At 38.3% G+C, this 118234-nt stretch overlaps 7 protein-coding genes, 2 long non-coding RNA genes and 2 pseudogenes across 21 annotated transcripts; 5 read left to right on the plus strand and 6 right to left on the minus strand.

Moving 5' to 3' along the window:
• Nucleotides 1–5095: 5095 nt before the first annotated feature.
• On the minus strand, nucleotides 5096–45867 carry LOC148735681 (uncharacterized). 5 transcript variants are annotated; one of them, XM_088752141.1, is made up of 28 exons: nucleotides 45816–45867; nucleotides 44359–44462; nucleotides 42310–42387; nucleotides 29649–29858; nucleotides 28919–29176; nucleotides 26367–26576; nucleotides 25776–25895; nucleotides 25213–25503; nucleotides 24600–24698; nucleotides 23836–24126; nucleotides 23606–23632; nucleotides 20845–20880; nucleotides 20194–20412; nucleotides 16652–16903; nucleotides 15540–15865; nucleotides 14644–15082; nucleotides 14095–14465; nucleotides 13327–13597; nucleotides 12743–12983; nucleotides 11304–11497; nucleotides 10942–11196; nucleotides 9830–10207; nucleotides 9590–9728; nucleotides 8333–8474; nucleotides 7389–7715; nucleotides 6716–7043; nucleotides 5991–6168; nucleotides 5096–5605 (listed from the first exon to the last, which is right to left on the minus strand). In XM_088752141.1, the coding sequence occupies exons 2-27, from the start codon at nucleotides 44384–44386 to the stop codon at nucleotides 6005–6007; spliced, it is 5694 nt and encodes a 1897-aa protein (XP_088608267.1). In that variant the 5' UTR covers nucleotides 44387–44462; nucleotides 45816–45867; the 3' UTR covers nucleotides 5096–5605; nucleotides 5991–6004. The 5 variants fall into 5 exon arrangements, with proteins under 5 accessions (XP_088608267.1, XP_088608268.1, XP_088608270.1 ...); XM_088752142.1 differs by lacking the exons at nucleotides 5096–5605; nucleotides 25776–25895 and having other exon boundaries at nucleotides 5653–6168; XM_088752144.1 differs by lacking the exons at nucleotides 5096–5605; nucleotides 26367–26576 and having other exon boundaries at nucleotides 5654–6168; nucleotides 29057–29176; nucleotides 45816–45866.
• An 11536-nt stretch (nucleotides 45868–57403) lies between these two features.
• Nucleotides 57404–75524, minus strand: LOC148735682 (uncharacterized). Its single transcript, XR_015998806.1, has 3 exons — nucleotides 75127–75524; nucleotides 59195–59309; nucleotides 57404–58132 (listed from the first exon to the last, which is right to left on the minus strand). It is a non-coding gene; the product is annotated as an uncharacterized LOC148735682 (long non-coding RNA).
• Nucleotides 58332–63662, plus strand: LOC148735683 (uncharacterized). The gene is made up of 9 exons (XM_088753543.1): nucleotides 58332–59321; nucleotides 59477–59560; nucleotides 60030–60065; nucleotides 60349–60405; nucleotides 60994–61112; nucleotides 61478–61574; nucleotides 62066–62148; nucleotides 62590–63281; nucleotides 63587–63662. The coding sequence occupies exons 1-6, from the start codon at nucleotides 58508–58510 to the stop codon at nucleotides 61535–61537; spliced, it is 1170 nt and encodes a 389-aa protein (XP_088609669.1). The 5' UTR covers nucleotides 58332–58507; the 3' UTR covers nucleotides 61538–61574; nucleotides 62066–62148; nucleotides 62590–63281; nucleotides 63587–63662.
• On the plus strand, nucleotides 62631–74031 carry LOC148735684 (uncharacterized). The gene is made up of 9 exons (XM_088755696.1): nucleotides 62631–62692; nucleotides 63521–63662; nucleotides 64063–64209; nucleotides 64342–64467; nucleotides 64883–64918; nucleotides 65371–65434; nucleotides 65927–65958; nucleotides 71779–71821; nucleotides 72268–74031. The coding sequence occupies exons 1-9, from the start codon at nucleotides 62631–62633 to the stop codon at nucleotides 72510–72512; spliced, it is 897 nt and encodes a 298-aa protein (XP_088611822.1). The 3' UTR covers nucleotides 72513–74031.
• On the plus strand, nucleotides 65969–70335 carry LOC148735685 (uncharacterized). 6 transcript variants are annotated; one of them, XM_088753548.1, is made up of 7 exons: nucleotides 65969–67083; nucleotides 67302–67405; nucleotides 67855–68000; nucleotides 68172–68240; nucleotides 68478–68573; nucleotides 69073–69128; nucleotides 69339–70335. In XM_088753548.1, the coding sequence occupies exons 1-4, from the start codon at nucleotides 66821–66823 to the stop codon at nucleotides 68187–68189; spliced, it is 531 nt and encodes a 176-aa protein (XP_088609674.1). In that variant the 5' UTR covers nucleotides 65969–66820; the 3' UTR covers nucleotides 68190–68240; nucleotides 68478–68573; nucleotides 69073–69128; nucleotides 69339–70335. The 6 variants fall into 6 exon arrangements, with proteins under 6 accessions (XP_088609674.1, XP_088609671.1, XP_088609673.1 ...); XM_088753545.1 differs by having other exon boundaries at nucleotides 68183–68240; nucleotides 69073–69133; nucleotides 69336–70335; XM_088753547.1 differs by having other exon boundaries at nucleotides 68183–68240; nucleotides 69073–69133.
• LOC148735686 (uncharacterized) lies at nucleotides 68619–70825 on the minus strand. Of its 2 annotated transcripts, XM_088753552.1 has the most exons (3): nucleotides 70419–70825; nucleotides 70217–70328; nucleotides 68619–69817 (listed from the first exon to the last, which is right to left on the minus strand). In XM_088753552.1, the coding sequence occupies exons 1-3, from the start codon at nucleotides 70443–70445 to the stop codon at nucleotides 69576–69578; spliced, it is 381 nt and encodes a 126-aa protein (XP_088609678.1). In that variant the 5' UTR covers nucleotides 70446–70825; the 3' UTR covers nucleotides 68619–69575. The 2 variants fall into 2 exon arrangements, with proteins under 2 accessions (XP_088609678.1, XP_088609677.1); XM_088753551.1 differs by having other exon boundaries at nucleotides 70217–70445.
• A 6760-nt stretch (nucleotides 75525–82284) lies between the features above and the next one.
• LOC148735687 (uncharacterized) lies at nucleotides 82285–83806 on the plus strand. Its single transcript, XM_088754758.1, has 2 exons — nucleotides 82285–82592; nucleotides 83410–83806. Exons 1-2 carry the CDS (start codon nucleotides 82342–82344, stop codon nucleotides 83564–83566), a joined length of 408 nt encoding a protein of 135 aa, XP_088610884.1. The 5' UTR covers nucleotides 82285–82341; the 3' UTR covers nucleotides 83567–83806.
• An 808-nt stretch (nucleotides 83807–84614) lies between these two features.
• On the plus strand, nucleotides 84615–97836 carry LOC148735688 (uncharacterized). 2 transcript variants are annotated; one of them, XR_015998828.1, is made up of 4 exons: nucleotides 84615–84772; nucleotides 92063–92111; nucleotides 96523–96637; nucleotides 97530–97836. It is a non-coding gene; the product is annotated as an uncharacterized LOC148735688 (long non-coding RNA). The 2 variants fall into 2 exon arrangements; XR_015998826.1 differs by lacking the exon at nucleotides 92063–92111 and having other exon boundaries at nucleotides 84616–84772.
• LOC148735689 (uncharacterized) lies at nucleotides 86427–97517 on the minus strand (annotated as a pseudogene). Its single transcript, XR_015998825.1, has 17 exons — nucleotides 96511–97517; nucleotides 96269–96352; nucleotides 95770–95805; nucleotides 95428–95484; nucleotides 94721–94839; nucleotides 94259–94341; nucleotides 93687–93767; nucleotides 93155–93243; nucleotides 92520–92607; nucleotides 92138–92213; nucleotides 91592–91738; nucleotides 91336–91459; nucleotides 90888–90923; nucleotides 90373–90436; nucleotides 89850–89881; nucleotides 88223–88265; nucleotides 86427–87799 (listed from the first exon to the last, which is right to left on the minus strand). The product of XR_015998825.1 is annotated as an uncharacterized LOC148735689 (transcript).
• LOC148735690 (uncharacterized) lies at nucleotides 97827–99103 on the minus strand. Its single transcript, XM_088753601.1, has 2 exons — nucleotides 98801–99103; nucleotides 97827–97983 (listed from the first exon to the last, which is right to left on the minus strand). Exons 1-2 carry the CDS (start codon nucleotides 99049–99051, stop codon nucleotides 97827–97829), a joined length of 408 nt encoding a protein of 135 aa, XP_088609727.1. The 5' UTR covers nucleotides 99052–99103.
• A 15095-nt stretch (nucleotides 99104–114198) lies between these two features.
• Nucleotides 114199–117288, minus strand: LOC148735691 (uncharacterized; annotated as a pseudogene).
• Nucleotides 117289–118234: the final 946 nt, after the last annotated feature.

The raw sequence follows: 118234 nt of genomic DNA on the forward strand, positions 1-118234 counted from the left end.
GCGACTATCACTTTTGCCATTTTTCAACGGCAAAAAACTCTTCCTGGTACATGGCTTTCATGCAAATGCTATTCTAGAGAAAGAGCAATCCTTTTTATTTCAAGTTATGAAATAAAATTTAGGGGCAATTCAAACGGCAAGTTTTGAGAACTGAAAACATCAACGGTACTTGCGTGAAATTTACAACTTTTGAACTTGCAATTGCAATGAAGAATACAAGCAATACAAGAGTGAACTTGGACAGCAGTTTAAATACTTCAAGAATTCGATCCTTTTCCACCAGTTCAAAAACGAAGCAAACGATTATGACTCCGTAGTGGCAATTATCTAACAGGAAAAACATTTTTATTGCGCGAAATTGAGCTGTAAACCTTTTGACAGCACTTCCCGTATCTAAATATGAAAAGTATTCGTCAAAATGTTCGCATTTCGTCTGAAAGAAATCGTACAAGCAATGATGGAAGAATAGGACAAGCATTTACTCACTTCATATGCATATATTGTTGAAAAAGATCAAAATCCCTCAGCTAAACTGAATTGCGTGACATCCTCTTTGACTAAACCTAGGTAGGAGGGTGGGGGTGGGGGTGGAGGGGGTTTGGGCTTGGGCTTGGGCCTGGGTCAAAAGCAGATAAAAACATTCCCTAGTAAATCCCGTAATCGCTAAAAAAAAAAAAAAAAAAAAAAATTGAAAAAAAGGAAGCTGTGTAGGGTTTTCGAAGAAAGAAAAACAAACAAAATCAATCTTGGGACAGGAGCCGATTTCTTGTTGGGAATTAAAATAGTGACGATGATTTATCTTAACGCAACCCTCGTGCGGACACGAAAACAGCGCTAAGGTTTCGGTCCTTTTCCATCTCATGGGTTTTGGCTTATGGACCGTTTGAGATACTTCTATGTATAAAGGCTGATAGTTGCGAAAGAAAATGTTTGGGGCAGCGTCGGTGGGGGTAACGAAATAATTTGGATATATCAACAAAGTTGAAATGGTAAATTGGCCACAGTAAAGATTACAAAAGCTGACGTTTCGAGCGTTAGCCCTTCGTCGGAGTGAATCTTCGTCCTTCGCTCCGACGAAGGGCTAACGCTCGAAACGTCAACTTTTGTAATCGTTACGTTTACGGTGGCCAATTTACCATTTCAACTTTGTTGATATATCCAAAATACTTCTATGAAGTCCCCTGAGGGAAACTGGCACTCAAAGCTGAGCGGCTGTGAATAATCTGGATCTAAAAGACCAAATGAAAATGTAATAAAATGACACAAGTTTCGGTTCCGCAAATGGATAGTGTTTTCTTTTTCTTGGTTTTTTTTGTTTGTTGTTTAGGGTTAATTCACACGAAGGATAAGTAATAGGTGGTAAACTAGACTGTAGAGTATGAGTATAACTTCAATAAGAGAAAAAGAGTTTCTTTTCTTGTGTACTGTTTTTCTTTTCTTCTAAAACAATTTAATGCCGTGGACACAGCGTGACGGCAGCATAGAGCGGTGTACTCAACATTTTTAAAGCGTCACTATTCTTTGGAAAATCACCTATTGTATGGATAATGCGTGTTTCTACCAGTCAGAGAAAGTAATATGGACAAGGTCAAAGTATTATACCATGATAAACTACTCTGTGAGGCGAACAACCAGCCATCCGTGAAGGCTGTGTCAAGCCGATTCCTGGTAACAACTGAGGTACTTCCACAAGGGTGAGCTTTAAGATCCTCTAGAAAGGCAACGAGGTTTAGTGATTCCTAGCGACAGTAGCTAGACGCCAAATTTAAAGTAGGGCAAGCAACAGGAGTGAAACTTTATCCAGTGGATGTTGCACGTGACTTGGAAACCAGGAAGGGGAAAAATTGTTCACAGTAAGTAAATTTTTGACCGAACTGGAAATTCAGTCATACTTTTCAAGACGAGCTTCTAAACTCTGGCATTCTCATTCGGACGATCCAGAATCTGATCAAGACGAAATTATGACCGCTAAAGAGGAAATCGCGCACGAAAATGTTCGCGCAGTTGTGTTAGATGAGGTAGGACTAAGCACGCAATTGTTTTCGACACTTTCAACTTATGTGACACGCACAAGGCAGGTAAACTGCGACAGCTAACTGTTTCCATGTTGTATTCCATTCGCAAACATTTTGACAATAAGGTGATGAACATCAAAGGACGACGCAAAGCTTGTCGCGTTGTCAACGCAGTGTTCAACCAAACACGAAGACTATGCAAATCAATGTGTTTTTTTATCTTCGGTGTCGAGTGGTGAAACTACATGCAAATAAAATACAGAAAACGATGAAACGAAAACAGAAGACAGAAAAGACGATAAGGGAAAACAATAAGATAGCAGAAAGATGAAAACTTTCATGGATGGTGCTACGATGAATGATAAACTGACAAACAATGAGGTTGTAAAGTGAACTCTGCCAAAACTAAAGACGCAACACACGAGCCCCTAACGAACGGGCCTGGGAAACTAAGCTGTCCGAGTGGGTCCCAGGGCCCACTGACAAAAAAGGGGCAAAACCTGAAACAAAGCTCCTTACTTGCCCCTACTTGGAGAACGTCTGGTAGCATGCAGTTGTAGTAACAGTTAGGGTCTATACCGACTCATTAAGTGAACATTCTAACATCAACATTCTTTGATTTACGTTTGGAAGCAAAAAACTTATAATTGTTTTGGAAGTACGGCTTAATGAGGGAAATCAGGCCTTCGACTTTTATCAATCTTGTATATTATTACTAAATTAAAGTATAGAAAATTATGCCTGATGGAAAAATTGTACCTGCCAGGATCCCATGCCGGCAAAATCCTTTAGATCCTAGGCTGTCCGGTTTTTAACTATAAATATTTTTTTATTTCATCACAGAGGCTTAAGGTTTTCTTCCCGGGTAATAAGCACTTTATGGGAGGGAGGTTTGGGATTTGGTGAGATGGAAGGATTCTCTTTTTTTTTAATTCCCAACAGGAGATCGGCTATTGTCCTAAGATTGATTTTGTTTGATTATTTGTTTTTCGAAAAGCCTACACAACCTTTTTTAAGCGATTATGGGATTTACCTGGAATGTTTTTGTCTGCCTTGGATCCAAGCCCAAGTCCAAGCCCAAGACCAAAATCCCTCAGCTAAACTAGATGTGTGACATCCTCTTTGACTAAACCCAGGTAAGGGGGTGAGGGTGGGGGATTTGGGATTTCTCTGACCGGCAGAACTCACATTACCCATACAATAAATGATTTTCCAAAGAATAGTGACGCTTTAAAAATGTTGAGTTATCCATTTGCGGAGCCGAAACTTGTGTCATTTTATTACATTTTCATTTGGTCTTTTAGTTCCAGATTAATCACATCCGCTCAGCTTTGAGTGCCAATTTTTTCTAAGGGGACTTCCCAGAAGTATCTCAGGCGGTCAATAAGTCAAAACCCATGAGATGGAAAAGGACCGAAACCTTAGTGCTATGTTTTCTTGTCCGCACGAGGGTTGCGTTAAGATGAATCAGCGTCACTATTTTAATTCCCAACAAGAAATCGGCTCCTGTCCCAAGATTGATTTTGTTTGTTTTTCTTTTTTTTTAAACCCTACACAGCTTCTTCTTTTTTTTTTTAGCGATTACGGGATTTACTAGGTAATGTTTTTTGTCTGCTTTGGACCCAAGCCTAAGCTCAAGCCCAACCCCCCTCCACTCCCAACCCTCCAACCTTGGTTTAATCAAAGAGGATGTCACCCAATCTAGTTTAGCTGAGGGATTTTGGACTTTTTTCAACAATATATGCATATGAGGTGAGTAAATGTTTGTCCTATTCTTCCGTCATTGCTTGTACGATTTCTTTCAGAGGAAATGTGAACATTTTGATGAATACTTTTCATATTTAGATACGGGAAGTGTTGTCAAGAGGTTTACAGCTCAATTTCGCGCAATAAAAATGCTTTTCCTCAGTTTCAGATAATTGCCACTACGGAGTCATAATTGTTTGTTTCGTTTTTGAACTAGCGGAAAAGGATCGAATTCTCGAAGTATTTAAACTGCTGTCCAAGTTCACTCTTGTATTGCTTGTATTCGTCATTGCAACTGCATGTTCAAAAGTTGTAAATTTCACGCAAGTACCGTTGATGTTTTCAGTTCTCAAAACTTGCCGTTTGAATTGCCCCAAAATTTTATTTTATAAATTGAAATAAAAAGGATTGCTCTTTCTCTAGAATAGCATTTGCATGAAAGCCATGTACCAGGAAGGGTTTTTTGCCGTTGAAAAATGGCAAAAGTGATAGTCGCGATGAAACTGCTTTAGAGGGTGATTTTGAAGAAACAATTAAAATTTCAGATTGAAATCTTTTTGAAGTTACAACAACGTTTTCATACAAAGGAAGGGTCATAAAATCATTTTATATCGCGATAGTCATGGCATTTGATTCCGTTTCTTTTCACCAAGCGAGGATGCGAAACACATTTTTCGGTGATTTAAGGACCTCTCGGAGGTGAAAATTCCAAAAAAATAATTTTTTTGGAAAATGTCAATCACAAGAAATTGAATCTTGCGTTTTCTAAAATAGTTTGATAAGGGCTTTAATGTGACATAGTTTGGGAGATTTCGATAATTTCCATCTTGCACACCCATCCGTGGTATTTACAGAAAGTCCCTCTTAATTCATTTCCCATAGTATTGACGAAATGCGAGGGCATCGTAACTGTAGTAACTGACTCAAATTACCGAGCAGTTGTAAGAACTTGGTCAAGTGTATCTTTCACGGTTCTTTTTTTTTTAATTTTGCAGTTTTTTGCCAATCAACTCTAGTGTCGTGTTAATTTTTGGTTACAGCTCTTGCTGAATTGTTGTGTACTTCTTTGAATTAGACTGAGTGTGGAAACTGCTTCGCTGCGCCGATTTCACAGTTGCCTTATTTTGACTGCTTTCCACAATTAATTTCATGATCCATTAGTTTCTTATGGCCTTGATTAAACAGAATTTGAAATAAGCGTAATTTTGGTGCTCAATTCCTTTTTATCAATTCATTTCTCGCTTGTTGAGTTCAACCGAATAACAGCCTCAGCTAAGATTTAGAAAAAGAAGAAACATTAGGGGAGGTTCTAGTTCAAAAAACGCAAATAAATATAACCTGTTAAAAAAATTATTTTCAAAAGATAGAGACATATCTCTAAATCAACATATTGATGAATATACTACGCAGGGCAGCTGTTTGAATTTAAAAATGAATTTCGATAAATTCAATCATCAATCCTTGGGCGAAGACGTTTTAGAAGACAAGTTTCCGCTTCGAATGTGGTAGAACAAATTAGAATAAACTGCCTCCAAAAAAAATATAGCCAAAAGCTGATGGAAATTTCTTTGAATGACTTATACTGCTTGTGTCGATGATTAGTTTTGTTTTTAATTGCGTTTACATGCATATGTACTCAATCTATTCGTAATTCATGTCAAAGCATACTGGTGGATCCTCCAGAGTTTCCCTGTGACCTGCGACAGCTTTTTTTTCTGAATGGAAAATCCCTTGTCAACCTATATCTGGAGTTGCCGTTTTGTCGCAATGATCAAATTTTTTTTGGCAGAAGATATTTTAGCAAAATAGTTTGCGTGTTCTTCAGTAAATGGTGAGAGACCTATTTAACAAATGGTAAACACCACAGCATACACTATTGAGTTATGGATGCACGCGGGAGGTTGCTAAGCACGAAAGAAGCGTAAGAGTCGCTCGAGGCGATAACCGAGAGCGACTCTAGCTTGTTGAGTGCTTAGCAAACCTCCCAAGTGCATCCATAACTCAATAGTGTACGCTGTGGTGTTTACCATTTGTTTTATAACATAACATTGATACATTGTAGCTAAAGAGTTCCCTTTTACTTAACAAATCTTGCGTGACCAGAAAAAACAATCGCGCGCGGAAAAATAGTCTTTGTATTTGCTCACGTCAGCAGCGTACACCCATGGGCAAATGGTGGACGCTAAATTGACCAATCAGAGCGCGCGCTTTACTTTGGTTATGTTATAAAAATATTTCTTCACTTAGTGAGGTGGATCCTCGGCAGATATCCTTCCTGAGTTTTTATTCTTTTTCCTCTTGAGATACAATACGACACCAATGACGAGAGCGATAAACACAAGGCCGCCTATTACACCGCCCACAATAGCCCCTGTCATGCTTTTGTCCTCTTTTTCTTTTATTGTCGCTGCAAAACAAGAACGTTAAAATGTTTAAGTTCGGATAAGGAAAATCGGAGAACTTCGTTCGCTTGTAAGCAAGAGAAAATTATTCTCAGTAGCGCCTTCTAAGATGATTGTAGTCTACAGGAGTACAAGCAAACCCATCTCATAATCTGATATGCACGTTGCTAAAGGAGTTGTCTTCGGTTAAAATTCGTTTCTGGATTTCATTGCGGTCTGTAATTCGATAAGTACGCGACCTAGAAGCTTTTTACATGAAGGTGGTGAGATTACATGACACCTGACGCGCTGACAAATGTCATATGAAATGTTATAAGGACAGGTTCGTTACCCCTCCTAGGCGGATTAAATCACCCACCTGGGGACTCCCGCCACCATACAAACATGCCCTTAGCATTGTAATTTATATCCCTAACTACAAGGTTATTAATACCCCATTATGACAGGGGAATTGGAGAAGAGGGTGAATGAGATCCTTGCGAGGAACTTGAAATGACTTGTGTGTGAGAATTTTATTGTTAGGGGGGAGGAGAAAGCAGAATCCTTTTTTACCTTTAACAGTTGGTGCTGCCGTGGTGGTGGCGTTAGTCGCGTTAGTCGTGTTAGTCGCGTTAGTCGCGTTAGTCGCGTTACTTGCATCATGGGACGGAGCAAAGAATGTCGCGTGGGTTGACTGACACTCTAATGTGTTATTTCCTACATCGACGGCAGTCATTCCATTTTTGTCCCAGGCTTTTGTACCCTTTTTGAAGAAGTTGCAGCCATTTCGTTTACCGACCGGCGGGGTCGACACGGTAAATTTCAGGACAAGAGGTTGTGAAAGACCAGCAACTGGAAGAGGGTTTTTTGAAACTGGGTCTTTTAAGTCAATGCCAAGAACCTGTAAGGCACCAAAGTAAGCATGACGTTAAAATGGGTAAACTAAATGGAAAAGAACTCGGCCATAAGTGATGGTGGCGTCCTCGTTGGAACGTATATTGATTAAGTGTCCTAATAAAGAATTTCGAAAACAAATTAATTACAATATTATTATCACGATAAATCAATTTAGAGCACAAAGGAAGAACTCGTTGATGACCGAAAGCGCAGGAAACGCGAGGGACTAAGTCACAGTTGGGTTTAGCTTTTGCATCATGGACAAAGCCGCGGCAAGCAGTGAGTTTCAGCGTGGTGATCTATCAATACTGAACTGATTACGACCGAAAAGCATGATGTATAGCTTCACCTGAGTGTGATCAATATCAACTTGGTTATCCTGCCTCTCTTTATCTACTGCAATCAAATCTTTCTTGTACTGGACCACTTTCAGGACCACTCCCTGGCATGTTTTACCTCCATGGCACTTTCTTGGACCACTGAAAAGGCCCACGAGAGCTGGGCCAGGATCGAAACTGGGAGCATTAGGTCTGCTGTTTGCCTTCACCACAGTCTTCAAGTTTGTTAATTGCACCTTAACTGATCCCAGTTTTTCATTGTATATTTCCTTTCCCTCGTTAAGGAAAAGATTATTTACCAAATTATCCGCCAGAGAATCAAACGCTGCTTCCACGTTCTGTAAGCGAAAGTAATGAAAGATCAAAACATGTATCTTTCAATAAGCAAAACAGAGGAAAGTATCGAAGCGAGAAACCATCGCCAGATTCGAGAGAAGTCTTATATGATCTACTGGGAACCTCTCGCATGAAACGCTGTTTGCAAGATTCAATAAGAAAAGATGGGAACCTTAAGAAATTCCATGGATCACTTCATATCAGAAGAACACCATGTTATCCAAGGAGTTTCAAGCGCTTATTACCAAGCTTTTCTTAAAGCTTATATTTCCTGCTAAACCTAACGTGCGTCAAAAGAGGAATTTCCGTAAGTTGGCCTGTGTGGCTTGTGGAATAATGAAGAGAAAAATTAAAAAAGGTGGAATCCCTACTCAGACGGTGAAGGAAGCTCAGAGTGTACAAGTTGATTTAGTGATCCTGTCATCGCGTGCTCTGGTTAATTTTTTGCTTCGATCAGTGGCCAATAACACCACTCTGCCAAGCAAACCTTGACTAGGTTCTCGTGGATATACATTCAATAAGGTTTTATAGTTCTGAATTTGCTTCACAATTACCATTTCCCCCCCCCCCCTTAATTTTGGAGAGTTTAAAGATGCCATGTTGGAGTATCCTGACCTACCTCTTGTAAGCTGGTGTCATTTTCTACAGAATCGCCAGCAAGGTCGCCGATAAAATCGAGAAATTTATTTGCTTTTTCGATGGGAAGAGGTTTGTCGCCAAATCCATCCAAAATCTTCACTGCCGCAAGAGCCACGCCGGAACTAAAATACATTAAAAAGGGAAGGATAGATTAAATGAGCTTTTCTATGGTCCACTTTAAGGGTTGTGGCGCTCAATTTTATAGCTTATAGCTTACACATTCAAGTCTCCTTCAAAGCCGTTCTCAGACTCGTCACGCAACGCTCCTCCCCCCGAATGCCGTTTGCGAAGGAGACCAACATATTTGAGAGGTTTTAAGAAGGGCCTCTCTACTCTTTAGAGAGAAAATGAAAATCCTGATTTTTATAATGTTGAAATAAAAAATGCAAATGCTTTGATCGTGTCAATTATGGTGGATGCCAAATTCTAACGTTGGGATGTTTGGGGTTATATAGCTTCTGCAAATTCGCTTAGCAAAGGGTACCAGGAGTCTTGGATTACAAAGCTTCCCCTTAAATGTGCCACTCCTTTGCTGTTACAACGTTTATTTACTCCCAACTTATGCTCCAACTTCAGAAACTAAAGTTCCATTACTACTACCAAAATGTTTAGCGCTTATGTTCTCAATGGGTTGTCTTTTCTTAACCTTCGGAGCTGACATCACACCCATGCTCTTTGCGAGATAGAGGCACATATGACCATCTATAAACAATCAGAAGCACTAACAGCTAATTTAAAGATAACCTCCAAGATTAAGTAAACATTTACAGATGCATTGCGCTAATACAAAGTCCAAAAGCTCTACAAAGTCCAAAAGCTACATGCAAATAAATTGCTCAAAACTAAAGAAACATCAAATTTTAGAATATATCAACAAGAATCCACAAAATCTATATATTTATTTATTTATTTGAGGATTTGTACCAAGTACTGGAGCAGAAACAATAGGACATGGGTCCCCTACGAGGTTTAAGCTCCAACAAAACCCACCCATCCCACCCCAGAGGAGGACATCCATCACATAGTAATCTCGTGGGTGGGAAGTTAACGTCTCCTACCCCTAACCCTGCAGGAGACGTGACCTCCATTTATTCGTCTCTATCCGAGAAGACTAAAATATCTAAATGTCTTCATTTAAACCATACGACACCATTTGAACGAACATTTGCGACTTTTGGAATCTTGATCATACTGTGTACACCGTTTATCCTTCATAGATAATCCCCGGATGGTTTACCTGTTACTGGCAGCTTTTGCGTCTGTTTGGACGATAGCAGTCAACATAGGAGCCGCATTATCCTGGTCAATTGTGGTGGTGTCCAAGATTAGTAAAATAGCTCCTTGTGCTTTTCGAGAGATGTTACGCTTCAGATCATCTGAAATGAATTGAGAAACAGAATTCAAAGTTCATACAATGGTTCAGATAATTGGTTCATACACCATCGCTTGGTTGATACGCCATTACTCATTCGCTCACCTGAGGTGTTAGTGGAGTCGTCCAAGACAGTCCCTGTTATGCTGATCAATGCTCCCATGGCTTTATCTGTGTCTCCACTCAGTAACTTATCGTCAATAGCACTTTCAAACAAGTTATCCAAAGCAGCTGGATCTAGATCCGCCGGATCCGGCGGGGCAGAGGTGATATTGAACGTTTTGATAGCGTACGATCCGAACTTATCCTCAATCACACAGCATAAGGTAAGGATATTATTTGGACCAGATCCTGGTGGAACGATGTCTTCGTTTTCTGGTGTGGTAGACGGAGGCCCATACGTCTCGCAGATATTTTGACTGATTAGTTCACCAAATGAATATCGGAGTGGGCCGGCGTCTGAATCAGTTATCCATTGCTTTGCTATAAGTTTGAAAACAAGAACGTAGTTAACCATGTAAGTGAACAAACTCCAACTATTTTCTACTTTCAACACACTACGGCGAAAACTTCAAAACTAGTTTCGTCTACGACCTCGTCAGTTGATAACAGATTTGTTATCAACTGACGAGGTCGTAGACGAAACTAGTTTTGAAGTTTAGTTAGTTGGAGTTTGTTCACTTACATGGTTAATATGGCGTTAAGTAATAATTTCTTGGCTTCGATAAGTAGAATTTCACAACGAAGAACGTAGTTAATGATAAGAAAGTCGCGAGGTTTGATTGTCTGGGTGTGTTTCTTCCTGAGGAACTGATGTTTTGGGTGTTGTCCCTCCTGACAAAGTGTGTTTTCGTGGACAGTGCTTGAGGATTCGACCACTCGAGTGGACGTCATTAGCAAGTTCCGTGTTGTTTTTGGTTCAACAGGTAGAGGTCATGTCCATGGGAGAATGTTAGTTTTTCCTCGATAGTAATGGCTCAAATTTTTAAATATTCCTCAAGTGTAACAAGGCAGTTGCCATGTATCGGTAAAGTTGGATGCAAGTAGTTGTTGAGCCCTCTTGAGAGTGCCCAGTCTGTCCTAGGTTTTAGTAAGACAGCATCTCAAGGCCAGTCACTAAATATGCTGACTTCTTTTTACTGCTCCCACGCGAACTTTGAGGTAGAAAAGATAATTAAAAGGGATCATACTGCGCGGTTGTGCTTTTTGTCACTCACCTGTCATAGTTACGACATCCAGCGCTTGCACAGCAGTCGGGAAAACTTCGAACGAACCGGAACTAGGCCCAGTTCTCACCTCCACCACTACAAATGCTGCACCCTCGTTACTTCCGTCGCTCACTGTCAACTTACATCGATATTTACTGCCCGGTTTCAGAACATACTGAGGGAGGCCCATCATTGCAAACGATATACTTCCACTGATATATTCTTTATCGAGTGTGTATTTGGTCAAGTCAACAGTGGAGAAACCTGAAAGATAAACAGAGGAGAGTTCTTGACTCTACTTCTGAATGCAATGAAATCCTGACTCTGGATTTTGTATAGCAAAACACTGATTCGTTTGGTATAGAACGTACCTTGTGCCTGAGGGCAAGTCCATTCCACCTTAGCAGGCTCGACACTTGAGTTGTAGTATCCATCCAGTATTACTCTGTCACTTGCTTTGACCTTAATCTGCGCTATGTCCACCCACACAGCTGGCGGGTTTCCCTCTACCACGGTCAGCGTTATAGAGGCAGAGGCTGATCGTGATCCTTTGCTTACAGTCACACTGGCAAATAAGAGTAAAGAAATTTTAGTAAACGACCATCAATTAGAAAGTAAAGATGGGAAAAGTTTGCTCTCCGACCTTCATGGGCACAACGCCGCAGCTGATCATCGATTTCGTAGCAGAATGCGATTAGAATTATTGCCATTTCCCGGGCCCTCTTGGACTTCGTTTCGCTTCCAGACAGTTCTCTGGTACTGATCTACATTCTTGAGTGGATAGAAGCGATGTGATAATAAAGTGTCTTGCAGGAAAATAAACCATGTATGACCCAGGACTGGAGTGGCACCTCTCAAATGGAGTATTGAGAACTGTTATCCTTTACCGAACAATTTGTTTCTAACCGTCAAGAAAATAAGGTGGTGCTTTACAGAGCTATTGATTGCGCTTGATATCGTGCCAATCAATTTATGATTCAACAGAAAAGTAGAAAAACTTGTGCAAAAAATTATTTTAAATCTTTTCATGGTATTACTAAGAAAGTTGAAATTGAGATAGCGAAATATCATTGTATTTGAGAGTTACTTGACTGGTCATGCACAAGATCTTTTTATATCTATGGTGTTGAAGCTATACACCCGGTGAGAATGAAAGCTACGCGAGAAAAAACCTCTTTTCCTCTGTTTATGTCAACGAAGCATCAACTTTAGTTCTCTTACTTAAGGTATAAAATCACTATTGCGAAAATGTTATATGCCTTCCTGTAATCTTATTTTAGGTATCCTAGGATATCCTTGGGAAATTTAACGAGGGAAATGTCGGTTAAATGCGGTGTACCGAGGTGAAAAGATTAAAAACCACGGCAATAGTGCTTCGTACAAGTGTGCCCTGACCACCCATCCCCTTTTTGTTTCCCTAACACTATATTCATCCTACTAATTTAGGTAATCCTAAATTAGTAGGAGACGAAGCTCACACTTGCTGTTTTTGTCAGGTCGTAATCATCATCTTTAAAGGCCATTTGCTTTAAATGAGTGCATAGGTTCTAGAGATATGAAGGAGGGAGTGATCTCTGGTTTACTACTGGCATTAAGTGGGAAGTGGTGGAAACAAGGGAGGTCATATTGGGTATCTTTTTAAACTGATCTTGACCATAACTCAGGCATGCGGTTCCTTCGAGCAAGAAATAGTAACTCGAATCCTACTATGTACCGCTTTTTATACTGCCGCAACGGAATTACTAAGCTCCTAGTTTTATTCGAGAGACTTTTTAATAATGCTGATGATGAAGCTGATTGTTACCCATACCTGATTACATAAGATTTTCCTGCTCCAAAGCTTCGGCTCTGCACTGCCGTTACACATGGAGAATCAGCACGTAATATAATTAATTTGTCTATAACTGAGCGGCAGGGAGCCACACCATCTACACAGCTCCACGTGCAGCTAAAAGAATTTCCGTCAGTATCGTCAAGGTCATCAGGATCCACTGTCAATGTCTTGGCATCGAGTTCTACCGACCCACCGTCGCGACCTATCTGTCGATCACCTGAAAAAGGGAGGTAATGATCAAGTCTACGAACTAGCCACTGCAATAGCTTATCCTACTTTGTTAGGTAATCCACAGTATTCTGTCAGGTTTTTTCGAACAAACATCTTGACACTTATGCTTCTAGATGGAGAGAAGAACTTTATTAAGCAGAAAGAGTCTCGCACTATGACAAGAATCCCTCTTTGTTATCAACTGAATTTGCCGCCAGAGGTTTCGCATTCAAACCCTTGGCTATGCCTAGTGAGTATCCACACTTGATATAATTCCAACTAAGAATGCATGTGTGAACAGACATTATGAAAATGAAATCAGGAAAGAAGATCCACGAAATAGCCCTTACCTCCAGTTATATATGGTTCGAGAGGAGTAGCCAAAGCCTTGATGACGACGCTTACGGAACTCTTAACATTTGCATCATAGCTCATACTTCCAGTCACGTTGAATGTGCAGATGACCTCCGCTGTCAGTACCCCCACGCTTAACCTGAGAGAGGGCTTATTTTTCGTGTTCTGAAACGAAGCACTGTTTCGCACCTTTTGTTCTGCATTTACGTTGGTACATGTTACCATCCATGAAAAGGTCATTCTAGTATTATTGACACAAGGTGCTACCTGTAGAGTATAGATTCTTTTCTCAAAGGTTGATAAAAGAGAATACTTAATACCCTGACCCTTACACTGCAACCTAGATCGAGTAATGAAAATCTAGACGATTATTACACAGCTCCAAGTGGACCAATGCGGTACCACCTCATCTAATAATATCCTTGGGATTTTAATTAAAGAAGGGGGACTCCTGTTCCTGAAAAGAATTCCTCAGAATCTTATATGAATCCATTAGAGTCAAGGTTTCTACTGCGTGGATGTGTTTGTGGAAAAAAGAAAAACGTCATTAGCTGTTACTTAGACCTGTTGATGGAACGCATAATTATGTAATTGTGTTATTAGGAGAGGGCTGAAGAAGGAGCAGGGAGGAGACGCATAGGATGGGGAGAAAAATGTAGAGAAAAGGAAGAAAAAGGGATGGATAGGGAGGAAAAAAGAAGAAAGAGAAAAAAGATGGGGCAAGGATTGACTGCAGTCGTAGTAAAGATCATGAAATTACTTACAATTGCATTTGTTTTGATAGAAAACTCCTCCGATACATAAACCTTCCCTTCTATTAGATCGATGCTTGAACTCAGCGTTAAGGCCGGGACGGGATCAGAATTTTTAGTAACTGAATGAGTTGTTTCTTCAAAGGCTGACAGGTTAAGAAAGTTTGCCACTTTAAGCTTAAACACGTATGTTTTCCCCGAATCAAGTAATTTTCCATTGATCTTCACGCTATCATCATTTGTGAGGACGCTTTCAATGTCTGTTACGTCACTGCCATTAGAAAACGTCACGGACCAATTAAAGATAAGTGGCCGGCCACCACTTCCGTAGGATTGGGATCCAGAGAGAGAGAGATTTCCACAGGAGGAAAGAACTTCAGGACCTTGTAAAAAAGAGACAGTCAGATGCATCAATTTGCAAAAAACGCTAGAAACACTCTTTCCTATCAATATTAGATGCAATTACGAAAATAACAACTAATACAATATTATATCCTTGGTAGTAAACCTCTTTGTCATCATTCGCTGTAAGCTCTACCTTAACATCACCACCAAATTTACCTGTGATCACGGGTGTGGGTCTCAAGGGATCATCAGGTCCCTGGACTGGGACTGAACCAATGTAAAACTCACTGTATGTTTCTCCGACTGCTTGGAAAACGTTATCCTTAAACACCAAACTGTCGCCAGTTGAAACAATTGCGCCGGCTCCGAGGAGAATAGTTACTTCTCGCCAGCTGCTTAAGTAGCATTCTGCACCAACTCCGAAAATAGCGACTGTTGCTGCATTAAAGAAATTTTCGCAAGTTTCATCGTCATTGACAATGTCAGTATTGATGTCGAAAAGAACTAGTATCGAGGCGGCTGAGTTACTGAACTTCACAGTGGTGACGTTGGGAGCGCGTGCATAGGCAGTCAGAACAGCGCTACCAACGGTTACGAGTCCGCCATCCATGGATAGAGACACAGTGAACCGGACAGAGGTAACAGCTGCTGGTGCCTACGAATTAAAGGAAGGTTAAGGTATACAATTTGACAGAGTAAAATGTGTTATTTATTATTTGTTATTATTGGTGTTCAGGAATCACCAAAGTACTCCTTTGATTTCAAGCATTGCGTCATGTAATGACAATCATGGCTTATCTAGCCAAATATGTCGATGTGCGATGATTCTTTTAATAACACTAGTTTCACTAATGAGCATGGCCAAACATGCTAATTATTACTTTGAATGTCTTTTTCATGAGGTTTGTTAAATCGGGTATTAGATCTCATTATCCGCGGGAAAAGATGCAAGGCAATCAATCACAGATGACCACCCTAGGTCAGGTTCTTTGAGGAAGCAAAAGAAAACTTCTTTGCGAGTCAAAATATTCCTCAGTTATCCTTCTAAACAACCATGCTACATCAAAACAACTGATTTTAACCCATCTTCCCTTTCCGGCATAAACACTTACTTTGCATTTAAGATGAGTTTCGTTTACAAAGATGAGATCTTTGCTTTCGTGGGAATCAAAATAACACACGGTCTCTTTCCAGTCAAAGAAGCCGTCGCCAATCAGCGTCACGTAATCCGGTAAGTCGTCCTTGGGAATTTCGTATGGCGTGACATTCCTCAAAGTGAGATTTGAGCTATTGTAGTAATATACTGGAACTGACTCGTTGACTTTCACTTGCAGTGCACCATTATGGATAAGTATCACTGAGAGGTTGTATTCACCCGCTGTGTAATTGGTCCAGGGTTGAAAAACGCAGCGAGCATGCGTGAGATTTCTTTCGGTGGCTTGAAGGATAATTTTAAGGACATAAGAAACAATTAGTGACAAAAACTCCTGAGGAAGGAAAGTGAATCACTATGCTCGTATTATGTCATCTTAACTTTAAGGGGTTCATAATTGTGGTTGGAGACCCAAGGAGACACAAGGCGCTATCAACCTTTTTCTCTCCAGGCAAGGACCAGGAAGTGAATTTCTCTTGGCAGAGGTTAAACATTTCCAAGCGTAAATGCAATTTACATATATTCTTTAAGTCAGAAGATTAACTTTCCGACTCAATTCCATGACATCATCATAAAAGGCGCCATATTTACGTCTCGTGCGTAAATTTAGAACCGTGTTTCTTTTTATCTTGGCCGTTATCACTTAAGAATAAAGGCTGATAGTTTCGAAAGAAACTGTTTGGGCTGCGTCGGTGGGAGTAAAGAAATAATTTGGATATATCAACAAAGTTGAAAGGGTAAATTGGCCACCGTAACGATTACAAAAGCTGACATTTCGAGTGTTAGCCCTTCGTCGGAGCGAATAGAGGAATTGTGGGTTGTGCGTGCTTTTAAAGGCAGAAAATGGAGCTACGTTATCACTTAAGTTTTTCATTTCCAAGTGAGCGTATGCATTGACAGGAGGAAAGAGCATACAAGAATTTACCCTGGTTTCAACATATAGCGAAATTGTGTGATCGATGAAATCATGTGTTGTATAGGAACTTTTATTAGTTTTAAGCAAACTTCGATTTATTTAGAAGGCAGAGACAATGAACTTTGTTTAAGAGAAGCCTGGTTGGCATTAGGTACCTGTGGTATTGACAACCTCTTCTCCGCTTTCTGGATTGTATAAGGCACACACAGTCCTGTTTCCTGCATCTAATCCAGCACCAATTACCCAGACATTAGGTTGGCTGCTCGCAATGGTTTGTGGAATAGATCTCGCAAGTGCCGTGCACGTTGATCCGTCTCCTCCGCACTTGCCGCAAGCATCGTTCACGAGACCGCTGTTTGGTACATCGTCGCATCCTAAGCATGTCGAGTTGGTCCCATTACACACACCTGTTTAAGTTTGGAGGAAATCAAGAGAAGAGGCGAAAAGAGAATATGCTTCGTTTCATCAACCCATTAAAATAGCTCATTTGCTAGTTGTGCGCTTTGTTTAGAAGCCTCCGAACAGGAGCGAGGCTGCTAAAGTTGACTTAGTGGATTACAAACTTTGCAGTTGCCTGCATGTAAATCACCTTTCGTTTTATTTTTGTTTCATTTTGAAGGGAATGCTAACTCTCCTTCTAAGTCTTAGATACGTTTCGCATGAATATATGCTACTCAACAGTCGGGAGGTCCGTATTGGGAAAAACTTTTCCCGAAGTCTTGGATACCGCCCTCGGCCTACGGCCTTGGGCGGTACTTAAGACAGAGGGCACAGTTTTCCCCCAATATGGGCGAACTATGCTGGTGAATGACATTTTTATTTTTTTCTAACTCATAAAAAAAATTGCCTAAAGAACACGAATGATTTAGGGCTACAATTACGAAGTTAATTAAGGGAAAATACTCCATAAACTTGACAATTTTTTAACGAGTGGATGATAAAGAAAACACGTTATTCAAAATAAAGAGAAAACTTTCAACGAAACTTTTTTATTTGTAAAGGTAACTTAAAAGGCTTCCGAGAAAAATTTGAAACAGTTCTTGTTAAGTAACTGTCATGATGTGACAGCTGTCGATTAAGGAGAATAAAATCGTATGTACGGTTTTGAATAAACAATAGTACTGGTATGACAAACACACACGAGTGAAATGACCATGCGCCGATCTTGTCGTAAAAAAAAAAAAAAAACACTCAGAGGTCTTACGGAAAGTATTGTTTATGTCTAACGACGATTAATCTTCGAGGATTTACCCCTGTTTCGTTTTGAAACGTCACGGAAAGTCAAATTGTAACGGTGAATGCAAATGTCTGTTTTGGAGTTGTCAGTCTGCTCGTTTGTTTTCTGCAATGGTGTGTGTAAATCTCTTTCTTCCACCGAAAAGTTGCAGTGAGACTCTTTTCAGCTAGACACAAAGGGATTAAATGCGACTTTTAATCATCGAATTCCTTCAGTTTCTGTTGTGAAATTTACGATAGAAATGTCCAAATTCAAGGGACTTGCGAAGGATAGGCGAAGTGTGTTTATAGAAGAACTCAAAACTTCGCCTAATGTTTCACGTTTCACAAACGAACAAGTTGTGTTTAGGAATTCAAATATTAACGAATGAGAGTCATATCGACTAGCATAACTGTTAACTGCAGCTACCTCTCGTTTCTGAGTTACTTTTTGTGAAGGATTATTAGATAAAAAATTGTTTTAAGGCCGCGTTTTAATCTTTTAAAAACAAATCTAGTACCACAAAATTTATCTCGTAATCAATTTTTGCGGAAAAACTAAAGTGATTTGAGAGCGAGAGAGAAGAAAGAATTAATGTTATTTATCGTCAAAAAGTCATGACGAAGTCTATGATTAAAAATTCTGCTCAGCCGGCAAAATAAGATAAATTTGTGAAAAATTGCAACGAAGCTTGAGATGTTCTGCAAAGTGACTCAAAAGAAACGGATACCGCCTGCTATGATGGGATGAATACTGCCCGCTCTCGGAACCAATCAAATCGCAGGATCTGTAGAGTACCGCCCGCTCGCGAACTGAGAAAAAAAGATGCACAATACTTTTCGTTGATAATAACGAATTATCGTTTGCTGGTTCCAACTGCATACATTACATTACATTCTTACATTTATACAGCGCAGACTTCTATGTGGATATATTCAGTCGCGCTTAACAGTATCGTAAGGTTGAGATCGGACGTCAGCATTTTTATCATCATACATTTTTATCAGCACACTACAAGTCTTCATCAGGCGCCTGATGAAGACTAGCAGAATGCAGTCGATACGTCGCGATTCACATTATGAGTGACCACATCGCGAGACAAACGATGATACTTTATTATTAATGTACTTTACCACGATGACCAAGCACAACCTTTTTAACAAAATTACTTTTCCTTAATCACTGGGAGCCCATACAAGCGGCGTGTCTGGTCGTTTGTTCGAAATATAAAGAAATGTATGGGAAAATATTGAAGAAGGAGACAAGGGTGTTCGATTCGGAAGCCGGGCGATTCTAATTTCTAGGTGAAAATCGGCTTCGCGCTGGAGCGGTCGAAAAGGAGCTTTCCACCCTCGTCTCCTCCTTATACAGTAAAGTGACAGTCAACGCAAAATCTACCAAATCGCTCAAATTCGCCATTTAGAACCACAGAAACGACAATACACCGCAAGTCAGGTAGGTTTATATTTATTTTGAGCCTTAACATAGACGTTCCTTGATATAAGTTTACGATATTACAACTCTTCGATATTCTCCCATACACTTCTTTATATTTCGAACAAACGACCAGACACGCCGCTTGTGTGGGAACCCTGTGCCTTAATACTTCACTATCCAATCATTTTCCTTACGCATGAAACAAAACTTGTAACCTTGAGAGGTTACCTTTGTGGAAAACTCGACTGGTGTAACGCGAATAGTGTCGGAGCTGAATTCGAACGCACGTATAATCATGCCAAAGTCCAAGTTTAATCCAGCAGATGTAAATACACTCAACGTATGATTACTATGCCAATAGTTTGTGACTTCGTGGTTCGAACTATAAACGAAATAGGACGACAACTACCTAAGTATAATGAGCTACAAGAACGTAACTCTAGAAACAAAGAAACGACTATGTAGAAAACTAAAAGCCTAAAATAAATGGACAATGTGACGAAACTAAGATGAAATAAACCTAAAATAAATGTACAGGAACTTACTTTAGTCTAGCTCCTAGAGGAGACAACAGCATGCACGGTAGCAAGAAAACTTTTGGTAGATAGCTGTAGCTCGTAGCCGGTCGCAACTATCTCACTGAATACACTCACGTAAACCTGAAACCTAAAACCTAACACGTGTAGGAAAACGGAAAGAGTCCCTACGGAACGAGCTAAATTACGTGATGTATTGACCAGTGAATGAAACGTCATGTAAAACTTTTAGCAGGTACCAACACGTAACGAGTAAACGAAATATACAAAAACGCGTTTAAACCTAACAAAACTTACCCTATCTTTGTTTCGAATAGCTTTTTAAAATTTAAAACGGCGAAACAACTGAAAAAAAGTCGAGTCACGCTGATTTTATCAGAAGACTGAAGTTGATCTCAAGCTAAGGAGAAATAGTTATGTTTAATCATTCTCTCAGCACACCGAACCTTATCCTCGCATTACACTTCAAAAGGAGAGACAGAGAGTTATGACAAGGTAGGTAACATACCACATGCGTCGATCAAGTAGTTCGCTATCTTCCCCGTATTGCCACCAGTACACACATTGCAGTCGTCGAGGGTTGCATTCCCGTGACAGTCACCGCGACAATCCTTAAAAACGTTTTTTTCGCCAGGCAAGAGGCATTGATTGCATGTATCGATGGAAATGTTAGCAACACCACCGCAGACACCGATACAGTCCACTACAGCGCCACCACCACAATCACCTAAAAAAAAAGAAAAAAGAAACACTTCATTTCCACCTGGCATTTTTATAATGAAAGAATACTGATGCAGAAAAAACTTCGACTGGCTGGATGCGAATTACGAACTTGGCATTCAGTTCGGGTTTACTGAGATAATCCAAATTGCTAGCTTAGCGCTTAGACAACTCTGCCACGAACCCGGCAAGCGAATGAATGAAACAAAGAAAACCACCGTGAAGATTGTTATAAACAAATATAGGGAAAAAACTTTGCAAGGTAGGCGTGGGAGACCACCAATCAAACGTAGGCTATACATAACCTATCGTCATGAAGACGTATAATCATAAGACGTGTAATATGGAATAAAGTTTTGAATTACATAGGCAGCCTATAGGCTGGTATAACAAAATGAATAGTTGTGGCACTGTGTAATATGCTTACTGCATCACGTACCATTGCAGTCTGAGACCGCGCTACCATCACAAACACCTAAAAGAAAGAAGAAACACATCATTTTCATCCGGCATTGTTTACAACGAAATATACTTATGCAGAAAAATCTTCCACTGGCTGAATGCGAAACAGTTCGTTATTCATCACGAACTTGGCGTTCAGTTCGGATTTAAATAATCCAAACTGCGAGATTAGCGCATAGAAAACTCTGCCACGAAGCCGCTAAGCGAATGAATGAAACAAAGAAAAACACCGTGAAGATTTTTATATACAAATAAAGGAAAAAAAACTTTGTAAGATAGGTATGGATGAGGATTTCAATGGGGTTAACCGTCAATCGTCAAATGGCCAAAATATTTATTGCCAACCGTCAAAAATGCACCAATTTTACCGTCAATCGTCAAATGTCTCAGATATCCTTAATTAAGAACTAAACGATTGCCTTAATTGGGATCAAGTTCTGTTATTTATAACTAAAAGCCTTGATATATCATAAAAATACATTTATGCAAGTCCTTTTAAAAACTTCTAGTCGCGAGTAAAACTGGTTAGCGACAGAACTGACTACCGGTGTGGGAACACTTCCGGTGTCTTAAAACGAAGGGAGATCGACAGGATGCTAGAAATATCGCCCTATCACCTCCCTTATAGCTGTCGACAAGATATTTGAACTCCTGTTGAGCAATCAGGTGACAAGCCATTATGAAGAAACTTTGTACTACAGAATGACAGCTTACAGAAAAAGACAGTTGCTAGACAACCTTGCTTATGCTGATTGGGGACCGGAAACAGGCTCTTGATAGTAAGCAACTGGTATCAGTACTATCTACAGATATGAGTAAGGCCTTTGATTCTCTCAACCACTCTCTGACGTTGAAGAAACTAGAGGCTTATGGATATGGAGGACGATCACTTAACCTTATACGATCATTTTTTGCGGACAGACTAAACCGAGTAAAAATGTGTGATGCTACTAGCGACTGCATAAAGATGGAACGGGGATGCCCTCAAGGATCGTCTTTCGGTCCCTTACTATGGAACATCTACCAGAACGATATGTCAGCCCATGTCAAAGACGTAAATTTCACAATGTATGCTGATGACCATCAAATGTACGTCAAAGGAAGGGAACATGAAATAGTACGATGCAGAATGAAAACACAGGGCCAGAAAGCACTGTCATGGCATTCGAAAAATTTTCTACTGGCTAATCCAGACAAGTTTCAGTCTCTAAACATCAATCCACGAAGACTCGATGAAGATAAGAGCGACAAAATGCTGAGTATAAACGATCTAGCTAATGCAAACACAGAACCAATCAAACTACTAGGAGTTCATGTAGATGAAAATCTCAACTTTACTGAATATATTAGCAAATTATGTACCAAGGTAAGCCAGAAAGTTGGAGTACACTCACGTCTTCGGAACTTAATACCTGCAAGGCCAAGCTGCTATTGTATAAATCTTTTATGCTGCCATATTTAACTTACTGCCATCTAACCTGACATTTTTGCAAATCATCGAACAAAAGAAAGTTAGAACGATTACAAGAACGAGCCCTAAGGGTTACTTATAAATCCCACTCTGCTACGTATGAAGAACTCCTAAGGGGTGCTGATATACCCTCTTTATATAATGGACAGCTTCAGGATATCACAGCACTTATGTACGAAGTGAAACATGGTCTTGTACTCGACTGCGTTTCTGAATTATTTGTTCGCAAAGGCTGTACACATTCGCTACGGAATAGTGACATTTTATTACCACGTTTTGAAACTATTTGCTATGGCAAGCCCTCTGTCAAATATCTCGGGCCGTTTTTGTGGTCAAAACTCACTAAAAATCAAAGAGAATCGCCAAGTTTATGTGTTTTCATAAACAAAAGAAGAAAACTGAACCTAGACGAGATTGTAATTAATCACAGCATTGCTGTAATATTTGTAGTCAATAGGAATATTTTAGCTTTCTAAGCTTTAAATTTTATTCATTTTCTTGTAAATATATAATTTTTATGAGTGTATTTTAGTTATAGTGTCCTCAATTAGTCTTCTTAGGCTAAACACATTGACACTTAAATAAAGGTCTTACTTACTTACTTTACTAATAAAAGGTGTCATAAATTAACAGTTCCTTACAAATGCGTCATCATGAAAAATTACAGCCAAATTCGCGCGTCTAGTTTGTTTTATAGGCGACATTTCCAAAAATTAACCGTCACAACCGTCAAATGACCTCAAATTTAACCGTCAACCGTCAAAAGGGCTTATTTTCAACTGTCAACCTCGACTTAACCCCCTCCCCTCCTATTGAGACCCTCATGGATGACCACCCATCAAATGTAGGTTATACATAGCCTATCGTCATGAATATGTATGATTACAAGACGTGTAAGATGGGATAAAGTTATAAATTACATAGGCGGCTTAAAGGTTGATATAACAAAATAAATAGTTGTAGCACTGTTTGATATGCTTATTGCATCATGTATCACTGTACTCTTGGACCGCGCTACCAGTGAATAAAACGAAAAAAAAAAGCACCATGAAGATTGTTACATACATAACTATAGGAGAAAAGATGCAAGATAAGCATGGAAGACCACTCATCAAACCTAGTTCAAATGTAGCTTATCGTCAAGAAGAAGTATAATCTCAAGATGGGTGGTTTGGTATAAAGGTATAAATTACATAGGCAGTTTCCAGGTTGGCGTAATATATTGTATATTGGTGGCACCTTTTGCTACACTTAATGTAACACCTACCTTTGCAGTCAAGTTTCCCTGGACAATCTGTTGGTGGAATAGATGATGTTGAGACATAAGACGTTTTAGAGATGCTATGGGTATCCGAAAATTGACCAAAAAAAGCATCGTTAAGATCTACTCAAATGACATAAAAGCTGTATAATCTACAGAATGTAAAGCTCATCTTCATTAATGTAGAGTTTAGAAGCAGGAATTCCAAACTAGAATTAATAATAAGTTTTACTCACGGTTCATGCACTCAGTCTCCACCCAACAAGACACATTGGGACAATAAAAAGGCTCAGACACTGCAGAACTCGGTGCGGGCCATGGGGTCGAAGAGTAGCTCATTGGCGTGAAGTTTACGCGCTGCGTGTACGTCATACTGGAACCTGATGGGGAGGTGCTGACGTGAGATGATACACTCATGGACCCTGAAGACATGCTGTGATGAACGGGGGAGGGCATTGACGCCATGTTGTACATAGCGGAAGAGGAGTTTAACGTCATGTTGTACTTCATGGAAGAAGTGGCATATTCTTTAATAAAAGAAATTAATTGTTAATACTTTCACATGGTGGATATTACACGCTTCTATTGTGAGGAGAACGGCATTGCTTAATACAGTGTCCAATCATAACTTAATACCCAATTTTTAATTTATTAACAATATTTTCGCGCTCCTGTTCTATGCTGCATTCGCAATATTGTTTTACGTATCGGATAATCCTCCAATTTCTTTATCTCAACTGTTTACTGTTTTCTATGAATTTCAAGAACCTCGTTATGTGTAAATGTTTCAGTCCATTAGAGGTTTTTTAACACCAAATACAGTAAAATGTTACTTTCTTAAACTCTCTCCCCAAGGCAACAGGTCCTCTTTGTAACAACAGTTGGCATTTCTTTTCCATAAATAACTCACTTAAAACAAATCATTTTGGTCGAATTATTAGGAGAAAAACTGAATTTGGATTCTATCGTTGTCTTTCAGTTGTATTTCTCCATTACTCACCAGCGGAATAGTTGCATTTGCATACATGGTAACAGTGTGGTGGCAGCATAGGCGAAGAGGAGACTGGGACAGAGTTGCTCATGACGTGGGACATTGTACCTGTAACATTCATAATGTCAGCAATGTAATATTCATTGACCGACCCATTGACTGACCAATGGATTGAATCAGTGACCGTAGAAAAGTTTCCTTTAGACATGGAGTAACTCGCTGAAAAAAGGACAAGTTTATCAGTTTAGATAGAGTTCTCCAGATATCTATTCTTCAGTGGAAACCTGCGTGAACTCATACACCTCATACAGAGTCCTTACGTGGAGTAATACACCTCATAAAAAGAAGGATTTGTTGAATTGTTACTCGTTTTCCCACCCTTTTGTGGTCTTCCGCTGGAGACCGCGGGCTTCGATACCTTTTTTTATTTTTTCCTGTAGCGGCCATCTTAGATTTGTTATGTTTAGAGGTCGAAATAAATAATTTTATTTGACGACTTATTCCTGCTTATTCAAACTTTCTGCTATTGAGTATACACCTCTAAAAATGTAAAGCTCATTTTCATTCCTGAAGAGTTCAGAGGCAGGAATTCCAAACTAGAATTATAATAAGTTTTACTCACGGTTCATGCACTCAGTCTCCACCCAACAAGACACCTTTGGACAATAAAAAGGCTCAGACACTGAAGAACTCGGTGCGAGCCATGGAGTCGAAGAGTAGCTCATTGGCGTGAAGTTTGCGCTCTGCGTGTACGTCATACTGGAACCTGATGGGGAGGTGCTGACGTGAGATGATACACTCATGGACCCTGAAGACATGCTGTGATGAACGGGGGAGGGCATTGACGCCATGTTGTACATCGCGGAAGAGGAGTTTAACGTCATGTTGTACTTCATGGAAGAAGTGGCATATTCTTTAATAAAAGAAATTAATTGTTAATGGTTTCACATGGTGGATATTACACACTTCTATTGTGAGGATTTCTATTCTTCAGTGGAATCCTGCCTGAACTTATACACCTTATACAGAGTCCTTACGTGGAGTCATACACCTCATAAAAAGAAGGATAATAAAAACAATATTAAGGACAATGAAAACGCTCAGACACTGAAGAACTCGGTGCGAGCCATGGAGTCGAAGAGTAGCTCACTGACGTGATGTTTGCGCTCTGCGTGTACGCCATACCTGAACCAGATGGGGAGGGGTTCACGTGAAGTGATACACTCATGGACCCTGAAGACATGTTGTAATGAACTGGGGAGGGCATTGACGACATGTTGTACATCTCGGAAGAAGTGGCATATCCTTTAATAAAAGAAATTAATTGTTAATACTTTCGCATGGCGGATATTACACGCTTCTATTGTGAGGAGAACGGCATTGCTTAATACAGTCTCCAACACAACTTAATAAACAGTTTTCCATTTTTTAAGAGTTTTTTCGCGCTCCTCTTCTCTGCTGCATTCGCAATATTGTTTTACGTATCGGTTAATCCTCCAATTTCTTTATCTCAACTGTTTACGGTTTTCTATGAATTTTAAGAACCTTGTTATGTGTAAATGTTTCAGTCCATTAGAGTTTTTTAACACCAAATACAGTAAAATGTTACTTTCTTAAACTCTCTCCCTAAGGCAACAGGGTCCACCTTGTAACAACAGTTGGCATTTCTTTTCCACAAATAACTCACTTAAAACAAATCATTTTGGTCGAATTCTTAGGAGAAAAACTGAATTTGGATTCTATCGTTGTCTTTCAGTGTATTTCTCCACTACTCACCAGCGGAATAGTTGCATTTGCATACATGGTAACAGTGTGGTGGCAGCATAGACGAAGAGGAAACTGGGACAGAGTTGCTCATGACGTGGGACATTGTACTTGTAACATTCATAATGTCTGCAGTGTAATATTCATTGACCGACCCATTGACTGACCAATGGATTGAATCAGTGACCGTAGAAAAGTTTCCTTTAGACATGGAGTAACTCGCTGAAAAAAAGGACAGGTTTATCAGTTTAGATAGAGTACTCCAGATTTCTATTCTTCAGTGGAAACCTGCGTGAACTCATACACCTCATACACAGTCCTTACGTGGAGTAATACACCTCATAAAAAGAAGGATTTGTTGAATTGTTACTCGTTTTCCCACCCTTTTGTGGTCTTGCGCTGGAGACCGCGGGCTTCGATACTTTTTTTATTTTTTTTTCCTGTAGCGGCCATCTTAGATTTGTTATGTTTACAGGTCGAAATAAATAATTTTATTTGACGACTTATTCCTGCTTTTTCAAACTTTCTGCTATTGAGTATACACCTCATGGCCGTGACTTGAAAATTTTGACTAGGGCACAGGAGAAACAATGATGCGAGAGCTAAAGTCTCTTCGCCTGAGCTCATGGAGTTTGGCACTCTCCCCAGTCCCCAGAGTCGTTCAGAATTTTCAATCAAGGAGGCGTGGGTCTTGCAAATGACTGGAGAACTAAAATCAACTACGAAAGGACGATTTTCCTTGTATTTGCTTTGCTTTTGTTTGTCATTTGGTGAAGACGAACCTTTTGGTAGCGAAAAGTTCGAAAGATAATATAAAATAAAGGAAGAGACTGAAAGATATGACAAAAATTTCTTCGAATATTTTTGCCCCACTGCCAGCCACGGCTGAACGCTAACCAGTTCGTTACTAATTACGAACTTGCCGTTCAGTTCTGTTTTAAATGATCCAAATTGCGAGTTTAGCGCATAGAAAACTATGCCACGAAGCTGTCAAGCGAATGAATGAAACAAAGAAAACCACCGTGAAGATTGTTATATACAAATAACGGAAAAAATCTTTGCAAGATAGGCATGAATGAGGGTCTCAATGCCGGGTAAAACCGTTAAGCATCAAATCACCAAAATATTAATTGTCAACCGTCTAAAACGCAATAGTTTCTACTTTTCCTACACTTAATGTAGCACCTACCATCCCAATTAAGTTCCCCTGGACAATTTGTGGGTGGAATGGATGATGTTGATACATAAGACGTCTTCTAAAGAGATGCTTTGAATATATAAACAAAGTTGGAATGGTAAATTGGCCACCGTTACGATTATAAAAGCTGAGGTTTCGAACGCTGGCCCTTCGTCGGAGCGAATAGAGGAATTGTGGGTTGTGTGCGCCTTTAAAGGCAGAAAATGGAGCTACGTTTTTGGTGAGAACATGGCAACGAGAAAAACACGAATAAATTAGTGGAATGAAAAGCGTTCGTTAATACCTGTGCGATTTAGACTGCTGGTTTGAAAGATGAGCTTTTTTTCAAGAGTTTTACGGCTTTCCGTGCTACCTAAGTGTAAGGAAAGACCGCAGATTGCCATATGTTGCTTAGGATGATTAGGTGAATTGAAGTGTCTAGCGACTGGTTTCGATGTGTCCTTGTCATTCCTCTCTACATCGCGAAAGTGTTCTCGGAATCGATCACCAAGTCTTCTGCCTGTTTCGCCGATGTAAATTTTTTTGCAATAAGTGCAAATTATGCAATAGATTACATTGGTGGAGGTCCACGTGTAGTGATCGGTGATTTTAATGGATCGTTTGGGTCCCGATATTTTTTCAGTGTTGTGAATGAAAGGACACGTTTTGCATCGTGCACGAGCGCATTTAAAAGTGTCTTTTTGGTAATTAGTCTGAAAAGAACTTCTGACTATAACATTGCCTATGTTTTAGTCGCGTTTCAATGAAATGAGCGGAGGCTGCGAAAAGATAGTGCTTGTCTCTGTATCGTTTTGAAGTAATTGAAAGTTTTTAAGAATGATGGATTTAACTGAGTGGTTGTGAGGGTGAAACGTGAGAGTGAATGGAATGCGGTTGGAGTCTTCCTTTTATGACGTTTGTAGTGCTGAATGTCGATCAATAAGTTGGGCGCGGTAGTAGCCCGCTTGAACGACAGAATCGGGGTAACCACGTTTATCGAAAAAATGGCACATTGACTCTGGTTTGTGGTGGAAATCAGAGTCATCACTACATAAACGAGAAAGTCTTACGAACTGAGATGGATGCAAAGACGAATACAACAAGTAATTATGCTAGTCGGTAGGTTTGTAATACACACTAGTGCATAAACCGTTGCCTTCAATGGAAACTTTGATGTCTAAAAAGGATAAAGAATTGTCAGAAATTTCCCAGGTATATTTCAGATTAGAGATGCTATAGTTATCTGAAAATTGACCAAAAAGGCATCGTTAAGATCTACTCAAATGAAATAAAAGCTAGATAATCTACAGAATGTAAAGCTCATTTTCATTCCTGAAGAGATTAGAGGCAGGAATTCCAAACTATAATTATAAAAAGTTTTACTCACGGTTCATGCACTCAATCTCCACCCAACAAGGCACATTTGAACAATAAAAAGGCTCAGACACTGAGGAACTCGGTGCGAGCCATGGAGTCGAAGAGTAGCTCACTGGCGTGATGTTTGCGCTCTGCGTGTACGCCATACCTGAACCAGATGGGGAGGGGTTCACGTGAAGTGATACACTCATGGACCCTGAAGACATGTTGTAATGAACTGGGGAGGGCATTGACGACATGTTGTACCTCTTGGAAGATGTGGCATATCCTTTAATTAAAAGAAATTAATTGTTAATACTTTCGCATGGCGGATATTACACGCTTCTATTGTGAGGAGAACGGCATTGCTTAATAGAGTCTCCAACACAACTTAATGTACAATTTTCCATTTATTAAGAGTATTTTCGCGCTCCTCTTCTCTGCTGCATTCGCAATATTGTTTTACGTATCGGTTAATCCTCCAATTTCTTTATCTCAACTGTTTACGGTTTTCTATGAATTTTAAGAACCTCGTTATGCGTAAATGTTTCAGTCCATTAGAGTTTTTTAACAACAAATACAGTAAAATGTTACTTTCTTAAACTCTCTCCCTAAGGCAACAGGTCCACTTTGTAACAACAGTTGGCATTTCTTTTCCATAAATAACTCACTTAAAACAAATCATTTTGGTCGAATTATTAGGAGAAAAACTGAATTTGGATTCTATCGTTGTCTTTCAGTTGTATTCCTCCACTACTCACCAGCGGAATAGTTGCATTTGCATACATGGTAACAGTGTGGTGGCAGCATAGACGAAGAGGAAACTGGGACAGAGTTGCTCATGACGTGGGACATTGTACTTGTAACATTCAAAATGTCAGCAGTGTAATATTCATTGACCGACCCATTGACTGACCAATGGATTGAATCAGTGACCGTAGAAAAGTTTCCTTTAGACATGGAGTAACTCACTGAAAAAAAAAAAAACACAAGTTTATCAGTTCAGACAGAGTTCACCAGATTTCTATTCTTAAGTGGAATCCTGCGTGAACTCATACACCTCATACAGAGTCCTTACGTGGAGTCATACACCTCATAAAAAGAAGGATTTGTTGAAGTGTTACTCGTTTTCCCACCCTTTTGTGGTCTTCCGCTGGAGACCGCGGGCTTCGATACCTTTTTTTTTTTCTTGTAGCGGCCATCTTAGATTTGTTATGTTTTGAGGTCGAAATAAATAAATTTATTTGACGACTTATTCCTGCTTATTCAGACGTTCTGCTTTTGAGTATCCACCTCATGACCGTAACTTGAAATTTTTGACTAGGGGACAGGAGAAACAATGAAGCGAGAGCTATAATTTCTTCGCCGGAGCTCTTGGAGTTTGGCACTCTCCCCAGTCCCCAGATTCGTCCAGAATTTTCAGTCAAGGAGGCGTGGGTCTTGCAAATGACTGCAAAACTAAAATGAACTACGAAAGGACGATTTTCCTTGTATTTTCTTTGCTTTTGTTTGTCGTTTGGTGAAGACGAACCTTTTGGTAGCGAAGAGTCCGAAAGATAATATAAAATAAAAGAAAGAGACTGAAAAATATGACAAAAATTTTTTCGAATATTTTTGCTCCACCGCCAGCCACGGCCTTGCACATTACGGCTGCAAAGGATTATTTGCCCAGGAAATAGCGTGGGACATTGTATTGCGTATACGATATGTTCGTTTCTCGAAAGTCCCGCATTCCCGAAATAACTTTACGGAATGAATGCGAGTCTTATCTCCGCACCAGTCCATCCCACTTTCTTTTGTGTGAGATCTTTATTGTTTGAGTTTCAGATCTGTTAAAATCTCAACTTAGAAAGTACCCTGCAGTGCCGGCGTATTTTGGGCGCCCGAGTGTACATTTTCGTATTAGGCCGCCATCTCAGATTTGGTAACTGTGGAGGATTGGGGCGAGGAAATATTTGCCGAGGGAGTACGTGTTAAGTGGAAAAATGGGCAAAGGGGGAGAGGGAGGGGAAGGAAAAAATACGCCTTCCCGCAAAGCCTGTGATTTTGCAAAACGCCCCCTAATTAGCAGCGCTTGACCGCCTTTCCGGAAAGGTGCAAGCAGCCAATAAACATCGATTTTTGCTTTTACCGGATGGAAGCCAAAATTTACTTCCGACAAAACATTGACACAAGTGTAATTTTCAACTTCGTGCGAAACAGAATCGATCGAGCGAGCGAGTATGTGAAAGAAGTTATGTCAGAAAGACGTCCTAACGACAGCTGTAGGATTTGCAAAAGCTCTTTTAAAGTGAAATTTGGAAATATTCCCTGCAAACAAGTGTACTCGTCTCCGGAAAACCTTTTTAGACATCGCAGAGGAAGGACAGCCTTGGAGTTGTTTTAGCAGAGGTTTGTGGTCGTGTCGGATTAGTATTGTTGCACGATCCTGCAACATATTCTGATCGCGTTTGCAACCCGTGTGGTCGATAAATTCGCAGTCTTGGCCAGTTGTTCGAGTTTGTCATAGTGGGCACGACTCCAACGGTAAACTCCGTATCTAAAAGCACGAAACGCACACTGGCAACTCCGGAGAAAGCGAGCCCTTCATGGAGAAAATCAAAACTTGGTAGAGTTAATTCGCCAACAGCCAAGACGCTATCGCTGCAGTCAGCTGGCAAATCAAGAAAATCTCGTCCACGATTATTGCAGCAAGGTTTTGGTGCAATGGTGAAGTGCTCTTTTTCAGGGAAGAGAGAAAAGGCTTCGATAGTATTTATTCTGCGGACGCAAATATCAGTTGCTATTTGCCGTTTTCAACATCTTGTAAACTAGCACCAGCAGAGTATGTCGCTGTCAAACCCATTAAAGATGCTTCCGCCATCTTGCACGATGCTTTTGGGCGGACAGTCAGCAATCACACACGCAGCTTTCAACGATAATATTTGTTTCACGCGGATCAACAACCGGATGAGGCTTTTACCAAAGCCCGTCAGAAGAACAGCTAGTAAATCCCTTCCATTAACAAGAGAAGAAATGACTTCCTTTTGTTCCGGGCGTAATACAAGCGACATACCAGCTCAGAGAGAAATAAAAGTGCTTCTGTGAGAGCGTCATCAAAGCTCAGCGTATCCGCCATTTTCTCTCCAAATCACTCCCGCTCCCAATCGCAGAACAACCGGAAGAATACTACTTTAGATGACAGGCATCAATCCAGTTTCAACCTACCGCACCAATCAGAAGCCCCGTCCATCTGGTGTACGGGTTTTGCAAAATCACAGGCTTTGTGGGCAGGCGTATTTTTTCCTTCCCCTCCCTCTCCCCCGTTGCCCATTTTTCCACTTAACACCTACTCCCTCGGCAAATATTTCCTCGCCCCAATCCTCCACAGTTACCAAATCTAAGATGGCGGCCTAAAACGAAAATGTGCACTCGTGCGCCCAAAATACGCCGGCACTGCAGGCTACTTAGAAAGAAAATCTGCTTTTCGAGCCCTTTAAAGCAGTTTTTCTGGAAACAGGCATTTGAACACTGGGTTTTTTAACGCCCTGTGTTGTCATTTTATAAGGATTTAGTTTGAGCACTAATTGGAAGACACTTCTTGGAGACGATTTCAAATTTGTTTATGAGCCACGTTGCCGTGCTAGCCACCTGCAAAACGGATTCCCTGGATGTCCTTTATTTCCAGGTGAGATTTGATGGAAGCCTCGAACATAATCTTTCAAACGCGTTAAAAATTAATATGCTACAAAACTGTATTTTATTCGAAGTATTTTTCATTCTTCGCTGGGCATTACATTTCATTCTTTATAATTCGCTCTATAATTTTGATCGTTTTCGTCAGAAAATGAAGTCAGCACAGCGCTTTTCCATGTGATGGATCAGAGTTCCGTGGTTACTTTGACTTGTCAAGAAGGTGTTTCTCAGAATACTTTGCATATTTTAAAGTATTACCACCTCATAAATTTTCTGTTTCTTTGTTTTCTTCTGAAACGATAACAAAGTCATAAGAAGGCGGTCTAAGAATGGTCGTCATGTGACAACTTCTAAAGCCAAATTATAGCGGCAATTAGAGAAGCAACCACGGTGTAATAAAAATGAGAATACTTTTTGAACAAGAACCGATCACTTGCTGGAGCACCGCGTGGTAGATTCAAGGGTGATGCTTCTTCGAATTAATTCATTACTTTGGAGAACTTAGTTTCATTACATACTGTTTGTCGGCATAATTTTCCCTTTGAAATTAGGATTATTTCAACCTCTAGTGAATTCACAGCTGGCCTTTCATTTCTTTCATTATTGCTTAGGAGGTAGTAAAAGCCAATTTATTGTGCAAGCTATCGTCAATCCAAGTTTAAGTTTCATCATGGCAAAGCATCAAATTCATTTCATTTCTTTGCTTTATGCGAGAAGTGGTAGTTTAAAGTCTGGTTGAAATTTTTCTGTCGTCATTTTGATTAGTATTATCCACGAGCTTAGCTGGATTGAAACCGAGAGCAAGGAAATACTTTCTTTAAAGATTTATGCAATAAAATAAGAGAAAACGCTCACAATTTCAAGGTGGCAGTATAGAGTTGGGTGACAATTCAGAAACGTTCTATTAATAAACTCCACAATGACTCCTCCGAAAGCAGTATAGAAAAGATTTGTAAATTCCAAGTGTCTAAAACAGATTTCGAAGCGAATTAAATGAATGCCGATATCTCTTGTATTTTCAGCGACGGTTTTATGTGACACCTATTTGTCAGAAACTAGCGGATTTGGTTCGAACTGGAGAGCTTTTCATCGCGACATAACGTTTGCCTCTCGCTATAGTTTTGTTCGCATTACTTATTGATATGCTATCCATATTCATTAAAAATTCTGCGTTGCCAAGGTAGTCAAAATGTTGCCAAACCTTTATTGAGATTTGTATAAATATGAAAGCGAATTTGTCAAACTTTAATTTAAATAAGGTCAGCAATTTTCAATGTTTGTACAAACATATCTTATCAAACCATTGAGTACTTCAGCATTTTACCCATAGACACAAAAATTGTCAGACGCGTGCGTCATGAAACTTTTGCTCTTGACATGACATGAAATGATGATTAAATTCTGTCCACGTACCACGTATCTGTCTAATTGAGTGAAAAATCATGGTATGGAAGCAAAATATCTTACCACGGGCCAATTTCTTTTAACACTTAATTCATTTCCATTAGTATGAGCGAAATGTTGAAATTTGAAAAAGGACTTTTGCGAAAGGCGAGGGCATCCTAACTGTAGTAAATGATTCAAATTACCGAGAAGTTGTAAGAACTTGGTCAAGTGTATCTTGTACTGTTCTTTGTTTTTTGTTTTGATTTGGCATTTTTTGCCAATCGACTAATATGTCGTGTTCACTTTTGGTTACAGCTCTCGCTGAGGTCTTGTGTAATTCTATTAAGTAGACTAAGTGCTGAAACTGCTTCGCTTCGCCGATTTCACAGATGCCTTGTTTTGAGTGCTTTCCACATTTAATTTCACGATCCATTAGTTTCTTATGGCACTGATTAAACAGAATTTTAAATCAGCGTAATTTCGTTACTCAATTCCTTCCTATCAATCAATTTCTGACTTTTTGAACAAGAACCGATTGCTTGCTGGAGCACCGCATGAAGATTCAAGGGCGATGCTTCTTCGAATTAACTCGGTACTTTAGAGAACTTTAGTTTCATGACACACTGTTTGTCAGCACAATTTTTCCTTAGAAATTAGGATTATTTCAACGCTAGTGAATTCACAGCTGGCCTTTCATTTCTTTCAATTTTGCTTAGGATATAGTAAAAGCCAATTTAGTGTGCAAGCTCTCGTCAATCCAAGTTTGAGTTTCATCAAGGTAAAGCATCAAATCATTATTTCACTTTTTTGGTCTCTGTGAGGAGAAGTGGTAGTTTAAAGTCTGGTTGAAATTCTTGTCGTCCATTTTAATTGGTATTATCCACGAGCTTGGGCAGGTTGAAACCGAGTGCAAGGAAATTTTCTTTAAAGATTTATGAAATAAAATAAGAGAAACGATCACAATTTCAAGGTGGCAGCACAGAGTTGGGTGACAATTCAAAAACGTTGTATTAATGAACTCTACAATGACTCCTTCTCTGAAAGCACTGAAGAAAAGATTTGTGAATTCCAAATTTACGTCTAAAACAGATTTCAAAGCGAATTAAATGAATGCCGATATCTCTTGCATTTCAAGTGACGGTTTTAGGGATCACCTATTTGTTGGAAACTAGCGGATTTGGTTCAAACTGGAGAGCTTTTCATCCCGACATAACGTTTACCTCTCGCTATAGTTTCCTTCGCATTATTTACTGATATGCTATCCCTATTCATAAAAAATTCTGCGTAAGAAAAACTTTGGCGTTGCCAAGGTAGTCCAAATGTTGCCAAGCCTTTATTGAGATTTGTGCAAATATAAAAGCGAATCTGCCAAACTTTAATTTGAGTAAAACCAACAATTTTCAATGTTTGTACAAACAGATCTTATCAAAACATTGAATACTTCAGCATTTTACCCATATATGATGACAGAAAAATTGTCAGACAGTCGCTTGCGTTATGAAACTTTTGTTCTTGACATGACATGAATTGATTATTAAATTCTGTCCACGTACCACGTATCTGTCTAATTCAGTAAAAATTAAAATCATGGTATGGTGCAAAATATCTTACCAAGGGCCAATTCCTCTTAACACTTAGGAGCGACTTTCTATAAATACCACGGTAGGTGTGCAAGATGGAAAAATTGAAATCTCCCAAACTTTGTCACATTAAAGCCCTCACTCAGTTCCTTGTGACTGATATTTTCCAAAAAAAATATTTTTTTAAATTTTCACCTCTGAGAGGCCCTTAAACCTCCGAAGACTGTTTTGGATATATCAACAAAGTTGAAATGGTAAATTGGCCAGAGTAACGATTACAAAAGCTGACGTTTCGAGTGTTGGCCCTTCGTCGGAGCGAATACAGGAATTGTGCCGGGTTGTGCGTGCTTTTAAAGGCAGGAAATGGAGCTACGATATTGGTGGGAACATGGCAACGAGAAAAACACGAATAAATTAATGGAATGAAAAGCGTTCGTTGATGCTTGTGGGATTTAGACTGCCGGTTTGAAAGATGAGCTTTTGTTCAAGAGTTTTACGGCTTTCAGTGCTACCTAAGTGTAAGGAAAGACCGCAGATGGCCATGTGTTGCTTAGAATGGTTAGGTAAATTAAAATGTCTAGCGACTGGTTTCGATGTGTCCCTGTCATTCCTTTCCACGTCGCGAAGGTGTTCTCGGAATCGGTCACCTACTCTTCTGCCTGTTTCGCCGATGTATATCTTTTCGCAATAAGTGCAAGTTATGCAATAGATTACATTGGCGGAGGGGCACGTGAAGTGATCGGTGATCTTAATGGATCGTTTGGGTTCCGATATTTTCTAAGTGTGAAAAATGTGCTTCGCATCCTTGCGCGGTGAAAAGAAACGGAATCAAATACCATGACTTTTCTGATTTCAAGGGCAAGATTCTACAGTATGACTCTTTCTCATAGTTAAATTTTAGAATGTTACAATTTTACATTTTAGTAGTATTTAGAATTATACTTGTAACTCGAAGATACTAGCTTATTCTTTAGCTACTCCAAATTCGAGATTAAATAAAGTATATGTATGTATGTATGTATGTATGACTATTGTGATATAAGATGATTTTATAACCCTTTCTTTGTATGATAACGTTGTTGAAATTTCAAAAGATTCCAATCTGAATTTTTAATTGTTTTTTTCAAAATCACCCTCTAAAGCAGTTTCATCGCGACTATAACTTTTGCCATTTTTCAACGGAAAAAAACCCTTCCTGGTACATGGCTTTCGTGCAAATGCTATTTAAGAGAAAGAGCAATCCTTTTTATTCCAAGTTATGAGATAAAATTTTGGGGCAATTCAAACGGCAAGTTTTGAGAACTGAAAACATCAACGGTACTTGCGTGAAATTTACAACTTTTGAACTTGCAGTTGCAATGAAGAATACAAGCAATACAAGAGTGAACTTGGACAGCAGTTTAAATACTTCAAGAATTCGATCCTTTTCCACCAGTTCAAAAACGAAACAAACGATTATGACTCCGTAGTGGCAATTATCTAACAGGAAAAACATTTTTATTGCGTGAAATTGAGCTGTAAACCTTTTGACAACACTTCCAGTATCTAAATATGAAAAGTATTCATCAAAATCTTCGCATTTCGTCTGAAAGAAATCGTACAAGCAATGATGGAAGAATAGGACAAACATTTACTCACCTCATATGCATATATTGTTGAAAAAGATCAAAATCCCTCAGCTAAACTGAATTGCGTGACATCCTCTTTGACTAAACCTGGGTAGGAGGGTGGGGGTGGGGGTGGAGGGGGTTTGGGCTTGGGCTTGGGTTAAAAGCAGATAAAAACATTCCCTAGTAAATCCCGTCATCGCTAAAAAAAATAGAAAAAAAGGAAGCTGTGTAGGGTTTTCGAAGAAAGAAAAACAAACAAAATCAATCTTGGGACAGGAGCCGATTTCTTGTTGGGAATTAAAATAGTGACGATGATTTATCTTAACGCAACCCTCGTGCGGACACGAAAACATAGCGCTAAGGTTTCGGTCCTTTTCCATCTCATGGGTTTTGCCTTATGGACCGTTTGAGATACTTCTATGAGTAAAGGCTGATAGTTTCGAAAGAAAATGTTTGGGGCAGCGTCGGTGGGGGTAACGAAATAATTTGGATATATCAACAAAGTTGAAATGGTAAATTGGCCACCGTAAAGATTACAAAAGCTGACGTTTCGAGCAATAACCCTTCGTCCGAGTGAATCTTCGTCCTTCGCTCCGACGAAGGGCTAACGCTCGAAACGTCAACTTTTGTAATCGTTACGTTTACGGTGGCCAATTTACCATTTCAACTTTGTTGATATATCCAAAATACTTCTATGAAGTCCCCTGAGGAAAACTGGCACTCAAAGCTGAGCGGCTGTGAATAATCTGGATCTAAAAGACCAAATGAAAATGTAATAAAATGACACCAGTTTCGGTTCCGCAAATGGATAGTGTTTTCTTTTTCTTGGTATTTGTTTTTGTTGTTGTTTAGGGTTAATTCACACGAAGGATAAGTAATAGGTCGTAAACTAGACTGTAGAGTATGAGTATAACTTCAATAAGAGAAAAAGAGTTTCTTTTCTTGTGTAATGTTTTTCTTTTCTTCTAAAACAATTTCATGCCGTTGACACAGCGTGACGGCAGCATAGAGCGGTGTACTCAACATTTTTAAAGCGTCACTATTCTTTGGAAAATCACCTATTGCATGGATAATGCGTGTTTCTACCAGTCAGAGAAAGTAATATGGACAAGGTCAAAGTATTATACCATGATAAACTAATCTGTGAGGCGAACAACCAGCCATCTGTGAAGGCTGTGTCAAGCCGATTCCTGGTAACAACTAAGGTACTTCCTCAAGGGTGAGCTTTAAGATCCACTAGAAAGGCAACGAGGTTTAGTGATTCCTAGCGACAGTAGCTAGACGCCAAATTTAAAGTAGGGCAAGCAACAGGAGTGAAACTTTATCCAGTGGATGTTGCACGTGACTTGGAAACCAGGAAGGGGAAAAATTGTTCACAGTAAGTAAATTTTTGACCGAACTGGAAATTCAGTCATACTTTTCAAGACGAGCTTCTAAACTCCGGCATTCTCATTCGTACGATCCAGAATCTGATCAAGACGAAATTATGACCGCTAAAGAGGAAATCGCGCACGAAAATGTTCGCGCAGCTGTGTTAGATGAGGTAGGACTAAGCACGCAATTGTTTTCGACACTTTCAACTTATGTGACACGCACAAGGCAGGTAAACTGCGACAGCTAACTGTTTCCATGCTGCATTCCATTTGCAAACATTTTGACAATAAGGTGATGAACATCAAAGGACGACGCAAAGCTTGTCGCGCTCTCAACGCAGTGTTCAACCAAACACGAAGACTATGCAAATCAATGTGTTTTTTTATCTTCGGTGTCGAGTGGTGAAACTACATGCAAATAAAATACAGAAAACGATGAAACGAAAACACAAGACAGAAAAGACGATAAGGGAAAACAATAAGATAGCAGAAAGATGAAAACTTACATGGATGAAGCTGCGATGAATGATAAACTGACAAACAATGAGGTTGTAAAGTGAACTCTGCCAAAACTAAAGACGCAACACACGAGCCCCTAACGAACGGGCTTTGGAAACTAAGCTGTCCGAGTGGGTCCCAGGGCCCACTGACAAAAAAGGGGCAAAACCTGAAACAAGTTCCTTACTTGCCCCTACCTGGAGAATTTCTGGTAGCATGCAGTTGTAGCAACAGTTAGGGTCTATACCGACTCATTAACTACACAACCTTTTTTAAGCGATTATGGGATTTACCTGGAATGTTTTTGTCTGCTTTGGATCCAAGCCCAAGTCCAAGCCCAAGACCAAAATCCCTCAGCTAAACTAGATGTGTGACATCCTCTTTGACTAAACCTAGGTAAGGGGGTGGGGGTGGGGGGTTTTGGATTTCTCTGACCGGTAGAACTCACATTACCCATACAATAAATGATTTTCCAAAGAATAGTGACGCTTTAAAAATGTTGAGTTATCCATTTGCGGAGCCGAAACTTGTGTCATTTTATTACATTTTCATTTGGTCTTTTAGTTCCAGATTATTCACATCCGCTCAGCTCTGAGTGCCAATTTTCCTAAGGGGACTTCACAGAAGTATCTCAGGCGGTCAATAAGTCAAAACCCATGAGATGTAAAAGGACCGAGACCTTAGTGCTATGTTTTCCTGTCCGCACGAGGGTTGCGTTAAGATGAATCAGCGTCACTATTTTAATTCCCAACAAGAAATCGGCTCCTGTCCCAAGATTGATTTTGTTTGTTTTTCTTTTTTTTTAAACCCTACACAGCTTCTTCTTTTTTTTTTTTTTAGCGATTACGGGATTTACTAGGTAATGTTTTTTGTCTGCTTTGGACCCAAGCCTAAGCTCAAGCCCAACCCCCCTCCACCCCCACCCTCCAACCTTGGTTTAATCAAAGAGGATGTCACCCAATCTAGTTTAGCTGAGGGATTTTGGACTTTTTTCAACAATATATGCATATGAGGTGAGTAAATGTTTGTCCTATTCTTCCGTCATTGCTTGTACGATTTCTTTCAGAGGAAATGTGAACATTTTGATGAATACTTTTCATATTTAGATACGGGAAGTGTTGTCAAGAGGTTTACAGCTCAATTTCGCGCAATAAAAATGCTTTTCTTCAGTTTCAGATAATTGCCACTACGGAGTCATAATCGTTTGTTTCGCTTTTGAACTAGCGGAAAAGGATCGAATTCTCGAAGTATTTAAACTGCTGTCCAAGTTCACTCTTGTATTGCTTGTATTCGTCATTGCAACTGCATGTTCAAAAGTTGTAAATTTCACGCAAGTACCGTTGATGTTTTCAGTTCTCAAAACTTGCCGTCTGGATTGCCCCAAAATTTTATTTTATAAATTGAAATAAAAAGGATTGCTCTTTCTCTAGAATAGGATTTGCATGAAAGCCATGTACCAGGAAGGATTTTCTGCCGTTGAAAAATGGCAAAAGTGATAGTCGCGATGAAACTGCTTTAGAGGGTGATTTTGAAAAAACAATTAAAATTTCAGATTGGAAATCTTTTGAAATCACAACAACGTTTTCATACAAAGGAAGGGTCATAAAATCATTTTATATCGCGATAGTCATGGTATTTTATTCCGTTTCTTTTCACCAAGCGAGGATGCGAAGCACATTTTTCGGTGGTTTAAGGACCTCTCGGAGGTGAAAATTCCGAAAAAATAATTTTTTTGGAAAATATCAATCACAAGAAATTGAATCTTGCGTTTTCTAAAATAGTTTGATAAGGGCTTTAATGTGACATAGTTTGGGAGATTTCGATAATTTCCATCTTGCACACCTATCCGTGGTATTTACAGAAAGTCCCTCTTAATTCATTTCCCATAGTATTGACGAAATGCGAGGGCATCGTAACTGTAGTAACTGACTCAAATTACAGAGCAGTTGTAAGAACTTGGTCAAGTGTATCTTTCACGGTTCTTTTTTTTTTAATTTTGCATTTTTTTGCCAATCAACTCTAGTGTCGTGTTAATTTTTGGTTACAGCTCTTGCTGAATTGTGGTGTAATTCTTTGAAGTAGACTGAGTGCGGAAACTGCTTCGCTGCGCCGATTTCACTATTGCCTTATTTTGACTGCTTTCCACAATTAATTTCATGATCCATTAGTTTCTTCTGGCCTTTATTAAACAGAATTTGAAATAAGCGTAATTTTGGTGCTCAATTCCTTTTTATCAATTCATTTCTCGCTTGTTGAGTTCAACCGAATAACAGCCTCAGCTAAGATTTAGAAAAAGAAGAAACATTAGGGGAGGTTCTAGTTCAAAAAACGCAAATAAATATAACCTGTTAAAAAAATTATTTTCAAAAGATAGAGACATATCTCTAAATCAACATATTGTTGAATATACTACGCAGGCAGCTGTTTGAATTTAAAAATGAATTTCGATAAATTCAATCATTAATCCTTGGGCGAAGACGTTTTAGAAGACAAGTTTCCGCTTCGAATGTGGTAGAACAAATATTTGCAAACTCAGGAATAAATTGCAAGTGAGAAAGGAAGTCTGACTGAGTGACTACAGTTTAAATGAAAGGTAGATTTTCTTTCAGTATACACCGAATGCAAATATGGCGTCCAATTTGAATTGCCATTGTTCTAGACTGACTAGCCTCGTCTTCACGTGGAAATACAAAACGATTATTACATGTGTGAGAGGCTAGTCAGTCCAGAACAAAGGCAACTCAAATGGCAGATATCAGATCTGAACCCGCGTAAAAGCGGTTCTGTTTAAAGATGCACGCAATCGAGGCACTTGGGTCAAAGGCTTGCTAAATTCTCAAGGGTATCACTGTATATTTTAAAACAACTCGCATTATACGCTTTTTTTACTTTTATCGACAATCTGAAGCATTCAAAAGGCAAAGATAGCAATGGTTAGACGTGTATTGCATTCGGATGCAACAACCGACGCGGTAAACCACATTGCAAGCATCTTTCGTGGCATTCGCTGCCACTCCACTGAACATAGTTAGTAGAGGTAGTCCCCTCTACTAACTATGCACTGAACAACAAGGAACTTCTGGCGACTTGGCTAGTCAAGATCAAACGGGAAAACACGCCCGTGAGTAAAAATTCCTTTTTATGCAGTGAACATTTTGAAAAGGAATGCTTTTCCAAGTCATATTCGATTCCATGCACCTTTAAACAAAACCGCTTTTACGCGGGCTCAGATCTAATATCTGCCATTGGACGCCATATTTGCATTCGGTGTATGGTGCACTTTAACCTTGTAATACCTACCCGAAGAACTGTCACCATTTGCCGTAGATGAGAAGGCGTTAAAAATCCATATCTTGACCATTAGCGACAGAGGAAGAACTACGATAAAGAAAGGCAAAAGTTCTTCTCCTTCAGCAATTATGTCCATGATACGGCGTTACGAATCAATGAAACATTAAATAGTATATTTAAACAATTTTTTTCAGATACGAGATAAACTACTGATAAAGGTTCACTGTGTCTACTTTACCATGACAAGATACTTTATAGAGGTAAATACAGGACGCGAAGAGGTTACACATACCTTTTTTGGCATCCAACATGTCGTGCGTTTTAAATGCTCACTGAATGGCTTAACCTATTTATTTCCTTTCTGCTTCGTTTCTCCCTTTTACTGATCAACCCTGAATTAGCGGAGAGACTCTATGCAGGTGTGTACTGAGTATTTCAATTACTTCCTTAGCAAAATCTTCGTTTCCTTAACGCTGAGCAAAAATACACCGGCTTTTTGTGTCCATCGGCGAAAAGTTAATAAAACCCAATAGCCCATTTGCGAATTACCCTTGGCCTCATTTTCAAAACGAGTCCTCATGCTCAGCCATTCTTGTTAAAATGAGTTTAAATTGCATGTGAATGGAAACTTATTATCATATGAAAGGATTAGCACGAAGAGTCGTTTTGAAAATGAGGCCAAGGGTAATTCGCGAATGGGTTATTTCCCGGGACCCCATGCGGCTTTGTTTACGGAAATTGTGATTGTAACTAAGGTAACCAAGGTAACAAGTGTGAGAAATGTAATTGACTAGGATGAAAACGACTCATCAGAATTAATAAAGTGATTATGGTAAGTCTTTGGGATGCGAATGCGCTAAAACAATTAAGAGTGAACGACTTTGCTTGAAAAAGTAATTTCTTAAAGTCCAAGTGTTTAAGCGGCATTGTTGCCACAGGATTAAAAGATAACGTTGCAAGAGCACACGCTGAAGTGAGCCAACATTATCCCGTTATAACATGAGCGAACCGTTCGGAACTCCGAGATTAAGGCCTCGTTTGCGTTTGCTTCGCTCTCTTTTTTCCTGATACGAAGGACTTCGCCGAAAATGAGGGACTGCTCGCATTCAAGAATCGAATTCTTGGATTCAACTGGGAATATCGTCTTTCATGACCAATTGTGTTTCTATTTCGATGAAGCACTCTCTTTTTTAACCAATCATAGAGCTCGTTATAATGGCCTCTATTGTTGGAAAATTAATGATCCAAGAAGATGATAAACCTAATTGGAAGTATGTATAGTTAAAGAAAGTTTTATTCAATAGCTTTAGCCCTTAGAGCGACTGGCTTCTTATTTTACCCTTACCATTATTCAGTTTTACCCTTGAATTAGTTGTGGAGGCCATGAAAGTAAAGGAAATGGTCACTAATTTAAGAAGCTCCTGATAGTCAAACAAGTTCTCCTCTACCATAGGAAATATGAAGAGAAGAGTGTGGAGAATGTGGATATTAATGTCAAGGATTAAAGCGCCAACACCGCCTGTGAAATTGTGCAACTAAAATTGCTTTGCGTGCTGACCTTCGTAGGCATTGAAGTGTATCAAAGTACATTTGTTTTTATACCATATTAGAACTACCGTTCTAAGAATGGTGTAAAACAATTAGTTTATGTGTCTATTGTGCTTTCATAAAGATACGAGGCAGTTGGGAAGTTTAGAGAGTACAAAAAGAGTTAGAGTTACCTCCAGCTGTGGCTCGAGAAACTCTAACGCAACTTTCGTGCTTTCCAAACTTCCTGTGTGCTTCAGATCTCGCTGAAAGCGCGCTGAAACTTCAACAATAGGCTAATCAACTGATCAATACAGATTAGACATGATGAGTCATTTAGCTTTCGCCGACTATAAATTAACTTTTCATCACGGCTCTTACACAAACTTGTTTGTCTGAAAAGTGATCGCGTTTTTCTGACATGAAAATAAAATAAATCTTGACGTGCTAAAGTGAATATCGAGTAGTTAAGTTAAAAATTATTAAAAGGGACATTTACGAAATTATTCCAGTTTTCATGTGCAGACTTACTTGCAATTGAAGTCATTATCATCATCATAGCAGTCTGTCAGGGGCGACAGTGACTATTTCATTTAGGCCCGATCAAACTCGTCCACGCAGCTCTTGTTGAAGTCCTAAATGCAATAACAGTTGGTCCTAAATGTAATAAGCCTCCAATGCAATAGTTTAAATGTGCTTGTGCATCCAAATTGCGATGTTTAAGTGACAAATGTTGCACCAGAGAATCCTCTGACCAAAATTCATGGTGTATTGTGGGCTCTCTTGCTGATTTTAATCAGGGTCTTTTTTTTGCTTGAGATGTAAGCCGAGAAGCATTGGCTACAAACCTTCATGCTGATGTACTTTTGGCATCAAATTGACAGATCCCAAAACAATAGAACGCTAAGCAATCTGACCATCTTGACCGAACACGCTCGGTGAAGAGATTTTGTATTTTCGGCAAGTAATTTTTCATGGAAAAAACGTGCGTTTTCTTTTCAGTAATAACGGATAACGGAAAATAGTGTCTGTTTCACATATCGCGACTGGCATATCATTCACAGTTCATGGCTTTTAACTTTTTAAAATCACGAGTCACGGCAATTAAAAACAGCCAATCACGTTTCAATGAAAACCCCCACATTTACATTTAGAAATGGAGACGAGACGGACGAGACGAAATTATTTGTCTGACCATTTATAAATGCAGATTTAAAAGACAAAAACCTGCGACTAGTTGTTGAAGAATCAAGCATGAAAACTGAAAACTCTTAACCTTGGGATCCTTAAGAAATTTATGAGAAGACAAATCCGAATTTGCGGAAGCATTGTAGCAGTTATAAACGAACGATGTAGTTAATTTAATATTACCACTAGTGTAGTTTAACCATTCAGACTAGGAACATTTTAGGACGTGTGAAAGAACTGAAGCGGAAACTGCTTCCAAACAGAATTTACATAAACTTCAACATTGCCTATATTCAGGGATACAACCCGTTAATCGACAGCAGATAAAGGCGTATTCTTTTCATTTTCTTCTCAATACATAGGACATTGTATTTTAATTTCTCCTTACCGTCTTCCAAAATATACCACAAGCTGCGGTGGACATTATGTTGGAAGAAATCGAGAGTGAGGACGCGGGAATATTGGCAGCTGAAGGCTTTTGAAAAGTCCCGCAGTATATGTACTTTCCTTAGTCTTAAAACCCATTAAATGGTCTTAACTGCAACCCTTTGCCTCTACTGTTAGACTTCGAGAGATATTTTTTTTACTGTGCGAAAAAGGTTGGAAAACGTTCTTGTTTTCCGCGATGAGCCATCGTCACAGTCGGTATTTGGTGAAGGTACTTGCTTTCTCTTTTCTATTGACTGTTTTAAAAGGGACTAACAAGGGACATCGATCAGAAAGCGACAACACGTAGCGATCTTTCTTGTTCTATCAAGAAAGATGCATCTAAATGGTGGTTAGTCTTGTTATATACCTACCTTGAAAGTCAAGGTTCTTGGCGGTGCACAATGAGGCTGATTAGCGTAATGATAAGAAGGCGACCGAGGTTGCATTCCAACCGAGTCCTTCTATTGTTCTTGAGAAAGAGCGTGATGTGCCTTTTGAATTAAGACAATTCATCCTAGCGGTATTACACAATCCGCGCCGGATACTCTGAAATATGACCTTGAGAGCAGACAGACAGAAATTCAAAGAAAAAAATTATTTTAAAACCTTTCAATCTTAGCACGGGTTTAAAAATGAGCCGTTTACAAAGCAAAAATATAGTTTGAAAACCAAATGTTTTAGACACTAGGTGATCATCGGGGTAAATAAGCACCGTCCGCTAAATTAATTTTCCTGATGTTTTGAAGAGATGATTTTGAGGGTAGGGAAGGTATTCTTTTTCAGATTATCACTTGAGTGGGTATGATAATTTCAGCGTGAGAAAATGAGCCAAAATTGAAAGAAACGACGGTAAACGACTTCTAGTTAAGATAGAATTTATCTTTGGCAAAATCAATGAAGGATTTAATATAAAGCAAATAGATTTCGCTCTAATAAGAACCAAGAATGATTAGTTTATTTTGAGAATCGAGAAAGAGAGGCATCTGTGTTTTTAGCACAATAAACCCAAGAGGGTCGTTTGAACTTTTTACTTTGTTCTGACTGTCTAGCCCTTCTACCGCTTTCTGCGACTTCGTCGCAGACATTGTCCAAAAGTTACAAACAACCACACAAGCGAGTAAGTCATTGCGTGTTAGAAGCACAGAGGCGTTTTGATAGTGAAGCTAGGATAAAGTATTTGAATAAGCTTTGCGTTTGAAAAGTCTCCAGTTTTTCTTTTTCCTTCTTTTAATTCCTTTTGCAGATTTTTACCAATTTTCTCGTACTTATTAGGCAACAGCGGTTGATTCTTAATGTTTTCGTTGAAAGTTTTGCGCGGAGAATTGGTGCGCGGCTGGCCAGATCGATCCACTCGCACCTGCCCAACGTTTGACTGCTGGTTTCAATTGTTGTGCAGTTATGCTGAACAGTCAGAATACTCGGCACTTCCGCCCCACCTGCGTCTAATTTTAGTCACCACCAGGCCCCACATTTACGACTGCAGTTACAAAGAAGCATAATTGCAATGTGACATTCCACATCTCTTCTCGCCCCAAATAAGTCGATGTCCACGTCTAAAATAAACTAAACATCTACTAGCTCAACACCATCGTTGACTATGCCTTCGTCGGCTTTATTGTCTAGTTCTAGGCGCCAATCATTGCGACCACGTTTAGAGTAGCTCTAGTTTCTATCACTATTTTATCCTGTTTAAGCGCTGTATTTCCAAACCATTTATTATCCTTCGAGGCTACTTTTAAATCAAGGTGGGAACCTCTGCACACTGGTGTTCAACTCAAGAAAAAATGCACTTGTATCGTCAAACATGGTTTTCATCGATCAAGAGTGCCAATGCAGAAGCACACTAAACACGGGTTTGTCTCCTTAGTCATCCCTGGCCACGACCCTCCATTGGACATCAAGGTATACGTTGATATTTCGACCAACCCTGGTCCTGCTCAATCTATTATCGCCATTGGTAGCCGGCAGAGAGCCACTCGAGATTTAATTCGGCAACTTGGTTCTCCAGTTCGCCAAACAACGACCCTACAGTACTCTCGGCGTGAACTGGTGTCGCTCCGGAAAAATTACAGCTTTCAGGAGAGACGGTTAGTTTTATTTAAGAACATTCGAGCGGATGGAATTTTTAAGTACCGAGAGAAACGGTCTGGAAGACCTACTAAAACACAATTAAATACAGGCCGGAGCAAATATTCTTCAGAAACGAATGATCTTTCCACCTTGAATAATTATTCACAATCAAACAATCACACTTTACCGGGGCTTTCAGTAATTCCCGTGAGAACAACTACGTGCGTCATCTCCAGTAGTTACACAAGACAAAGAACTGTTAATTGCTATAACTCTTCCACCTTGAATGAATTTTTACGGTTCAATAATTACACTTTACCGAGACCTTCAACAATCCCAGTGAGAGTAACTACACGTGTCTCCTCCAGCCGTTACACAGAACAAAGAGCTGCAATTTCAATAATCTGGCTGTTATCAAGTCTAAGAGAAACATCGACGCCATTTTACGCCTGGCAGATAGTATCTTTCCATTGTGGTCACCGGAGACTTTTTTTTATTGTTAACTTTTTTCACGACTCATGGTTAAAGCTTGTCAATTTTTACGCCTTACGGCTAGTTTTTTGGCCGTTTTACGGTTATCGGTTAACCATGTTAAGTGATAACTTTAGTCAAGATTTCACTAGTAGGTTTTAGCGGTGTGAACAAGAGAGTTAAAGCCGTTTCGACCATCTGCATTACATGCAATCACCCTTAAACCAAGCATGCGAATATGAAGTGATCATAACTTTGAATTCAATAGACGTGCACCCTGTGCATAAAATATCATTAGAAAACATATGCAATAAACTGTCAATAGAGTGGTTTTGCCTCTGTGACATTTTGCCACCGTGTAGCTTTATTGGAATGGTCGTGATACGAACTGTATCATCCAAGAAATGGTGAACCAAAGAGACTGAATCGCTCATAAGCTCTAGACACCGCAAAATATTTTGTTGCCTTTACCGAAAACCAAATGCAAATCGTAATACTCGTGTTGTTGTTTGAGATTGCAAAGACTGACCTGACTTTTCGGAAATAGTTTTAAGTTGCGCTAAATAACGCAACGGCGCTAATAGTTTTAAAATTGCTTAGCTTCCTGGCCACTTACCATGACGTAACGTCCTTCAGCCTCATCTCAGTCACCTAATTTACATAGGGTTAGATTCTATCCTTCCCAAAAAGCGAGTTAAGTTCCACCGAAACGACGCACCATGGATTTCACCCAAACTCAAGGCACTTATAGCACACCGTCAAGGAGCATATTACCAAGACAACAAACCATTGTTCCACTACCACCGGAACAAAGTAAACAGGGAACGGAAGCTCTGCAAACGCTCTTATTACAACACTAAAGTCAGCGTTTTGACCGAAAACAATCCTAAAATGTGGTGGTCCGAATGTAGGCGATTATGTGGAATGAACAAAACATCTACAAGTGTCACAAATCAGCTCCTAACAAGTAAACCAGCTACCTCAATCAACTTTAAGATCTTGGCTAATTAAATCAATACAGCTCTGCTAGAACCTCAAGCTTCGTTTGACCCACTTTTAGATAATATCGAGACTGTGAGCACTGAGGATTTTAAAACTCCCATTATTTCATTGGAAGCTACCTTCAAATGCCTTAGTACGGTCATCTCCTCCAGAGCTGGGGGCCCAGATAATATCCCAAATTGGGTCTCGCGTGACTTCGCTCCTGAGCTCGCTCAACCCCTTTGTTGTATCATCAATTCCTCTATTAGTCTAGGGACTTTACCGGACATTTGGAAATGTGCAAAATCACCCCTCTTTCCAAAACAAAGATAGTTGAGGATGCGGCGAAAGATTTGAGACCTATTTCATTGACACCAACGTTATCCAAAATTGCCGAGCACTACGTCGTCCATGAACATGTGAAACCAGCACTTCTGAAACGCCTGGAACCCGATAAATTTGGGTGTATTCCAGGATCCTCCACTGCGCACGCATTGATAAACCTGATGCACAATTGGGCGCAAGCAACAGACGGAACAGGGAACATCGTGCGGATCTTTGCGTTGGACTATAGAAAAGCCTTCGATCTGATAGATCACAGCCTCTTGCTATCGAAACTGTCGACCAACAACATCAACCCTTACATCAATAATTGGATAATAGCCTTTCTTAAAGAAAGGAAACAAAGGGTCAAACTTCCACTTGATTGTCTCTCAGAGTGGGGATCGGTCCGAGCAGGAGTACCGCAGGGAACAAAATTGGGACCGTGGCTATTCTTGGTTGTGATAAACGATTTGAAAGTATCATCAGCCAGTGATTGTATAAAATATGGGATCATTCACGGTTTCCGGGAAACGAGCCCAAAAGCACCTGATCAAAAACGACCACGATTCCTCGTTTTGCCAAGCTTCGACATACGAGCCTCGATTATCCAATCGAGCCTCGATTTTGCAATCGAGCCTCGATTTTGCAATCGTGCCTCGATTTTGCAATCGAGCCTCGATTTTCCAATCGAGCCTCGATTTTCCAATCGAGCCTCGATTTTCCAATCGAGCCTCGATTTTCCAATCGTGCCTCGATTTGGGAGGGAGCCTGGGGCGAGCGAGAGCGGTCATGTTCTGGAAAAATTGTCGAGTTTAATTTTTGAACTCGGGAAGTTTTCGAGGAAAGAAATAAAGAAAAAAGGGAGAAAGAAAGAAGGAGAGTAAGAAAGAGAAAAAGAATGAAACACCATATTCTGGTCGAACTGCAAATTTCCTAAAATTCCAGAGATTATGTGGTTCGCGCCATACGAAAAAGACAAGAAAGAAAAAAACAAGAAAATAACAAGATCAATGAGAGTTCTTATCAGTTAAAGAAAAAATTATAGTCTGCCTTTCGTAGACATTCCATCTTTTTTTTAAAAAAAAAAAAAAGCGAAAAGAATGCGAACGAGAAATAGCCCGGCATCGAAACTGGATTTTTGGGTGGTCACTAACACTTCGCCTTTTTTTTTTCTTTTTTCCACAGTTTAGGTATATTTGAGTGATTCAGCTTTCTTTCAGTTTTCGTTCATCTTTCTTTCCTTCGTTTATCATTAACACAGTACGTTTCATTTTATAGTTTAACAACTAAAAGAAGTCGTGAAGCTCTATTTCATGCTATCATTATTATTATTTCTTTCGTGGCAAAGATTAAAAACAACGTTGGGGTTTAGCTTTAATAGCATTTGTTAGTATAACGTAATGTGTTTGCAGATCTGTTTTCTTTTCTCCTAAATCTTTAGGTTATAGCAGCATCCTTTTCCGATCGCGTGTCGCTAAAGTGCCTTCTACAAGAACCTTCTACAGTCCTCCAACCCACGGTAAGTTCTTCTACAAGCTCCAAGCAATCTTGGACGATCTTTGGTTGAAAATATTTAACATTATGATCATGGATGACTTTGACTCCAATATCAAAACAAGTATGGGGAAGCGCTTGTTAAAAGTGGCTACACAGTTTGGTTTAGAGAATGTGATTGAAGAACCGAGTAGGATTACGGAATCTTCAAACACAACCATAGACCTGATCTTTACATCCAACAAATCCAAGGTGAAACTTGCAAGCGGTCATGACCCAGGGATTTCTGATCTCCATCTTGAATATGCTTTGGTGAATATGCGAAGACAAAAGTCAAGTCCTGTGATTAAATAAGTGACTTATTTTAAGAGCCTTAACTCTGACCATCTCAGACAGGACCTCGATACATCACCCTGGAGTATTTGTGGAACTTTTGATGATGTGGATTATGTTGCTTGGGCCTGTGAGTATTTGTATAAATACATAATGAATGAGCGTTTAAAATCCTGTAAAGTAAAGGTTCGCACCAATGGACTGAGGTGGATGAATAGCAATATCATCAAGGAGATGAATAGGAGATATGTCTTCTTAAGAAAAGTTCAAAGGAACCCAAGTGATACAGATGCATGGAAACGGTATAGCAAAAAACGTAATCTTGTAACTAAGATCACGAGAGAAGCTGAAGCTGAATATTGGAAACTTAAATTTTAAAGTGCAAAGAGCTCAGGGGACTTTTGGAGGTTGGTACGCCGGTGAAATGCAAGGCAAATCAAAAGGCAATGTGAGCGCAATTAAAAATGAGGATGGAATTATTACAATAAATTTTAAACACAAGGCTGACAGTTTCAATGACTTCTTCTCTAAAGTTGGTGAGAGGCTTGCAAATGATATTCTAACAGATACCAGTGGTAATGAACATCAGCACATTTACCAAATTACACCTACTATTGAGCCAGTACAACTTAATGTCCACAAGATTAAAAGGGTTATCGATAAAAGAGTTAAGCCTGGAAAAGAATGTGGCCCTTACAACATTACCTCAAGGGGACTCAAACTTGAAGGAGATGTTGTAGCAGTTGGCCTGTCTTATGTGATGGAAGTAAGTTTAAAATCCCCAATTTACCCTCCTCGATGGAAGCTGAGTAAAGGGAAAGCTGTACCCAAAAAGTTACATAGCTCTAAAAGAGGTGACTTTAGGCCTATTTCTCTATTGTTTATTCCTAGCAAAGTGTACGAGGGCATAACAGGAGATTCCATTGACTGCCATTTTAACAAGTCCAACAAAAGCCAGTGGATTTTTAAAACTGGCAGGTCAACAGAACTCCTAATGCTGCACCTGACTGAAGTTTGGAGACACGAACTGGATAAAAACAAAACTGTGGGGGTACTGTTTATAGACTTTAAAAAGGCATTTGATTACATTTGTCATGACACAATGGCCCTCAAACTCCAAGCCTGTAGAATATCAGGGAACCAAAACAATCTGATTGAAAATTACTTATCTGAGAGAAAACAGTTTGTTGAGGTTAAGGGGCAAAGATCTAATGAAGTGACCGTCAAGTTTGGCGTACCCCAGGGACAATACTTGGATCCAGGCTTTTTAGTATTTACGTCGATGATCTGCCTGAAGTGCCTAGTTGTGGAAAGATGGAAATGTGTACTGATGACACAACTCTATATTGTATAGGCAATTCCATTGATGATGTCAGCCTTAAGATCCAAACTTATTTAACTGATATAGCTAAGTGGTGTAGCAGGAACGTTTAACAATTCATCCCGATAAAACTGAGGTTATGCTTCTTACCCGTAATGCTTTCATTGGTCCTTTAAGACCAGTCAAACTGGTTGGTCATGCCATTAACTTTGTCAACGAGTCATACTATCTTGGGTTTATGATTTACAAGAAGTTAAGCTTGGACCCCACATCAATGATCTATCAATATCTATGGTCAAGAAGGTAAAGCAACTGCGCAGGTTCAAAAGCCCTCTCTCTCATATCTTGGAGTCCACATATTTTAAGGGAATTTTACCAAGCATCACTTATGGAATTTTTTGTATGGGGTAAGCAAAGTTAGGTGTTTTAGAGAAAATTCACCTGAGGGCTGCCAAGGTTATCTTCAAACAACACGAAGGTACTAATTCCCAATCAGTGATACCGTCTTCTTAGAAATCCATAAGTTATTTCTATAAGATGAGGCTCCTTTCTCTGACACACAAAGCTTTTTATGGGATCAATCCTGAGCAGGTTGTAACAATTATTAGGAAAAGTCCAAATATACGAAATATGAGGGACAATTTAAAACTAACTCTGGAGCTACCAAACTCTAATGTTGGAAGACTGTCTTTTAGACGTAGGTCTGCAATAGCGTGGAATTCTTTGCCTCGTTCAGTTAAGAACGTAGAGGATAATAAGAGATTTAAGAACAAACTCCGTTCTCTTTCAACAATTATTGAAAAGATATCTTTTAATCAAACTGCTCTAGTTGGCAACAAGGATGTGGTAAATTGTAAATATTTTTAGGAATTTTATCTTACTACCTCTAATGAAATTTATGCTAGGATTATAAACCAGTTTGAATCACTACTCACATTTTAATTTATGCTAGGATTTTTCTACTTTTTTTTGTAATTACTTTACTTAAATAGAAGCTAGATTTGTCGCAGGTCCACATCAGCTTAATGCTGCCAGTAACCAACCTGCGTTACCAAATAAATTATCTATGTATGTATGTATGTAGGTATGTATCAACTATTGTGTTTTCACACTTGTGTTCTCGTCTCTTGAGTATTAAGGCTCTAGAAGAATCCTTTTTCAATTTATTGATCTTGCAGCATGCCGCTAAATTGCCTTTTGTAAGATTTGTTTCGCAAAACAGTATTTTATACACAAAGTTTTTGTCACTATCACCTATTGTTTTTTCTCACTTGAGTTCCTTTTCCTTGAGTCTTTAGGCTCTAGCAGAATCCTTCAGTTTCAATGTATTGATCTTGCAGCGTGCCACTAAAGTGCCTTTTGTATGATTAATTTTTGTTGGAAAACAGTATTTTGAATGCACAAAGCCTTTGTTACTATGACCCATCGTGTTTTCTCACTTAAGTTCTTTTTCCTTGAGTCTTCAGGCTCTGGCAGAATCCTTTTTCAATTTATTGATTTTGCCACTAAAGAAGACAGTAATTTTAAATAAACAAATCTTTGAAATAGGTCGATCTGCAAACTTCCTTAGGTTATAGCAGCATCCTTTTCCGAGTTATTGATTTTGCAGCGTGTCGCTAAGTTCCTTTTGTAAGATTTGCTTTTGAAAACAGTAGTTTTTAAAACAAAAAGCCTTTGTTACTATCAACTTGTGTGTTTCCACACTTCTGTTCTTTTCCCTTGAGTATTTAGGCTGTAGCAAAATCCTTTTCAATTTATTGATCTTGCAGCGTGCCGCTAAAGTGCCTTTTGCAAGATAAATTTGTGTTGGAAAACAGTATTTTTTAATACACAAAGCCTTTGTTACTATCACCTGGTGTGCTTTCTCACTTGAGTTCTTTTTCCTTGAGTCTTAATTAAGGCTCTTTCAGACTCCTTTTTCAATTTATTGATTTTGCCTCTAAAGGGCCTTTGTAGCTTTTATTTTGGAAGACAGTATTTTTCAATAAACCAATCTTTGTTTTAGCATCATTTCTTTTTTTGGGGCTTTGAGTCCTAAGGCTCTTCCAGAACTCTTTATCAATTCGCACTTTGGCGGCATACTTTCAATTCTGTTTGCCGCTAAAGTGCCTTTTGAAATATTTATTTTTTCATTGTTAATTAATTAAAAGCTTTGTTGTTATTACTCTGTGTGTTTGGAGACCTATGTTAATAAAGACATGTCTTGTTTCAATTCATTGTTTTAGCATCTTGTCACTACAGTGCCATTTTAGTCTCCCATTTCCCTCTTCATTTTGAGGACCCCGTTTCTTTAGGAAAACTGAAGACTGACCTCATATTATCAGCATCTTTTTTTTGCTCGAGTCTCTAAGCAATAGCAGAATCCTTTCTTTTTGATTTAAAAGCTTGCCGCTAAAGCGCCTATTGTAATTGTTATCTTTTCAAAGCAGCATATTTTAATTAAAAGCTTTATTATTACTTGTTGTGTTTGCAGACCTACGATTATAGAGACAATTCTTTTTCAATTCATTGTTTTAGTATTGTGTCCCCAGTGCCTTTTTAACTTAAACAATTGTTTTCAAAATTAGGTTTTCTCTGGCAGGGGTACACACCCAAGAAGCAGAATCCGCGTGGGCCAATTTGAAGGCTGCAATTACGGCACGGCGTGGCATAGCACGTGATGACCTTCAGTCGTACCTTGATGATAGGATGTGGAGGCAATGGCGAGGTCTAGATAATGTGATTGGTAATTTTTTGCCTGTTTTAGCCTCGCAATATAGTAACTACGTAATTTAGGTTAATTTAGTTTTTGAGGCCAGGAACAAGGCGATAAAGAGTACAGTGGAATTCCGATTTCTTAAACTTCTAATAAACATAAGAGCAAGTTAAATCAATCAAAGTCATCAAAGGCTGCGAAAAAATCGGACAAAGAATTCGGTGCAGTTCGTCTTGGGGTAAAGAAACCACTTTCGGTAAAGTTATCGGGAGGCTCGAGAATTTGAAGGATCGGGGAATATACAAATGCCTCCGAGACTACTTTCAGAAAATTATTCTACCTAATAAATTATAATCACCAAACTCAAACTCCTTGAAATTTGTTGTTATAGCAGGCTAGCTCCTGAATCGCGAGTATGTGATTAATTTTTTAATTTTCATATTTTTTTATAACGCCTGTCTCATTGACTGGTCCTTAGCCTGGTATTTTATCAGCACTTTGAGTACTACTCAAGGGGTGGGAAGATCGATGGCTATGCTATCACTGTTCTACCTGTTTTAAAACGACTTTACAAAGCAAGGCAAAAACTGCAGAAATCACCAAAAACCACGTCGGACATACTAGGAGTGACTAAGTTTTGTCATTCTTATGTTTAACATGTTCGTATTTCGGAATACTTAGTGCTGTAAATCGACCATATTTCGTTCCCCATTCCTTATAACGCATTCAAATTCTCAACGGTTCCTCGAATAACTTAACACCGGGTCACACAACGGGTGACGTTTCCATGAAATAATAATACATTTCTCCTCTAGACGTGAGCTTTACTACTTTGGACGCCCATGTCCCAACTGTCTTCTTTTTCCAAACCCCTGCGGTTTCTTTTTGTTGCGCACTCCGTGAACACACTTCAACCCCTAACTAACGCAACTTCTAGAGTGGTTTGGAAAAGTTTCGAGTATTTTTATCGCTCATAACCCTAACTATATACAATAGTGATGTGATAGCGGAAATAGTTTTTTAGTATAAAGTCCCACTGGGGCCCCCCTCCCTTCCGACAATGAAGTTGATTGGTATCAGCTTTCTTATTCATTTTATTGAGCGATGGCTGGTTGATTTTTCCACCTCCCACCTTCTTCGTTTTCCAAACCACTGCCAGCGGTTTTTTCTTCTTTTGCGTAATCGAAATGTAAGGAATAAAGAGCTGTGCGAATAGACTTAAACCCCTAACTAACGCCACTTCTTGAGAGGTTCGGGAAGGCTCAAAACCTTCACTTTACACAAAAGTGATGTGTGATAGCGGAAATAGTCTTTTGGTATATTACTCCACTGGGCCCCCCCAACAATGAAGTTGATTGGTTTCGGTTTTCTTATTCACGTGCCGGACTCGTGCTTTTAAGGCAGAACAAAAAAGGGCCTGTTCGTTTGGATTTCATCAATAAATCACTTGACTGAATTGACCAAGGATATTCGAACATGGGAGATTCAGGCGATTCCAGCTCTGGAAGCGATTGCGGGTCACCTCAGCCGATAGGAAAGTCAACGAGCAAAGTGTTCGTATGGCTGAAGGGAAAGGCGAAGTGTACACCGCGTGGAAATCCGTGGGTACTGCTGAATCGCGAGGGTAGAGTGAAAGACATTAAAATTGGAGGCAACTATTCGAGTGCAAAGATAAAAGAGCTGGTCAAGGAAAATTTTGCTGGACTTGCCGCTGTTGACTTGGATAGGTAGGTTAAGTACCAAAGCACTTTATCCCGCGTGCAGGTTGTTTGCATTGAATACTGAATGTAAACTCAGAAGTGTGTGGTCACGTAAAACCCAGGTAGAGCAAAACAATTCAAATTTTAGCCACGCGTCAAAGGATTCAAAATTTACCACTCATACTTTAGCTATTTGCTTCGGATCATTCATTAAAACCAAAGTATGAGCAGTGAACTTGCTACGAATGTAAGGCCTGCAACGGAGTTAAATGTGCACGTAATATATAAAAACAGCACCTTTTATAACACGTGTAAGGTTGGGCCGAAAGTTATCCTGATCCACCCCATTTAGAGTCATTTCACGCAACGTCATCAAAATTAAAAAAGAAAGGAATTATCAGTCGTTACTCGAAGACTTTCATTTAAACGGATTTTCAGTTTGATCAGAATACTTATCGCTCTAAACTACGCACAGATCTGAATCTTACCGAGACTGTTTCGATATTTAACTTTTTTTATCTCTTCTATTCTTGACTTTACCTGTGCAATGGTTACACAGTGAAAACAGGCAATTGGTAAAATTATTTAATTAAGGAAAGCAGGAATCTCAACTAGAATTTCCAGATTGACAGGAGGCTAATCATTGAGGCAGGGGGAGTGGGTAAAGGAGTAGAGGGGAATATGGACTGGAATAATACATGCCAAACAAGTCTAGAAACTTATCATTGATCATCTCTATTTAGATTTGCCCCATACTTTATTTACTATTTAGTGAATTCAAATGTTATTTCATATAGCCACTGTAAACTGTACGTAGTGTCGATGTTGAACTTTCCTTTCCATAGAATTCGTCTATACAAGTCTACGAGCCGTGGGAGCAAAATGGAAAAAGTTTACAGAGGCATAGCAGACGCCAAGGAAATATTTAGAATTTATGGCAAGGGGAGTTCCAATTCCAGGCGCATATACATGGTTTTGCAACACCCGAGAAATGGAGGTTAGTGTAAACTTTAATAATCAATCAAGGGTTTGTGTCATTGCAGTCAGCACCAAAAGATCGCATTGAGTGCATACACATCTATGTCATATGACCCATAAGTAAAGATAGTAAAAGCCAATTTTGGCAAAGCCACAAGATAACTGTGCTGCAAAGGCTGGTCTTTAGCAAATTTGCATGTTGACATGAATATAACTGTAGTGGAGTAAAATATATGGCTGCAGTACCCACAAATGCCTGTTAGAATTGCAATAACAGCATTCTGGAAATAACAGCCTCCTTGAAGTGGAAATACATTTTCGCTGCAATTAAAAAGAAAATCACCAGTGGTCTTTGAAAGACAAAAGCAACAACATAACCCAATTAATCTGCTGAGAAATAAAAACTTTGATATTTAAATTCTAATTTTTCAGTATTTACCCTTTTAATGTTTATTACCACTGATTGGCCGACTGGCAATAAGGATCTTTGCCTCATAAAAATTTTCAATATTTGTTTGTCATAGATTTATCAGTAAAAAACTAGTAATTCTCGCATCTTTCCACTATTTTAATGGTAATTCAAATGGCTGATTTAAATTCTTTGTTTTATTTTTCATCTCAGGATCTAACCCTAACCCTCAGTCCATACCAACACCACGAGTTACCAATCCCAACCCTCCTTCTCTCTCTCTTCAAATGAATCCCACTTCCAACGCTGCCTCCCTCCATTCTTCCACAAACCAATCACAAGCCTTCCTTCCTTCTGCTCAGCCCGATCCCAACCTACCCTCTACAAACCAACCACAACCCTCCCTCCCCTCTGCTCAGCCCAGTTCCAACCCAGCCTCTACAAACCAACCACAACCCTCCCTTCCCTCTGCTCAGCCCAGTTCCAACCCAGCCTCTACAAACCAACAACAACCCTCCCTTCCCTCTGCTCAGCCCAGTTCCAACCCAGCCTCTACAAACCAACAACAACCCTCCCTTCCCTCTGCTCAGCCCAGTTCCAACCCACTCTCTACAAACCAACAACCCTCCCTTCCCTCTGCTCAGCCCAGTTCCAACCCACTCTCTACAAACCAACAACAACCCTCCCTTCCCTCTGCTCAGCCCAGTTCCAACCCACTCTCTACAAACCAACAACAACCCTCCCTTCCCTCTGTTCAGCCCAATTCCAACCCACCCCCCACAAACCAATCCCATCCCTCCCATCACCCTGAGCAGCCCAATTCAGACCCACCATCCACCAACCAATTCCAGCCCTCCATTTTCCTAGCTCAGCCTAATTCTAACCCACCCTCCACAAACCAATCCCAAACCTCCCTTCCCTCTGCTCAGCTCAATTCCAACCCTTCCTCGCTTTCTCAACAATCAACCACTCACCCAAATCTCAGCTCATCTCAAACAAGTGTGACAAACTCAGTCATCCAGCCAGGGACTTCCAGTGATGAAGCAAGGGTAGCAAGTGGTGTTGTTAATCAAGTGGACTTGACATTGCCTACAAGTGAATGTAAGTGTTTGATTGATTTGCACACTAGTTATAAACTTAGTTGTTTTTTATTCAATCTTCCATTTGCATCTTGACTGGAAGCAGGTGACCCCTCTGCCCGTATATGATTATGATGTGACACAATTCAAAACTGTGTTGTGTTGTTTTTTGAACAGATGGTGTTTCTGCTTTTGATGACATGGATACCAGTGACCTCGACAGGAGCTATTTAGCTAGTAACCCAGTAAATGTTGACTCAGGTAATACCATGGTGAATGATTAAAGAGCATCAAATGCTGGTTTTTTTATTTTTTCTCTATGACCCCCCCCCACCCCCCCCCCCCCCCAAAATCATGATCTTTGGCTATTGCACACCAAAAACCCAATCCTGATTGGAATATCTAATAGTTATCTCCGGGGTGGGTAAGGATATTTTCTGAAAAAAGCATGCACATTACACTAGAAATCAAGTTTAAAACTGCAGATAGTTTACATAGATGATTTCAAATTGTATCATGTAATACCATTTATAAGGCAAATTTACAGAGCACTATTAAAAGCCAGTGTTTTAAGTCTTAACACTGAGAAAGTGCCCTAAAAAAGTAAGCCAAGTCAGATTTACACATTAGGTATGATGTAAATCAACAATATTTATGTGAGACTGATCAAGAAATTAAATCAAAAAGGAGGAAATTTTTACACCATATATTTTTTTTACATTTATTATAGCATGTCATTTAACTGGCACAGAACAGTGGGAAACAGGTATGTTTCGATAAAATGGATTAAAAAACAGATACACTTAAAAAAGCCAAAGTGGGATTAGCTTGAACATAATTTTATTTACTCAATAATTTAATTGAAAAACAAGAGAGATGAACAATTGGGTCTCCTGTTGATGAAGAATAGGATAATCTACAGTATTATGGTAGAGTACAGTGTGATATAGACGGATAGACTGACTGACTAGTGCAGTTTTGTAGCATGAAGTAATGCACAATAAGTAATGTTCTTGAAAGTCATTCAATTTTGTGCCATTACATTTAAGCTGGGGTTGTAGAAGAGGATATGAGTTCCTTAGGAGTTCTGGATCTGAATACTCGAGGTATGTTGGAAATATTGTCAATAATTTAATAATATTTTCAATAATTTATGAGTTCCTTAGGAGTTCTGGATCTGAATAATCAAGGTATGTTGGAATTATTGTCAATAATTTAATGCAATTACATGCAGGGCTCTCCCTGGATGATGACATTAGATAAATTTCCACCATATACAAAACAATATTCATGCCAAAAGTAGCATTTGAACTTAAAATAGAAAGCTTAACCTTGCTTATACCCTATGTAGCTGTCTGATTCATATTTCAAACTACAGCATGAGTTGGGGAATGGAAACAAAACAAAAAAAAAACAACAACCCTTAGAAGATTTTGGCACAGGTCCTTAATGGTGACAGTTCAATTGAACACTGTTACTATTTGTAAATAATAATATTGCATAAAACAAATAACAAAAGTGCTAGAAATCTGGAATTGGAGTCTAAAATATACTTGTTATTTCAAGAAGGAAAATGGAAGAAGAGTTTGAAAAAAACCCAACCCTTAGAAGATTTTGACACAGATGTCTTTAAAGGATGACAGTTTGATTGAATACCACTACTATTTGTAGACCACAATATAATAATTTTGCAGTGCAATGGTGTGTGGACAGAGCATGGGATGTGCTTTACTGTGAACAAGTGCTGATGGAGGTAGCATCAGCCCATGAGGATATTCTCCTACCAATCTTTTTGAACTTGACAAATGAGGAGGTTTGTGTTCAATAGCGATGTTATGTTTGCCCGGATGGCTTGCAATTTTCAAGGAAACTGTTGTAAATAAATACAGTTAGCATGCCTAGGTGTCAATGTGTTGAGTTAATGAGAAGTAAAATATATTAGCAGTCACATTTGAAATAAAAATAGCCTGTAAACTTTTGTGAAGCCACATTTGTCATATGTCAATTTCACTTGCTGAGGAACAGACCCATTTGGAAAAGTATACTACAGTTACTGTCTGTCAACTTTAATTTCTCTAGGTGACATATAGTCCTAATGCATGCATTGCAACAATGCACTGTGTTGCATCATAACACCAAAAGAAATAACATTAAATCTAACTCTACTTTAATTTATAGATTTGTGTATCTAGATGTGTCACCAGGCCAGGTCTGACCAGAGAAGCATGGTTACAGTGATCCTACAAGAAGGTGACAACATACCTGATGTGATAAGGTGACTATCAATAGTTAATAAAAGGTTATTTTTATCTCTAAAAGCAGGCTGCACTCTGCAGAAACAGCTTCCGATTACACTAAGTCACAGTGACAAAATAAGTAGGTTAAAATCATAGTTCATAATAGTTAATTTTTCTTATTGAGAGACATATGCATGAACCGTGCCTTTAAACTTTTCTGTGTATATAACTTAAAAACACATGGAGACATCAAAAGTGACCATGCTTACCTGGTGCAATGTGTACCCACATGACAATTTATTTGTACATAGAAGGCTACTCCAACTGATTGGTTTCTGTGTTTTCAAACATAAATTACATTACAATTTGAAATACAAACATCACGCACAAACATCACTCACAAACATCACAAAGGGTATTCAAGATTTTTAATATCCACTGTATGATGCATGCATGCTACATTTCACATTAAGTAGTAATTAATTTTAATTAGTAATCAAATATGTTTATCTCTCTCTTAAATCATCAGGATTCTGAATATTCTACATGGAATCAATCATGGAAACTTATACTTTTGGATAACTAAAGAAAAATCCAGATCTGGGAGAGAAGGTATTGAATTACTATCCGTGTTTTGGATGTTTACTAAGATACGAGACAAAAAGGTCAAAGTTACAAAAGTTTTTTAAGTCTTAATGGCTAAACATCAAGATTGTAATGTAATTCTCACACTTTACTAATATTTAAAAATGGATACATCTGAAGTACTGATATTGTGTACTGTAAAGAGTGTGTGCATAGATATGTTTCTTCATTATTAAGGGATGTTGACATCTCCTGTTCCCTTCCAGGATGTACTTATAACAGGGTGTTTTACTTTCTGTAGTACTGAGCATATCAAAATATCCTGTTATCTTCTAGTCTATGTTGTGTTTCCTTATGCTATATTTAGTGCCCCATAACAACCGCTACGCACCAATAATAGATGCAATAATGCCCATAATTGTCAATGTTCTCAAACTCTTCTTACCATTTTGTTATTTTTTATGACAGTGAAAAGAAAATTTGGAAGTGCAGGGTCCGATTTACTCATAATGGCACCCACAACTTCTCAGCCTATCCTCATAGAGTGTTTTGTGGTGAGCATTTTAAGAATGTAAATAGCCTCAAAATACAATTTGTTGAAAAGGTTGGTAAATGTTAATGAAGGGAATTTTGTATTGATAATAGTAATAAGCTTTTCTTGGCAAACAACGTTCAGTTTGGAATGTTTGAAAAGGATCCCATGCCTGCAAGTCAGTCTGTATTCATTCAATTTTAATGTCATCACTATGTGTGGGCACAAGTCAAAACAAACAATAAACATTAGGAAGTTTGAGGAAAAACTCCCATTGCTTTAAAAGCGCTTCCCTTACCTTAAGTATTATATTAATTTAAAGATAATGTACTCTTTAATTTTAAGGTTGACTTGCAGTCATGTACAATATCCCAAGCCATCATCAGGCACCAGTATACTACCTACATACCAGTTTGACCTTGCATAAATCTTGCCAATTTTTGGTAAATTGTTTTAATGTGTCTTTTTGGCCCCTTTTTAAAAATTGAACATCATAGGTTAATATTGATCTGATTTGACTTAAAGATGGCTGGAAACAAAATTGTTTTATTTTGGATTCTTATAACAAGGAGACAACCTAAAATTAGCAACAAAGGAAGATGTGGTGGATGCAGTAAAAAGGGCAATGGTAAGAGGTCTTTAATATTCGATAAGATAAAGGAAGAAATCATTATTTCCAGCTTGTTACCCATTGACAACCTTATGATCTTACAGAAAATTTTCATAAACTCATATAGCTCAAGTCTGATGTGTTATTCATACATCAGATACTAAGCTGTGTCAAACAATGTCTTTTTCACAATTAACAAACATTAAAAAGACCTAGGTGTATGCAAATTAAGTGGTTAATATGTTTTGATTATCCAGACAGATGCAGCAAATCAAAGTGAATGCTGGTGAGATTCACCTTAAGTTATTCATTGTTTCCAAAAGGGAGAGGTTAGAGCAGGATCATTCACTTAAGAGGGAGCAGGAGAGTGCATTGCAAAAGGCAATAGAGGATGACAAGGTAAATAGCTTTTCCCAAATACTTATATTGCACAAATAATGCCAATATCAATTATGTCAATCATGGCATGATTACCTGTTGCAAATAAACTAAAATAAAGAACACATTAGGAGAAAGTCAGGCAATGAAATGAGGATTATTTTTAGAAGGCTTCCTTTAAGACTTCAGGAGCCAAAACAAGCACCAGCCATCAAAGTATGGCCCAAGTTTCAGAGACATATCCCCAAACAGGAGAGGAAATGAGTGAAATGAAGTGATTCAACATAAATAATACTTGTTACCAAAAAAACTGCTATAATTACCACTTTCTCTTTTAAGACTTAGCAGCAGAAATTTCAAGATCTTTTTTCTACATTATCAATGAAATATTACTGAGGTTGTCATGTATTTATTCTGTAAGATTAAAGAATCAAGCAAGATAAGGAAAGCCCGACCAGCCCGAGTTACAGATGTCAGTCGGGAAGAAAAAAAAGAGAAAGTGAAAATCATCCTCCGCCACTCAAACGGCAAGGAAGAGTGCCAGTTCATCAAAGGTGCCTTCTTCCAGGTACATATAAACAATGATACAAATTATTAAACTGTAAATAGCACTTTGGTAAAATTATGTAGACATACAGTGATTGGCAGATAGCTTTTTATAAAAAGAAATCTAACCTTTTTTCCTGTTTAAATGATATAGGAAGTATATGACTGGGCAGGCTCCAACAATGCTCTCCCATTACACTTCTCTATCCAAAGAGGTAGGGAAGTGGTAAAACATGGAGACCTCTTGGAGAGACCAGAGGTGCTTCATATTCATGAGAGAGTAAGTAAATAATAATATTGCATAAAACAAATAACAACTACAGTACTAGAAATCTGGAGTTGGAGTCTAAAATATACTTGTGTTATTTCAAGAAGGCAAATGGAATGCGTTTGGTGAATTCAAATTTGTTCAAAATACCCTTTTAATCCTGATTTTTAGAGGTGGTGGAAAAAATATGGCAAATGATATGCTATCTCCTGGTATTTCTTAGCACACAAAATTAATCATTATGAGATACATAATACAAGTATGAATTTTGAGGGGATTTTTGCTTGCATATTCACCAATGTGCCTGCATGAGGTTTGAAAGTCACAGTTGTAAAGTGTTCAAACAGCTACCCTGGTAAATACTGTGGAATTTATGTATTAAACCTTATCTTTGATTCTGTTAACTTGTTTTTTTTTTTAAATCCAGGATGAGGCAGAGATTAAATCCCTTCTGGGATCAGAGGTTAGAAAAAAGTGAATACACATAGTAACAACTTATCTTTGAATGTATGATACAACACCACATATTAAGTAAAGTGTATGCTCGGACTGGTCAATTTGCTGCAAATTATCTGCCTATGAGTGTGTGACATGAAGCAAAATGGCACAAGTGATCAAAACAGAAAAAAAGAATGTGTATTATTGAAGAAGTAAACTGGAAAGCTCTTATCACCATAGCCAGTCTTTAGTATAAACCGTTTCTTTCTCCACACAGCCTAATTTTTCAGTTTGATTATTATTAAAAGACAAAATCATCTTTTTTGACTATTCATTTTGTATACCCAGGTTGAAAGTTTGGGTTATGACCTGAGTTTTATTCATAGAGTTAAGCATAAATTTTGAAATTGTTAATGGTAAGGAAATAAGAAATGTTAATTCTGGGTCACATGATGGCTTTCCTCATTTTGCCTGCAGGTGACATTCCAAGGAAATATTCCCGATTTGCAGTTGGAGGGTGACCCTTCATCCACAATACTAGGTGAGGAATACAAATATTATGTATTAAACTAGTAATTACCAAAAAAATGAAAAAAACAATGTAAAGAATAAAAATGAAGTACCTTCAAATGATACTGAACATGCATGAAAAGCAGACCCAGTCTTAGCAAAGGTAATGCAACCCAACAAGAAAATTACAGGTAATCTGCCTTGCTCAGTGATAATAAGCAGAAAATAAGGACAAACATTAGGGCTACATGATGTTCCTAAAAACAGAGATAACATCTTTCTTTAAAAAATTTCAGAAGAAATTGCCTTAATGCCAAAAATCAACACTGGTCATATGTTAAGTTATGTGTTGAGGGCTTATTAATTTCATATTTGTTACCTGATAAACAATGAAAGTCGCCACACAATTCTGTAATTTACTGGATAAATCATCATCACCTGTATTGCTTGAGCAATTATAGTAAAATATAGGTATATTAAATTGTGTATTTTTACATACTGAGACTAGTTCTCCTCCTGACAGATGAAGATTCGAACACAAGCAAAACAAATGAGGTAAGGGAAGTAGTGCACATTAAAATGTCACATAAAATTATTGGTAGTATGCTACATTATGAAAACCCTACCATAACATATTGCATTGTATGTTCCATAGATCATTGACCAAAAAAAGTTGACTTAAACTTAAACACGAAGGCGCGCTATAAAAGGGCATTAGCTCCTCCCCCTAATTTTGAATTCACCCAAAAAATAAAGATGGCGGACGATGAGGAGAGCCGCAACGAACACTTAGTATTTGTTATACTTGTCAATAGCAATAAAACATACCCAGAAACGGTCGCAAAATATTAGTAGAGTTATTTTTCTGTGAATAGTTTTGTTTGGAGTACAATATTTCCTCGTTTCGTGTAAAAAACTTGCGTTGTTACAGTCAAATTCAAATCGCCCGCCATTTTGAGCCTCCCCTACCCAACAGGCTATCCGTGGGGCTATCTTTGTCTATTGTGAGTCTTCATTTCACCGGTACCGTGGCAAGCAGTGTTCCAGTGAATTTATGCGCCAATATGCGATATATTCCAGGCCCGATCGAGCGGTAACGCGAACGAAATAATCGTCACTTCGCTTCGTAAGATCGGAGTTGTCTGAGAGAATCTCTCTTACTGTGAGACCTTTTGTTGAGGTTATTCTACGATTCGACTCGGAAAATGGACAGCTTTCCCCCTCCAGATAAAAAGAAACGTACAAAAATCAACAAACGTGCAAATGAACGGCGAGATCCAGCGGAACGAAACCCATTTTCAGTCTGACAATTGAAGTAAAAAAGGATCAGCAAAGTCGTTTGGAAGCTATCAAACAGAGGGTAAGCAACGCTAAATCGGCTCTTGGTATAGGTAGACAGACGCAAAATACTGATTTAATGGAAAGACTTCTCTCGTATTTTGAAATGATTTGTTCATCAGCTGTGGATAGTAGCTCTTCATCCATCACCAAGACTGATGTGCTCGAATGGCCGAGAATCCATTTTGAGAATTTTGTTGCGAAGATTACAAATAGGCTTCAGCTACTTTTTCAAGCCAAGGGCACGTTTGTAAGATTGAAGTTCCCTGTGTGTAATGACTCAGTTACTTGGCTCAGTTTTGGAGTTTTGGGACACCCTGCAAAGTACTACGCCAATGTTAGGTGAGTATAATATGTACATGACCTACTTTGCAAGTAAGCATTATCGAAGAAAAATATCCCAGGAAAGTTTGTCTCATATATATGAAGAGTTTACATGTACAAATATATCCTCTTCGATTATGTAAATTATGGCTTTCCATTCTGTTCTCCCATGTTTTGTTTCTTGTAATAAATCTGTATGCTCAGGTGAGTGATACTAAGAAAATATATATTTGCAGAATGGTTCCTGCATTCACATGTACTGGATTTACTGAAACTCAGTATCATGGTTTTACTGAGGCCGCTGGCATTGGCTGTGTGATGGACAAAACAATAGACACAAGTATGTGGTTCTTAACGTATACACTGTTGTACACTATCTTTAATATTTCTAGGATGTGATCCTCCCTGTGTTTTAACAGCAGTGTTGTGAAGTCTGTAATAAACTTTATTACAAGACTCAGGCAGCCAGAGGGCCAGGATCTAAAATCAACCAATCAAAATGCTCTATTGCCAGTCCAATATTCTCTAAGTATTGGACCAGGCATTGTCCTGAATGATCCTGCACTTGTGAAAAAGCTTTCTTCAGTCGTATGATAAATCTCTTATTAACCAAGCTTACTCGGGACTGTACTAGGAGAATATCGGCCCTCGGTCTTTTTTTGTATGGACCTCCCTGCACTCGGTCCATACTGTCAAGACCTCAGCCCGATATTCTCCCAGTACGGCCCTCGCACTTGGTTAACAAGATATATATCATGATTTAAATCTAGCTTTTACTGTACCTTGCAGCTTATTGGGCTGTATCATTTCGTTTGGCAGTATATAAAGACCAGGGATTTGGATATAGGTCTGTAGTTCAGGAATTGTGCAACAAGACAATGGCTGATGCAAGGGCAGAAGTTAAAGCTACACAAGGCTATATTGCAAGTGGGGATGTAAGTTGACATGCAACCAGCTACTTGTTCGTTGTGTGGGTTCAGTGTTGTTGAAGTTATTTGCAGTGGGCAAAATTTGAAATAACACCTTATGCAGTGCTAGGTCATTTTGTACCTTCATTCAAGTTATTTTCAATGCTCAGTTTCCTTCCATTCATTTTTTATTCTAAGTACTCTTTCAGTGTATGATAACAGATGCCAGACATGAGTGTATTCTACAGTGACAGCTATCTCTATGAGGTAAGCAATTCCAACCAAATGCTAAGCCCCATGAATTTGATAACTTGTGCCTCACTTTTCTGAAAGCCTGTTTCCACTTCTATCATCTTATCCGTCATCTTTGTGATTTTTGCCCCCCCCCCCCCCCTGCAGCACTTTTAATAAATCGATAGCTCTGTTTCTCCATTTTGGCTGTTATGATGTGGGATTTCTGTCTTACTAAAAACCATAACAGATCAAACATACCCCTGCTTTTAGCGTACAACTTAACAGAGGTGGCCCATGACTGTGTCAGATCATTGAAGAATTGGTTTGAGCAAAGAGGCATCAAGAATTCCTTTGACATCTGGCATGGTAAGTATGTATAAAAGTTCATATGTCAATGACTGTGTGGTGCTCTTCAGTTTTGTAATAATTTATTTAATCTGTTACCAGCATGTTATCTAATAATCTAAAGGCATCAAACATAAACAAGACTTTTGGTGTTTGTTGATCAAAAAAAGTACTAAATCATTCACTTGTATCATGTCATGTATTGAGTGCACTTTACAATTTACAACACATTGGCATTTTTTTCCTCACTGATAAAGTTGTTATTGTTGTAATCTATCTATGGTCATGATCAATCACAACTTATTATCAAGACTGAATTCATTTGAAATTAGTGTCTCTTTCACATTTGCATCTATTTTATTCAAGACAGTACTTGTATTTACATGTATAGAATAGTGACGATGCTTGTAGGCTTTGCCATATGCCTTGCCTGGTGTGTATTTGGCAGCTTCTAGGTTGTTTGCAGAAGCTCTTAAAGTGTCACGATATAAGGCTACTACTTGTTTGCTTTCCTTTTCAGAGATGATGTAGTTTTGGTCTTGGAATGAGTTTATTGATGATCAAGGATGGTTCAAGGCAAAGTATTATTTCAGTTGCTTTTCCATCTTCTGTTGAAATGACTCCTTTTTTCAGTTGATGATGCTCATTTAATTCTCTTGAATATTTTGGATTCATATACTCAGAAATCTTTGCGACTCAATGACAATTATTATAAATAGCATCTGTGTATAATCTCTATTGAGAGGATATAAACTACAACCCAATTCCTTTTTTTTCTCCTAGTAGGATCACAACCTAAGGTACAAGCAGTGGAAGAAGAACATGGAAAATGCTGATCAATCCCTCAAGATAATGCATAGTGGAGTTCAGAATTAGGGCATACAGTGTATAGTGAAACAATATAGCTTCTATTGTACCTTATTGTCACTATACAAAGAAATGTATACTATTTTGGAGGGAGTTGCTCATGGAGTATTGTAATGGTGATTTTATGAACGACGGTGAGCACAGTAGGGCACTCCATCAGGATTTGGCCGCTGTTTCCGAAGATCTTCCACAACACAGACTGGCATGACCTTTCAAAAATCTTCCACGTAACATCCCAATGCTTCCTTCCTGGCTATGTAAATAAGATCGCGCTATAAACCGTGGCGGTTTAGAATTGTATAAAAAACATCTATTGTCGATCTCTTGACTAATGAGCTCGTGCTGCAGCTCGACACATGTAGCCGCTGCAGTTTCCGTGGCTTCCTTGTCTTCGGAAACTGTCAAAGAAAGCAAAATTAGAATGATGCATGAGAACATAACCTGTTTTGAACTGGTAAAGCGCTGTAAGGACATCGTTCGAGAAAGTTGCAAATGGCGGGTAAAAATATGTTTCGGCAAACTAAAAAGCCCATAAGATTTTGTAGCTAGCAGAAAAGGTCATACAATTTAGATTAAAAAGTATGACCCAAAGTATGGCCTTGAAATATTTATCCGTTTTGCGAGTTCCCGATCATTGGAAACAGCACATTGAATATTTATATATCACGGTCTGACAGTATTATACAATACCCCCTCGGATCGGACATTACATTATTTTGGCATATACATTGCGAATAGTGGAATAATATCAGTTTGTTATCTTGTTGTAAATATGATTCGTTGAAGAGCCAACTTACCTGGCGTTGATTTTTTCTTTCGTGGTTTCTCTACTCGAACGATCTCCCCGTTGTTCACGGTAAGCCAACCGTTCAGCTCCTCGATTAAACTTTCGTCTAATAAAATTCTAATCTGTGAAGTACTACTTGGTGTTAGGTAAAGATATTTCAATTCTAGGGCAAGTAAAGACAGGAAAGGCACAGCAATTCTCGTATACCTTACCTTTCGAGTGTTCAAATCGGCCGCCATTTTAAATTTGACCCGCGCACGTCAACGGTGAGTGACAAATGAGCCAAGGTCTTCCCAGGGAAGACTTCCTTATATAGCGCGCCTTCGTGTTTAAAAAACTCGCATGTCCCTTGGGACGAGGTTCTTTGTGGGCCGTGACACTTAGGCAGACTGACGGGTCCCTTGGGACAAGGTTCTTCGTGAGCCGCGACACTTGGGGCAGACTGAAAGGTCCCTTGGGACGAGGTTCTTCGTGAGCCGCGACACTTGGGGCAGACTGACAGGTCCCTTGGGACGAGGTTCTTCGTGAGCCGCGACACTTGGGGCAGACTGAAAGGTCCCTTGGGACGAGGTTCTTCGTGAGCCGCGACACTTGGGGCAGACTGACGGGTCCCTTGGGACGAGGTTCTTCGTGAGCCGCGACACTTGGGGCAGACTGAAAGGTCCCTTGGGACGAGGTTCTTCGTGAGCCGCGACACTTGGGGCAGACTGACGGGTCCCTTGGGACGAGGTTCTTCGTGAGCCGCGACACTTGGGGCAGACTGAAAGGTCCCTTGGGACGAGGTTCTTCGTGAGCCGCGACACTTGGGGCAGACTGACTGGTCCCTTGGGACGAGGTTCTCCGTGAGCCGCGACACTTGGGGCAGACTGAAAGTTCCCTTGGGACGAGGTTCTTCGTGAGCCGCGACACTTGGGGCAGACTTAGAGGTCCCTTGGGACGAGGTTCTTCGTGAGCCGCAACACTTGGGGCAGACTGACGGGTCCCTTGGGACAAGGTTCTTTGCGAGAAGCATTATTTTGTGCAGACTTACTTAATGATCTTCATGTGATCTAGTTCTCATTTTAACCAAAATAATTTAAGATATGTCAATATACATACAACTGAACAAAATGAACTGTCATGGCTTCCTCCTGCATAACACTAACATCAACACCTGACCAAATAATATTAACAACAGCAAGGTGGAACAACTGACAGTATCTATTATCACTATAGTTTTAAATAAGGGTCATGCTATAATGTAAACAACTTATCAACCTAAATAACTAAGTAAATAGAGATCATGTTAGTAACATCATTTTCCAAGTGTGTTTAGTAAAGGTATTGAATGCCCTATTTTAATTTGCCATTGAAATATGAGGTCATGTAATTAGATTAGTTCATGTACATTTCATTAGTGACTATTTCATTTTATAATACTATATCTACGTTATAATAGTCATGGTTATAAAGGAAAGTAAGAGATTGAGGCAGTGGCATCTTGGTTTTTGCCATTGTCCCTTGTTGTTAAAAGTAAGTTACACGTGACTCTTGTGGATGGCATACTTCCCTTTACTTTTTATCTTGTTTCAGGAACCACTACCAGGTACATCTGGAATTTTTTTTGCACAAGCAGGTGAGAAGCATATTATCTAATAAGTAAAATAACCAGTATTTTACCAACCAGTAAGGATACTGATTTTAATGTTGGTAAAAGTGGCCATCTCTGATGTTAGTTGATCCACTGGCATCCTACTGCATTTTAGAGGATAACATGGCATAAGGATGTCATTAGAGCTACAAAAGAATTTAATCAGAAGGTTGAACAAAATGATTAGACTCTATTAGAAGATATTGAAAGAACATGGAAATGTATATTCTTGACCTGGAGACCATGGATTATGGAAATTTCCTACTGACCCTTTTAACTAAGGCCCCTACTTAACCTGGCAATCTATGAAGCATTTCCCTCCAAACTGGGACAATATAATTATCAGAGAAATATATGATTGAGAGTCAACAGCAAGAAAAAGAAAATTACTGGTCAGCCTACAATGTCTAAAATTATAACTTTTTCCCCAGAAGAAGGACAAGAAATAGAGGAAAGTTGTGTAGACATCAACAAGGAGGAGAAGAAAGTAGAAGAGAAAAAGGAGCAAAAGAAAGAAGAGGAAGTGAGGGAGCACACAGAAGAAGAGAAAAAGAGGGAACATAAAGATGAAGAGGGGAACGAACATGTTAAACATGAAAGGAAAAGGAAAAAGAAGGACAGGAGAACAACCTCAAAAAGAAAAAAGCCAATGGTGGAAAATCACCCAGAATGTTAAAAGTTTAAAAAGACTTTAAAAGGACCCTTGTCAGCCACACCTTTGTTTCTGTTTACCTGTGGATGTTTTCATATTTTATTTCATGTAGAGCAGATCCAAATATAAAAATGCACAATCAAACTGCTTAGGGTAATTTAAAAGACTTCCAGAAACACAACTTGGGACAATGCAATAAAATTTCACTTTCCCATACATTTCACATATTTTCATGGTCATCAAAAATGGTAGAGGCTGGCTAGAGTCCTTCAAAATTTGTTCAATAGAGGCTGCTATAAAGCAACAAGTTAAAAATGTTCTTTGTTTTGATGATAAACAACAAGTGTAGAGCCCAAAACTTCAGTTCCTAATGGAAATATGGTTGGTGTTATAAGGAACTAAAAGTGTTCAGTTTAGAATTTAGTCAAAGTGGGTCATATGTATTGCATGACATTTTATATTGGGTCATTTGAAAAACAAATGGTCTGGGTCAAACTATGATCTTCAAACTTCCAAGAACTGACATCATTCAAACCATCACCAGTATGTCAGAGTCTTTATGCTTTTCAAGGTTTTAGTTGTTTATTGTGGTAAACAATTCATCATAAAGTGGAATCCTTATTTTAAAAAATTACAGACCAATCTTGAATATACGATGTCAAAAAACAGCAAAATATATTTTTCATTTCATGCTTTCTGACCCCAAGTAACTGATTGAACTTCAAATCATGTTTTCAGGTTCAACTGCCATTCTCTTTTGCTTGAAAAACACTAAGCTTTTGTCCTTGTTTCATAACAAAACATAAACACAAGAACAAAGACAACAAATGAAGCATCAAACGATCAGTAAATCAACATATGCAAAATGTCTAAGTAGGCTCATACTAAAATTGTACTCATACCCACGTAATCTGAAATGCTAGTCACCTTAATATTGTGCCCTCATCTAAGGATAGTAAGCACATTTTTTTTTTTTTTTTGGTTTTCTTTAATTATTGCCAGCTGCTTTGGAAGTACTTAATATATATGAGGTAACTTGCTTTTTGTTTGTTTCTTTGTTTTTTAGTCTGTTTTTACATCAGTAAGAGTCCACAACCATTTCATTTAGTGTCAGAGTAGAATATTCCAAATAAATGAAACAAAAACATGAACTAGATCGAATACTGGAACTAGTTATGATTTGAATTTAATAGTTGATGTTGCACATGCAATATAGAAGACTTCTAAAAGAGTGCAAAAATTTAGGCTTCTATGAAACTATAAACCTTAACCACAACCATGTTTACTTTACTGAAAGGTGTGAAATTGGCTTCCTTGGGTGAGAGCACAGTGATTTAATATCTAGAGTAGGGACCCCTTGGCTTAATTCTTGCCTTGCACTGAAGAGTAGGCAAAGTTAAAATTACATTATACAGCAGGTTCAACTTAAACAACAAACATGGCAGATTTGATGTTAAGTTTATTATTTACTATGGTAAAATCAACTTGTATTTATTAAATTAATAGGTATTAAAATATTCAATTCAGTTACTAATATCAAAAATGTCTTGCTTTTTTTTTTTACTCATGATCGCAGATAAGGATTAAGGTTTTTTTTTTCAGTCAATAAAGTGCGCTAGGTCAGGCTATATGAAAATTAAGGTCAGCTCAACAAGCACTTGATTATTTTGTTAAAAGTGAACTGTTGCAGTTGTGTCAGCTTTTACAGTTGATTAGTTTGGTGGATCTATTACAAAGTTAATATTTAACATTTTAGGAATCTTATTTGTTCTGAACTATCAAATTAATTCATAAGAATTAATTTCTTTTAACTTAATTGTCAAGTCCATGTTAATCTTACTAGTCAACATTTAATTTGGTTATATCAACGAAGTTGAAATTATAAATTAGCCACTGTACTGTAGAGAGTCAAAAAGCTGAAGTTTCAAGTATTGGCCCTTAACTCTGACAAAGGGTTAATGCTCAAAACGTCAGCTTTTTGAATCTTCAGGGTGGCCAGTTTACAATTTCATCTTAATTGATCTACCCCCACTGACACAGCACCACAGTTTCTTTAAAAACCTCCAACGTTCATTCATTTGTGAACATTTAGTCAATTTTGATTTAAAATAGATTCCTCTGCTATAAAAAATATCACAGTATGATTGTGTTTCACAAAATTAACTGAATAGAATGAGTGAAACACAAAATTGGATAACAAATTTAGCTTCAAAAAAATTATAGTATCCCACCACACTTTCACATGTTCCATGAAATGCTGCTGAGCTATTATGGTCTTGGAAAATGGACATAAGTATAGTTAACATTATTCTTCTTACCATTTGTTTGCAAGATGAGAAAATTTTGCTTTTGTTTTTTCCATTCTCACTAATATGAATGTCAGCTGGTAGCTATGCATACGCGTGACTGTCTTGCATTCTGGTGCCGGAATGTTAGTTTTACTCATCCTCTACTCAGTCTTTTTTGTCCAAACCATTTTCACATTTCCTAAGAGTTATGTTCCTTTTTGGGCTAAAAATGACCAATTAAAATAGGAACGCGAAAATCTATCGAGCTTACGTAACCGAAAACTATGAAGCAGCAAGTAGGAACAAACACCCTCCGGTAAAACAATGTACCAGAAGAAACCAATGCTTACCTTAGGACCATTTCCTCCATCTCTTTAGCAGTGTAAAAATATTCTTTCTCCCTCTCGCGTTCTTTTTTTTAAATTTCAAAAAAGTCCTGAGTTCGCGACGACAAGTTTGCTAGAACATGACCACTCTCACTCGCCCCAGGCTCCCTCCCGTATTGAGCCTCGATTAGAAAATCGAGCCTCGATTGGAAAATCGAGGCACGATTGGAAAATCGAGGCTCGATTGAAAAATCGAGGCTCGATTGGAAAATCGAGGCTCGATTGCAAAATCGAGGCACGATTGCAAAATCGAGGCTCGATTGGATAATCGAGGCTCGTATGTCGAAGCTTGGCAAAACGAGGAATCGTGGTCGTTTTTGATCAGGGGCTTTTGGGCTCGTTTCCCGGAAACCGTGAATGATCCAAAATATGTAGATGACACAGTGTATGAAATCATAAGCAAGGGGGATCATTCACGGTTTCCGGGAAACGAGCCCAAAAGCACCTGATCAAAAACGACCACGATTCCTCGTTTTGCCAAGCTTCGACATACGAGCCTCGTTTTTCCAATCGAGCCTCGATTTTTCAATCGTGCCTCGATTTTGCAATCGAGCCTCGATTTTGCAATCGTGCCTCGATTTTCCAATCGAGCCTCGATTTTCCAATCGAGCCTCGATTTTCCAATCGTGCCTCGATTTGGGAGGGAGCCTGGGGCGAGCGAGAGCGGTCATGTTCTGGAAAAATTCTCGAGTTTAATTTGTGAACTCGGGAAGTTTTCGAGGAAAGAAATAAAGAAAAAAGGGAGAAAGAAAGGAGAGTAAGAAAGAGAAAAAGAATGAAAGACCATATTCTGGTCGAACTGCAAATTTCCTAAAATTCCAGAGATTATGTGGTTCGCGCCATACGAAAAAGACAAGAAAGAAAAAAACAAGAAAATAACAAGATCGATGAGAGTTCTTATCAGTTAAAGAAAAAATTATATTCTGCCTTTCGTAGACATTCCATCTTTTTTTAAAAAAAAAAAAAGCGAAAAGAATGCGAACGAGAAATAGCCCGGCATCGAAACTGGATTTTTGGGTGGTCACTAACACTTCGCCTTTTTTTTTCTTTTTTCCACAGTTTAGGTATATTTGAGTGATTCAGCTTTCTTTCAGTTTTCGTTCATCTTTCTTTCCTTCGTTTATCATTAACACAGTACGTTTCATTTTATAGTCTAACAACTAAAAGAAGTCGTGAAGCTCTATTTCATGCTATCATTATTATTATTTCTTTCGTGGCACAGATTAAAAACAACGTTGGGGTTTAGCTATAATAGCATTTGTTAGTATAACGTAATGTGTTTGCAGATCTGTTTTCTTTTCTCCTAAATCTTTAGGTTATAGCAGCATCCTTTTCCGATCGCGTGTCGCTAAAGTGCCTTCTACAAGAACCTTCTACAGTCCTCCAACCCACGGTAAGTTCTTCTACAAGCTCCAAGCAATCTTGGACGATCTTTGGTTGAAAATATTCAACATTATGATCATGGATGACTTTGACTCCAATATCAAAACAAGTATGGGGAAGCGCTTGTTAAAAGTGGCTACACATTTTGGTTTAGAGAATGTGATTGAAGAACCGAGTAGGATTACGGAATCTTCAAACACAACCATAGACCTGATTTTTACATCCAACAAATCCAAGGTGAAACTTGCAAGCGGTCATGACCCAGGGATTTCTGATCTCCATCTTGAATATGCTTTGGTGAATTTGCGAAGGCAAAAGTCAAGTCCTGTGATGAAATAAGTGACTTATTTTAAGAGCCTTAACTCTGACCATCTAAGACAGGACCTCGATACATCACCCTGGAGTATTTGTGGAACTTTTGATGACGTGGATTATGTTGCTTGGGCCTGTGAGTATTTGTATAAATACATAATGAATGAGCGTTTAAAATCCTGTAAAGTAAAGGTTCGCACCAATGGACTGAAGTGGATGAATAGCAATATCATCAAGGAGATGAATAGGAGATATGTCTTGTTAAGAAAAGTTCAGCGGAACCCAAGTGATACAGATGCATGGAAACGGTATAGCAAAAAACGTAATCTTGTAACTAAGATCACGAGAGAAGCTGGAGCTGAATATTAGAAAGTTAAATTTTAAAGTGCAAAGAGCTCAGGTGACTTTTGGAGGTTGGTACGCTGGTCAAATGCAAGGCAAATCAAAAGGCAATGTGAGTGCAATTAAAAATGAGGATGGAATTATTACAATACATTTTAAACACAAGGCTGACAGTTTCAATGACTTCTTCTCTAAAGTTGGTGAGAGGCTTGCAAATGATATTCTAACAGATACCAGTGGTAATGAACACCAGCACATTTACCAAATTACACCTACTATTGAGCCAGTACAACTTAATGTCCACAAGATTAAAAGGGTTATCGATAAAAGAGTTAAGCCTGGAAAAGAATGTGGCCCTTACAACATTACCCCAAGGGGACTCAAACTTGAAGGAGATGCTGTAGCAGTTGGCCTGTCTTGTGTGATGGAAGTAAGTTTAAAATCCCCAATTTACCCTCCTCGATGGAAGCTGAGTAAAGGGAAAGCTGTACCCAAAAAGTTACATAGCTCTTAAAGAGGTAACTTTAGGCCTATTTCTCTATTGTTTATTCCTAGCAAAGTGTACGAGGGCATAACAGGAGATTCCATTGACTGCCATTTTAACAAGTCCAACAAAAGCCAGTGGATTTTTAAAACTGGCAGGTCAACAGAACTCTTAATGCTGCACCTGACTGAAGTTTGGAGACACGAACTGGATAAAAACAAAACTGTGGGGGGTACTGTTTATAGACTTTAAAAAGGCATTTGATTACATTTGTCATAACACGATGGCCCTCAAACTCCAAGCCTTTAGATTATCAGGGAACCAAAACAATCTGATTGAAAATTACTTATCTGAGAGAAAACAGTTTGTTGAGGTTAAGGGGCAAAGATCTAATGAAGTGACCGTCAAGTTTGGCGTACCCCAGGCACAGTACTTGGCCCCAGGCTTTTTAGTATTTACGTCGATGATCTGCCTGAAGTGCCTTGTTGTGGAAAGATGGAAATGTTTACTGATGACACAACTCTATATTGTATAGGCAATTCCATTGATGATGTCAGCCTTAAGATCTAAACTTATTTAACTGATATAGCTAAGTGGTGTAGCAGGAACGTTTAACAATTCATCCCGATAAAACTGAGGTTATGCTTCTTACCCGTAATGCTTTCATTGGTCCTTTAAGACCAGTCAAACTGGTTGGTCATGCCATTAACTTTGTCAACAAGTCATACTATCTTGGGTTTATGATTTACAAGAAGTTAAGCTTGGACCCCACATCAAAGATCTATCAATATCTATGGTCAAGAAGGTAAAGCAACTGCGCAGGTTCAAAAGCCCTCTCTCTCATATCTTGGAGTCCATATATTTTAAGGGAATTTTACCAAGCATCACTTATGGAATTTTTTGTATGGGGTAAGCAAAGTTAGGTGTTTTAGAGAAAATTCACCTGAGGGCTGCCAAGGTTATCTTCAAACAACACGGAGGTACTAATTCCCAATCAGTGATACCGTCTTCTTAGAAATCCATAAGTTATTTCTATAAGATGAGGCTCCTTTCTCTGACACACAAAGCTTTTTATGGGATCAATCCTGAGCAGGTTGTAACAATTATTAGGAAAAGTCCAAATATACGAAATATGAGGGACAATTTCAAACTAACTCTGGAGCTACCAAACTCTAATGTTGGAAGACTGTCTTTTAGACATAGGTCTGCAATAGCGTGGAATTCTTTGCCTCGTTCAGTTAAGAACGTAGGGGATAATAACAGATTTAAGAAAAAACTCCGTTCTCTTTCAACAATTATTGAAAAGATATCTTTTAATCAAACTGCTCTAGTTGGCAACAAGGATTTGGTAAATTGTAAATATTTTTAGGAATTTTATCTTACTACCTCTATTGAAATTTATGCTAGGATTATAAACCAGTTTGAATCACTACTCACATTTTAATTTATGCTAGGATTTTTCTACTTTTTTTTGTAATTACTTTACTTAAATAGAAGCTAGATTTGTCGCAGGTCCACATCAGCTTAATGCTGCCAGTAACCAACCTGCGTTACCAAATAAATTATCTATGTATGTATGTAGGTATGTATCAACTATTGTGTTTCCACACTTGTGTTCTCGTCTCTTGAGTATTAAGGCTCTAGAAGAATCCTTTTTCAATTTATTGATCTTGCAGCATGCCGCTAAATTGCCTTTTGTAAGATTTGTTTCGCAAAACAGTATTTTATACACAAAGTTTTTGTCACTATCACCTAATGTTTTTTCTCACTTGAGTTCCTTTTCCTTGAGTCTTTAGGCTCTAGCAGAATCCTTCAGTTTCAATGCATTGATCTTGCAGCGTGCCGCTAAAGTGCCTTTTGTATGATTAATTTTTGTTGGAAAACAGTATTTTGAATGCACAAAGCCTTTGTTACTATGACCCATTGTGTTTTCTCACTTAAGTTCTTTTTCCTTGAGTCTTTAGGCTCTGGCAGAATCCTTTTTCAATTTATTGATTTTGCCACTAAAGAAAACAGTAACTTTAAATAAACAAATCTTTGAAATAGGTCGATCTGCAAACTTCCTTAGGTTATAGCAGCATCCTTTTCCGAGTTATTGATTTTGCAGCGTGTCGCTAAGTTCCTTTTGTAAGATTTGTTTTTGAAAACAGTAGTTTTTAAAACAAAAAGCCTTTGTTACTATCAACTCGTGTGTTTCCACACTTCTGTTCTTTTCCCTTGAGTATTTAGGCTGTAGCAAAATCCTTTTCAATTTATTGATCTTGCAGCGTGCCGCTAAAGTGCCTTTTGTAAGATAAATTTGTGTTGGAAAACAGTATTTTTTAATACACAAAGCCTTTGTTACTATCACCTAGTGTGCTTTCTCACTTGAGTTCTTTTTCCTTGAGTCTTAATTAAGGCTCTTTCAGACTCCTTTTTCAATTTATTGATTTTGCCTCTAAAGGGCCTTTTGTAGCTTTTATTTTGGAAGACAGTATTTTTCAATAAACGAATCTTTGTTTTAGCATCATTTCTTTTTTTGGGGCTTGAGTCCTAAGGCTCTTCCAGAACCCTTTATCAATTCGCACTTTGGCAGCATACTTTCAATTCTGTTTGCCGCTAAAGTGCCTTTTGTAATATTTATCTTTTCATTGTTAATTAATTAAAAGCTTTGTTGTTATTACTTTGTGTTTGGAGACCTATGTTAATAAAGACATGTCTGTTTCAATTCATTTTTTTAGCATCTTGTCACTACAGTGCCATTTTAGTCTCCCATTTCCCTCTTCATTTTGAGGACTCCGTTTCTTTAGGAAAACTGAAGACTGACCTTATATTATCAGCATCTTTTTTTTGCTCGAGTCTCTAAGCACTAGCAGAATCCTTTCTTTTTTATTTCAAAGCTTGCCGCTAAAGCGCCTATTGTAATTATCTTTTCAAAGCAGCATATTTTAATTAAAAGCTTTATTACTTGTTGTGTTTGCAGATCTACGATTATAAAGACAATTCTTCTTCAATTCATTGTTTTAGTATTGTGTCCCCAGTGCCTTTTCAACTTAAACAATTGTTTTCAAAATTAGGTTTTCTCTGGCAGGGGTACACACCCAAGAAGCACAATCCGCGTGGGCCAATTTGAAGGCTCCAATTAAGGCACGGCGTGGCATAGCACGTGATGACCTTCAGTCGTACCTTGATGATAGGATGTGGAGGCAATGGCGAGGTCTAGATAATGTGATTGGTAATTTTTTGCCTGTTTAAGCCTCGCAATATAGTAACTACGTAATTTAGGTTAATTTAGTTTTTGAGGCCAGGAACAAGGCGATAAAGAGTACAGTGGAATTCCGATTTCTTAAACATCTAATAAACATAAGAGCAAGTTAAATCAATCAAAGTCATCAAAGGCTGCGAAAAAATCGGACAAAGAATTCAGTGCAGTTCGTCTTGGGATAAAGAAACCACTTTCGGTAAAGTTATCGGGAGGCTCGAGAATTTGAAGGATCGGGGAATATACAAATGCCTCAGAAACTACTTTCAGAAAATTATTCTACCTAATAAATTATAATCACCAAACTCAAACTCCTTGAAATTTGTTGTGATAGCAGGCTAGCTCCTGAATCGCGAGTGTGTGATTAATTTTTTAATTTTCATTTTTTTTTGTAACGCCTGTCTCATTGACTGGTACTTAGCCTAGTATTTTATCAGCACTTTGAGTACTACTCAAGGGGTGGGAAGACGATGGCTATGCTATCACTGTTCTACCTGTTTTAAAACGACTTTACAAAGCAAGGCAAAAACTGCAGAAATCACCAAAAACCACGTCGGACATACTAGGAGTGACTAAGTTTTGTCATTCTTATGTTTAACATGTTCGTATTTCGGAATACTTAGTGTTGTAAATCGACCATATTTCGTTCCCCATTCCTTATAACGCATTCAAATTCTCAACGGTTCCTCGAATAAATTAACACCGGGTCACACAACGGGTGACGTTTCCATGAAATAATAATACATTTCTTCTCTAGACGTGAGCTTTACTACTTTGGACGCCCATGTCCCAACTGTCTTCTTTTTCCAAACCCCTGCGGTTTCTTTTTGTTGCGCACTCCGTGAACACACTTAAACCCCTATCTAATGCAACTTCTAGAGTGGTTTGGAAAAGCTTGAGTATTTTTATCGCTCATAACCTTTACTATATACAATAGTGATGTGATAGCGGAAATAGTGTTTTAGTATAACATCCCACTGGGGCCCCCCTCCCTTCCGACAATGAAGTTGATTGGTATCAGCTTTCTTATTCATTTTATTGAGCGATGGCTGGTTGATTTTTCCACCTCCCACCTTCTTCCTTTTCCAAACCACTGCCAGCGGTGTTTTCTTCTTTTGCGTAATCGAAATGTAAGGAATAAAGAGCTGTGCGAATAGACTTAAACCCCTAACTAACGCCACTTCTTGAGTGGTTCGGGAAGGCTCAAAACCATTACTTTACACAAAAGCGATGTGTGATAGCGGAAATAGTCTTTTGGTATATTACTCCACTGGGCCCCCCCTACAATGAAGTTGATTGGTTTCGGTTTTCTTATTCACGTGCCGGACTCGTGCTTTTAAGGCAGAACAAAAAAGGGCCTGTTCGATTGGATTTCATCAATAAATCACTTGACTGAATTGACCAAGGATATTCGAACATGGGAGATTCAGGCGATTCCAGCTCTGGAAGCGATTGCGGGTCACCTCAGCCGATAGGAAAGTCAACGAGTAAAGTGTTCGTATGGCTGAAGGGAAAGGCGAAGTGTACACCGCGTGGAAATCCGTGGGTACTGCTGAATCGCGAGGGTAGAGTGAAAGACATTAAAATTGGAGGCAACTATTCGAGTGCAAAGATAAAAGAGCTGGTCAAGGAAAATTTTGCTGGACTTGCGGCTGTTGACTTGGATAGGTAGGTTAAGTACCAAAGCACTTTATCCCGCATGCAGGTTGTTTGCATTGAATACTGAATGTAAACTCAGAAGTGTGTGGTCACGTAAAACCCAGGTAGAGCAAAACAATTCAAATTTTAGCCACGCGACAAAGGATTCAAAATTTACCACTTATACTTTAGCTATTTGTTTCGGATCATTCATTAAAACCAAAGTATGAGCAGTGAACTTGCTACGAATGTAAGGCCTGCAATGGAGTTAAATGTGCACGTAATATATAAAAACAGCACCTTTTATAACACGTGTAAGGTTGGGCCGAAATTTAGCCTGATCCACCCCATTTAGAGTCATTCGACGCAACGTCATCAAAATTAAAAAAGAAAGGAATTATCAGTCGTTACTCGAAGACTTACTTTAAACGGATTTTCAGTTTGATCAGAATACTTATCGCTCTAAACTACGCACAGATCTGAATCTTACCGAGACTGTTTCGATATTTAACTTTTCTTATCTCTTCTATTCTTGACTTTACCTGTGCAATGGTTACACAGTGAAAACAGGCAATTGGTAAAATTATTTAATTAAGGAAAGCAGGAATCTCAACTAGAATTTCCAGATTGACAGGAGGCTAATCATTGAGGCAGGGGGAGTGGGTAAAGGAGTAGAGGGGATTATGGACTGGAATAATACATGCCAAACAAGTCTAGAAACTTATCATTGATCATCTCTATTTAGATTTGCCCCATACTTTATTTACTATTTAGTGAATTCAAATGTTATTTCATATAGCCACTGTAAACTGTACGTAGTGTCGATGTTGAACTTTCCTTTCCATAGAATTCGTCTATACAAGTCTACGAGCCGTGGGAGCAAAATGGAAAAAGTTTACAGAGGCATACCAGACGCCAAGGAAATATTTAGAATTTATGGCAAGGGGAGTTCCAATTCCAGGCGCATATACATGGTTTTGCAACACCCGAGAAATGGAGGTTAGTGTAAACTTTAATAATCAATCAAGGGTTTGTGTCATTGCAGTCAGCACCAAAAGATCGCATTGAGTGCATACACATCTGTGTCATGTGACCCATAAGTAAAGATAGTAAAAGCCAATTTTGGCAAAGCCACAAGATAACTGTGCTGCAAAGGCTGGTCTTTAGCAAATTTGCATGTTGACATGAATATAACTGTAGTGGAGTAAAATATATGGCTGCAGTACCCACAAATGCCTGTTAGAATTGCAATAACAGCGTCCTGGAAATAACAGCCTCCTTGAAGTGGAAATACATTTTCGCTGCAACTAAAAAGAAAATCACCAGTGGTCTTTGAAAGACAAAAGCAACAACATAACCCAATTAATCTGCTGAGAAATAAAAACTTTGATATTTAAATTCTGACTTTTCAATATTTACCCTTTTAATGTTCATTACCACTGATTGGCCGACTGGCAATAAGGATCTTTGCCTCTTAAAAATTTTCAATATTTGTTTGTCAGATTTATCAATAAAAAACTAGTAATTCTCGCATCTTTCCACTATTTTAATGGTAATTCAAATGGCTGATTTAAATTCTTTGTTTTATTTTTCATCTCAGGATCTAACCCTAACCCTGAGTCCATACCAACACCAGGAGTTACCAATCCCAACCTTCCTTCTCTCTCTCTTCAAATGAATCCCACTTCCAATGCTACCTCCCTCCATTCTTCCACAAACCAATCACAAGCCTTCCTTCCTTCTGCTCAGCCCAATCCCAACCTACCCCGAGCATTGCTAGGACCACCCTTGCTGGATCATTCACGGTTTCCGGGAAACGAGCCCAAAAGCACCTGATCAAAAACGACCACGATTCCTCGTTTTGCCAAGCTTCGACATACGAGCCTCGATTATCCAATCGAGCCTCGATTTTGCAATCGTGCCTCGATTTTGCAATCGAGCCTCGATTTTGCAATCGAGCCTCGATTTTGCAATCGAGCCTCGATTTTCCAATCGAGCCTCGATTTTCCAATCGTGCCTCGATTTTCCAATCGAGGCTCGATTTTCTAATCGAGGCTAAAAACGGGAGGGAGCCTGGGGCGAGTGAGAGTGGTCATGTTCTAGCAAACTTGTCGTCGCAAACTCAGGACTTTTTTGAAATTTTAAAAAGAACGCGAGAGGGAGAAAGAATATTTTTACACTGCTAAAGAGATGGAGGAAATGGTCCTAAGGTAAGCATTGGTTTCTTCTGGTACATTGTTTTACCGGAGGGTGTTTGTTCCTAATTGCTGCTTCATAGTTTTCGGTTACGTAAGCTCGATAGATTTTCGCGTTCCTATTTTAATTGGTCATTTTTAGCCAAAAAAGGAACATAACTCTTAGGAAATGTTAAAATGGTTTGGACAAAAAAGACTGAGTAGAGGATGAGTAAAACTAACATTCCGGCACCAGAATTCAAGACAGTCACGCGTATGCATAGCTACCAGCTGACATTCATATTAGTGGGAATGGAAAAAAACAAAAGCAAAATTTTCTCATCTTGCAAACAAATGGTAAGAAGAATAATGTTAACTATACTTATGTCCATTTTCCAAGACCATAATAGCTCAGCAGCATTTCATGGAACATGTGAAAGTGTGGTGGGATACTATAATTTTTTTGAAGCTAAATTTGTTATCCAATTTTGTGTTTCACTCATTCTATTCAGATAATTTTGTGAAACACAATCATACTGTGATATTTTTTATAGCAGAGGAATCTATTTTAAATCAAAATTGACTAAATGTTCACAAATGAATGAACGTTGGAGGTTTTTAAAGAAACTGTGGTGCTGTGTCAGTGGGGGTAGATTAATTAAGATGAAATTGTAAACTGGCCACCCTGAAGATTCAAAAAGCTGACGTTTTGAGCATTAACCCTTTGTCAGAGTTAAGGGCCAATACTTGAAACTTCAGCTTTTTTACTCTCTACAGTACAGTGGCTAATTTATAATTTCAACTTAGTTGATATAACCAAATTAAATGTTGACTAGTAAGATTAACATGGACTTGACAATTAAGTTAAAAGAAATTAATTCTAATGAATTAATTTGATAGTTCAGAACAAATAAGATTCCTAAAATGTTAAATATTAACTTTGTAATAGATCCACCAAACTAATCAACTGTAAAAGCTATGACACAACTGCAACAGTTCACTTTTAACAAAATAATCAAGTGCTTGTTGAGCTGACCTTAATTTTCATATAGCCTGACCTAGCGCACTTTATTGACTGAAAAAAAAAACCTTAATCCTTATCTGCGATCATGACTAAAAAAAAAAAGCAAGACATTTTTGATATTAGTAACTGAATTGAATATTTTAATACCTATTAATTTAATAAATACAAGTTGATTTTACCATAGTAAATAATAAACTTAACATCAAATCTGCCATGTTTGTTGTTTAAGTTGAACCTGCTCTACATGAAATAAAATATCAAAATATCCACGGGTAAATTAAAATAAAGGTGTGACTAACTAGGGAAATTTTTTTGGTTTGCGTGCTTATGGATCATCTTCAAAATATGAACGAGTTTTAACTTCTTGCCACAATTTTTTATATGTACATATATATGTATGTACTGTATAATGTAATTTTAACTTTGCCTACTCTTCAGTGCAAGGCAAGAATTAAGCCAAGGGGTCCCTACTCTAGATATTAAATCACTGTGCTCTCACCCAAGGAAGCTAATTTCACACCTTTCAGTAAAGTAAACATGGTTGTGGTTAAGGTTTATAGTTTCATAGAAGCCTAAATTTTTGCACTCTTTTAGAAGTCTTCTATATTGCATGTGCAACATCAACTATTGAATTCAAATCATAACTAGTTCCAGTATTCGATCTAGTTCATGTTTTTGTTTCATTTATTTGGAATATTCTATTCTGACACTAAATGAAATGGTTGTGGACTCTTACTGATGTAAAAACAGACTAAAAAACAAAGAAACAAACAAAAAGCAAGTTACCTCATATATATTAAGTACTTCCAAAGCAGCTGGCAATAATTAAAGAAAACCAAAAAAAAAAAAAAAAATGTGCTTACTATCCTTAGATGAGGGCACAATATTAAGATGACTAGCATTTCAGATTACGTGGGTATGAGTACAATTTTAGTATGAGCCTACTTAGACATTTTGCATATGTTGATTTACTGATCGTTTGATGTTTCATTTGTTGTCTTTGTTCTTGTGTTTATGTTTTGTTATGAAACAAGGACAAAAGCTTAGTGTTTTTCAAGCAAAAGAGAATGGCAGTTGAACCTGAAAACATGATTTGAAGTTCAATCAGTTACTTGGGGTCAGAAAGCATGAAATGAAAAATATATTTTGCTGTTTTTTGACATCGTATATTCAAGATTGGTCTGTAATTTTTTAAAATAAGGATTCCACTTTATGATGAATTGTTTACCACAATAAACAACTAAAACCTTGAAAAGCATAAAGACTCTGACATACTGGTGATGGTTTGAATGATGTCAGTTCTTGGAAGTTTGAAGATCATAGTTTGACCCAGACCATTTGTTTTTCAAATGACCCAATATAAAATGTCATGCAATACATATGACCCACTTTGACTAAATTCTAAACTGAACACTTTTAGTTCCTTATAACACCAACCATATTTCCATTAGGAACTGAAGTTTTGGGCTCTACACTTGTTGTTTATCATCAAAACAAAGAACATTTTTAACTTGTTGCTTTATAGCAGCCTCTATTGAACAAATTTTGAAGGACTCTAGCCAGCCTCTACCATTTTTGATGACCATGAAAATATGTGAAATGTATGGGAAAGTGAAATTTTATTGCATTGTCCCAAGTTGTGTTTCTGGAAGTCTTTTAAATTACCCTAAGCAGTTTGATTGTGCATTTTTATATTTGGATCTGCTCTACATGAAATAAAATATGAAAACATCCACAGGTAAACAGAAACAAAGGTGTGGCTGACAAGGGTCCTTTTAAAGTCTTTTTAAACTTTTAACATTCTGGGTGATTTTCCACCATTGGCTTTTTTCTTTTTGAGGTTGTTCTCCTGTTCTTCTTTTTCCTTTTCCTTTCATGTTTAACATGTTCGTTCCCCTCTTCATCTTTATATTCCCTCTTTTTCTCTTCTTCTGTGTGCTCCCTCACTTCCTCTTCTTTCTTTTGCTCCTTTTTCTCTTCTACTTTCTTCTCCTCCTTGTTGATGTCTACACAACTTTCCTCTATTTCTTGTCCTTCTTCTGGGGAAAAAGTTATAATTTTAGACATTTTTCTTGCTGTTGACTCACAATCATATATTTCTCTGCTAATTATATTGTCCCAGTTTGGAGGGAAATGCTTTATAGATTGCCAGGTTAAGTAGGGGCCTTAGTTAAAAGGGTCAGTAGGAAATTTCCATAATCCATGGTCTCCAGGTCAAGAATATACATTTCCATGTTCTTTCAATATCTTCTAATAGAGTCTAATCATTTTGTTCAACCTTCTGATTAAATTCTTTTGTAGCTCTAATGACATCCTTACGCCATGTTATCCTCTAAAATGCAGTAGGATGCCAGTGGATCAACTATCATCAGAGATGGCCACTTTTACCAACATTAAAATCAGTATCCTTACTGGTTGGTAAAATACTGGTTATTTTACTTATTAGATAATATGCTTCTCACCTGCTTGTGCAAAAATAATTCCAGATGTACCTGGTAGTGGTTCCTGAAACAAGATAAAAAGTAAAGGGAAGTATGCCATCCACAAGAGTCACGTGTAACTTACTTTTAACAACAAGGGACAATGGCAAAAACCAAGATGCCACTGCCTCAATCTCTTACTTTCCTTTATAACCATGACTATTATAACGTAGATATAGTATTATAAAATGAAATAGTCACTAATGAAATGTACATGAACTAATCTAATTACATGACCTCATATTTCAATGGCAAATTAAAATAGGGCATTCAATACCTTTACTAAACACACTTGGAAAATGATGTTACTAACATGATCTCTATTTACTTAGTTATTTAGGTTGATAAGTTGTTTACATTATAGCATGACCCTTATTTAAAACTATAGTGATAATAGATACTGTCAGTTGTTCCACCTTGCTGTTGTTAATATTATTTGGTCAGGTGTTGATGTTAGTGTTATGCAGGAGGAAGCCATGACAGTTCATTTTGTTCAGTTGTATGTATATTGACATATCTTAAATTATTTTGGTTAAAATGAGAACTAGATCACATGAAGATCATTAAGTAAGTCTGCACAAAATAATGCTTCTCGCAAAGAACCTTGTCCCAAGGGACCCGTCAGTCTGCCCCAAGTGTTGCGGCTCACGAAGAACCTCGTCCCAAGGGACCTCTAAGTCTGCCCCAAGTGTCGCGGCTCACGAAGAACCTCGTCCCAAGGGAACTTTCAGTCTGCCCCAAGTGTCGCGGCTCACGGAGAACCTTGTCCCAAGGGACCAGTCAGTCTGCCCCAAGTGTCGCGGCTCACGAAGAACCTCGTCCCAAGGGACCTTTCAGTCTGCCCCAAGTGTCGCGGCTCACGAAGAACCTCGTCCCAAGGGACCCGTCAGTCTGCCCCAAGTGTCGCGGCTCACGAAGAACCTCGTCCCAAGGGACCTTTCAGTCTGCCCCAAGTGTCGCGGCTCACGAAGAACCTCGTCCCAAGGGACCCGTCAGTCTGCCCCAAGTGTCGCGGCTCACGAAGAACCTCGTCCCAAGGGACCTTTCAGTCTGCCCCAAGTGTCGCGGCTCACGAAGAACCTCGTCCCAAGGGACCCGTCAGTCTGCCCCAAGTGTCGCGGCTCACGAAGAACCTCGTCCCAAGGGACCTTTCAGTCTGCCCCAAGTGTCGCGGCTCACGAAGAACCTCGTCCCAAGGGACCCGTCAGTCTGCCCCAAGTGTCGCGGCTCACGAAGAACCTCGTCCCAAGGGACCTTTCAGTCTGCCCCAAGTGTCGCGGCTCACGAAGAACCTCGTCCCAAGGGACCTGTCAGTCTGCCCCAAGTGTCGCGGCTCACGAAGAACCTCGTCCCAAGGGACCTTTCAGTCTGCCCCAAGTGTCGCGGCTCACGAAGAACCTTGTCCCAAGGGACCCGTCAGTCTGCCTAAGTGTCACGGCCCACAAAGAACCTCGTCCCAAGGGACATGCGAGTTTTTTAAGTTTAAGTCAACTTTTTTTGGTCAATGTTCTATGGAACATACAATGCAATATGTTATGGTAGGGTTTTCATAATGTAGCATACTACCAATAATTTTACGTGACATTTTAATGTGCACTACTTCCCTTACCTCATTTGTTTTGCTTGTGTTCGAATCTTCATCTGTCAGGAGGAGAACTAGTCTCAGTATGTAAAAATACACAATTTAATATACCTATATTTTACTATAATTGCTCAAGCAATACAGGTGATGATGATTTATCCAGTAAATTACAGAATTGTATGGCGACTCTCATTGTTTATCAGGTAACAAATATGAAATTAATAAGCCCTCAACACATAACTTAACATATGACCAGTGTTGATTTTTGGCATTAAGGCAATTTCTTCTGAAATTTTTTAAAGAAAGATGTTATCTCTGTTTTTAGGAACATCATGTAGTCCTAATGTTTGTCCTTATTTTCCGCTTATTATCACTGAGCAAGGCAGATTACCTGTAATTTTCTGGTTGGGTTGCATTACCTTTGATAAGACTGGGTCTGCTTTTCATGCATGTTCAGTTTCATTTGAAGGTACTTCATTTTTATTCTTTACATTGTTTTTTTCATTTTTTGGTAATTACTAGTTTAATACATAATATTTGTATTCCTCACCTAGTATTGTGGATGAAGGGTCACCTTCCAACTGCAAATCGGGAATATTTCCTTTGAATGTCACCTACAGGCAAAATGAGGAAAGCCATCATGTGACCCAGAATTAACATTTCTTATTTCCTCACCATTAACAATTTCAAAATTTATGCTTAACTCTATGAATAAAACTCAGGTCATAACCCAAACTTTCAACCTGGGTATACAAAATGAATAGTCAAAAAAGATGATTTTGTCTTTTAATAATAATCAAACTGAAAAATTAGGCTGTGTGGAGAAAGAAACGGTTTATACTAAAGACTGGCTATGGTGATAAGAGCTTTCCAGTTTACTTCTTCAATAATACACATTCTTTTTTTCTGTTTTGATCCTTGTGCCATTGTGCTTCATGTGACACACTCATAGGCAGATAATTTGCAGCAAATTGACCAGTCCGAGCATACACTTTACTTAATATGTGGTGTTGTATCATACATTCAAAGATAAGTTGTTACTATGTGTATTCACTTTTTTCTAACCTCTGATCCCAGAAGGGATTTAATCTCTGCCTCATCCTGGATTAAAAAAAAAAACAAGTTAACAGAATCAAAGATAAGGTTTAATACATACATTCCACAGTATTTACCAGGGTAGCTGTTTGAACACTTTACCACTGTGACTTTCAAACCTCATGCAGACACATTGGTGAATATGCAAGCAAAAATTCCCTCAAAATTCATACTTGTATTATGTATCTCATAATGATTAATTTTGTGCTAAGAAATACCAGGAGATAGCATATCATTTGCCATATTTTTTCCACCACCTCTAAAAATCAGGATTAAAAGGGTATTTTGAACAAATTTGAATTCACCAAAGGCATTCCATTTGCCTTCTTGAAATAACACAAGTATATTTTAGACTCCAACTCCAGATTTCTAGCACTGTAGTTGTTATTCGTTTTATGCAATATTATTATTTACTTACTCTCTCATGAATATGAAGCACCTCTGCTCTCTCCAAGGTCTCCATGTTTTACCACTTCCCTACCTCTTTGGATAGAGAAGTGTAATGGGAGAGCATTGTTGGAGCCTGCCCAGTCATATACTTCCTATATCATTTAGACAGGAAAAAAGGTTAGATTTCTTTTTATAAAAAGCTATCTGCCAATCACTGTATGTCTACATAATTTTATTAAAGTGCTATTTAAAGTTTAATAATTTTTATCATTGTTTATATGTACCTGGAAGAAGGCACCTTTGATGAACTGGCGCTCTTCCTTGCCGTTTGAGTGGCGGAGGATGATTTTCACTTTCTCTTTTTTTCCTTCCCGACTGACATTTGTAACTCTGGCTTGTCGGGCCTTCCTTATCTTGCTTGATTCTTTAATCTGACAGAATAAATACATTACAACCTCAGTAATATTTCATTGATAATGTAGAAAAAAGATCTTGAAATCTCTGCTGCTAAGTCTTAAAAGAGAAAGTGGTAATTGTAGCAGTTTTTTGGTAACAAGTATTATTTATGTTGAATCACTTCATTTCACTCATTTCCTTTCCTGTTTGGGGATATGTCTCTGAAACTTGGGCCATACTTTGATGGCTGGTGCTTGTTTTGGCTCCTGAAGTCTTAAAGGAAGCCTTCTAAAAATAATCCTCATTTCATTGCCTGACTTTCTCCTAATGTGTTCTTTATTTTTGTTTATTTCCAACAGGTAATCATGCCATGATTGACATAATTGATATTGGCATTATTTGTGCAATGTAAGTATTTGGGAAAAGCTATGTACCTTGTCATCCTCTATTGCCTTTTGCAATGCACTCTCCTGCTCCCTCTTAAGTGAATGATCCTGCTCTAACCTCTCCCTATTGGAAACAATGAATAACTTATGGTGAATCTCACCAGTGTTCACTTTGATTTGCTGCATCTGTCTGGATAATCAAAACATATTAAACCACATAATTTGCATACACCTAGGTTTTTTTAATGTTTGTTAATTGTGAACAAGACATTGTTTGACACAGCTTAGTATCTGATGTATGAATAACACATCAGACTTGAGCTATATGAGTTTATGAAAATTTTCTGTAAGATCATAAGGTTGTCAATGGGTAACAAGCTGGAAATAATTATTTCTACCTTTATCTTATCGAATATTAAAGACCTCTTACCATTCCCTTGTGAATGCATCCACAGCATCTGCTGCCCTTTTTACTGCATCCACCACATCTTCCTTTGTTGCCAATTTTAGGTTGTCTCCTTGTTATAAGAATCCAAAATAAAACAATTTTGTTTCCAGCCATCTTTAAGTCAAATCAGATCAATATCAACCTATGATGTTCAATTTTTAAAAAGGGGCCAAAAAGACATATTAAAACAATTTACCAAAAAGTGGCAGAATTTATGCAAGGTCAAACTGGTATGTAGGTAGTATACTGGTGCCTGATAATGGCTTGGGATATTGTACATGACTGCAAGTCAACCTTAAAATTAAAGAGTACATTATCTTTAAATTAATATAAGACTTAAGGTAAGGGAAGCGCTTTTAAAGCAATGGGAGTTTTTCCTCAAACTTCCTTATGTTTATTGTCTGTTTTGACTTGTGCCTACACATAGTGATGACATTAAAATTGAATGAATACAGACTGACTTGCAGGCATGGGATCCTTTTCAAACATTCCAAACTGAACGTTATTTGCCAAGAAAAGCTTATTACTATTATCAATATAAAATTCCTTTCATTAACATTTACCAACCTTTTCAACAAATTGTATTTTGAGGCTATTTACATTCTTAAAATGCTCACCACAAAAACGCTCTATAAGGATAGGCTGAGAAGTTGTGGGTGCCATTATGAGTAAATCGGACCCAGCACTTCCAAATTTTCTTTTCACTGTCATAAAAAATAACATAAAATGGTAAGAAGAGTTTGAGAACATTGACAATTATGGGCATTATTGCATTTATTATTGGTGCGTAGAGGTTGTTATGGGGCACTAAATATAGCATAAGGAAACACAACATAGACTAGAAGATAACGGGATATTTTGATATGCTCAGTACTACAGAAAGTAAAACACCCTATTATAAGTACATCCTGGAAGGGAACAGGAGATGTCAACATCCCTTAATAATGAAGAAACATATCTATGCACACACTCTTTACAGTACACAATATCAGTACTTCAGATGTATCCATTTTTAAATATTAGTAAAGTGTGAGAATTACATTACAATCTTGATGTTTAGCCATTAAGACTTAGGAAACTTTTTTAACTTTGACCTTTTTGTCTCGTATCTTAGTAAACATCCAAAACACGGATAGTAATTCAATATCTTCTCTCCCAGATCTGGATTTTTCTTTAGTTATCCAAAAGTATAAGTTTCCATGATTGATTCCATGTAGAATATTCAGAATCCTGATGATTTAAGAGAGAGATAAACATATTTGATTACTAATTAAAATTATTTACTACTTAATGTGAAATATAGCATGCATGCATCATACAGTGGATATTAAAAATCTTGAATACCCTTTGTGATGTTTGTGAGTGATGTTTGTGCGTGATGTTTGTATTTCAAATTATAATGTAATGTATGTTTGAAAACACAGAAACCAGTCAGTTGGAGTAACCTTCTATGTACAAAAAAATTGTCATGTGGGTACACATTGCACCAGGTAAGCATGGTCACTTTTGATGTCTCCATGTGTTTTTAAGTTATATACACAGAAAATTTTAAAGGCACGGTTCATGCATATGTCTCTCAATAAGAAAAATTAACTATTATGAACTATGATATTAACCTATTTATTTTGTCACTGTGACTTAGTGTAATCGGAAGCTGTTTCTGCAGAGTGCAGCCTGCTTTTAGAGATAAAAATAACCTTTTATTAACTATTGATAGTCACCTTATCACATCAGGTATGTTGTCACCTTCTTGTAGGATCACTGTAACCATGCTTCTCTGGTCAGACCTGGCCTGGTGACACATCTAGATACACAAATTTATAAATTAAAGTAGAGTTAGATTTAATGTTATTTCTTTTGGTGTTATGATGCAACACAGTGCATTGTTGCAATGCATGCATTAGGACTATATGTCACCTAGAGAAATTAAAGTTGACAGACAGTAACTGTAGTATACTTTTCCAAATGGGTCTGTTCCTCAGCAAGTGAAATTGACATATGACAAATGTGGCTTCACAAAAGTTTACAGGCTATTTTTGTTTCAAATGTGACTGCTAATATATTTTACTTCTCATTAACTCAACACATTGACACCTAGGCATGCTAACTGTATTTATTTACAACAGTTTCCTTGAAAATTGCAAGCCATCCGGGCAAACATAACATCGCTATTTAACAGAAACCTCCTCATATGTTAAGTTCAAAAAGATTGGTAGGAGAATATCCTCATGGGCTGATGCCACCTCCATCAGCACTTGTTCACAGTAAAGCACATCCCATGCTCTGTCCACACTCCATTGCACTACAAAATTATTATATTGTGGTCTACAAATAGTAGTGGTATTCAATCAAACTGTCATCCTTTAAGGACATCTGTGTCAAAATCTTCTAAGGGTTGGGTTTTTTCCAAACTCTTCTTGCATTTTCCTTCTTGAAATAACAAGTATATTTTAGACTCCAATTCCAGATTTCTAGCACTTTTGTTATTTGTTTTATGCAATATTATTATTTACAAATAGTAACGGTGTTCAATTGAACTGTCACCATTAAGGACCTGTGCCAAAATTTTCTAAGGGTTGTTGTTTTTTTTTTGTTTTGTTTCCATTCCCCAACTCTTGCTGTAGTTTGAAATATGAATCAGACAACTACATAGGGTATAAGCAAGGTTAAGCTTTCTATTTTAGGTTCAAATGCTACTTTTGGCATGAATATTGTTTTGTATCTGGTGGAAATTTATCTAATGTCATCATCCAGGAAGAGCCCTGCATGTAATTGCATTAAATTATTGACAATAATTCCAACATACCTTGATTATTAAGATCCAGAACTCCTAAGGAACTCATAAATTATTGAAAATATTATTGAATTATTGACAATATTTCCAACATACCTCGAGTATTCAGATCCAGAACTCCTAAGGAACTCATATCCTCTTCTACAACCCCAGCTTAAATGTAATGGCACAAAATTGAATGAATTTCAAGAACATTACTTATTGTGCATTACTTCATGCTACAAAACTGCACGAGTCAGTCAGTCTATCTGTCTATATCACACTGTACTCTACCATAATACTGAAGATTATCCTATTCTTCATCAACAGGAGACCCAATTGTTCATCTCTCTTGTTTTTCAATTAAATTACAGAACATAAATAAAATTATGTTCAAGCTAATCCCACTTTGGCTTTTTTAAGTGTATCTGTTTTTTAATCCATTTTATAGAAACATACCTGTTTCCCACTGTTCTGTGCCAGTTAAATGACATGCTATAATAAATGTAAAAAAATATATGGTGTAAAAATTTCCTCCTTTTTGATTTAATTTCTTGATCAGTCTCACATAAATATTGTTGACTTACATCATACCTATGTGTAAATCTGACTTGGCTTACTTTGTTAGGGCACTTTCTCAGTGTTAAGACTTAAAACACTGGCTTTTAATAGTGCTCTGTAAATTTGCCTTATAAATGGTATTACATGATACAATTTGAAATCATCTATGTAAACTATCTGCAGTTTTAAACTTGATTTCTAGTGTAATGTGCATGCTTTTTTCAGAAAATATCCTTACCCACCCCAGAGATAACTATTAGATATTCCAATCAGGATTGGGTTTTTGGTCTGCAATAGCCAAAGATCATGATTTTTTTTTGGGGGGGGGGAGGGGTCATAGAGGAAAAATAAAAAAACCAGCATTTTGATGCTGTTTAATCATTCACCATGGTATTACCTGAGTCAACATTTACTGGGTTACTAGCTAAATAGCTCCTGTCGAGGTCACTGGTATCCATGTCATCAAAAGCAGAAACACCATCTGTTCAAAAAAGAACACAACACAGTTTTGAATTGTGTCACATCATAATCATATACAGGCAGATGGGTCACCTGCTTCCAGTCAAGATGCAAATGGAAGATTGAATAAAAAACATTAACTAAGTTTATAACTAGGGTGCAAATCAATCAAACACTTACATTCACTTGTAGGCAATGTCAAGTCCACTTGATTAACAACACCACTTGCCACCCTTGCTTCATCACTGGAAGTCCCTGGCTAGATGACTGAGTTTGTCACACTTGTTTGAGATGAGCTGGGATTTGGGTGGGTGGTTGATTGTTGAGAAAGCGAGGAAGGGTTGGAATTGAGCTGAGCAGAGGGAAGGGAGGTTTGGGATTGGTTTGTGGAGGGTGGGTTAGAATTAGGCTGAGCTAGGAAAATGGAGGGCTGGAATTGGTTGGTGGATGGTGGGTCTGAATTGGGCTGCTCAGGGTGATGGGAGGGATGGGATTGGTTTGTGGAGGGTGGGTTGGAATTGGGCTGAACAGAGGGAAGGGAGGGTTGTTGTTGGTTTGTAGAGAGTGGGTTGGAACTGGGCTGAGCAGAGGGAAGGGAGGGTTGTTGTTGGTTTGTAGAGGCTGGGTTGGAACTGGGCTGAGCAGAGGGAAGGGAGGGTTGTTGTTGGTTTATAGAGGCTGGGTTGGAACTGGGCTGAGCAGAGGGGAGGGAGGGTTGTGGTTGGTTTGTAGAGGGTAGGTTGGGATTGGGCTGAGCAGAAGGAAGGAAGGCTTGTGATTGGTTTGTGGAAGAATGGAGGGAGGTAGCATTGGAAGTGGGATTCATTTGAAGAGAGAGAGAAGGAAGGTTGGGATTGGTAACTCCTGGTGTTGGTATGGACTCAGGGTTAGGGTTAGATCCTGAGATGAAAAATAAAACAAAGAATTTAAATCAGCCATTTGAATTACCATTAAAATAGTGGAAAGATGCGAGAATTACTAGTTTTTTATTGATAAATCTGACAAACAAATATTGAAAATTTTTAAGAGGCAAAGATCCTTATTGCCAGTCGGCCAATCAGTGGTAATGAACATTAAAAGGGTAAATATTGAAAAGTCAGAATTTAAATATCAAAGTTTTTATTTCTCAGCAGATTAATTGGGTTATGTTGTTGCTTTTGTCTTTCAAAGACCACTGGTGATTTTCTTTTTAGTTGCAGCGAAAATGTATTTCCACTTCAAGGAGGCTGTTATTTCCAGGACGCTGTTATTGCAATTCTAACAGGCATTTGTGGGTACTGCAGCCATATATTTTACTCCACTACAGTTATATTCATGTCAACATGCAAATTTGCTAAAGACCAGCCTTTGCAGCACAGTTATCTTGTGGCTTTGCCAAAATTGGCTTTTACTATCTTTACTTATGGGTCACATGACACAGATGTGTATGCACTCAATGCGATCTTTTGGTGCTGACTGCAATGACACAAACCCTTGATTGATTATTAAAGTTTACACTAACCTCCATTTCTCGGGTGTTGCAAAACCATGTATATGCGCCTGGAATTGGAACTCCCCTTGCCATAAATTCTAAATATTTCCTTGGCGTCTGGTATGCCTCTGTAAACTTTTTCCATTTTGCTCCCACGGCTCGTAGACTTGTATAGACGAATTCTATGGAAAGGAAAGTTCAACATCGACACTACGTACAGTTTACAGTGGCTATATGAAATAACATTTGAATTCACTAAATAGTAAATAAAGTATGGGGCAAATCTAAATAGAGATGATCAATGATAAGTTTCTAGACTTGTTTGGCATGTATTATTCCAGTCCATAATCCCCTCTACTCCTTTACCCACTCCCCCTGCCTCAATGATTAGCCTCCTGTCAATCTGGAAATTCTAGTTGAGATTCCTGCTTTCCTTAATTAAATAATTTTACCAATTGCCTGTTTTCACTGTGTAACCATTGCACAGGTAAAGTCAAGAATAGAAGAGATAAGAAAAGTTAAATATCGAAACAGTCTCGGTAAGATTCAGATCTGTGCGTAGTTTAGAGCGATAAGTATTCTGATCAAACTGAAAATCCGTTTAAAGTAAGTCTTCGAGTAACGACTGATAATTCCTTTCTTTTTTAATTTTGATGACGTTGCGTCGAATGACTCTAAATGGGGTGGATCAGGCTAAATTTCGGCCCAACCTTACACGTGTTATAAAAGGTGCTGTTTTTATATATTACGTGCACATTTAACTCCATTGCAGGCCTTACATTCGTAGCAAGTTCACTGCTCATACTTTGGTTTTAATGAATGATCCGAAACAAATAGCTAAAGTATAAGTGGTAAATTTTGAATCCTTTGTCGCGTGGCTAAAATTTGAATTGTTTTGCTCTACCTGGGTTTTACGTGACCACACACTTCTGAGTTTACATTCAGTATTCAATGCAAACAACCTGCATGCGGGATAAAGTGCTTTGGTACTTAACCTACCTATCCAAGTCAACAGCCGCAAGTCCAGCAAAATTTTCCTTGACCAGCTCTTTTATCTTTGCACTCGAATAGTTGCCTCCAATTTTAATGTCTTTCACTCTACCCTCGCGATTCAGCAGTACCCACGGATTTCCACGCGGTGTACACTTCGCCTTTCCCTTCAGCCATACGAACACTTTACTCGTTGACTTTCCTATCGGCTGAGGTGACCCGCAATCGCTTCCAGAGCTGGAATCGCCTGAATCTCCCATGTTCGAATATCCTTGGTCAATTCAGTCAAGTGATTTATTGATGAAATCCAATCGAACAGGCCCTTTTTTGTTCTGCCTTAAAAGCACGAGTCCGGCACGTGAATAAGAAAACCGAAACCAATCAACTTCATTGTAGGGGGGGCCCAGTGGAGTAATATACCAAAAGACTATTTCCGCTATCACACATCGCTTTTGTGTAAAGTAATGGTTTTGAGCCTTCCCGAACCACTCAAGAAGTGGCGTTAGTTAGGGGTTTAAGTCTATTCGCACAGCTCTTTATTCCTTACATTTCGATTACGCAAAAGAAGAAAACACCGCTGGCAGTGGTTTGGAAAAGGAAGAAGGTGGGAGGTGGAAAAATCAACCAGCCATCGCTCAATAAAATGAATAAGAAAGCTGATACCAATCAACTTCATTGTCGGAAGGGAGGGGGGCCCCAGTGGGATGTTATACTAAAACACTATTTCCGCTATCACATCACTATTGTATATAGTAAAGGTTATGAGCGATAAAAATACTCAAGCTTTTCCAAACCACTCTAGAAGTTGCATTAGATAGGGGTTTAAGTGTGTTCACGGAGTGCGCAACAAAAAGAAACCGCAGGGGTTTGGAAAAAGAAGACAGTTGGGACATGGGCGTCCAAAGTAGTAAAGCTCACGTCTAGAGAAGAAATGTATTATTATTTCATGGAAACGTCACCCGTTGTGTGACCCGGTGTTAATTTATTCGAGGAACCGTTGAGAATTTGAATGCGTTATAAGGAATGGGGAACGAAATATGGTCGATTTACAACACTAAGTATTCCGAAATACGAACATGTTAAACATAAGAATGACAAAACTTAGTCACTCCTAGTATGTCCGACGTGGTTTTTGGTGATTTCTGCAGTTTTTGCCTTGCTTTGTAAAGTCGTTTTAAAACAGGTAGAACAGTGATAGCATAGCCATCGTCTTCCCACCCCTTGAGTAGTACTCAAAGTGCTGATAAAATACTAGGCTAAGTACCAGTCAATGAGACAGGCGTTACAAAAAAAAATGAAAATTAAAAAATTAATCACACACTCGCGATTCAGGAGCTAGCCTGCTATCACAACAAATTTCAAGGAGTTTGAGTTTGGTGATTATAATTTATTAGGTAGAATAATTTTCTGAAAGTAGTTTCTGAGGCATTTGTATATTCCCCGATCCTTCAAATTCTCGAGCCTCCCGATAACTTTACCGAAAGTGGTTTCTTTATCCCAAGACGAACTGCACTGAATTCTTTGTCCGATTTTTTCGCAGCCTTTGATGACTTTGATTGATTTAACTTGCTCTTATGTTTATTAGATGTTTAAGAAATCGGAATTCCACTGTACTCTTTATCGCCTTGTTCCTGGCCTCAAAAACTAAATTAACCTAAATTACGTAGTTACTATATTGCGAGGCTTAAACAGGCAAAAAATTACCAATCACATTATCTAGACCTCGCCATTGCCTCCACATCCTATCATCAAGGTACGACTGAAGGTCATCACGTGCTATGCCACGCCGTGCCTTAATTGGAGCCTTCAAATTGGCCCACGCGGATTGTGCTTCTTGGGTGTGTACCCCTGCCAGAGAAAACCTAATTTTGAAAACAATTGTTTAAGTTGAAAAGGCACTGGGGACACAATACTAAAACAATGAATTGAAGAAGAATTGTCTTTATAATCGTAGATCTGCAAACACAACAAGTAATAAAGCTTTTAATTAAAATATGCTGCTTTGAAAAGATAATTACAATAGGCGCTTTAGCGGCAAGCTTTGAAATAAAAAAGAAAGGATTCTGCTAGTGCTTAGAGACTCGAGCAAAAAAAAGATGCTGATAATATAAGGTCAGTCTTCAGTTTTCCTAAAGAAACGGAGTCCTCAAAATGAAGAGGGAAATGGGAGACTAAAATGGCACTGTAGTGACAAGATGCTAAAAAAATGAATTGAAACAGACATGTCTTTATTAACATAGGTCTCCAAACACAAAGTAATAACAACAAAGCTTTTAATTAATTAACAATGAAAAGATAAATATTACAAAAGGCACTTTAGCGGCAAACAGAATTGAAAGTATGCTGCCAAAGTGCGAATTGATAAAGGGTTCTGGAAGAGCCTTAGGACTCAAGCCCCAAAAAAAGAAATGATGCTAAAACAAAGATTCGTTTATTGAAAAATACTGTCTTCCAAAATAAAAGCTACAAAAGGCCCTTTAGAGGCAAAATCAATAAATTGAAAAAGGAGTCTGAAAGAGCCTTAATTAAGACTCAAGGAAAAAGAACTCAAGTGAGAAAGCACACTAGGTGATAGTAACAAAGGCTTTGTGTATTAAAAAATACTGTTTTCCAACACAAATTTATCTTACAAAAGGCACTTTAGCGGCACGCTGCAAGATCAATAAATTGAAAAGGATTTTGCTACAGCCTAAATACTCAAGGGAAAAGAACAGAAGTGTGGAAACACACGAGTTGATAGTAACAAAGGCTTTTTGTTTTAAAAACTACTGTTTTCAAAAACAAATCTTACAAAAGGAACTTAGCGACACGCTGCAAAATCAATAACTCGGAAAAGGATGCTGCTATAACCTAAGGAAGTTTGCAGATCGACCTATTTCAAAGATTTGTTTATTTAAAGTTACTGTTTTCTTTAGTGGCAAAATCAATAAATTGAAAAAGGATTCTGCCAGAGCCTAAAGACTCAAGGAAAAAGAACTTAAGTGAGAAAACACAATGGGTCATAGTAACAAAGGCTTTGTGCATTCAAAATACTGTTTTCCAACAAAAATTAATCATACAAAAGGCACTTTAGCGGCACGCTGCAAGATCAATGCATTGAAACTGAAGGATTCTGCTAGAGCCTAAAGACTCAAGGAAAAGGAACTCAAGTGAGAAAAAACATTAGGTGATAGTGACAAAAACTTTGTGTATAAAATACTGTTTTGCGAAACAAATCTTACAAAAGGCAATTTAGCGGCATGCTGCAAGATCAATAAATTGAAAAAGGATTCTTCTAGAGCCTTAATACTCAAGAGACGAGAACACAAGTGTGGAAACACAATAGTTGATACATACCTACATACATACATAGATAATTTATTTGGTAACGCAGGTTGGTTACTGGCAGCATTAAGCTGATGTGGACCTGCGACAAATCTAGCTTCTATTTAAGTAAAGTAATTACAAAAAAAAGTAGAAAAATCCTAGCATAAATTAAAATGTGAGTAGTGATTCAAACTGGTTTATAATCCTAGCATAAATTTCAATAGAGGTAGTAAGATAAAATTCCTAAAAATATTTACAATTTACCAAATCCTTGTTGCCAACTAGAGCAGTTTGATTAAAAGATATCTTTTCAATAATTGTTGAAAGAGAACGGAGTTTTTTCTTAAATCTGTTATTATCCCCTACGTTCTTAACTGAACGAGGCAAAGAATTCCACGCTATTGCAGACCTATGTCTAAAAGACAGTCTTCCAACATTAGAGTTTGGTAGCTCCAGAGTTAGTTTGAAATTGTCCCTCATATTTCGTATATTTGGACTTTTCCTAATAATTGTTACAACCTGCTCAGGATTGATCCCATAAAAAGCTTTGTGTGTCAGAGAAAGGAGCCTCATCTTATAGAAATAACTTATGGATTTCTAAGAAGACGGTATCACTGATTGGGAATTAGTACCTCCGTGTTGTTTGAAGATAACCTTGGCAGCCCTCAGGTGAATTTTCTCTAAAACACCTAACTTTGCTTACCCCATACAAAAAATTCCATAAGTGATGCTTGGTAAAATTCCCTTAAAATATATGGACTCCAAGATATGAGAGAGAGGGCTTTTGAACCTGCGCAGTTGCTTTACCTTCTTGACCATAGATATTGATAGATCTTTGATGTGGGGTCCAAGCTTAACTTCTTGTAAATCATAAACCCAAGATAGTATGACTTGTTGACAAAGTTAATGGCATGACCAACCAGTTTGACTGGTCTTAAAGGACCAATGAAAGCATTACGGGTAAGAAGCATAACCTCAGTTTTATCGGGATGAATTGTTAAACGTTCCTGCTACACCACTTAGCTATATCAGTTAAATAAGTTTAGATCTTAAGGCTGACATCATCAATGGAATTGCCTATACAATATAGAGTTGTGTCATCAGTAAACATTTCCATCTTTCCACAACAAGGCACTTCAGGCAGATCATCGACGTAAATACTAAAAAGCCTGGGGCCAAGTACTGTGCCTGGGGTACGCCAAACTTGACGGTCACTTCATTAGATCTTTGCCCCTTAACCTCAACAAACTGTTTTCTCTCAGATAAGTAATTTTCAATCAGATTGTTTTGGTTCCCTGATAATCTAAAGGCTTGGAGTTTGAGGGCCATCGTGTTATGACAAATGTAATCAAATGCCTTTTTAAAGTCTATAAACAGTACCCCCCACAGTTTTGTTTTTATCCAGTTCGTGTCTCCAAACTTCAGTCAGGTGCAGCATTAAGAGTTCTGTTGACCTGCCAGTTTTAAAAATCCACTGGCTTTTGTTGGACTTGTTAAAATGGCAGTCAATGGAATCTCCTGTTATGCCCTCGTACACTTTGCTAGGAATAAACAATAGAGAAATAGGCCTAAAGTTACCTCTTTAAGAGCTATGTAACTTTTTGGGTACAGCTTTCCCTTTACTCAGCTTCCATCGAGGAGGGTAAATTGGGGATTTTAAACTTACTTCCATCACACAAGACAGGCCAACTGCTACAGCATCTCCTTCAAGTTTGAGTCCCCTTGGGGTAATGTTGTAAGGGCCACATTCTTTTCCAGGCTTAACTCTTTTATCGATAACCCTTTTAATCTTGTGGACATTAAGTTGTACTGGCTCAATAGTAGGTGTAATTTGGTAAATGTGCTGGTGTTCATTACCACTGGTATCTGTTAGAATATCATTTGCAAGCCTCTCACCAACTTTAGAGAAGAAGTCATTGAAACTGTCAGCCTTGTGTTTAAAATGTATTGTAATAATTCCATCCTCATTTTTAATTGCACTCACATTGCCTTTTGATTTGCCTTGCATTTCACCAGCGTACCAACCTCCAAAAGTCACCTGAGCTCTTTGCACTTTAAAATTTAACTTTCTAATATTCAGCTCCAGCTTCTCTCGTGATCTTAGTTACAAGATTACGTTTTTTGCTATACCGTTTCCATGCATCTGTATCACTTGGGTTCCGCTGAACTTTTCTTAACAAGACATATCTCCTATTCATCTCCTTGATGATATTGCTATTCATCCACTTCAGTCCATTGGTGCGAACCTTTACTTTACAGGATTTTAAACGCTCATTCATTATGTATTTATACAAATACTCACAGGCCCAAGCAACATAATCCACGTCATCAAAAGTTCCACAAATACTCCAGGGTGATGTATCGAGGTCCTGTCTTAGATGGTCAGAGTTAAGGCTCTTAAAATAAGTCACTTATTTCATCACAGGACTTGACTTTTGCCTTCGCAAATTCACCAAAGCATATTCAAGATGGAGATCAGAAATCCCTGGGTCATGACCGCTTGCAAGTTTCACCTTGGATTTGTTGGATGTAAAAATCAGGTCTATGGTTGTGTTTGAAGATTCCGTAATCCTACTCGGTTCTTCAATCACATTCTCTAAACCAAAATGTGTAGCCACTTTTAACAAGCGCTTCCCCATACTTGTTTTGATATTGGAGTCAAAGTCATCCATGATCATAATGTTGAATATTTTCAACCAAAGATCGTCCAAGATTGCTTGGAGCTTGTAGAAGAACTTACCGTGGGTTGGAGGACTGTAGAAGGTTCTTGTAGAAGGCACTTTAGCGACACGCGATCGGAAAAGGATGCTGCTATAACCTAAAGATTTAGGAGAAAAGAAAACAGATCTGCAAACACATTACGTTATACTAACAAATGCTATTATAGCTAAACCCCAACGTTGTTTTTAATCTGTGCCACGAAAGAAATAATAATAATGATAGCATGAAATAGAGCTTCACGACTTCTTTTAGTTGTTAGACTATAAAATGAAACGTACTGTGTTAATGATAAACGAAGGAAAGAAAGATGAACGAAAACTGAAAGAAAGCTGAATCACTCAAATATACCTAAACTGTGGAAAAAAGAAAAAAAAAGGCGAAGTGTTAGTGACCACCCAAAAATCCAGTTTCGATGCCGGGCTATTTCTCGTTCGCATTCTTTTCGCTTTTTTTTTTTTTAAAAAAAGATGGAATGTCTACGAAAGGCAGAATATAATTTTTTCTTTAACTGATAAGAACTCTCATCGATCTTGTTATTTTCTTGTTTTTTTCTTTCTTGTCTTTTTCGTATGGCGCGAACCACATAATCTCTGGAATTTTAGGAAATTTGCAGTTCGACCAGAATATGGTCTTTCATTCTTTTTCTCTTTCTTACTCTCCTTTCTTTCTCCCTTTTTTCTTTATTTCTTTCCTCGAAAACTTCCCGAGTTCACAAATTAAACTCGAGAATTTTTCCAGAACATGACCGCTCTCGCTCGCCCCAGGCTCCCTCCCAAATCGAGGCACGATTGGAAAATCGAGGCTCGATTGGAAAATCGAGGCTCGATTGGAAAATCGAGGCACGATTGCAAAATCGAGGCTCGATTGCAAAATCGAGGCACGATTGAAAAATCGAGGCTCGATTGGAAAAACGAGGCTCGTATGTCGAAGCTTGGCAAAACGAGGAATCGTGGTCGTTTTTGATCAGGTGCTTTTGGGCTCGTTTCCCGGAAACCGTGAATGATCCCAATGCTCAGTCTATGACAAACGAAGTAGCTACCTGGTCAACACTCAACTCGTTTCAACTCCATCCGAAAAAATGTAATGAGCTAAGAGTTTCCTTTGTGCGCTCCCCTCCTTCCTACGATCTCATAGAAATTAATGGCTCTAAGGTTAGTGCCGTCAGTGTCGTGAAATTAATGGATGTGTATTTTCAAGACAACCTCAAGTGGAACACTCACGCTACTGACACGATTAAAAAGGCCGCTAAGCGCCTTTACTTTTTAACTCAGTTAAAGCGAGCTAAGATACCATCACCAGAATTAGTTAATTGTTATGTTGTTTGTATTCAATCTGTCTTACTTTATGGATGTCAGGTCTACCATTATAGTCTCCCCAATTTTTTGAGCCTAAGTTTAGAGCGTGTCCAAAAGAGAGCCTTGAAAATTATATACGGTTATGATAATCATTATATAGAAGTGCTTCAGATGGCAGAACTGAAAACCCTAAGGGATCGGAAAGAAGACCTTTGCTTAAAATTCTTTAACAACATCGTCTCCAATCCCTTGGATTGTTTGTACCACTTACTGCCTTTCGATAACCGAGATCAACTTATCGAGTTACGACGACGCCGACCATTTATAATTTCCTTTAAAACAAATCGGTTTAGAGATACTTTCAGCAAGCGCAAGACATTTTAACTAACATTTATTACAAATGTATATGTAAATTATTTCCCTTTTAGGTTTGATTTTATTGTATAGTTCTATTACATAATTTGTACACCTTTGCAATTCAGCTTCTAACTGCTATTAAGGTATTCTTCTTAATAAACGTCTATCTGTCTATCTAATGTCCCGCAGAGAGAAAGCCAGCATCCCCGCACCAGATTCTTTCGTCTTTTCAAATTCTTCAACTTCTACTTTGTTCACCTCGGATGATTTTAACATTCGACGCCCCTCGTAATATTGTGCCTTATCACCATGATCTCAGTTCTTTGACTGATATCCTTTCGCCGGCTTTCCAGTATCGCACGGCAGCTACACGTATTCAACAAGGTCGAGCAGTGCTTCATAGACGTCGTCTGCTAAAGCAGAGGGTTTCCTGTTCCCTTCGGAGTTTTCGCGATCTTTATGAGCCACAGACCTATCCCGCAATAATGCTTGTAACGCTATTAAAACCATAACGGCTAACATATTCAATCTTATGTTAAATCAAAGCAAGTATTAGCGTATTACATTCGAGGTAGATCTCAAAGAAAACTTCCGGAAATATTTCACAGCCTCTTGAAATGTTTTTCGCACTTATTACTATTTTTATCATCACCAATCAATTGTTGCTGCATGAACTCAAGAATCTTTTCAAAGTCAGTTAAACCAGTCGATAAAACGTTAATGGGCAAGTCTTTTGTGTTACTGCCAGGTAATTTGAAACGGAAAATTTATGCTCTCTACGCGCATGTCACTCTCACGGTGCCGATTCAGTGGACGAAAAGTCCGTTTCAGGGTCAGGTTATGCTGTTTTATTTAATGCTTGATCGTTAAGGAGATCAGCGCGTCGAGAGAACCATGTTTCTCTATTTTTTCTTGAAATCACTTATTAGACCATTAAAAACGGCTCATGCGATTAGTTTTACTCACATCTCAGAGAAAGCAAAAGCACAATTTTTTGCGTGAGTTTTTGGGGATCGGTACATTATCAACAACCTTTGACATAGACAAGCATTTTGAATGTGCTGGTCAGCACATTTACACCTGTTAAATGTAAGTAACTGAGTATATAATTTGATGCAGATCCACGCAGTACCTTTTTTGTTTGTTGGATTTGTTGCATGCATTTCAAGATCAAGAAAACACAATTGTTCCCAATTATCTTCGCTCGGGGAGAAAAATTATCGCGTCCCTAATCATATAACGAAAGAAATATTCAACGATTTGAAAACAATAACTTTCTGGAGAGCTGTCACGAGGTCCGAATTGGGAAACAAAATGTGCCTGCTAACAAGTCCTGGTCTAAAAAGTAAAGGCAAAAGATTCATATCAAATCCCGGAAATTGTGCGACCTACGAGTCCTACGACTTCCAAATGCGAGCGCCCGAATCACCCTTTGAGAGCTACAAGTCAAAGGGAATTTGTTCGATTGCTCTCAGATTTTGACAGTAACTAGTTTTACATATAAACAACAAAAATGTGTTTCCAAATTTTTTATTTCTAAATACTTTTTTTCAAGAGCGATTATTGTACGATCATTCCACATATTTTTAATCCTATTTCAAAAATGTTCTGTAACTTTTCACTGAAATTGAATATGGCGAATCGCAGACACGTTTTTTTTAGCGCTTTGGCCCCGGAAACGGAGGAAGACATTAAATAAGCGAAAAACAAAATTCGCTCAGTGACATGTAACGTTTAAAAGGTGATTCGGGCGCTCGCATTTAGAAGTCGTGAAAAACTCGACGATTCATTTTTTTTCAAAATTTTTGATATAGTCTGATAGCCAGTCCTATAAGCTTTAATTTGATATAGGGTTTTAGATATCTACAGCTGTTTAAACCGGACGCGCTACATCGCTTACACTTGAGACACCCCTGAAGGTGCATGGTAACCTTAATTTGGTTTATGACTTGTACCTCCATTACTAATCGCACAAGTATAACGTTATCACATTTTTCCAAAATCTATTGTACTTAAGAGTCTGAGCCAGTGATACATAGTGGTATTGGTCAGCGTACTCATTGTTTTGCCAGCTGTCATTGGATGCTGTCAGTATAACGGACTCCAGCCAATGCTAGTCGACTTGCGAATAGTAACTAAAAAGATGCTGGTTGATATCAGCGAGCCCGCAATGTTACATGAATACTGGTCAGAGGATATTTTGGTGCAACAGCTGTCACTTTAACACCTCAGTATGGATGTCCGCTTTAACAACTTAACAATTGGTTCATGCTTTAGCGTGCACTATCGAGTTATGGAGCACGCGAGAAGTTTGGAGAGCACGAAAGAAGCGTAAGAGTTGCCCGAGGCGATAGCCGAGGGCAACTCTAGCTTCTTGAGTGCTCTCCAAACTTCCCACGTGCTCCATAACTCGATAATGCACAGCTGAAAGCATAAACCAATTGTTTTAGAACATAGCCGGTGGAATTGTGCATCAAATGCGACGCGAAAAACGGACAACAATATCAGTTGAAGCGAATCGTGACGGCGCTGATGCCGAGTCTCCTTTTCCTTTGTTTTTCTCTTTTTCTGCCTCATTTAAGAACTCTAGCCCATGGGAAAAGGTCGAAACATTGTCTTCGTTTTCGGACTAGCAGGCCGAGTTTCTGTTTGTATCCATTATTGTCGCGAAATGTCTTATTTTTCCCCGCACTAACAATGGCCGCTCGCGCGAAAAAAAAAAATTCTGGCGAAGTCGGATTTGCTGACGCTATCAGCGTGCACTATCGGGATTTTGAGCACGCTTACGTATAATGAATTTGATTGCGCGACTCTGCTAGCTATGTTCTAAAATGCATTAGCGCAGTGGAACGATTGTATTAGAGGCTTATTACATTTAGGACCAAATGTTATTACATTTAGGACTTTATTACATTTAGGACCAAGTGTTATTACATTTAGGACTTTTAAATTTAGGAAAGTTAATACATTTAGGACTTCAACAGCTCTATCCTTCGCTTTCCTCTCATCATGTAGGCGTGAAGTATCTGTACCTGCACCCTGTAGACCGTCCAAGTCTTAACACCCTACCATGTAATGCAGGGTTCGACATCTCCGCTTGCCCGGTAGCCCGAGGCTAGTAAAAATTTGCCAATAAGTTTAGAGGAAGGTTTGCGTGTTTGGGGTTGAAGTAGACCTCGAGGGAAATTGATCCTGGCTACCAAGTTAATTGTGTTTCGGGCTAGTAAATTTTAGAAATCACGGGCACGGTGGCTAGTAATGCAGGTAGCCAAGTGTCGAACCCTGCCATAGAGTGCCCAGTACTGCATTTCGGTTATCGAAGTTCAGACCCAGCCACCCTGCCCGAGGTACAAAAATGTGAAAATTGTACAAAATTGTAACCCCTGTCGGGACCCCAAAAGCGCTACTTTGTACTTCCGGCGGATGTCGTAGCCAAGATCGACCAATAAGAATCGAGAAATTTTTAGTAAACATTCTCAGGAAAACCCTTTAAGTGTTGGATACGATAACTGAAACGCATGTTTGGAATTCCTTTGATGACCTCTAATATCCGGATCTTTAGAAGAGCTCCAAATCTACGACTTTGCGTTCCATTTTCTCGTAAACCGATGAATGGAATGATTCAAAACCGAGTCACCGTAACAGCTGGGTAATCCTGCTGTGGCCTGTTGAATTTCGGTGGGAAAATAAGACCTAGAAGGTAAAACATTTTTGTCTCGAGTACGAGGTGGTGTGTGATCTGGATACAGAAGCTCCCTGCCTTGTCGCGTTTTTAAACTATGGAGAGCGAGCCGAATTAACCGCCAAACTTTGAAAGCCCCAAACGAGAGATTTTGAGGCTTTCTGGCAGAAAAAAAACACTTCCAAATAAGTAATGAACTATTAAGCTTTATTCGAACCTGAGTTTTTTTGAAGACTGACTATTAGCGAAAGATTCTAGAGGCAATATATTTGAACTACATTTATAACGGCCATGTAAATGCCACAGGACCCGTTACCATAAAAACCCGAAACCACGGATATTTAAGATGGTAAGCCTGTGATCAAATTTAAAAATATGGCTTCTAAGCGGCCGACTCTCAAAATTTTCAGGTCGGATTGTTCGTTTATTTGCGATCGAGTTAGACCTTGTGAAACTCAGAATGTAAAGTTACAATGCTATAGAATACTCTGCTTGGAAAAGAATGGATATCAAGGTCTTAAAGGTGACAAAATAAGCTCTCGAGTCATCGACACTACGATCCTCTAAGGCTATGCGAATTATGGACGCAAACTGAAAACCGAACTTTCGGACTTCAAGCAGGGCCTAGCGACAATTTGACGATTCGATGGCCCGGTAAACATTATTTTCGAGTAACAATGTGTTCAAAAAGTATTGTTTAATAGAAGATTTTGCGTCAAATCGAAGTTTTTTCAGAATTTTCAACATAACGCTGCACAATTTCTGGCCGTGAAGGCAAGTAAACAACAGAACAGAACAGAACAGAATTATTTTGCACTATCTCAAGAGAGTGCAACAAAGATTACTATATAATTTGGATGTATCAACAAAGTTGAAATGGTAAATTGGCCACCGTAATGATTACAAAAGCTGACGTTTTGAGCGTTAGCCCTTCGTCGGAGCGAAGGGCTATCGCTCAAAACGTCAGCTTTTGTAATCATTACGGTGGCCAATTTACCATTTCAACTTTGTTGATATATCCAAATTATTTCGTTACTCCCACCGACGCAGCCCCAAACAGTTTCTTTCGAAACTATCAGCCTTTAAAGATTACTATAGATTACAAAAGTAAAAATAAACAAGAAACAAGAAATTACATAAATAATAAAAAAATAAACAGTGCGCAGTGACCAAAGCAGTTAAGGTGGCTCGTACCGGTTTTCATCTTTTTGATGGTTTGTAACTTTGAAAGAATACAACAGAAAGACTAACCAAGGCCAGATGAACACTTTTACGGGGTTGAATTATATAATAATTGGTTATCCAAAAATAGGTGTCATTTCGTCACTAGCATTTTCCATGGCAACGCTTTCATAGGCGTATTGAGACGCATTTTTTGCTTGTGGCTTAATTAATTCAAAAACTAATCCGGTGACACCGTGATATTTTTCGGTGATTGCTTTTGGCACTTGAAAAGGAAAATGCACAAAGATTTTTAAAAAACTCTACGGAGCGGAATTTCAAAAAATCTAGAAAAAAGGCAATTTTTACACATCGCAAATTTCCTTCCGTAGAATTTTCTATTTTTTTTTTTCTGATGATTCCTTTCGACGTTATTATCATATTGGAACAATAAAAAGAAGGGGTCACCGGACTGGTTTTCATGCAATAGCTTTCGTAAGTTTAGCAATTTCCACGCGCGTTCTCGCGCATTTAAAAATCTGGATTCTATAAGATCGACATTTGCTCATGATCTGTTATAGCTACCACTGAAAATTGCGTGTGCTCGCGCGAGCGCCTACGATCTGATGTTTACAGACGTTTACTGCTAAGAAAATCATTAAAGGGCTGTCAAAGACAGCCTCCCGGGCTCATCTTAAAAATCCTACACACGACTTCTGGCTATATCATATTATTTTACTTTAAGTTTCAAAGTCTTCTTCCACTTCAGGTAGATTATCCTTCACTTGAGTTCTTCTTTTTTCGCCGTCGCAAGATTTCATATCGGTTGATTATTTCTTTTACATGTGAAGTAAAGCAACCTTTACTTCTTCGAAAATCGTCTTTTTATCTTAGTTTCTATCTCCTGCATTCACAGTGGCCGCTCAACACATCAAATACGCACTCTTAGGTGAACTTCTCACAAAAGTAGAAAAAATCCTTCCCCGCCATCTTTGTTGTAAATTTTCGTCTTTTAATCTCACGCTTCTTTCGCACGTTTCTCTCGCGCGTGACGCAAGAGTTATCTGTTCCTCGCGCGAGGAAACTACTACGAGCCACCTTAAATGTGAAGTGAAGCAACCTTTACTTCTCCGAAAATAGTCTTCTTTATTTTAGTTTCTATCTCCTGCATTCACAGTGGCCGCTCAACGCATCAAATACAAGCTCTTAGGTAAACTTCTCACATAAGTAGGAAAAACTCCTCGCGCCGCCACCTTTGTTTTAAATTTTCGTATTTTAATCTCGCGCTTCTTTCGCATGTTTCTCTCGCGCGTGACGCAAGAGCTATTTGTTCCCCGCGCGTGGAAACTAGTACGAGCCACCTTAAACTTTCGAGTTGGTCACTACCACTTGTAACTAACTGACGTACTTTACATTTATGTAAAATTACAACTAATGAGTAGCGGACAAAGTAAGATTATAACTGCATACATTCTTACTATTCATGTGGTAACATTAATAGAATAATAATAAAAATAGAAATGATTGCTAATAGTAACGGCAGTAAATTTAAATAATACTCATTGGGTATTTAGAAGGTACTGTTTGTACTGCTCATAGAAATTATTGTAAGAGAGAGATTTTAATTTAGAGGGAATTTTTTCCCAAACTTTAGATCCAGCAAAGGCAAAAGTAGCAGCTCCATAACTATTGTTTTTCCTTGGCCGATAAAAATTATGTTTGGATACAAATCTGGTGTTGTAGCTGTGAACCTCAGAGACTTGAGTAAGGGTTCCTTTGAATATGGTAGAGACATTTGATGTGTCATTAGTTATTTTATGTGTGAAAATGGCTACTTTGAATTTGTAAATGTTTTCAAGAGTTAGGAGTTCTAAAAGTCTGAAGTAAGGCATAGCATTGTCTCTGCTATGAACACATTTATTCATTCTAGTTTTAATTTTATGTAACGTGGTCTTGCAAGCACTGCCCCAGCTTGCAATACGATAGGTTATATATGGATAAATGAAAGAGAAATACAACTGCCTTAAAGTATGAAGGTCAACATAATATCGTAATTTATTAATGATGCCTACATTCTTCATTAGTTTGTTGTCAATACGTTGAATCTGGGGTCCCTAATGTAAGTTTTGGTCAAGATAGACACCTAGATATTTTATTTGCCTTTTACATTCAATATTACGTATCAAGTTCATACATCCATTAGATCTTGAAGAGGAAATTAACATATAGTTTGTCTTAGCAAGATTTATAGATAATTTATTTATGATGCAATATTTGAAAACTAATTCCAGTTCCTCATTCATAACTGTTTCAAGATGTTGTAGCTTATCACTTGTGTAAAACACGTTTGTGTTATCGGCAAAAGTTCGAAATGATAGTTTCTTGGAACAATTATATAATTAATATAAAGTAAAAATAAGAGTGGACCCAGCGTTGAACCTTGCGGTATACGATAGTTTCGTAGTTGGATTTAGTATTATCAATCTTAACAAACTGGGAGCGATTGTATAAATAGTTTTTAAACTAGTCAAGAGGAGTTCCACGTACTCCATATTGGTAGAGTTTAGAGAGCAGAATGTCATGATTCACATTATCAAATGCCTTAGAAATGTCTAGAAAGAGACCACAGGTAACTAATTTTTTTTTATCCAAAGCTTTTCTAAGTGTATCAGTGATTTCTAAAATAGCTTGTTCAGTTGAGTACCCTTTCCTAAAGCCAAACTGATACTCATAAAAAATGCTATGTTTTCCCAAGAAGTCATATAGTTGATTTTAAATTAATCTTTCCAAAACTTTACTGAAAGGTGATAAAGTTGAAATAGGTCTGTAGTTACCTGGGTCAGTGGCATCACCATTTTTGTAAACTGGAGTTACCTGTGAGACCTTCAGTACCGATTAGGTACTATGCCTGTTTCAATTGATTGATTGTAAATTTGAGTAAACGGTATTGCTAATGGATCAGCAGCGAGTTTTTTTAGTTTATTAGGTATATCAATTGATGACTTGATAGCATCAAGGTTTTTAAACAAATTAGAGACCTGAGTTTCAGTGACAGAGGACATAACAAAGCTATTGATTGGAGATGATGTTATATACTGCCTAGGGTTTTCGTTGGTATTCATTATTTTGCTGGCTAGAAGTGGGCCAACATTAACAAAGTCTTTATTAAACTGGTCTGCAATATCAGCATTCTTAGTATATGTTCTGTTATTCCTTACTATTCTAAGAGGTGCAGTTTGGCCCTAGGCCTTCCTTTTAATCAATGCCCCAATTAGCTTCCATGTAGCTTTTAAATTTCCCTTACACCAATCAAAGTGTTGTGTAGATAAGCTTTCTTACTGATGTTCTTAAGGTAGTTCAGTCTATTTTAATATTTTTTCAATTCAAGGACTTTGGTTGGTTCATTAGATAGAAAATGCGTTTTATACAGCGTATGTTTAGTTGTAATAGATTTGAGGATCCCTTTTGTTATCCGAGGTTTTTGTAAGAGTCTTCGTTTATTTCTTGAGGCTTGCTTCATGGGTGCATGTTTGTCAACAACTGACTGGAGTGCATCAATAGTGCAGGCACTTATTTCATGTAAATCACTACACTGCCCAGTAATGCCATTCCAGTCAATTGCATAGATATCTTGGAGGTATAAATCTGCATCAAATGTACTATAGTCCACTAAAATATATTTGATGGTTTAGTTTTTTCAGTTTTATGTCAACGAGGCAGAAAACTGGCAGATGATCTGAGATGTCGAGAGTCGTTATTCCAGAGACCAAACTATTAGCTGTATTTCTGTATAAATGATCAATCAATGTTCCAGTATGATTAGTGATTCTAGTAGGTTTAGTTGTGACAAGTAGAAGATCATGATCAATCAAATGTTGAAGTATGATTAGCGATTCTAGTAGGTTTAGCTATGACAAGTAGAAGATCATCATCAATCAACGTTGCAGTATGATTAGTGATTCTAGTAGGTTTAGTTATGACAGGTAGAAGATCATGATCAATCAATGTTGCAGTATGATTAGTGATTCTAGTAGGTTTTGTTATGACAGGTAGAAGATCATGATCAATCAATGTTGCAGTATGATTAGTGATTCTAGTGGGTTTAGTTTTGACAGGTAGAAGATCATGATCAATCAATGTTGCAGTATGATTAGTGATTCTAGTAGGTTTAGTTATGACAGGTAGAAGATCATGATCAATCAATGTTGCAGTATGATTAGCGATTCTAGTAGGTTTAGTTATGACAGGTAGAAGATCATGATCAGTCAATGTTGCAGTATGATTAGCGATTCTAGTAGGTTTAGTTATGACAGGTAGAAGATCATGATCAATCAATGTTGCAGTATGATTAGTGACTCTAGTAGGTGTAGTTGTGACAGGTAGAAGATCATGATCAATCAATGTTGCTGTATGATTAGTGATTCTAGTAGGTTTAGTTTTGACAGGTAGAAGATCACGAGAGTAAAGCATATCAAGATATCTGCCTGTTTGTTGGTGTGTGTGATACTTTATTCATTTATTTATTTATTTATTTATTTATTTATACAGCTATATTCATGTCTCCTAGGATGTATGCAGCATACCTAGTTAATTTCATTCCTTTTAAAAGTTCTTCAAATTTCAGTGTAAATTCATCTACATTTACAGATGGGTGTTAATAAACACATCCAACAATGTTTTTCTTGCCATTACAAGTGTCAATTTCAACCCAGCATGATTCAACCAATGGAAGATCAATTCTCAAATCTGGTCTGAGAATAACCTTGAGGTTCTTGCTAACATAAAGAGCTGTACCACCCGCGAGATTGGGTGAATCAGTATGAAAAAGGTGATAATTAGATAGATCTACATTGGAAATTGAATTTGGACTCAACCGGGTTTCAGTAATGACTATTATGTCAGGCCTGGAGTCTAATGAGTATAGCAAATCATTTGAAAGGGTTAGGGTTTTTGTTAGACTTCTTCTATTACAGTGAAAAAGGGAAATACCTTTGCCTTGGCAATTACTTAATTTATTGTTAACCTCAGATAAACCAAAATAATCAGAATTAGGGTTAATAACAATCATATCGGACTCAGCTTCATCATTTTTGTCTAGGTTAGGTAGCAGATTATAGAAATAGAACTCTATTAGATCAGGAAGTTGCCTACAACAGATATTATTAACGAAGCTGAATTCCTTCTCATCTAATTCGTAAAAGGGCAATAACTGTAATGTGTTCAGGCAATTGAATTTGCCTATAAATTTTTACATAACTTCAAAAAATATTACATTACTCCAGTTTAACCCCTGCTGCCTGTCTGGTCAAGGTACTCTTCAAATGCTTCAGGTGTCGTGAAAACTTGAGTCGCGGATGTTTCATTCATTTTCAGCATGACCTTGCCATTACTGGTCCACAGAAACTTCGCATTGCTCTTCTGTTTAAATTCTTTGATTCGCCCGAAGAATCGCTTGCGATAGTTAAAGATTCATTTATGAATATCTTGCTATTTCCAGTACTTGTTTCGGCAGCCGATTGTTAAGGCAGATGGCTAGTGTTTTTTCCAACCAAGTTCTTTCGCTTTTTGTGAACTTCCTCTCTCTTTTCTCTCTGTAGAAATTCAACTATCATGCGATTTTTAATTTTCCTCGAGTCAGGAAGTTTGTTTGCTGCAGAAATTTCGCTGTCTTCGATCTCTACTCCAATAAGCGAGCCAATCTCCTTAACAATCTGTTTGGGGTTATCATCAGGCTTGATTGTTACACCAGTAAATTCTAGACTGTTGGATTTTTGTAAGGCTTCGATGATGCTATCATATTTTGTTGAAATCAAATATTGCGATTTCTCAAGAGCAACAAATCTTTGAGTCAGAGCGTCGATGCTTGATTTCAGCGCCAATATTTCTGCCTTAATTTCTTGTCTGATAATCGGTAAGAATTCCTCTTTCTATAATCTTCGTAAGTCCTGTATAGTGAGTTTGTTTTCAGTAGGCATAATCGCTGCTAATCTTGTCACGCTTTGCTTGTACGTGCCAGTTAAAACGGAGCGCAATCAGACACGAGTCGCCGCCATCTTGCTTCATGCAACGATCTAAGCATGATGAATTTTACCTCGTGGGCTTTGTACATGTAAGGTCCGGTTAAAACGTCGAATTTCACATGTGCCGAACTTAATGCGAGAGTTAAATGCATGTGAAGTGCGACGTTTGAATCAATTAAATTCGACTGTTTTAAATTTAATGCGACTTTTGCCGTATCTGCGACTGAAACAGTCGAAGATTCGACTTAGGTTCGACTTTTGATTCAAACGTCGCATCTTAATGCACGAATTACAGGAAATTATTATAATTCATTTATTACTCACAACTCGCCAGGAATTCTATGCATACCATGCGTGAAAAAGCCGAAACAGCACAAAAAAATGGTGGGAGACGAAGGAATTTGTAGTTCTTGCTTTGAAAAGACAAAATACAGTTGTTTGACGTGCGGTAATTACTTTTGTATGAGGTGTTCGGTTTTTGAAAACGAACAGGGCAGTCTAGGGTGGAAAGTAGGAAACTCTGTGGCATATTGTGGGTCGTGTTTCAATGAAACGATGGAACGTAGATCAAGTGAAAGTATCGTGACGAAAAGCCAAGATGAAGAACCAAAAACAAACAGAAAAACAAGAGCATCAGGGAAGAAATTAAGCAAACGCTCAATAGACGTCTTCGTCTAGCAAATAAGTAGTGCGCCTGGGGATATCGACAGGGAACAGAGTTAAATTCGTAAAGGCTGATAGTTTCTAAAGAAACTGTTTGGGGCTGCGTCGGTGGGGATAACTCTATAATTTGAATATATCAACAAAGTTGAAATGGTAAATTGGTCACCGTCACGATTATAAAAGCTGACCCTTCGAGCGTTAGCCCTTCGCTCCGACGAAGGGCTAACGCTCGAAACGT

The sequence above is a fragment of the Stylophora pistillata genome, chromosome 3, assembly GCF_964205215.1.
Source record: "Stylophora pistillata chromosome 3, jaStyPist1.2, whole genome shotgun sequence".
NCBI classification, from domain to species: domain Eukaryota; kingdom Metazoa; phylum Cnidaria; class Anthozoa; order Scleractinia; family Pocilloporidae; genus Stylophora; species Stylophora pistillata.

Bases quoted from the DNA above. Each gene is read 5' to 3' on its own strand.
- LOC148735681 (XM_088752141.1), bottom strand. From the start codon at position 44,386: ATGATGATGATAATGACTTCAATTGCAA. The intron at 26,577-28,918 runs GTGAGTAAAACT...CCTTTTTTTCAG, and splicing joins GGAGATTGAGTGCATGAACC to CGAGTTACTCCATGTCTAAA. The intron at 11,498-12,742 runs GTATGGGTAACA...CTTATTTGCCAG, and splicing joins GGAAAATCTTATGTAATCAG to TGTGACTGTAAGCAAAGGAT.
- LOC148735683 (XM_088753543.1), top strand. From the start codon at position 58,508: ATGAATCCCACTTCCAACGCTGCCTCCCTCCATTCTTCCACAAACCAA. The intron at 59,561-60,029 runs GTAATACCATGG...CATTTATTATAG, and splicing joins CCCAGTAAATGTTGACTCAG to CATGTCATTTAACTGGCACA. The intron at 60,406-60,993 runs GTATGTTGGAAA...ATAATTTTGCAG, and splicing joins TCTGGATCTGAATACTCGAG to TGCAATGGTGTGTGGACAGA.
- LOC148735684 (XM_088755696.1), top strand. From the start codon at position 62,631: ATGGCACCCACAACTTCTCAGCCTATCCTCATAGAGTGTTTTGTGGTG. The intron at 63,663-64,062 runs GTAAATAGCTTT...TTATTCTGTAAG, and splicing joins AGGCAATAGAGGATGACAAG to ATTAAAGAATCAAGCAAGAT. The intron at 65,959-71,778 runs GTAAGGGAAGTA...ATCTTGTTTCAG, and splicing joins ACACAAGCAAAACAAATGAG to GAACCACTACCAGGTACATC.
- LOC148735685 (XM_088753545.1), top strand. From the start codon at position 66,821: ATGGAAAGACTTCTCTCGTATTTTGAAATGATTTGTTCATCAGCTGTG. The intron at 67,406-67,854 runs GTATGTGGTTCT...TGTACCTTGCAG, and splicing joins GGACAAAACAATAGACACAA to CTTATTGGGCTGTATCATTT. The intron at 68,001-68,182 runs GTAAGTTGACAT...GTACTCTTTCAG, and splicing joins GCTATATTGCAAGTGGGGAT to TGTATGATAACAGATGCCAG.
- LOC148735686 (XM_088753551.1), bottom strand. From the start codon at position 70,445: ATGGCGGCCGATTTGAACACTCGAAAGGTAAGGTATACGAGAATTGCT. The intron at 69,818-70,216 runs GTAAGTTGGCTC...TTTCTTTGACAG, and splicing joins AAAGAAAAAATCAACGCCAG to TTTCCGAAGACAAGGAAGCC.
- LOC148735687 (XM_088754758.1), top strand. From the start codon at position 82,342: ATGGGAGATTCAGGCGATTCCAGCTCTGGAAGCGATTGCGGGTCACCT. The intron at 82,593-83,409 runs GTAGGTTAAGTA...TCCTTTCCATAG, and splicing joins GCGGCTGTTGACTTGGATAG to AATTCGTCTATACAAGTCTA.
- LOC148735690 (XM_088753601.1), bottom strand. From the start codon at position 99,051: ATGGGAGATTCAGGCGATTCCAGCTCTGGAAGCGATTGCGGGTCACCT. The intron at 97,984-98,800 runs GTAGGTTAAGTA...TCCTTTCCATAG, and splicing joins GCGGCTGTTGACTTGGATAG to AATTCGTCTATACAAGTCTA.